The sequence below is a fragment of the Oncorhynchus clarkii genome, chromosome 32 (genome assembly GCF_045791955.1).
Source record: "Oncorhynchus clarkii lewisi isolate Uvic-CL-2024 chromosome 32, UVic_Ocla_1.0, whole genome shotgun sequence".
Lineage (NCBI taxonomy): Eukaryota > Metazoa > Chordata > Actinopteri > Salmoniformes > Salmonidae > Oncorhynchus > Oncorhynchus clarkii.
In genome coordinates this window covers 37,430,583-37,574,761 of record NC_092178.1, presented here as the reverse complement: position 1 = coordinate 37,574,761, position 144,179 = coordinate 37,430,583, and the positions used below count along the sequence as shown (strand labels likewise).

The window sequence follows — 144,179 nt, the reverse complement described above, 5'->3', positions numbered from 1 at the left end:
ATAAAATAAATTGGACATCTCTTAGCCACTAATGCAGTGTGGACCATTAGAGTGACTAGTATGTGCAGTCTCTTCGGTAACATGTAGCGCCTCTTGGAACCATCAGTGTCTTCCCCAGGCATACGTGGTAGAAAGACAATTGACAGGAAGATAACCTCTGTACTGTCATGCACTCTCAACAAGACCCTTCTACATAAGAAGAGCGGGGGGTATTTTCGATATTCTACGTGGCCTACTGTTTGCACCTGGATTTCCAATACATTTTTTTTTAATGTTCAAAAGTGGTGACCCTGATGTCTCCGTTTGCCCGAGGTCATTCCCAGATAAAGAGGAAATGGAATACAAAGAACAGTCACATTATTAAACCATCTTCCTGTGGCATTGAAGAATGAATTGGCTCAGCAAGGTCTAACAATGTTTCAAGTGGTAAGCGGAACTAATCCATTCAGAGTTTCTCCCAGATGAAATATTCTCACTTTAATTGCCTTATTTAGATTTCAATTTAAGGCAGCAAAACTGTGAAAACTGTGCAAAGGGGTGTGTAGACTTTTGCTAGACACTGCATCCTAGTGTCCCAGAGGGGTTAGTTTACCTTGGGTCTAGCATAAGTCTTTGTTATCCAAAACTTCCATCTTACATTACCTAACAACACTATCAACGGGTGACCATCAATGTGTCCCCAGGTACAGTGGGTAGCCAACTAGCCAACTTTCTGAACCAAAATAAATGTTAATGTTAAAAAGTGATGACCCCATTACACAGGGATGCTGGCCCATGTTGACTCCAATGCTTCCCATAGTTGTGTCAAGTTGGCTGGATGTCCTTTGGGTGGTGGAACATTCTTGATACACACGGGAAACTGTTGAGTGTCAAAAACCCAGCAGTGTTGCAATTCACGACACAAACTGGTGTGCCTGGCACCTACTACCATAGGCACTTAAATGGCAATACACACCCCATGTCTCAATTGTCTCAAGGCTCAAACATCCGTCTTTAACATGTCTCCTCCCCTTCATCTACACTGATTGAAGTGGATTTAACAAGTGACATCAACATCAAGATCGTAGCTTTCACCTGGATTCACCTGGTCAGTCTATGTTTTGTATACTCAGTGTATATTTTCTTGTCAAGAGAACCATCTTCCTGTGCCATTTTGGAATGAATTGATTCAGCAAGATCTATTAGGGTTTCATGTGATAAGCGGAACTTACCCACTTGTAGAATTTTAAAGTATTTTTTCCCAAACGGAAAAAAACTCTCACTGTAAGTACTTTGTAGGTAAAAGCCAACAAAACTCTCCAAATTGGTTATTTTCAATCCCACAGTCATAGTGCTCAGTAGTAATAAGTTGGTTCCAGGTCTGAACCACTGAAGTCAAATAGGGTATAAATAAATAGAAAAGGGGGTGCCTGTGTCCCAAATGGCACCCTATTTCTTACATAGCACTGTACTTTAAAAAATAATATCGGTCATGGTCAAAAGTAGGGAATTAGATGCCATTTGGAATGCAGCCACTTACTTCCCATCTTTATCTGAAGATATAGTTTTGCCACATAATGAACCCATTGCGCTCACCCACCTAATTGAACTAGTCTTACTATTAGCTACCAATCAACTATTCAAGAGTTCAATTGACTATTATCTCTGCTAGATCTTCTCTGTCATCTAGTGGTGTCAAGTCAAATTGCACTGCTGTAGTGTACCACTGTCACTGAATTTGACAGAGGTTTTCAAACCTATTTCAACTGTTCCCTCTCCAAAGCTCTGAAGATTATTCGGTCACCACAGTCAAATACATTTTTCAAACGAGGACCCGGTCTCAAGATGGGACAAAGAACTTGGGATACACAGGTGGTTTGGTTAATAGAACTTTCAAATTCAATTTCTGCATAAATTGGTCATTAAATCTTATTTGATCTTCATCTAAGTCACAACAATAGACATATATAGTGTGCTTAAAAACTAATAACACACACATTTTTGTATTTTTCTTGTCTATATTGAATACATCATTTAAACATTCACAGTGTAGGTTAGAAAAAGTATGTGAACCCATAGGATAATGACTTCTCCAAAAGCCAAGTGGGAGTCAGTGGTCAGCTAACCTGGAGTCCAATCAGTGAGACGAGATTGGAGATGTTGGTTAGAGCTGCCTTGACCTATAAAGAAAACACTCACAAAATTTGAGTTTGCTATTCACAAGAAGCATTGCCTGATGTGAACCATGCCTCAAACATAAGAGATCTCAGAAGAAGATGAAGTGTTGACTTGCACAAAGCTGGAAAGCGTTACAAAAGTATTTCTAAAAGCCTTGATGTTCATCAGTCCACGGTAAGACAAATTGTCTATAAATGGAGAAAGTTCAGCATTGCCACTCTCCCTAGGAGTGGCCATCCAGCAAAGATGACTGCAAGAGCACAACGCAGAATGCTCAATGAACTTAACAAGAATCCTTGAGTGTCAGCTAAAGACAGAAATCTCTGGAACATGCTAGCATCTCTGTTGGCGAGTCTACGATACGTAAAACACTAGACAAGAATGGTGTTCATGGGAGGACACCACGGAAGAAGCCACTGCTGTCCAAAAAAACATTGCTGCACGTCTGAAGTTTGCAAAAGTGCACCTGGCTGTTTCACAGTGCTACTGGCAAAATATTATGTGGACAGAGGAAATTACAGTTGAGTTGTTTGGAAAAAAAAGACACAGCACACCAACATCAAAACCTCATCCCAACTGTAAGGTTTGGTGGAGGGAGCATCATCGTTTGGGGCTGCCTCAGGGCTTGGACAGCTTGCTATCGTCGACGGAAAAATTAATTCCCAAGTTTATCAAGACATTTGCAGGAGAATGTTAATTGAATCTCAACAGAAGTTGGGTGACAACGACCCAAAACACAGAAGTGAGACAAGGGATATCCTTGTCTCATCGCGCACCAGCGACTCCTGTGGCAGGCCAGGCGCAGTGCACGCTAACCAAGGTTGCTAGGTGCACGGTGTTTCCTCTGACACATTGGTGCGGCAGGCTTCCGGGTTGGATGCACGCTGTGTTAAGAAACAGTGCGGCTTGGTTGGGTTGTGTATCGGAGGACGCATGACTTTCAACCTTCGTCTCTCCCGAGCCCGTACGGGAGTTGTAGCGATGAGACAAGATAGTAGCTACTAACAATTGGATACCACGAAATCGGGGAGAAAAAGGGGGTAAGAATTTTTATAAAAAAATAAAACTATAGTTTGTTAACAAGAAATTTGTGGAGTGGTAGAAAAATTCATTTGAATGAAGTTTACTTAAGTGTCTGTAAACTTCTGACATCAACTGTAGCTAGATAAAGTGTATGCAATGACTAGCAAAGACAGAGAAAGGGGACTGAAGAAGTTCAACCCTTTATTCAATGAATTTCAATACAGCACATGGATTGGGCGCAGGTCTCTGATTGCGCAGAGATGACCTGCAGGAACTTCCTGCAGGAATGTGTTGTCTTGCTGAGGTCTTCTCTGTTGCTTATTAGCATTTCACATTTTTGAGAGCAAATTGAGGCAAATATATTGATAAAACTCACCTTGTCCGAAAGAGAATTACAGTTATCAAAACATTCAGGCCAAAGTAAGGCTACACCACACATCAGTTTGAATTGTTTGGAAAATTCACTGACATTTCCTAGCGACAATAGTCCTTCTGCCGTAAAGTCTTAGAGCCCCAAAAACTTCTCAGTTGCAGATATGATGTCTAGCTTCTTGGACTTCTTAGGCACTTGTGCTTTACAATTGTGGCTATAAATGACACAAAATCCACTTTCTTCACAATGAGTGTGCCCAGATAACTCAATTGACTTAAAACACTAGCAACTGGTTGCAATGCATCCACCACCAAATTTTCAACAAGGCTGCCTCTTGCCCCTCTGACTCTCTTCAACGTCTCCACATACAGTACCAGACAGAAGTTTGGACACACCTACAAATTTCAGGGGTTCTCTTTATTTTTGACTATTTTCTACATTGTGGAATAATAGTGAAGATATCAACTAAGAAAAGACACTTAAGGAATCATGTAGTAACCAAAAATCAAAGTATCTTTTATATTTGAAATTCTTCAAAGTAGCCAGCCATTATCTCCCAACCAACACCCTGCAAGAGTTCTTAACACGTAGCCCCTAACCTTAATAACTCATTGTAAATGTAAACTTCTGGAAGTCCCAAGGATCCCGGTTAACACGGACCATTCGATTATTAGAGTTCCGGATGTAGGAGGAACGTTAGTTAACTGAGAAAGAACTATCAGAGATGTGATCCTCATTCCGCCTGACTCTTTATTTTCTGACAAACCGTAGCTAGGTACAGTGCCTTGCGAAAGTATTCGGCCCCCTTGAACTTTGCGACCTTTTGCCACATTTCAGGCTTCAAACATAAAGATATAAAACTGTATTTTTTTGTGAAGAATCAACAATAAGTGGGACACAATCATGAAGTGGAACGACATTTATTGGATATTTCAAACTTTTTTAACAAATCAAAAACTGAAAAATTGGGCGTGCAAAATTATTCAGCCCCTTTACTTTCAGTGCAGCAAACTCTCTCCAGAAGTTCAGTGAGGATCTCTGAATGATCCAATGTTGACCTAAATGACTAATGATGATAAATACAATCCACCTGTGTGTAATCAAGTCTCCGTATAAATGCACCTGCACTGTGATAGTCTCAGAGGTCCGTTAAAAGCGCAGAGAGCATCATGAAGAACAAGGAACACACCAGGCAGGTCCGAGATACTGTTGTGAAGAAGTTTAAAGCCGGATTTGGATACAAAAAGATTTCCCAAGCTTTAAACATCCCAAGGAGCACTGTGCAAGCGATAATATTGAAATGGAAGGAGTATCAGACCACTGCAAATCTACCAAGACCTGGCCGTCCCTCTAAACTTTCAGCTCATACAAGGAGAAGACTGATCAGAGATGCAGCCAAGAGGCCCATGATCACTCTGGATGAACTGCAGAGATCTACAGCTGAGGTGGGAGACTCTGTCCATAGGACAACAATCAGTCGTATATTGCACAAATCTGGCCTTTATGGAAGAGTGGCAAGAAGAAAGCCATTTCTTAAAGATATCCATAAAAAGTGTTGTTTAAAGTTTGCCACAAGCCACCTGGGAGACACACCAAAAATGTGGAAGAAGGTGCTCTGGTCAGATGAAACCAAAATTGAACTTTTTGGCAACAATGCAAAACGTTATGTTTGGCGTAAAAGCAACACAGCTCATCACCCTGAACACACCATCCCCACTGTCAAACATGGTGGTGGCAGCATCATGGTTTGGGCCTGGTTTTCTTCAGCAGGGACAGGGAAGATGGTTAAAATTGATGGGAAGATGGATGGAGCCAAATACAGGACCATTCTGGAAGAAAACCTGATGGAGTCTGCAAAAGACCTGAGACTGGGACGGAGATTTGTCTTCCAACAAGACAATGATCCAAAACATAAAGCAAAATCTACAGTGGAATGGTTCAAAAATAAACATATCCAGGTGTTGGAATGGCCAAGTCAAAGTCCAGACCTGAATCCAATCGAGAATCTGTGGAAAGAACTGAAAACTGCTGTTCACAAATCCTCTCCATCCAACCTCACTGAGCTCGAGCTGTTTTGCAAGGAGGAATGGGAAAAAATGTCAGTCTCTCGATGTGCAAAACTGATAGAGACATACCCCAAGCGACTTACAGCTGTAATCGCAGCAAAAGGTGGCGCTACAAAACTTACGGGGGCTGAATAATTTTGCACGCCCAATTTTTCAGTTTTTGATTTGTTAAAAAAGTTTGAAATATCCAATAAATGTCGTTCCACTTCATGATTGTGTCCCACTTGTTGTAGATTCTTCACAAAAAAATACAGTTTAATATCTTTATGTTTGAAGCCTGAAATGTGGCAAAAGGTCGCAAAGTTCAAGGGGGCCGAATACTTTCGCAAGGCACTGTATGTAGTCTGTGGAACTCAAATCCACTTGCATAACACAGTGTTAATTTCCCATAACAATGTGTCTTTAATCTTTTTTTTCATGTTTCAATGCGGTGGCCAAGTATCAGCTAATGTTATATCTTGCAGCTGGATAGCATTTAGTCTTCGTCCGCATTGGAAGAGACCATTCTGTTGTTCCAGCCCAACATCTCTGGGCTATATGCAAGGCACCATAAGACTCCAGGAGGACACTAACAGATGGTGTAAAACATGGACCAGGGTGTTGCCGATAGTCCTGTTATCCTTGTCATTAAGGCACCCGACCAGAGGTATGATGACCAGACAATCAACTGCTTCCTAAACTGGACAGTGGATAAACTAAAAACCCATATCTCACATTTATATCCCAGTAAACCGGTGAGTTGGTTATGGCTTACGTACAGTGAGATTGGTCTCAGTTTTCATTTCCCTTGAGGTCTGTTCAGATCAGTAATGTATATAAAAAAATTATTGGTTCAGATAGAACATTCAGTTAGAAATATATTGCATGGTAGATGAAATAAAATAGAACAATAGAGTCATGTCCACTCTGATGTGGGATGTCTTGATTCTGAAAATCACTTCCTTGTTTATTTAACTTTTTAATTCATGGAGGTTACAGCCACCTAGGACAATTTGTCGCTCTCCCTGAAACATTATATAGGCAGACTATCAGTGTCACAAATGTCAAACTGCTACTGACAAAACTAGATGTTGAACTGACATCTGTCCCCAGTGGATTAGGCCTACTCCTTCCTCAAATTTCCAGGGCTGCATTTGTATGCACAGTTACAGCAGCCATCATTGAGGATTATCTGTAGTACAAAGGTGCAAGTGACTGGATGCGTTGTGATCTGATGCAGGAGTTGGCTATAAGTAGGATACATAGCCAAGTAGTCCAGGACGAATTTGAATTGAATCAGTTGTTTACGTGAATATTTTTCAAAGAGTGGGCTAAATCCTATTAGTTGGAGAGAGAAACAGAACCTAGCTCGGGTTTGCTTTGATGTGAATGAGCCAATTAGTAGTATAGGTTTATAAACCGTGTCGTGTGTTTTATTTACCTCGTTTATTTGTCTGGAAAAAAAGGACTGCAGAATACTGACAGTCTTATCTAGCTTAATTTAGTCTTTGCTGAATTCACCATCACATTTTCTGCACTAACATCCTATGTACCCCTGCAATTGCTTTTTGCTACACAGGGATGATTTCCTAACCTGAATAAACATCCGTTTTATATCTAGGCCAACACTTTTGAATTCATGTCATATTACTAAAATGGAGAGCCTAATGTCTGTGATGTGAACCTATTACCAATGGAAATTCATTTTTAAAACCCACCACCACGACCAAAATAATGTCAAACACAGTTGAATAACCTTGAATAACTAACTGTGGGGATAAAAGAAAGGTGGGAGGAGGATAAAGCAATAATGAAAGGTTGTGCTGGGCCTGTATTTGAAAAGATTCTTGCCTTGAAAGGGTGTAGATTTGACGTCCGGCTGTAAGGAGGGCAGTGAGATTCCTTTGTTCTCTGATTTCCTTATGGTTCCTGCTCAGTAAACACTGAGCACTTAAAATCACTCTCGTCTGGTAATCTCAGTCTGTTGTGTGTTCTCCAACTTCTCTGGTTAGTGTCATCTATCACTGTTTACCATAATAGTTTTAACCAGGTGACAGCCTTCTTTGTTAAAGCGGCAATGTGTGACTTTTTGGGTGACCTGACCAAATTCACATAGAAATGTGAGTTATAAATCTGTCATTCTCATTGAAAGCCAGTGTAAGAAGCGGTAGATCTGTTCTATGTATGCTATTTCTTTGCTGCCCGGCGTTGTCATTACCCAACCCTACTAACTTAATCCTTGGTTTCCTAACACCTGTCGCAGGGATTTTTCTGCCATTGTAATCCCTGGGCGTACAGCCCAAGTGTTTTTTTCGGGCTTCCTAAGCCCCCTTTTGATCCAGAAAAAAACCTGTGTCTAACTGATGAACTAAACTGAGATTTAAGAGTACATGTGGCCAAATCGTTTTTTTCAAAACGTTCATAGATGACCAGCAGGGTCAGATAATAAATAAGCTGTTCTATGCTCTGAACTGTCCGATTTTCATTGTAGAGCTCCAAAGACCAGAGGCTGGTGTATTCTGGGAAGCTGCTCTTGGATCACTTAACGCTGAAAGATGTGCTCAGAAAGGTCTGTCTGCTGCATTCATTTTCTTATATTTCATCTTCACCTGATATTCTGTCCAGAGATTATGGCAGTGTATGCATTCATCTTAGATTTACATTCTTAAAGTCAAGCTGATTACTTTGACAATTGTATTTTAATGGAATAGTGTAGCTGTCCTTGCTACTGGCAATGGATGACTCTTACAGCAGGATGAGTACCACCCCTCCTGGGTCCCCCAAGGTCCTCAGGAGCCACAGTAACAAGGCCCCTGGAGTCCCCTCTACGAGCTCCACGGTGAGTTACCGGTATGCATGCAACATCCATTGATTGCCACACATTTCATCATCCCAGCACACCTTGGGCTAGCCTGAGTGCCAGTCTGTTTGTGCTATCATGCCAACTCATTGCCATGCCAAAAATGCCTTGACAATGAGCTATGGAGATGGCAAGAGCACAAACAGACATGGCTTATCTAGGCCTACTTTCTATTGTAATCCACACTGCTTCTGAGATGATTATTCATACATACATACAGTGGGGAGAACAAGTATTTGATACACTGACGATTTTGCAGGTTTTCTTACAACGCATGTAGAGGTCTGTACTTTTTATCATAGGTACACTTCAACTGTGAGAGACGGAATCTAAAACAAAAATCCAGAAAATCACATTGTATGATTTTTAAGTAATTCATTTGCATTTTATTGCATGACATAAGTATTTAATCACCTACCAACCAGTAAGAATTCCGGCTCTCACCGACCTGTTCGTTTTTCTTTAAGAAGCCCTCCTGTTCTCCACTCATTACCTGTATTAACTGCACCTGTTTGAACTCGTTACCTGTATAAAAGACACCTGTCCACACACTCAATCAAACAGACTCCAACCTATCCACAATGGCCAAGACCAGAGAGCTGTGTAAGGACATCAGGGGTAGAATTCTAGACCTGCACAAGGCTGGGATGGGCTACAGGACAATAGGCAAGCAGCTTGGTGAGAAGGCAACAACTGTTGGCGCAATTATTAGAAAATGGAAGAAGTTCAAGATGACGGTCAATCACCCTCGGTCTGGGGCTCCATGCAAGATCTCACCTCGTGGGGCATCAATGATCATGAGGAAGGTGAGGGATCAGCCCAGAACTACACGGGACTTGGTCAATGACCTGAAGAGAACTGGGACCACAGTCTCAAAGAAAACCATTAGTAACACACTACGCCGTCATGGATTAAAATCCTGCAGCGCACGCAAGGTCCCCCTGCTCAAGCCAGCGCATGTCCAGGCCTGTCTGAAGTTTGCCAATGACCATCTGGATGATCCAGAGGAGGAATGGGAGAAGGTCATGTGGTCTGAGGAGACAAAAATAGAGCTTTTTTGTCTAAACTCCACTTGCCGTGTTTGGAGGAAGAAGAAGGATGAGTACAACCCCAAGAACACCATCCCAACCGTGAAGCATGGAGGTGGAAACATCATTCTTTGGGAATGCTTTTCTGCAAAGGGGACAGGATGACTGCACCGTATTGAGGGGAGGATGGATGGGGCCATGTATCGCAAGATCTTGGCCAACAACCTCCTTCCCTCAGTAAGAGCATTGAAGATGGGTAGTGGCTGGGTCTTCCAGCATGACAACGAGTGGCTCTGTAAGAAGCATCTCAAGGTCCTGGAGTGGCCTAGCCAGTCTCCAGTCCTGAACCCAATAGAAAATCTTTGAATGGAGCTGAAAGTCCGTATTGCCCAGCGACAGCCCCGAAACCTGAAGGATCTGGAGAAGGTCTGTATGGAGGAGTGGGCCAAAATCCCTGCTGCAGTGTGTGCTAACCTGGTCAAGAACTACAGGAAACGTATGATCTCTGTAATTGCAAACAAAGGTTTCTGTACCAAATATTAAGTTCTGCTTTTCTGATGTATCAAATACTTATGTCATGCAATAAAATGCAAATGAATTACTTTAAAAATCATACAATGTGATTTTCTGGATTTTTGTTTTAGATTCCGTCTCACACAGTTGAAGTGTACCTGTGATTAAAAATTACAGACCTCAACATGCTTTGTAAGTAGGAAAACCTGCAAAATCGGCAGTGTATCAAATACTTGTTCTCCCCACTGTACGTACATACATACATACATACAGTTGAAGTTGGAAGTTTACATACACTTAGGTTGGAGTCATTAAAACTAGTTTTTCAACCACTCCACAAATTTCTTGTTAACAAACTATAGTTTTGGCAAGTCGGTTAGGACTTCTACTTTGGATCCCTACAAATCAGCTGGGCTACATAATCTGGACCCTCTCTTCATAAAATTATCCGCCGCCATTGTTGCAACCCCTATTACTAGTCTGTTCAACCTCTCTTTCATATCGTCTGAGATTCTTAAAGATTGGAAAGTGGCCGCGGTCATCCCTGTCTTCAAAGGGGGAGACACTCTAGACCCAAACTGTTACAGACCTATATCCATCCTGCCCTGCCTTTCTTTTTTTTTCTTTTTTTTTCTTTTTTTTTAACAGTATTTTTATTGGAATTTCACAATTTTCACCCATATTAAGAGATACAACAACAGAGACAAAGCACACAGAAAAAAAGAAAAACAGCACCCACTTACACATATCTACGCGTATATATATATATATACATATATACACATACACACATATACATACATACATACACACACCCATACATATACATACACTCATGCGTATACACACATATACGCGTACGCACACACACACACCCATACATTCGTACACCATTTTCCTCTTCCCGCTCGGTGCTTCTCTCACCCCATCACCATCATTGCATCTCTCAATACATACATTTTAAACAAACTTACAAACAGAAATTAAACAAAAAAGCTCCGTTTAAACCAAGAGGTTAGGTTCCACACATGGAACGTACAGTGTAGTTCTGAAATACATACATCCCCGTCATTCTACGAGAATCCTTGCAGCATAATAGCTGATACCTCAGGTTCTAGGTAATTTAGATAAGGTTCCCATACTTTGTAGAACTGGTCTGTTTTAGAATGCAATGTACATGTCAGATATTCCAGAGGCACCCATTCAAATAGTACCTTATGCCAATCTTTAATAGAAGGAACCTTATCACTAATCCACTGTAAAAGGATGTTTTTCCTCGCTGCGAAGGTAAGGATGTTGTAAAGCCTCCTTTTACCCACAGAAGTAACCTGCCTACTAGGGAGACCTAACAGTAAAGAAACTGGGTCCAATTCTAGATCAACCCCTAGGATCTATTGAATTTCTTGCTGAACACCAGACCAGTATCTTTGTATTTTGGTACGTGACCATAAACAATGTGTTAGAGTGCCTGTATCAGTTTTGCATTTAAGACACAGAGGGGAAGTGGAAGTGGGGCTAAAAGCATGTCTGCGATTTGGGGATATATGCAATCTGTGTATTATTCTTAATTGGATTGCTCTAGTACGATTACATATAGATATTGTTTTTGCATATCTCCAAATGTCCTCCCACATCTCTTCGTCAATAGTAACAGACAATTATTTCTCCCACACTTGTTTCACCCTCTGTGTGTTGACAGCAGAAAGGGACCTTAAAGTATCATAAAACAGACTTACAGACATTTTCCTTTGTGGGAAAAAAAGCATTCTTTCAATGACAGACACATCAGGGTTACCAATTAAGGTGGTGCTCTTCAGGATATAATGTCTTACTTGTAGGAAGCGGAAAAAGTCCTGCTTTGGGAGTCGATATTTCTCGACCATCTGCTCAAATGACAACAAAATCTTATCAACAAATAAGTCATTTAGCCTGCGTATGCCCTTATTAAGCCAAAAGTTAAAGCCGGCATCCAGCAATCCTGGACTGAAATCTGGATTGTTAAGAATTATGGTAAGAGCAGAGGTTAGTTTGGACCTTCCCAGGAAGCGTTGAACTGACCTCCATACTTTGAGTGTGTTAAGTGTAACGGGATTATTGCAGTGATCTTCTACAGACTTGAAACTTCTGAAAAATAAAAGATCCTGTAAGGGGTATTTTGAAAGAGAAGTTTCAATGTCTAACCAAATAGAGGAGTCATCATTTGTGATCCAGTCAGAAATATAACAAAGGTGGGCACACCATTGATAGAACCTGATATTGGGCAGGTCCAAGCCACCCATAGAACTTGGCAGCTGCAATATTGCCATCTTAAGTCTTGGCTTGCGTTTACTCCATATAAAGGAACTTAGCCATCCATTTACATCCTTTATTACCTTATTGGAGAGTAATACTGGGATCATTTGGATTGGGTAAAGTAGTCTAGGTAAAATGTTCATTTTCAAGAGGGATATTCTACCCAACCAAGAAATCGGGAGAGAGTTCCAGCGCTCCAGATCCTGTCTTATTGTATCAAACAAGGGAACAAAATTGGCTTTGTACATTTGCTGGAATTTAGGAGTTACAAATATACCCAGATACATGAAACCTGAGGGAGACCATTTAAAAGAGAAGGGGGGGAGAAGTATTAGGTACAGAGTGCAGGCTACCAAGTGGCATAGTCTCTGACTTAGTTAGGTTAATCTTGTAGCCTGAGAATTCGCTGAATAATTCAATAATATTAATAAGAGCTGTAATTGAAGTCTCGGGACTAGAGATGAATATCAGGACATCATCAGCATACAAGCTTATTTTATGGTGAACATCACCAATGAGCAGCCCCTGTATAGCAGGCGTTACCCTGATGGCCTCGGCCAGTGGTTCCATAACGAGTGCAAAGAGGAGGGGGGATAAAGGACAGCCCTGTCTGGTACCTCTGTGTATAGAGAAGCTATTTGACCTTAGCCCATTAGTAAGGACAGCAGCCTGAGGATCTTCATATAAAACTTTCACCCATTTTATAAAGTTGTCACCCAGACCAAATTTATTTAGAGCAAATAATAGGTAAGACCACTCCACACGATCAAATGCTTTCTCAGCATCTAGGGAGAGCACAAGACCATCCACAGCACTTTGTTGGTAAGCTTGAATTACATTAAGAAGCCGCCTGACATTGTTGCATGACTTACGGCCCTTAATGAAGCCAGTTTGGTCTCCTTTCACAATTAGTGGCAGTGAGTCCTCTAATCTTGTGGCTAGAATTTTAGAAAGCAATTTTCTATCCACATTCAGAAGGGAAATTGGTCTGTACGAGGAACAAGACTCTGGACATTTTCCCTTTTTGAGAATAAGTGAAATGTTGGCTTCTCTCAGCGTTTGAGGGAGTTGGTCATTTGAAAATGAGTGATTAAACATATCACGCAATGGCTCAAGGATCAGGCCATGGAACTCTTTATAGAACTCACTACAAAACCCGTCTGGTCCTGGGGCCTTACCATTTTGCAGATTCTTAATTGCGAACATTATCTCTTCCTTGGTAATAGGGGCATTAAGGAGGGACTGCTGCTCTTCGGAGATAGTAAGGAGCTCAATCTTACAAAATAAGTTCTCCATTAATTTGGGTGCATCATTTGGCAGTTCTGAGGCATAAAGATTTGTATAAAATTTCTTAAATGAGTCACTTATCAATTTATTTTCATATAAATGATTACCATCAGAGTCAGTAATAGTAGCAATTGACTGAGTCAGCTCTCTTTTTAGCTAGGTATGCCAAGTACTTTCCTGGCTTATCGCCATGTTCATATAGCTTTTGCCTGACAAATCTCATTTTCTTTTCAGCGTCCTGTGTTAGGAGAGAGTCTAACGTTGATCTAATGACTGATATTTCCTTTAATAGGGCAGGGGTGGGCGTTTTAATGTAGTCCTTCTCTTTAGTTCCTAATTCACCCTCTAACATTTTTTGCTTTTCACGCTTTTTCCGTCTCTTAGTAGCTGTGTATGACATAATCAGACCCCTGGCATACGCTTTACAGGTCTCCCAAAGGAGCGAGGGGTTATCTGTTGATTGAGAGTTAATAGAGAAAAATGCTTTAAACTCTGTAATGAAATATGATGTGAATGTATGGTCTTTAAGAATGGTTGTGTTCAACCTCCAATGTCTTGACCGATTGAATGCCCCGTTGAGTTTTATGTCCAGGATCACCTCAGCATGATCAGATATGACTATGCTTCCTATCCTAGCGGATAGAACAGACTGCAGAGACGTCCTGGGCACAAAAAAATAATCTATTCTAGTCTGACATCCATGAGGTGCAGAGAAAAAAGTGAACTCTCTGTTGGAGGGATGAAAAGCTCTCCAGACATCCGCATACCCCAGATCATCACAAATAGCTTTAAGTGACTTAGCTTGAGGAGAGAGTGAAGCTATACCGCTGGGGAACCTATCAATAAGGGGGTTCAACAAGCAGTTAAAATCTCCTCCAACCACTGCAGTGTCCGAGTTTAATTCTGAAAAGTCTAGAAAAACCTTAGTGAGGAAATCAGGGGGGTGAGCAGGGGGGATGTAAATATTCATTATAAAAATGTTCTGCCCTTGTAAAGTACCATTAATTATAACAAAGCGACCAAATTTATCTTTCACACAATTCAAGACCTTAAGTGGTAAACATGTAAAGATCCAAAAGGGGGTTTTCCCACTAGCTAACATGCAGGGGATTTCAACTCTCCAATGTAGACTCTTAAGTCTGCATCGCCGCTCCATAGCCTCATCCTTTATATGTATGGAAAAGAAAATATATAGAAGAATATTGAGGCTCTTCCACCTAAAACCAAGCCTGGGCACCAATATGGATTCACACATATCTCAGCCTGAGCTATAGCGGCTATTACTTTAGCAAGAAAAATAATAAAGATACGAATATTACTGAGCCGGAGTACGTGAGGACTCACGTCACTGTTTCATGATCAGATTCAACCAAAAATAAACAAAGTTATCCAATGCTGCTGAGGTGCAGCTTAAAAGTAATTTTCCCGAGAGAGTCAATAAACGCAGCAGCCTCTTCAGGTGTGTAGAGCTTTTTAGGTGATCCGTTGACCATAATCTTCAATGTGGCCGGGTACAACAGTGCGTAGTCCATCTTCATTCTCCTGAGTCGAGCCTTCGCCTCATCAAACGCTTTGCGTCTTCGTACAACCGCAGTGGAATAATCATTGAAGAATGAGACCTTGGGACTTTTACGTTGACTACCATCAGAAAGGATGTTTCTAGCCGCGTCCATGACGCGCTGCTTGTCGGTGAAGTTGTGGAACTTTATAACCACCGGCCGTGGGCGCTGATTGGGACCGGGTATCGGTGCTTGAGAGCGATAGGCTCTGTCCAGCTTCACACGGCCAGCCTTAGTGTCCATTTGTAGGTAGCCAGGGATCCATTCCTCAAAGAATTTTACTGAACGTGTCCCTTCAGAATTTTCCGGGAGTCCCACAACACGAATATTGCATCTGCGTCCTCGATTATCCAAGTCGTCAATGTGCTCCGCCATTTCACGCACCTGTTTCTCAAGTGCTTTTATCTTAGCGTCCATAGATGTAGTTGAAGTTTCCACTGCATCAATTCTTCCTTCTGCCTCAACAACACGTTCCACAACCCTCTGTAGTTCAGCTGAATGGCCTGCTATTGCTTCCAAGACCATTCTTATCTTAGCATTGATCACTTTAGTAATGTTATCAGTCATCTTTTGAATCACCAGGTCCATTGTGCCTGTATCCGCAATGGTGCTAGCCTCGCTAACGTTAGCTAGCTCCTCATGCACATCCACAGGGGTGGTGGTTTTGGTCGACTTCTTAGTAGTTCTGTTGGGCATGTTGTCGGAGATTTTTGCGAAAAAGCCGACAAGACTCATTATATGGTAACTTATTTAGCCAATTCTACCACTTTTTCAAGCTAGGAGATTAATGTAAAAATATAAATTTACGAATGCCACGAGAGCTCGCTGAAACACCGTGTTCTCTCTACGGCGCCATTTTCATCCCCCCTGCCCTGCCTTTCTAAAGTCTTCGAAAGCTAAGTGAACAAACAGATCACCGACCATTTTGAATCCCACCGTACCTTTTCCGCTATGCAATCTGGTTTCCGAGCTGGTCCCGGGTGCACCTCATCCATGCTCAAGGTCCTAAACAATATCATAACCGCCATTGATAAAAGACAGTACTGTGCAGCCGTCTTCATCGACCTGGCCAAGGCTTTCGACTCTGTCAATCACCGTATTCTTATCGGCAGACTCAACAACTTTGGCTTCTCTAATGACTGCCTCGCCTTGTTCACCAACTACTTCTCAGATAGAGTTCAGTGTGTCAAATCTGAGGGCCTGTTGTCCGGACCTCTGGCAGTCTCTATGGGGGTGCCACAGGGTTCAATTCTCGGGCTGACTCTTTTCTCTGTATAAATCAATGATGCGGGTGATTCTTTGATCCACCTCTACGCTGATGACACCATTCTGTATACATCTGGCCCTCCTCTGGACACTGTGTTAACAAACCTCCAAACGAGCTTCAATGCCATACAACACTCCTTCCGTGGCCTCCAACTGCTCTTAAATGCTAGTAAAACAAAATGTATGCTCTTCAACGGATTGTTGCCCGCACCCACCCGCCCGACTATAGCATCACTACTCTGGATGGTTCTGACTTAGAATATGTGGACAACTGCAAATACCTAGGTGTCTGGTTAGACTGTAAACTCTCCTTCCAGACTCACATTAAGCATCTCCAATCCAAAATTAAATCTAGAATCAGCTTCCTATTTCGCAACAAAGCATCCTTCACTCATTCTGCCAAACATACCCTCGTAAAACTGACTATCCTACCGATTCTTGACTTTGGCGATGTCATTTACAAAATAGCCTCCAACACTCTACTCAGCAAATTGGATGCAGTCTATCACAGTGCCATCTGTTTTGTCACCAAAGCCCCATATACTACCCACCATGGCGACCTGTACGCTTTCGTTGGCTGGTCTTCGCAACATATTTGTTGCCAAACCCACTGGCTCCAGGTCATCTATAAGTCTTTGCTAGGTAAAGCCCGTCCTTATCTCAGCTCACTGGTCACCTTAGCAATACCCACCCGTAACACGCGCTCCAGCGGGTATATTTCACTGGTCATCCCCAAAGCCAACACCTACTTTGGCCGCCTTTCCTTCCAGTTCTCTGCTGCCAATGACTGGAACGAATTGCAAAAATTACTGAAGCTGGAGACTTATATCTCCCTCGCTACCTTTAAGAGTCAGCTGTCAGAGCAGCTTACCGATCACTTCAACTGTACACAGCCCATCTGTAAATAGTCCATCCAACCAACTACCTACCTCATCCCATATTTGTTTTTGTTTTTCTGCTCTTTTGCACACCAGTATGTTCTACTTGCACATCCTCATCTTCACATATCACTCCAGTGTAAATAGATAAATTGTAATTGTAATCACTATTGGCCTATTTATTGCCTTACCTCCTTACTTCGTTTTGCACACACTGTTTACAGATTTTTCTATTGTGTTATTGACTGTATGTTTGTTTATCCCATGTGTAACTCTGTTGTTTTTGTCGCACTGCTTTGCTTTATCTTGGCCAGGTCGCAGTTGTAAATGAGAACTTGTTCTCAACTGGCCTACCTGGTTAAATAAAGGTGAAATAAAAAAGTAGAGTTCCAAACGTATTTGTCTGTTTTCTCAGATGGGTCAGAGCCCCAATGTCCCCTCCCAGAGTCAATCAACCTCCTCTGAAGAGAGCTTTGACGGGCTGAGACATCAGACAGGCCCCGCCCCTAATCATGCACTACACCCTGCCTTTAAGGGTAAGTCCTTATACGCCAACACGGTTAGTTCTGGACACGTTATGATTGGCCAAGAGGTGAACTACTGTTGAGAGCTCTCACTTCACAATAGATTCCTGTGTGTTTTGATGTGTTAATGTGCTTGTTGTCTACTGATAATACCCAAACCCCTTACCCCGCAGCTGTGTACTTACCTTGCAGCTAGCTACATGTGGAACCAGTTCCCGCCACAGCAAGGCCCTCCCACCAACATGCCAGCCTACCCTGGCATACAGTACAATCCCATGACACTGCTGTGGTGGCAGCAGGTGTACGCCCGGCAATACTACATGCACTAGTAAGTCTGCTGTCTCCCAATAACTGTGTGACAATATGCTCAATTACCCATGCTGTGTCATGGAATCACTGAGATTCAATCACAATGATCTCACTTTCAGATCTTCTCTATATAAAACGAACCAGGTTCTCAGGTGGACGAATTATCTGACTCATGGAAAAAAAAGTCACGACCATGCTGATGGAACGAGGAAGTGTCGGTACAATTTCATAATTGTCGACAGAAAATGTTTGTACGACATGAGATCTTTTTGTGTCGTGAAAATGAATAGTGCGATAAATGGCGGTGGAAACGCCTTCATGCACAAATATTGTTTTTTATGTGGATTTTATAATATTTGCATGAAATCTGTGAACAATTAGATGGAAACCTAGCTACTAATCCAGTTGCTCTTTACATGAATTTCTCTCTCCTTTCTCTCTCTGTCTCTCTCCCTCTCTCTCTCTGTCTTTCTCCCTCGCCCTTCTGTCAGATGTTGGCTGCCTCGTCTCACCATCTCAGGCCTGACCTGCTCTCGGCCCAGCCTGGCCAATCGGATCCTCTGAACCCGCCTCCCCTGGAGAAGCCCCATGGCGACCCCAACATCCAGTTGAACACCCAGGGAGCGGAGGCGCTGCTGAACGACGAGGATCAGAACTGTGATTGGCTGGACTGGGTGTACACTGTGTCTTGCGCCGCCATCTTGCTCAGCATAGTTCACTTTTACTCATCCTTTAGCCGCTTCGTCATGGTGATTGGCGCCATGTTGCTGCTATACCTGTGAGTATTTCCCTGCACCCTCTCAAATTAATGCTGTGTGTCCTTAGCGGTGACATACTAGACTTGCCCCAGAACTCGATGTACAGTGGGGGGAAAAAGTATTTAGTCAGCCACCAATTGTGCAAGTTTTCCCACTTAAAAATATGAGAGGCCTGTAATTTTCATCACAGGTACACTTCAACTATGACAGACAAAATTAGAAGAAAAAAATTCAGAAAATCACATTGTAGGATTTTCAATGAATTTATTTGCAAATTGTGGTGGAAAATAAACTTTTGTTATTGACCAAATACTTATCGCAATACTTTGTTATATACCCTTTGTTGGCAATGACAGAGGTCAAACGTTTTCTGTAAGTCTTCACAAGGTTTTCACACACTGTTGCTGGTATTTTGGCCCATTCCTCCATGCAGATCTCCTCTAGAGCAGTGATGTTTTGGGGCTGTTGCTGGGCAACACGGACTTTCAACTCCCTCCAAAGATTTTCTATGGGGTTGAGATCTGGAGACTGGCTAGGCCACTCCAGGACCTTGAAATGCTTCTTACGAAGCCACTCCTTCGTTGCCCGGGCGGTGTGTTTGGGACAATTGTCATGCTGAAAGACCCAGCCACGTTTCATCTTCAATGCCCTTGCTGATGGTAGGCTCTGTTACTTTGGTCCCAGCTCTCTGCAGGTCATTCACTAGGTCCCCCCGTGTGGTTATGGGATTTTTGCTCACCGCTCTTGTGATCATTTTGACCCCACGGGGTGAGATTTTGCGTGGAGCCCCAGATCGAGGGAGATTATCAGTATGTCTTCCATTTCCTAATAATTGCTCCCACAGTTGATTTCTTCAAACCAAGCTGCTTAGCTATTGCAGATTCAGTCTTCCCAGCCTGGTGCAGGTCTACAATTTTGTTTCTGGTGTCCTTTGACAGCTCTTTGGTCTTGGCCATAGTGGAGTTTGGAGTGTGACTGTTTGAGGTTTTGGAGAGGTGTCTTTTATACTGATAACAAGTTCAAACAGGTCCCATTAATACAGGTAACGAGTGGAGGACAGAGGAGCCTCTTAAAGAAGAAGTTACAGGTCTGTGAGAGCCAGAAATATTGCTTGTTTGTAGGTGACCAAATACTTATTTTCCACCATAATTTGCAAATAAATTCATTAAAAATCCTACAATGTGATTTTCTGGATTTTTCTTTCTCATTGTGTCTGTCATAGTTGAAGTGTACCTATGATGAAAATTACAGGCCTCTCTCATCTTTTTAAGTGGGAGAACTTGCACAATTGGTGGCTGACTAAATACTTTTTTTGCCCCACTGTATGTGCTGTCTTGCCAATATCGAAAGAGATAGCTATATAGCTCTGGGAGCATGATCTTTCCATGACCGACTGACCAAGTGAAAGCTATGATCCCTTATTGATGTTACCGAGTGGCGCAGCGGTCTAAGGCACTGCATCTCAGTGCAAGAGGCATCATTGCAGTCCCTGGTTCTAATCCAGGCTGCATCACATCACAATTGGCCCAGCGTCGTCCGGGTTTGTCCCAGGGTAGGCCGTCATTGTAAATAAGAATTTGTTCTTAACTGACTTGCCTAGTTAAATTTTAAAAATCCACTTCAATCAGTATAGAGGAAGGGGAGGAGACTGATTTTTAAGCCTTGAGACAATTGAGACATGGATTGTGTAGGTGTGCCATTCTGAAGGTGATTGGGCAAGACAAAAAATGTAAGTGTCTTTAAACGGGGAACTGCAACACTGCGGGGTTTTTCACTCTCAACAGTTTCCAGAGTGTATCAAGAATATTCCACCACCCAAAGAACATCCAGACAATTTAACACAACTGTGAGAAGCATTGGAGTCAACATGGGCCATTATCCCTGTGGAACATTTTCAACATCTTGTAGAGTCCATTCTCCAATGAATTGAGGCTGTTCTGGGGGCAAAAGGGGGTGCAACTCAATATTAGCAAAGGTGTTCCTAATGTTTGGTATACTCAGTGTATTTGTACAAATTCTGTAAATGGAAAGTGAGATTGTTCTGAATATATTATTTTAACCCTATACCTTTCTATCCGGGTCTTCTTGGCTCTTTGACCCAACAAATGTGTTATGAAATGGTCACTCATTATGTATCACAGGGTTTGTTATTGGCTGTTTCTCTGTGTTTTCGTTAGGCACCAAGCAGCGTGGTTCCCCCTTTAACCCGGAGAACGAACTTCGGACCTTCATCATGACCTCCAAGAGACGGTAGGTCATCTGTGACCTCTGACCTTTTAACTCTAGTTTAAGTGCTTTTGAATGTCAGGACAGAACCCCTGGAATGATAGAGTCATATAATTTGCAATAGCAGTGATGCATGATTTATGTAATGCTTGTCTGGTAACGTAATATGGTATTGCTATGGTGAATGATTACAATTGTAAGAGGGGGAAAAAAATCTATCCATTTTTACAGTTGTTGTTGGACCTACACAGGAGCGGGTGATGGATGACGGCTTAGGGAATGACGATGCGGACTGTGGAGAGGAAGGACCAGAGGATCCCAATGCTATTCCCCATGTTGGCTTCCTCTCTACAACTTGGTCATTTATTGTCACGTTCTTCATGTCTCTTATACCTGAGGGGCCCCCCAATGCTGCCAACTGAGCCAATGAGCCATGGAAGTCAGAATGGCACTAGTGACTGGACTGAATACACTATCTTTAGTATGCCCAGCGAGTTCACCCCTAGGTCTACACAATCATTGTACATCTACCGGATCACAGGGCACTACCAAAGAACTGAACGGTCACGGACAAAAAGGTGTTGAAGTGAACAACACAATGACACTTTTGGGGGAAAAGGACATCATTTGAAACGTTCAATGTCATGAGATCTAAATATTCTTCAGTATGATCTTCTCAGTCGTTGTAGTATAGGAAACTATGACTTGTAAGAAGACAGAGAACATTGATCCCTGTGTAATATAGTCTGTTTATTACAATGATAATGAGCCCTATTTCTGTGTGAAAGAATGATCAAGTATGTACTGTCTATAGTTGAAATAATTGTTAAATTGTATAATAAGTGTATTATTTTAATATAAACTTCAAGCAATCCGTTGGAAAGTACCCTAAATCATATTTGTTGTGATGTGTTTGGCGCGTAATCTGTTAAAATGGAACCTTGGCGTTCGTTTGTTGGTAACGGTCGTGAGCATCAGAACAGACAACTATTATTTTTTTAAAGAAAATATTTAATCCAGTATAAAAAAACATGAATATTTTTTATTATTTTTTATATGAATCAATATAACGATGGTGCAGTAAAACCGTCCTGATACTGGGTTTACATGGTTACTAAATAAATTGCGGCGCGTCCTCTGAGGTTGAGTGGCACCAAAAAAATGCTTGCCAGTTAGCAGTTAGGAAACTAACGTTAGCGCATTAAGTTTGACAAGGAAGTTTGACAAAGAAAATAACCGGTTGAAAATACTGAAATTAGTTGCTTAGCTGGTATCTGTGGCAATTGTGTAATCTTTTTATGTATTATCGGACTCGAAGTCTGAACCTGATGACTCAGTTCAGTCGATCAGGCCCAATTTAGTTCTGAAAGGGACGATGAGTAATTGTTACAATCAACCGATGTCATCCGGAATGGTGGAAAGGGTAAAGGCATTGCATTTGGCCGTCATGTCAACAAACGACAGGCACGGAAATGTGTTTCTCTCAAATGAGTTTTGCAAACCAAAGAAGATGGGAGTTGACGTGTCTGTTTTCATCAGAGATAATCTGCGAGATTTTATAAACATTGGAATCAGTCATTCTTGGTAAGTGTCAATATTCACCTCAAATATTAACGAACCTATTAGCTAATTAAGAAATATTGCACGGGGAGGTGTGGTAACTGGCCAATATACCACTGCTAAGGGCTGTTCTCCGCAAGACGCAACGCGGAGTGCCTGAACACTGCCCTTAACCGTGGTATATTATCCATATACCACAAACCCCTAGTTACCAACGTAATTAGAGCAGTAAAAATAAATGTTTTGTCATACCCGTGGTATACGGTCTGCTATACCAAATACCACAAACACTCGAGGTGCCTTATTGCTATTATAAACTGTTCACCAACGTAATTAGAGCAGTAAAAATACATGTTTTGTCATACGCGTTGTATACGGTTTGAAATACCACGTCTGTCAGCCGATCAGCATTCAGGGCTCGAACTACCCAGTTTATAGTTATTAGTAGCCAATGACTGTCAGTGAGCATTCATTAATTTGATGATAAACCTGTGTGCCCCTTTTTGACAGCTGTCTTGGCTGGACTTCTACATTGGTAAGTTCACTATGCAGGTACTGTATGTAGGCTATAACCTAGCTACTGTGCCTCAGCAGTCAATGGCCAGGTGCAGAAATGTGAAGGTAATTAGTCTATTGCAGTGATCCCCCCGCTCCCGCAAAATAAACTCAGTCCAGCGTTAAACTTACTCTTGAAAGTTGTAATAGTAGAATGCACAAGGTGCAATTTCAAAATTGTGTGGTGCATTATCAGTTAATTTTGTAATGTTAGTCATACCTTAGAGAGCTATTTATAGAAATGTCCAGATCAACTAGCCCAAGTCAGCTAACGTCTTTTTGGCCCATAGGTATTGCTGTAAACATTTTGTTGGTTTTATTTGTCAGGATCTGTATTATTCCTATTTCAAGTTCTTCATCAAAGCACCATGCTATTTGTATGGAGTACCCTCTTGTGATCAATGCTCTGAAGAGGTTCAATCTCTTCCCAGAGGCACTGTAGGAGTTGGAACTATCTGGTATTATTTTGCTAGCAATAATTTATCATTTTGTAAATATGCAAGTGCAGATATTTATTTATTTCACCAAACAAAGACTAAGGAAAAGCAATGGCTATCTCGTTTTTTCAGAGTTCCCAGTTGTCTTAATCTCAGTGGAGGGAAGGAGAGAGCAGCAGAGGGTCCGCCTCTCATGGTCCCTGCTCTCTCCTTCCTTTCCTGTGGTGAGATTGACCAGAGAGGGGGTACGCCGTCTTGCACCTGATGGCGAAACTCAAGTCGCACAGCATCTGCATCTACATTTGCATCTGCCTCATTCACAAATATTTTTTTCTCCCTATGACCAGAGAAAGTGAAATATTCCTCTATATTAAAATAGACACAACGAGCTGCAAATAATAATGAAATCGCAGGGCTATCAATACACTTGGCTACTTATTCATTGCGGCGGCAGTGCAATTGGAAGTAGGGAGAAGCGCGTTTTATGTTTTGCAATAGTGTTGATGTAGAACAGTGTTGACTGTGCTGAATAAAAACTTAAACATGAACTCACTCATAAAAAGTGCAGCTCTTTGCTGTATGCTTTGACAGTTTTCTCTCTGGTCATGGTTTTAAAGGTTATGAAATCTCAAGTCTAGTATCAAACTTTGCTTTGACTCGGGTCGTGGAAGCTGCAGGCATGTTGATTGGAGCTATCTGATTGGCCAGCGCAGTAGGCACGCTCAAAAGAGTTTGTCTTTTCAGACAAATGAAATGGTCCAAAAGGGAAACACTTTGCTTACCAGGTGCGCAGGGCTTCTGAATCAAGTGCACCTACCGTCAACAGCGCAAAAAATATATATGTTTGGTGATCAACTATGAATGCCTTAAAGATCGACCAGTCGATGACCACTGGTTTGTTGTAAGCCATGACAAGTAGTGGCATGATGGCACAAACAGACTGGTACCCAGGCTAGTTTATCCCTATGGTACTCCATTAAACCATGGTCTTTGGTATCCATGCTGTTTTGGTGCCCCTAGCCACTCTAGGAGAGAATCTGATGGGGTTTTTTTGGGGGGGGGGTTCTTTCCAGTGGCAGTTGTCTTGGAGGTCTCATCACCATCCTGTGTCTCTTCTTCAACCATGGAGAGGTAAGAGAGAGTTTCGCACTTTGGAGCTGTGTACTCCCGAGTGACGGAGGGGTCTAAGGCACTGCATCACAGTGCTAGATCCATCACTACAGACCCTGGCTCGATTCTAGGCTGTATCACAACTGGCCGTGATTGGGAGTCCCATAGGGCGGCTCAAAATTGACCCAGCATCATTCGGGTTTGGCCGGGGTAAGCCGTCAATGTAAATAAGAATTTGTTCTTAACTGACTTGCCTAGTTAAATAAAGGTAAAATAAAATGCATGTTTTGTTGAGATTCATGTAAATTGTTGTTTACAGTGTATGGAAACTATCTTAGACCCTCATGGGGGTTGGCTGGTGGTGAATGCTATCTCAACTAGGGATGCACGATATATCGGTGAACATATCGGAATCAGACGATATTAGCTAAAAATGCCAACATCGGTATCGGCCCGATGTCTGGTTTAACGCCGATGTTAAAAACCTGATGTCAAAGCTACCGTGCATACCTATATAACTTAATGAGTCGAGCAGTCATTTGAAAGAGTAAGAACATTTCAGTGAGACAATTAAGGCGAAATCCATTAAAGCCAAGATAATGGAATTCATTGACCTTGACAATCAACCGTTCTCTGTCGTAGATGATGTTGACTTTTGCAGACTGGTCGAGCACTGGTGCACACTACCAAGTGCGCTATTTTTCAGATGTTGCCCTAACAGAGTTACACAGTAATAGCGTCACTGCTATTAGCTTCACGACATACATACTATGGAACGCTGCTTGGGTCTTTGCGTGTCAAAAGATACAGTAGCACTGTCAAAGCTGTACAAAAAAAGTCTGCAAACACCTGCCACGAACGATGTGTTTACAATATCGCGTTGGTAATAAATTTGTTCGACCACAACTTCTGGGGTAGCTAGCTTTAGCTTGGTACCTAGCTAGCACCTATACAACCAGCCTGAAAACAATGACCAGTAGAACCTGCAGTCATTTTCATTATTCTTAGCAATGATTTAGGAATCCTTGTGAGAAAGTATTAGCTAGGTTGTCACTTGTTGTTTGCCTAGTGAAATTTAACTTCAGTTCATGAAAATAAATAGCTAGCCAGCTACTTAACCCTGTTGCCCAAAGCTAACGTTATAAGCAGCCAGCTAGCTTCATCTGGCAAGTGATGCTCGACCGGACCGGGTTATGTGTTGTGAAGCTAGCCACAGTAAGGATTAGGCACAATAGTGGAATTTGCTGGTTGCCTTCAAAATAAAAGTATGTTATTGACAGTGATGCAAATTAATACAAATAGTAGAATTATGCCATACTTTCCACTATTGTGGCTAATACTTATTGTGGCTATCTTCACATAGATGGGTTGGGTCCGACCACCATTAATCAAATAATAACTGTTTTATAAATTAGGATTATTTTAGATGATGACACTTGGCTATATAGTCAGCTAACTAACTATAGCTACTGAAACAGATGTCTATTTACTATGTTTTTGGGGAAGAACATTGTTTGCGTCCATGAGCTAGCTAGCTTTTTTAAATGACCAGTACTATAGGTGCAAGACAACTTTACCAGCATCATAGCATACATATCGATGAATCGTTGTGACATATGAAATACGAGTGATAGTGTAGTCAATGTGTAATAACTACGTACAAAAATTATGAACGTGTTAAATTATTTACGTGACGTGCAGTCATATCCAGGTCCTGATTGGTCAACAATCTAATTTGACACTCAAATAGTGTTAAAAAGATGCAAACGTTCCATAAAAATCCTGGTAAGAATGAAACAACTGAACAGCAAAGTAAGTGAAAGAAATAGGTTTTGATTATGTTTTACTGGTAATGGGGACATACTGTACATAAATGCCAACAAATAACTTGTTGGTCAGTGTGGTGTGTGTGTGTGTGTGTGTGTGTGTGTGTGTGTGTGTGTGTGTGTGTAACCTTTATTTAACTAGGCAAGTCCGTTAAGAACAAATTCTTATTTACAATGACGGCCCGGACAATGCTGGGCCAATTGTGCGCCGCCCTATGGGACTCCCAATCACGGCCGGATGTGATACAGCCTGGATTCGAACCAAGGACTGTAGTTACACCTCTTGCACTGAGATGCAGTGCCTTAGACCGCTGCGTCCGTGTGTGTGTTAACTATTTAACTGTAATCCTTAAAATCCCACAAAAAATGTTAAATATCGGTTATCGGTATCATTTTTTTTGTCAAGGAAAATATTGGATATCGGTAACGGCCAGAAATATCATATCAGTGCATAATCTCAACTCATGCTATGTATTCCAGAGCACTCGGGTCATGTGGACTCCACCACTGAGGGAGAACTTCTCCTATCCCTTCTTTGTCCTGCAGATGCTGCTGTGAACACGCATTCTCAGGTATTTTCAGTTCACATGCCATTGATCTTAACTATTTATAACCATGTTGGGCTTCACCACTCTTTTCAAAACCCTATTGATTTTTTATAGATAAATATTCAGTTAGATATATGTTCACTTAGATAAATGTAAACATATTAATTTAATGCAAATAATACTGTAGTCTTTGCACCATTTATTAGGCGTTCCATCCCTGGAGGAAGATCCCTAGTAATTCTTGGTGCTTTGCAATGTGTTGTTCCTTCTTCCTTGGCCATTTGCCCAGTTTGTTTTGCTAACTCAGGTAAATAAATCCACACACTGAGGTCAAAACGCATACCTGGGATGTACCAGTCATTTTTCAAGATCCTGTTTATGTACTGAAGATCCTGTTTATGTACTGAAGATCCTGTTTATGTACTGAAGATCCTGTTTATGTACTGAAGATCCTGTTTATGTACTGAAGATCCTGTTTATGTACTGAAGATCCTGTTTATGTACTGAAGATCCTGTTTATGTACTGAAGATGTCTGTTTGCTTGTTATTTGACGGGCTATCTCCACTGCCAAGATGACGTCACTACTTGTTGTGCACCTGGTATTACTACTGAATTGATATTTAGACAGACTTGTCACAGGATTAAGAAACATACACAATTATCATAGTATTGGTCCAACATGAACATTTTTCATAAATTATGGTTTGATGATGGATCCATGTATTTTTATTTGCTCAAATTTGATTTATTTCTCTCTTTAGGCTTCACTTGCCATCTGCTTTATTATGTTGTTTGGGAATTTGGCACTTTGACATCCTTTTACACTTCTTCCCTGGTTGCTGGATGGGTGGGAAGACTAGGAAATGCCTGAATACACAAGTGTCATTTTGTCACACTCATTCCTGTACGGTGGTGTTTTTTAGGCCATCATCGCACTGAGAGACGATGTCGCACGAGTCTGCAAACCTGGAATCGTCACAATTGCAGTTATTTAGTTATATGCTGGGGTAAATTGGTGAAATTTACGTTCCTCAGAAATTGACATTTTTCTGTGACCTTTTTCAAGAGAGATCTATTGAATTCCAATGGTATGATAGCATCACAAGGGTCTCAACTCTATACCCCCAATGTAACACCTGGTAAGATGCAATTACATACAGAGTATTGTGAAAGTATTCAGGCCCCTTTTCTTTTTCCAAATTTAGTTACATTACAGCCTTGTTTTAAAATTGATGAAATATATATTTTTTCTCATCAATCTACACACAATACCCCATAATGACAAAGTGAAAACAGGTTCTTAGTTTAGCAAATTTATAAAGCCCCCAAAAATCGGAAATACCTTATTTACATAAGTTTTCAGACCCTTTGCTATGAGACTAGAAATCTAGGTGCATCCTGTTTCCATTGATCATTCTTGAGATGTTTCTACAACTTGATTGGAGTCCACCTGTGGTAAATTCAATTGATTGGACATGATTTGGAAAGGCACACATCTATGTAAGGTCCCACAGTTGACAGTGCATGTTGTTATGTTTGTTCCTTATATAATGACAAACCAGGGCGTAGGTTTAACTACTTTTAATGAACATATACTTCAGCTAGAGAACTCCCATGTTTAGCCATGCAAGGAATTCCTTAACCATCCGCATAGCCCGCTGGGTAACGTAGTCTAAATGTTATTAACACATAACAACACACATGTCAGAGCAAAAACCAAGCCATGAGGTCGAAGGAATTGTCCGTAGAGCTCCGAGACAGGATTGTGTCGAGGCACAGATCTGGAGATGGGTACCAAAAAATGTCTGCAGCATTGAAGGTCCCCAAGAACACAATGGCCTCCATCATTCTTAAATTGAAGAAGTTTGTAGCCACCAAGACTCTTCCTAGAGCTGGCCAGCTGGCCAAACAGCAATTTGGGGAGAAAGCCCTGATGGTCACTCTGACAGACCTCCAGAGTTCCTCTGTGGAGATGGGAGAGCCTTCCAGAAGGACAACCATCACTGCAGCACTCCACCAATCAGGCCTTTATGGTAGTGGCCAGACGGAAGCCACTCCTCAGTAAAAGGCACATCACAGACCGCTTGGAGTTTTCAAAAAGGCATCCAAAGGACTCTCAGACCACGAGAAACAAGATTTTCTGGTCTGATGAAACCAAGATTGAACTCTTTGGCCTGAATGCCAAGTGTCACGTTTGGATGAAACCTGGCACCATCGCCATGATGAAGCATGGTGATGGCAGCATCATGCTCTGGGGATATTTTTCAGCGGCAGGGACTGGGAGACTGGGACAACTTTGATTTGATTTGAGGGAGACATGGTGGAGTGGTAACGCACATGTAAGCAGTTGCTCCCAACGCCACTTGGGTACACTGCAGCATCCACCGAGAGGCTCTTGCTGCCAAGGCCTTTCAAGCCTGACATCTTGAAAGACGTTTTGGACACTACAGTGAAAATGGTTAACTTTGTTAAAGCAAGGCCCCTGAACTCTCGTGTATTTTCTGCATTAATCAATGATATGGGCAGCGACCATTACAACATACAGAAGTGCGCTGGTTATCAAGGGGCAAAGTATTGACACATTTTTTTGGAATAGAGAGACAAGTTTAAAGTTTTCTTTACTGACAATAATTTTCTCTTGTCTGACCGCTTGCATGATGACGAGTTTCTCACACGACTGGCCTATCTGGGTGATGTTTTTTCTCGTCTGAATGATCTGAATCTAGGATTATAGGGACTCTCCCGCAACTATATTCAATGTGTGGGACAAAATTGAGGCTATGATTAACAAGTTAGAGCTCTTTTCTTTCTGCATTAACAAGGACAACACACAGGTCTTTCCATCATTGTATAATATTTTGTGTGCAAATGAACTCAAGTTTACGGACAATATCAATTGTGATATAGCGAAGTACCTGAGTGAGTTGGATGCGCAATTACGCAGGTACTTTCTCGAAGCGGACAACACAAACAACTGGATTCGTTATCCCTTTCATGCCCTGCCTCCAGTCCACTTACCGTTATCTGAACAAGAGAGCCTCATCGAAATTGCAACAAGCGGTTCTGTGAAAATGTAATTTAATCAGAAGCCACTGCCAGATTTCTGGATTGGGCTGCGACTCAGAATATCCTGCCTTGGCAAATCTCGCTGTTAAGACACTGCCCTTTGCAACCACGTACCTATGTGAGAGTGGATTCTCAGGCCTTCACTAGCATGAAAACCAAATACAGGCACAGACTGTGTGGGAAATGATTTAAGACAGACTCTCCAATACAACCCAACATTGTGCATCCTTTCAATCACTACCTTCTTATTAACCTGTGGTGAGTTATTCACAATGTTTGATGAACAAATAAGGTTTTATAGGTATGCTGGCTAAATAAAGAGCAAAATGATTGATTATTATTATTTGTGCCCTGGTCTTATAAGAGCTCTTTGTCTCTTCCCACGAGCCGGGTTGTGACAAAAACTCACACTCATTCTTATGTTTAATAAATGTATCGGATAGTGTATGTGTTGCAGGCTTACAATGATGGCAAAAAACATTTGAGAGTACGCTGACCCAGGTGCTAGAGGGGGTACGCAGCTGGAGGTTGAATGTTTGGGACTATAAAAAGTTTGGGAATCACTGGTCTAGAATGGCATTGAATGCTGTAGCGTTAAGATTTCCCTTCACTGGAACTAAGGGGCCTAGCCCAAACCATGAAAAACAGCCCCAGACCATTATTTCTCCTCCACCAAACCTTACAATTGGCACTATGCATTGGGGCAGTTAACGTTCTCCTCTTTCGATTGCTCCAGTCCAATGGTGGCGAGCTTTACACCACTCCAGCCAATGCTTGGCATTGTGCATCGTGATCTTAGGCTTGTGTGCGGCTGCTCAGCCATGGAAACCCATTTCATGAAGCTCCCAACGAACAGTTCTTGTGCTGATGTTGCTTCCAGAGGCAGTTTGGAACTTGGTAGTGAGTGTTGCATCTGAGGACAGATTTTTACGCGCTGTACGCGTCAGCACTCATCTGTCCCATTCTGTGAGCGTGTGTGGTCTACCACTTCCTGGCTGAACTTTTGTTGCTCCTAGACGTTTCCACTTCACAATAACAGCACTTATAGTTGACTGGGGCAGCTCTAGCAGGGCAGAAATTTGACAAACTGACTTGTTGGAAAGGTGGCATCCTATGACAGTGCCACGTTGAAAGTCACTGAGCTCTTCATTAAGGCCATTCTACTGCCAATGTTTTTCTATGGAGATTGCATGTCTGTGCTGTAAATGTTTCACACCTGTCATCAACGGGTGTGGGTGAAATAGCCAAATCCACATACTGATGTATATGCTGTATAGTGTATATATTTACAAAAAATATACAGTATATGTGGTATTGGAAATTATGCAAACAATTACATTGATGGAAGCCACAATCGATCTGAAATATTCAAGCTGACCCACCCCCTAAAAATATATATACACAGTACCAGTCAAAAGTTTGGACACACCTACTCATTCAAGGTTTTTCTTTATTTTTCACTAATTTTCTACATTGTAGATTAATAGTGAAGACATCAAAACTATGAAATAACACATATGGAATCATGTAGTAACCAAAAAAGTGTTAAACAAATCAAAATATATTTTAGAGTCTTCAAAGTAGCCACCCTTTGCCTTGATGACAGCTTTGCACACTCTTGGCATTTTCTCAACCAGCTTTTCCAACAGTCTTGAAGGAGTTCCCACATATGCTGAGCACTTGTTGGCTGCTTTTTCCACCACTGTGGAAAGGGTTTATTTGATCCCTTCGCCACTCTTGAAGTCACACTGCGAGTTTCGTCAGCATCACACGACAACAGAGAGCCCTCCGAGAGAGTTGGCAGGGTTTTGGGATTCACCATAGGTACTGTACACACACTGATGGTGTGCTTTGCACTTGGCTTAAATATGCAGAGAGGAACAATAGACATTTCATTTACTTTTAATTGCTTTCCATCAACACTTACAAAAAAAATTGTTTCCACCCTACATGTTCTTATCGTATTCAACAACATATTGCAGGAGAATGTTCTGTGCTTGACTGAGGTCAGTGTAATGCATGGTCCTAAAGAATACCCTGTTTCTATGGCACAGATCAGAGCCATATTATATTATTCATGGTAAAGATGATACAATACAGATGGAATCCGTTGCACTGCAATACCACTTGTGTTCTACAATGAATTGTACCTACTGCATACATATAGTATCACAAATACCAAAACAACATTTGTAATGACTTAAAATAGCCAACATTTGACCAGAATTGTGTTCAAACAAAAATTGCAACAATGCACATTTACCTTTTTGTTAAAAGATAGGTATTTGGCGAAATGCATTAGATTTCTGTCATTTTCATTCGTGATATTGAAGTTACAATAATTTTGTGCACATTTGCTGATATTGCATGTAAAAAATTACAGTTCATACCATTCGTGAACAAACACCACGTCTGTGACATACAAACACATACAGTACATTATTGACAAATTAGTATGATGAAGTGTACTAATGAGTTCCTATTTGTCATGTAATACATCAGGTTAGTGGTCGGGTCGGGTTGAGGAGGACGTGACTTTCACATAAACATTCAGAGCACTACCGCATTCATATTTTACTTCAGTTTCAACAGATATGATGAACAGCCTGTCGATATGCCGTCCTAGCTTGCTCGTCTCTCTTACGCATTTTGAGCCACGTGTGTGTGCACTACCTGAACATTAACACTATGTCTACCGTATGAATAAAAGACAAACAACGAGCATTCACAAGGCACGTCAGCTATTGTCTGTATAATCAGCCACACACTAATAGTCAACAGAGGAGACACACAACGTGGATGGGGTTTGACAAACTCCCGCTAGACAGCTCAATAGAAACATCACTCCAGACATTGTATTGTACTGAAAACTCATCTATTATTGCTAAAACAGGAGCACGTGTGCTAAGCAAATGAGAAATATATAATTGCATTTCACAGATAATTTTTTGAAATATCTTTCAGCATAAAAATGACATGTGCAATATTGAACTTACCTTTACGGTGTACATTGTGACACACAAGTACCAAAACTTGTACAGCATAAATGGTACAATATTGTGAGAATACAATTTGACAGCACAGAATAATGTTGTTCATTGCTTTTAGAAGAAATCTAACGGCACATTGCTTTTTTGTTCACTTTCCTGTTTATCAAAAATAATTGTCCCAAGAATAATGAATCCAACAATAATACACAAAATAGGTTATAATATTGAAATACTGTGCAAATAGTGACAGACAAGCGATGAGTGTAAAGAACTTCCCACAATCAGAAATCATATTGATTTCAAAGTTGCAACTTTTACTAGACATTTGAGCAAACAGTTCTGCGGGTCTTCAGATTCAATGGTGTTTAACTAAATTCAGGCCTGTGCACTAATTCCTACTGGCAAACAAATCTAAAGTGCTTATTGTAGTATTCATCCCATCACTTTCTTAACCTTAAATTAGTATTTCAGAAAATGTTCCATTGAAACATACAACAGAAAGCACACAATTCCACAGAAACAGCATAACAGTGACATATACTTACAACAACAACAACTATTCTCAGTTGGAACAACTTGATCTGAGCAGCAATACCAATACTGAGAATGCAACTTGCAGAGTGTACAGTACAGATACAGTACAGGGGCAGTGAAAAGATGTTGCCACTCCAACCGTTGTCAATGTGTCACAAGCGAGAAAGATTACGGGGTAAAGGCGTCTGAATGTCTACATTCTTCTTTTGGTTTGCAACAGTTTTGTTTTAGATTACCCGTGTTAAGTCAGGATGTTACCAGTTTGCACTGATGAAATCACAGAAATAACAACTTGAATCATCATGGCTTGACTGATGTGTTTTTGGAGCTGGTGTAGCTGGTTTGTGTATAGTACATTTTGGAAAGGAAATATATATTATTTAGAAATGTAGACAGAGACCAGAATAGCTCACAAATGACGTGTGCCAAAAAAAACAGGATGCAAATGTGGTAATAAAATATAACTTAAAATGTACATGAGAAAATATACCTTATATAATACAATTAAGTACATTTATGCATACACAACAATTAAAGAAGATTCCGCATATGTGTGGCGGTGGTGGCCCCATCCTTTGGCATCTGTGGCAGTGAGTGGGAAATGATTGGTTGACATGGGGTTTCGACCCATTGGGTTTCGGTAGGCAGTGTGAGTCTGGTTCATTCATGTCCCGGCAATGTGCTCGCCACTGCCCGGGCAGTCAGTCCTCTGTGCACTGGGGGAGCCTCAAGACCCCCTTAGCTACACTGGACCACTGGAGCTCAACTGTTGACTCAGCAGACCCACAGAGACCAGTCTGATTGCTCTGCTCAAGTCCTAGCTTGCTCACTGTACCAGGGTGGCCCTCTGTGGGGTTAGGTGGGGGGGGGTAGTACAAGGTCTCCTCGATCACAAGGCAGTCTCTAAGGCTGAACTCTCTCCTCCTGCCTCGGTAGTGTCCATGTTGACTCTAACACAGGCGACCTTCTCCTGGCTGCCAGGAGACAAGGGAGGGGAACAGATGGGAAGAGAAGCATCAATGGGCTGGTTGTGCTGGGCCAGGATATCAATGTGTCAAGGATGAGCAGGAAATGTGTTTCTGATGTAAGTGCAATGCTGTCTGGGAAAGTGTCAGACGGCAATGCTAAAATGAAACTCAAAGCTCATACCATGCTCTAAGAATATACGGTTGTTAAACACCCTAGACTTGAAGAGGGCGGGCTCATGTGTTAAATGATGTTGTCCTTAACCATTAGAATTGGGACGGAAGGATAAAATGTGGCAGCACCCAGTTAGATCCTCAGGACATGTAAGAATCTCAGGGCAAAGCCTCAACGCTTTGCTTTTATGTATTGTAGGCAAATATATCTGTAGGCAAATACAATATTCAGGAAAATAGAGTGTATTCTTGTTTTATGGAAATATCCACACACAATTCAGATCTCACAACATACATGCAACTGAAAATTATGCAAGTTATGACACAAGCAAAAGCAAGATCTTAATAGTCTCGTTACATACGAATGGATATTGTCCTTATCATACCTATTAGTTCACGTGCTAGTCACAGAATTAAGTAGATTATTTAGTTGTATTAGATTCGTTACTGTCCATTAGAATAGTCACAGAATATAATAGAATTATATGATCTACAAGTGATCTTGTCTTAATGAGATTTCAGTAGACCTGAGGTGTGCCTGGAAAAAGGCTCCTCCATTTTCAGGACAAAGAGGGGTGACAGCTAAAGGCGAGTCGTCGTCGGCATAGCTACCTTTGGCTACGCTTCATAGACGGGCCGAAGTCGGCGCTCAACGCCACTGCTTTGCATGCCCCGCTTTTGGCCATTTCCTCAGAGATATTAACATTGCTGAGGTCACATGAGCTACGTGCAGCGAGGAAAACAGGACAGAACAAGGGAGGGGAGACAGACATGCATGCATATGGATAAGGTAAACAAACAAAAGATTGAAGCACACAGGGCTACTCGGCACCAGTTCTCGGTCAAAGCATTTCTCTGTCATTGTATCTTGCACTGAAAATATGTAACAATCGCTTTGGAGGCAATTGTGACTCTTGGGTGATGGTTGTCTGTGGTGAGTTCTCTATCATTAGTATTCATTAGTATTCACATGGTTTTAGAGCCTTTTTACCTTGCCATGATACGATGGAGCAGTATGTATCATCATAACAACCCCCCCCCCCAAAAAAAAAGAAAACACAAACGCAGCACACAGGGGAGTGTGTTTTCAATAAAAATGCATCATTTACAAGGTATAGTAAATAGCCAAGTTACGATTTTGGCCATGCGCTCACTGATGTTACTGTATATTACTGAGTAGGGTTAAAACTCAGCACGTGGGCTGGATGTATCAGACACCCACCCCTACCGCCTCTTCATCCACTGGGAGGGTACGAGCGATTATTCTGTACGATCTGTTCAAGATAAAACACGTTACCGAACTAACATCATCACGGTTACCTTTATGTTGCAATACCAAGAATGTAGAGATGTAGATTTTTCTTGTTGTTGTTGTTTTATACCCTAATAAAATGACATCATCAAGTCATACAAAGATAAAGCCAAAGAAAAGTGTGCCCTTCATTTATGTATCCAGTGTAATGTTGTGTATTGTACTCCTGTTGTCGGGTGGGCGGCACTCACCTCCCTGAGAACGTTTTGACTGGGATCTTGAGCAGGTTCCCAGCGTCATAATGGACCTTCACAGCATTCACGCCCACCTGTTCTACGAGCAATAAAGCCTGGGCCTCCTGGGACCAAGGGGAGAATTACAATTGAGTGTACCCATGAGAGTGCAGTCAAATTGACATCGTCTGAGCGGCTTTGCCCGATTCTAGTTTGATTTCTGTGGGGGAAAGTCGTGTTAGCGTGCTAGACAGTGAATGTTGTCGGGGGGAGCTAATGGCTTTAAAGTGCCACTGTGTGTTACCCGTTTCTCCCGCTCCTTCTTCTTCTTGTCATCCTCTTTCTTCTTCTTGCTCTCGGGCATCAAGTCGTCCAGATAGCTGAGCTCCCTCTTGGTAAAGAAAAAGTCGAGAAGCTTCCGAATGAAGACGAGGGCCAGCACCTTTAAGCAAAAACAGGATATTTTAAGAGGGGGAGAAAGGAAGCAAAATAACTACACAGACCCATACACACGGTTTTAGATATTTTCATGTTTACAAACACCCTTGTTGGTAGACAAGATATCACATTTCTCCAGATTGTAAATGTGGAGAGTGATATTAACCATGGAGAGATAGATTGATGGCAGTACTACTATAGCACATTTCTCTCTATGGGTATTACCATCATGGGGAAAACGACAGCGGCTGCGGAGGCCTTGATGACCCAGAGCAGTATGAGGCAGGTGAGCTGCACCAGGGTGAAAACATGGACCTTCCACAGGGGAACGTAGCGCAGGTAGATCAGGTCAGGCTGGTGCTTGGCTGGCATACCAAACAACTTGATACGGTCAAAGAACTAAGAGAGCGAGAGGGAGAGAGAGAGAGAGATGTGAACATTGTCCTGAGCACCATTCATCATCCTTTTCACATTTTTGTCAGGAAACACATTTGCAATGAAAGAGTTCAACTGCAATTACATGTTTTCTTGATCAAAGGGAGTTTAATTACAAAAAGAGTAAGCTCATCACTACAGACAAGGCATTGCATTACTGTCTAAAGATCCAAATCTCTGATCATATCTTCAACTAATCAGTGAATATAATCTCACCTGAATGCCTTTGAGTGAAGAGACTCCCATGTAGAGGAAGACCCCGTACAGCACCGGCATAGGAATGAACTGGAAGTTGGGCGAGAAAAGTTGAACATACAGTATATAATAATAATAATCATAATCATTTCAAGCATTTCAAAATCATCCATGTCAACATTTCAACTGTAAGGTGAACACCTAAGAGTCAAACTGCTTAGCATTCACATTGCATTAGGGGTCCAGCGCCCATTGTCATACATTAATAATCCATCTTGTTTTTTTATAACACTTTTCTAAAACCCAAAGAGCTGTGACCTTGAGTGCGGAGGTCATGAAGACGGAGCAGCCCATGAGGACAAATATCATGAAGCCGGTGACCCTCTGCTCTCTGATGCCCAGGAACTTGGGCTGTTCTCCTGGCGCCGAGCAGCCCGACTCCACCTTTAGGTTTGATTCCATCACATTAGACGAATGTCGATTATACTCAAGAGAAAAAAAAGCCAAAATCACAACTAATCACTTACAACAGAGGTGTCAAACTTAATACCCGGAGGGCTGAATGTCTGCTGGTCTTTGTCATTTCCTATCAATATGTTTAGTTAAGACCTAGACAACCAGGTGAGAGCAGTACCGAACTAATTGATGACCTTAATTGATCAACGAAGTACAAGGGAGGAGAAGACAATTTAAAAAACGCAGACACTCTGCCCTCCAGGAAGTGCGTTTTACACCGCTGACCTATAACGAATAAACAGCAGCAGGCTTGCCAACCTTGAGGCTGTTGACGTGGGAGATGGAGAGCACGGTGGCGGCTACGAACCAGGGCAGGCCCATGATGGAGCAAACCCCCAGCATTACCGCCACCACCAGCAGGTCCAGATGGTAGCCACAGCCTTTCTACATGACGGAGAAGAAGGGGGGGGGGGGGAGAAGAGGATAAAAAAGTGATTATAGTAGTCGGGAGCACCAAATTGTACACAGTGAATATGCTTAATGAAAACACTAGCTACATTCAACCCAGTGAATGTTAATATAATGGACAGAACTAGGAGACAGAACATTGTAAGAAATGTGTCTGTTCCACCTCACCTTGACAGTGGAAATGGAGACTACGGACGTCTATGCCGTAAACCGGGGCATGCTCACCTTGAGCTTGTGCTCCTTGCGGTTGATGATGACGGCGGTGATCTGCTGGTCCATGAAGATGAGGATGGTGCAGAGCACAGCGGGCAGCGCCGACACCAGCAGGGTCCACCAGGGGTTGGTGCCCAGCGGGGAGATCAGCCAGCCGCGATGCTTGGAGGTAGGCTGTAGACCCAGAGCATAGAGTTAGCTTTTAAACTATAATGCTAATAGCTGGCAGTCAGGCTATAGTGTTCGAGTTAAGTTTAATTGTCATATGCGCAGGAACACACGGTGTAAACAGTACAATGAAATGCTTGCAGGTTCCCCTCTCGACAATGCGACAACAATAAGAATAGATGAAGTAATGCAAATGTATAAAAAGAATAGAAGCTCAATAGAAGCTACAAAAACAATTGAATACAAATTTAGCAGAGATATAAATACAAGGAAGGCACATTACAATATTTACATGTGTGCCGGGGAAGGGAGATATGAAGTGTGTTGTGCAATATTAAACAGAAGTCCAATAGCAGCAGTGGTGTGTGTGTGTGGCTTGAATGTGTGTGTGTGTGTGTGTGTGTGTGTGTGTGTGTGTGTGTGTTTGTATCTGCATATGTGTGGGCTTGTGTGAGTGAGTGAGTGAGTGAGTGAGTGACTGAGTGAGTGAGTGACTTAGTGAGTGAGTGACTGAGTGAGTGCAGGTACGGAGAGTCAGTGTAAATGGTCAGTTCCAGTTCAAATGTGTGGTTTGTGGGTAAAAGCTATCTCTGAGCCTAGTGGTCCAACACCCGATGCTCCGATACCGTCTGCCAGACGGTAGAGGAGTGAACGGTCCGTGGCTGGGTTGTGTGTGGTCCTTCGTGATGTTTTCCATTGTACATTACATTGTCCTGTGTACACTTGACTGTATCCTGTGTGACTTTGATAGATTTTTGAAATAATGCTAAGGCTAGTAGCTAGCTATCGCATTTACACTAGATAGCCTGCCGTGGTGCTTGGAGGTGGGCTGCAGCAGGGCAGAGAGTTAGCTTCAACGCTAAGGCTAAAAGAAAGCCACCCCATTGCGCTAGACAGATCTGAATAGGCCAGTGTCCACATTAGCTGACTACTATCACTTACTGCCTCGAGTATCAGCCCAGGATATATATATAATTGCTGTCATCAGCATCACATGACATGTTGACATTATCAGTATGCCCTATGGTAGGCAGTACAGCGTCTTCTGAATGCCTACACAGAAATACAATATCAAAAGAGTCCTACCTCAAAGCGGTCGGGTACGTTGAGTTTAGGAGAGGGGATGCCGATCAGATAGTCCACCAGCACCATGATCATAATGGTCAGAAACACGGCAAAGTCACTGATGGTGGAGCGCACCTGCACAACCCGTGATAAGGACATTGCACAAACATGGTCGTGTGTAAACAACAAAGCCATTATAATTCACTCAGTGGGAACACCCACACACAGTAGCTAGCGGTGACGGCAAAGCGCGGGACACATTGTGTGGGAGGAAGGTGATGACCTTGAAATGAACTGTGAATGTTGTTGCAGCACAATGAAACTTTTAGAGGAACATGAACACGCCCACGCGGACACGTGCACGAACGCGCGCGCGCACACACACACACACACGCACACGCACAAACACGCACACACAAACACGCACACGCACACACGGACACACACACACACACACAAACAAACACACAATAGCTGTACGCTCTGATTGCAAGTGAATAACACACCTTTGTAGGGAAGTATCGCTCGGTCTTGATCTCCTTGAGGAAGGAGGAGAGGAAGAAGGTGGTGAAGAAGAGGATGATGGACCAGAAGAGGACATCTGGGATGTAGGGGCCGTGGTGACCACAGGCAGAACCAGCAAACTCTCCATGGAGCAGGTTACACATCTGGCAGAGAGAGTAAAAGGGTCAGAGAAATACACAGGCTCAACAGATGTTTTTGCAGTGCGTGTGTTCCTTGTGTGTGTGTGTGTGTCCTCTGACTGACCGATACGTTAAGACTGTTCCAGGAGATAGTTTCTGGTGTGTGTCCTGTCTGGTTCCACGTCTGCAAGATCTCAGTGGAGGCATTGGCCGGTGGAGAACACTGACACCTGAGTCAAGAGAATAAATCTTACACACTCCATGCCTCACACTCCCCACACAACCATAATTTCCCCTTTTCCATCTTTGGGCGCGAGTCAGTGGTAATATCATCTGCAAAGGTACATTTCCTGAATAAAATGTGTGTTCGGTCAGCGATCAAAACATTTGGGGCGTTTTTTTTAAGGCAACGGAAAAATGGCAGCGCCCACTTCCCGCAGCTTTTGCCATCCACCGAGGCTCCCTAACCCAGACTCACGAGTAGAGGGTAAGGTTGTCCAGCTCATTGTGCATGTTGACGGGGTAGTGTTCCCCCAGGTGGAAGAGCTTCTCCAGGGCCTCGTAGATGAAGATGATGCAGATGAGCGCAGCGAAGGCCTCCTCTGTGAAGCGGGTGATGTAACAGACCAGGGAACTAGCGTCTGTGGCCACCAGGACCAGGCAGAGGAAGGCCGTCCACAGGCCGATGCTGGTCCTCAGAGACAGGTAGGACAGGCCGTAATCCCTGGGTAGGAGAGGAGAGGAGTTTGAGATTCAATAGCAGGGCTGTCAAATCATTAAACAATGTAGTCGAGTTAACTCGCAGGATTCTCTGCGATTAATCGCAAATTACGAATTTGCTCAAAGTGAAAATTTAAGATTTTTCATATAAGAAAACATAACAAGAATATTGATGTCTTGATTTTATCTAAAGCAACGGTTAGAAAAATTAGGTAAATTAAGAAAGCACACTTTATTTAACCTCAATATCAACTTTACAAAGCATTGTACTAGATTTTAGCTGTATATATAATGCATTTTGGATGTTTTCAGTGTACTTTCACATTCATATCTTATTAGGTACTGCAAGCAGTGAGCTCAAAGCATAGGGGCTATGACAGTTGTAGGGGAGGAGCCATCACTCGGACCATGCCTTATGAAATGATTGAGGATTCATCAATGAACGACCTTGAACCTGTCCCGACTTCTTTCATAACTAGTTATGGCCCTGAGTTTTTCCTGACCATGTGACTTGACCAAGAAAAACTCCAGGCACTTGATTTACTGTGCATGTATACAGTACATAAAACTCAGGGAGTTACTGATCAGAAACAAATTAGAAATCCCCAAATGGCAGGTGAGCTTGTACTTGCAGGTTGTTACCACCAGAGGGCCACAGTGCAAATGAAAGTGAAACCAGGATATGGTTTAGCACTCACTTGCAAAACTTGAAGAGGATCTTCTCGAAAACTAGGACAGGCCCCGTACTGCCCAGTATAGTGAGGGGCTGCCCCGCAAACAGAGAGAAGGCCACTCCTGTGAGGGATGCCCCAAACAGAGACTCTATGGCACTCTGTAGCAAAAGAAGAGAGAGAGGGGAAGAAGGAGTGAGAAGAGGAGGAGGTGGTAAATACATAAGAGGAAACCAGAGAGAGGGAGAGACTAAGGGGAATAAGGCAAAGCGGACAGAACACCCCACATAACATAGCACATCAGTTTAAAGCGACATTCCAGCTCAGGCTGCCTAGCATCAGACAGTGTAGACAAACTGCTTTACTCCTTCGGCCTGTCGGTACTTATATCCCTCCGCCACTGGCCTTCTAGTGAGTTTACTCAGACGCATCACACACCCCGGCACGCTGACGCTAGCTATGCCAACAGTCTCCCTCTGGAGTTACTGTAGTGTTTTTGTGTGTGTAGCTCATTGTCAGGATCAAAACATAGAGACAGTATATTGAGTAGCTCGCAGTGAGGAAGAGGGACACTGTCTAACCACATCCGATTTGCTTACAGTGATATGAATCCTATATGCTTTTAGTGATATTTGTATATAGTAATAAGCAAATAAGGTAAGACCTTTTGGTAAGACCTTTTGGTAAACGTATACATAATTAGTGCAAGGCTTACATTGACTTGTAGCCTGGTTAAACCAGTTCAACCAGGCAGCTGAGTGACTTGCATACATTAAGGGATACAGCACAGATGGAAGACAGACTGCTGTAATCGGAGTGACACTCATGGACAAGGACCCACTCACTATGTTGCCCTTAGTGGCCTCGCCCAGCAGCCCTCCGAAGGTGATGACAGGGGACATGCAGGCGCAGTAGAGGAACAGGATGGAGGCCAGACACTGCAGGTTCAACGAGTCCCGGATGTCGCTCCAGTAGAACGGGGCCTTCCGCTTTATATCCATCACCAGGCCTCCAAAGATCCTAGAGGAAGAGGAAAAACCACAACGCTTTACAGCGGGCTAATTAAAGTAGCAGCATTATACTCGCGTGGTGAAGTATCCCAGATGAATCCCAGATTACATCCGTAGACTTCTGGATTAGGTTTTTTGGACCATACAGGGGACCATACAACCCACTGGGGGCACACCTGTTGAGTCAACGTTTTCCACACCATTTCAATGGAATTACATTGAACCAACGTGGAATAGACGTTATTGACGTCTGTGCCCAGTGGGAACACATTATTGGACACCGAGATAACTATTTTGGGTCTATAGGGGTCCCAGAGATTTGTTAGGACCCACAGATAACTTACACCAAAACCTAGGTACTTTCTGATACTGTAACAGGAGAAACGGTTCAGTACTTTTCGGTTCTTCTGCCGAATGTGTCTCACGTCGTAACACTGACTGAGATGATCAAGTTTGTCTAGTAATATGTCGACTGGGCCAGCAGCCTAACATTTCAGCGCGTTTGGCGTTCCAGTTCGACAAATTATACTGACCAAAAATATAAAGGCAACATGCCACAATTTCTAATTTCTTACCGAGTTACAGTTCAATAAAGGAAATCAGTAAATTGAAATAATTTCATTAGACCCTAATTTATGGATTTTACATGACTGGGAATACAGATACGCATCTGTTGGTCACAGATACCTTGAAGAAAATGGGCCTCTGTCACGACTTCCGCCGAAGTCGGTCCCTCTCCTGGTTCGGGCGGCGTTCGGCGGTCGACATCACCGGCCTTCTAGCCATCACCGATCCACCTTTCATTTTCCATTGATTTGTCTTATCTTCCCTCACACCTGGTTTTAATTCCATCAATTACATGTTGTGTATTTAACCCTCTGTTCCCCCCCATGTCCTTGTCCATAATTGTTTCTTGTAGTGCTTGTGTACGTTGGTGAATACCGGGTGTTGTTTGACCCATTCATTGATTGTTCTGTTTACGGTGGTTTTTATGTTTATTATGTTGTAAATCAGTTTTCGCTCTCTTGCGCCTGACTTCTCTGCCGCCAGTACGCACCCCGTTACAGCCTCACAATGGGCCTCAGGACCTTGTTACGGTATATCTGTACATTGAAATTACCATCAATAAAATGCAATTGTGTTCGTTGACCATAGCTTATGCCTGCACATACCATGGAACATTTCTGGTATCTTTTGATTCAGCTCAGTACACTGAACAAAAATATAAAAGCTACATGTAAAGTGTTGGTCCCATGTTTCATGAGCTGAAATAAATGATAGAAGAAATTTTCCATACGTACAAAAAGCTTGTATCTCTCAAATTGTCCACAAAGTTGTTTAAATCCCTGTAAGTGAGAAATGTATCCTTTTCCAAGATAAATAAATCAAATCAAATTGTATTGGTCACATACACGGATGATATTGCGGGTGTAGCGAAATGCTTGTGTTTCTAGCTCCAACAGTGCAGTAGTATCTAACAATTCACAACAATAAACACAAATCTAAAAGTAAAAGAATGGAATTAAGAAATATATAAATATTAGATTGAGCAATGTCGGAGTGGCATTGACTAAAATACAGTAGAATAGAATACAGTATATACATATGAGATGAGTAAAGCAGTATGTAAACATTATTTAAACATTGTTAACTTCTTTGGGACGGGGGGCAGTATTGAGTAGCTTGGATAATAAGGTTCCCAGAGTAAACTGCCTGCTACTCAGGCCCAAAAGCTAGAATATGCAGTAATTAGTAGATTTGGATAGAAAACACTCTGAAGTTTCTAAAACTGTTTGAATGATGTCTGTGAGTATAACAGAACTCATATGGCAGGCAAAAACCTGAGGAAAAATCCAACCAGGAAGTGGGAAATCTGAGATTTGTAGTTTTTCAAGTCATTGCCTATCGAATATACAGTGTCTATGGGGTCATATTGCACTTCCTAAGGCTTCCACTAGATGTCAACAGTCTTTAGAACCTTGTTTCAGGCTTCTACTGTGAAGGGGGAGAGAATAAGAGCTGTTTGAGTCAGGTGTCTGGCAGAATGCCATGAGCCAAATCATGCGCGTGGCCGTGACAGGTAGCTGCGTTCCTTTTCATTTCTAAAGACAAAGGAATTGTCCGGTTGAAACATTATTGAAGATTTATGATAAAAACATCCTAAAGATTGATTCTATACATCGTTTGACATGTTTCTACGACCTGTAATATAACTTTTTGGACTTTCCGTCTGAGCTAAGCGATCGCGCATTGAGCATTTCGATTATTGGGCTAAACAAAAAGGAGGTATTTGGACATAAATGATAGACTTTATCGAACAAAACACACATTTATTGTGGAACTGGGATTCCTGGGAGTGCATTCCGATGAAGATCATCAAAGGTAAGTGAATATTTATAACGCTATTTCTGACTTTTGTGACACCTCTCCTTCTTTGGAAAATGGCTGTATGTTTTTCTGTGGCTAGGTGCTGACCTAACATAATCGCAAGGTGTGCTTTCGCCGTAAAGCCTTTTTGAAATCTGACACAGCGGTTGCATTAAGGAGAGGTTTATCTATAATTCCATGCATAACACATGTATCTTTTACCAATGTTTATTATGAGTATTTCTGCAATTTGATGTGGCTCTCTGCACTTTCACTGGATGTTTGTTTGAGACAATGCATTTCTGAACATAACACACCAATTTCAAACTAGGTTTTTGGACATAAAGATGAACTTTATCAAACAAAACACACGTGTATTGTGTAACATGAAGTCCTGTGAGTGCCATCTGATGAAGATCATCAAATGTCTGACTTTTGTGACACCTCTCCTTCTTTGGAAAATGGCTGTATGTTTTTTGTGACTAGGTGCTGACCTAACATAATCGTTAAGTGTGCTTTCACCATAAAGCCTATTTGAAATCGAACACTGTGGCTGGATTTACAAGAAGTTTATCTTTAAAGTGGTGTATAATACTTGTATGTTTGAGGAATTTAAATTATGGGATTTCTGTTGTTTTGAATTTGGCGCCCTGCAATTTCACAGGCTGTTGGCGAGGTGGGACGGTAGCGTCCCACATATCCCAGAGAAGTTAAAGTGACTAGTGTTCCATTATTAAAGTGGCCAGTGATTCCAAGTCTATGTATATAGGGCAGCAGCCTCCAAGGTGCAGGGTTTCATAACCAGGTGGAAGCTGGCTAGTGATGGCTATATAACAAGGTCTGATGGCCTTGAGATAGAAGCTGTTTTTCAGTCTCTCGGTCCCTGCTTTCATGCACCTGTACTAACCTCGCCTTCTGGATGATAGCGGGGTGAACAGGCCGTGGCTCGGGTGGTTGATGTCCTTGATGATCTTTTTGGCCTTCCTGTGACATTGGGTGTTGTAGTTGTCCTGGAGGATGGGTAGTTTGCCCCCGGTGATGTATTGGGCAAACCACACCACCCTTTGGAGAGCCCTGCGGTTGCGGGCGGTGCAGTTGCCGTGCCAGGCGGTGATACAGTCCGACAGGATGCTCTCAATTCTGCATCTGTAAAGGTTTGTGCCAAATTTCTTTAGCCTCCTGAGGTTGAAGAGGCGCTGTTGCCACTGTCTGTGTGGCTGGACCATTTCAGATCGTCATGTGCGCTGAGGAACTTGAAGCTTTCCACCTCCTCCACTGCGGTCCCGTCGATGTGGATAGGGGGCGTGCTCCCTCTGCTGTTTCCTGAAGTCCACGATCAGCTCCTTTCTTTTGTTGACAATGAGTAGGAGGTTATTTTCCTGTCACCACTCTCCCAGGGCCCTCACCTCCTCCCTGTAGGCCGTCTCGTCGTTGTTAGTAATCAGGCCTACTACTGTTGTGTCATCTGCAAACTTGATGATTGAGTTGGAGGCGTGCATGGCCGCCCAGTCATGGGTGAACAGGGAGTACAGGAGGGGGCTGAGCACACACCCTTTTGGGGCCCCTGTGTGTAGGATCAGCAAAGTGGAGGTGTTGTTTCCTACCTTCACCACCTGGGGGTGGCCCGTCACGAAGAACATGACCCAGTTGCACAGGGCGGGGTTCAGACCCAGGGCCTCGAACTTAATGATGAGCTTGGAGGGTACTATGGTGTTGAATGCTGAGCTACAGTCAATGAACAGCATTCTTACATAGGTATTTCTTTTGTCCAGATGGGATAGGACAGTGTGCAGTGCGATGGCGATTGCATCGTCTGTGGATCTATTGGGGCAGTAAGCAAATCCATCCACCTGACAGGTGTGGCATATCAAGAAGCTCATTAAACAGCATGATCATTACACAGGTGCACCTTGTGCTGGGGACAATAAAAGGCCACTCTAAAATGTGCAGTTTAGTCACACAACACAATGCCACAGATTTCTCAACCGCAGACCACGTATATGGCGTCGTGTGGGCACATGGTTTGCTGATGTCAACGTTGCGAATAGAGTGCGGTGGGTATAAAATCTTTGAAACTGTTGCTTTTATATTTTTGTTCAGTATAATTTGACCCAATATTATGACCATGGATGAGTAAATTTACCCTGATTTGTATCAAATTACATTTAAAAACAGTTAGTAGCTTTAATTGTAAAATGTTTATATGCTCATGCATGGTTTTGCAGAAGGATTTTAGGCGAAAGTCCACAGCTACAGCAAGTCAGACTACCATTACATCTGTGCTAGAAGTTAGAACTTCCTTCACACAAAGTATGACAAAAACTCAAAAGATGCCCAAAGGTTATTCTGTGACTTTAGCTAATACACTTTTTTTTTTGCCTTGGTATCGAGTATTGATATTGAGTATTATGATACTAAACCTGGTATCGAAGTCAAAATTCTGGTATCGTGACAACACTACCATCAATAGGGTCTGCCAGAAAATAAATTTGGAACCCCCAAATGTGGTACACATTTTTAGACACTTCCTACAAGACATTTTAGAGATCTTTGGTTAATGGTCATTTCCTAACTGTGATGCTTAGAGATAGGTTCCTTGCTGAGGGGAACCCTGTTAGTTTCCCACCGGGGTTGGACACACTCCTGCTCTCTGACCCAGATACCACTCAACCCATTCACACCCAGGTTCCTACCTCACACACACACTCAGCTAACTTACACAAACACACTCAACCCACCACTCTCAGGTCTAAGTCCCCACCCCTTTGTGTGTTCAGGGACTGCATAACACCCCGTAAACCCCGTAAACCCCTCTTATCCCTACCTTAGTCTCTCTCTCTCTCTCCCTCTCTCTCTCTCTCTAATGCTCTTTATCCCTCCTTCCCCCCCTCTAACTCTCTCTGTCGTTCTCTGCCGGCATGCTGCTTTTTATAGCAGCACGCCGAGAGTGGATCTGCGGAAGGGTAAATAATGCAGTGCCCAGTCTGCGAGGTGTGTGTGTCCTGGGGGAGTGAGGTCACAAATAATCACACTCTACCAGCCACGCGATCTCAGAGGCTTTCACCCGGAGAACCGGAGTATTTACTTATGTCAGCATCATAACTGTAACGTGTGCAGTGCATTGGCAATGTCACAGTATGTGGGCATTGTATGTTGTTCATTTTGGCCTTCATAAACAGTTTCATTACTGGATTACCTTATACGTGTTTAATGCATTTCATCAATAATAAAAAGCAGTTTTATTTCTGACATCAAAACAGTTCAAAAAAATTGTTTTACAACCTATTGCCTATGTCATACCATAGTATTTAAAAAAAAGAGTCTTAGGCAGTGTCTCAAATGATACCCTATTCCACATGTATGGTAGTCCACTACTGTTGATCACAACTCTATGTAAGAAATAGGGTGTCATTTGAGATTTACCCTAATCAACTCTTCTCTATGGGGCACTTTCCCCAGACACAGATGAAACCTCCGCTATAAATTCATATGCATAGCTCACCGTCCGGTTCTCTGCAACTCGGGCCCAGCTCCGTGGCCTTCATCCTCCTCCTTCAACATCTCCCCAGAGGGTGAGGGCGACCCGTTGGGCTGGGAGGGAATCTTTCTCTTCAACTACAAGTGAGAAAGCCATTATAGGTTTGGCTCAGATGGTAGAGCATGGAGTTGGCCACGCCAGGGTCATGGGTTTGATTCCCGCTGTGGCCACCCATACGAAAATACATGCACGCATGACTAAGTTATTACAGGGCTGTTATATCCTCTACTGCCACCAGGAGGCACAGTCATACACATCATGGAAACGCCATAGGAAACTAACATGCAAGCCAGTGCTCTTCAAACCTGGACACCCACAGGTGGTACAGGGTAGACTATATTTCCAACACATCTGATTCAACTAATCATCAAGCCCTTGATTCATTTAATCAACCCCTTGTGGGTCTCCAGGATCCAGATTGAAGAGCACGACGTGACCAATCGTCTAAAATCAGGCTCGACTTCAGACATGTTGATTTTCTGTTTCTGTTTATATATGTCGACTTAGACCCTCACCTGCGATGGGACGTTCTTGGGGGGTTCGATTCGTATCGAGGGGTCCCATTCTCCTGGGGGCAGGACTGTCACCTGGTCCAGAAATTCATCTATCCCAGACAGAAGGTCCATCCGATCTTTGGCCTTGTACGCCACATCATGGAATATCTACAGAGAAATGCAGGAAAGAGTATAGCTTTTACGTTTTGATCTTAAAATTGATCTCGTCTGAACGCCACACCTAAAGACCCCCCCCCCCCGAAGGGAAAAAGTTACACAAATGAGTTAGTCTATTCTATGCATGTGGGGGGAGGGGAAGCTAATTCATGTTTATGACTGAATGTTACTAATCTTCATAAGACTATAAGGATAACTGCACAAACAGCAGCACGTAAAACAACTCCCGTCCTCTCACCTCATCTGTCATCAGTGTGGCCATGGATCTGCCAATCTCATGGTACTGAGGGCCTTTCCCGTGTGGACCCAACAGCAGAAACAAAAACCTGTAGGGGACACAAACCATTTGCACGCATTAGACTCAACGCAATGTAGATGGCCAGGTAGAGGCAGATACAAAGTATTTTATTCAGAACCCCAACATAATTTAGTATATTCAGTGATAGGACTTATGACTCCAAATACAAATGGTTTCGGCTACTGGTAGGGGAGCAAGTGCATGAATAAAACCTAGGACTAGCAGGTTAGACAGAGAAAGAGCAGGGAAAGAGTGGGTGTAGAGATGTAGTGTACCTACCTGGTGGGCACGGGCACCTCCGTGAGTCCCGTGATGAGGACGGCGGGGGACAGGCGTACGAAGGCGATGATGGGCCTCTCCAGGAAGTCCACCTCCCCTACCAGCACGTTGGACGCCTCGGCGCCCGGAGGAATCTTCTTCATGAAGTTCATGTCCACCTAAAAGGAGCGGAACGGAACCAGAGAGAGAGAGAGGCTTTAGGAAGTAACAACTATGTGAGACAGTGTCTCCCAATCCTGGCCCTGTTTCTGTGAATCCTGTGAATCCTGTGAATCCTGTGAATCCTTGATGATGAGTTGATTAGTTGAAAAAAAAAGAGAAGAAAAAGTACATATTTTGCCGGACTTAATTCCCGCCCACTACTTTTCTTACCGCGCCCGCCCGCTCCTGCTGACTTCTCATCCGACTCCCACCCGCGCCTGCAAGAACTGGTCCCAAATCTGGCCCCAGTCCCGCAATGTAGGTGTGTGGGACACAGCTTGCTTTGCATCCCCGGTCCCAGCAATTTAGATAACACATAGCATACAAAACAGAAAGACTAACCATTTCGAAATAACCTTAGCATAACTTGAAAAGAAGCAGGACGATTCGCAGGCAGACAAATTCATGCGTCACCAATGCTTATTTCCAGTCAATGTCGGAGCCTAAACTATAGCCTATCCTAGTTAGGAAGTCATTTCCCACGGAAAGACAACGGCGCCGTGCTTCTCCTCCCATGCATATAGGCTACAGGCTATTTAATTGAGACCACACATGGGCGCATTTGTTCTCGTGCGCCCAACAAAAACGAGTAGAGATAGGCTAACTGAACTTGAAGCAGAATTAGCCTATAAGAGTTTGTGAACTGTGACACAAAAAGGTTTTACATTTTTTTTATACAATAGATAACACATACAACACAGAAAGACAACCGTTCAAAATAATCCGTGGGACTGTAGCATGTTTTCATCCCAAAGTTGTCTGTCTAACCGCCCACAGCATGACAAATGACAACCGCGCTGCTATGATCTGTCGGGGACCACAGGTCCCACGGGATGCACACGGCAGTGCAGCCCCATACTGGGAAACACTGGTATAACAAATCAAGCCGAGCAAAATATATAATTTATGTCATATCTACCTGGAGCCCAATTGGCACAACAGAGTAGGGAGAGACTTCAAATTAAAGGAAGGAATGACTGGGGATGGAGGGATCATATGCTCAGTGGCAGATTGAAGCTATGGATGGACGCTAGGGTTGGAGGAAGCTACGTTGTTAGTGGTAGTAGAGCAGGGGTGTCAAAGTCAAATGGACGGAGGGCCAAATAAAAAAATCAGCTACAAGACGAGGGCCGGACTGTTCGAATGTTCATTGAAAAATTTTTAAATGACGCATATAGTCTAGTGAACCTAATTGAACCTACTGAAAACCTAACAAATATATTACAATATGATCAGATAAATAAAGCAATATTTTCTTATGGCTCTGTCAGTAATCTTTAATTTTCAACAGACACAAAAGACAAATTTCCTTTATATAAATATCCCCATAACATGAACATTAAATGAAAGAAACCGGTATTCAAGGCACCATCAGTAGACTATATTTTCTATTTTAGCAAAAGTGGGCTAAATTTACTTCAAAGAAAAAACAATAATAGCAATTTTCTATCATCCACTCAACTGAAATATTTTTAAAATATAATTGGATTGAAATACAAAAAAATAAAGTGCAAAAATCTATTAATCAAAAACAACACTTTGTTTAAGGAGAAGTAACATGCAGTGAAAACAAATATTAAATTTTAACTTTTAAACTTGAACTGAGTAAAAACTCTAAATATGTGATTGCACAGTAATGTTCACTTGTTTGAGGTTGAGGGTGATACTTGGTGGTGTCCCATCTTTTCCACAAGTTCATCAATGTTCGGGGTAAGGCTCTGAGCTGAAGAAATCCTCAGAATTGAGTGGAGGTGTTCAGCAGTAAGTCGACTTCTGTGTGATGTTTTGTTCAGGTTCATCAAAGAAAACAGTTGTTCACACAGGTATGTGCTGCCAAACATAGACAACGTTTGAGCAGCCTGGATGCGCAGCTGGGGCATTGTGCCGGGGAGGAAACGGGCGAACTCCGCAGCACCCACTGCCGCATATTTTGCCCTCAGTGCATCATTGCATTGGAGGTCAATCAACTCCATTTGGAGGTTTGGTGGTGAGCTTTCCACGTCAACAGCAAATGGGTTACCGAGCAGTTCCAACCTGCTTTTTTGTGCTTCAAAGTCAGCAAATCGGCGTCGAAAGTCAGCGGCAAGCATACCTATTTTATCAGCCAACTGTGTGCTCGGGAACGCACTGGTAGAGAGCTTCTCTTTCATGGTCTGGCAGCTGGGAAAGTGGCTCAAATTTTCTTTCCGCATCTGCGTCTCCCACAGAGTCAGTTTGGTTTTAAATGCCTTCACTGTACTGTACATATCAGAGATGACACGATCCCGACCCTGCAGCTGCAAGTTTATTGCATTCAGATGACTCGTAATGTCACACAGAAAAGCCATTTCACACAGAAACATTTCGTCTCGGAGTTGTGTTGTGTCTTTCCCTTTGCTGTCCAAGAACAGACAAATCTCCTCACGAAGCTCGAAACATCTTTGAAGCACCTTTCCCTGGCTTAGCCATCGCACCTCTGTGTGATAAGGCAAATCACCATGCTCCGTTTCTAACTCCGTCAGAAATGCCTTGAACTGGCGGTGATTCAAACCTTTGGCTCTGATAAAGTTAACTGTGCGCGTGATGATGCTCATTACATGCTCCATTTTCAAGGCTTTACCGCACAACGCTTCCTGGTGTATGATACAATGATAAGCTGTCAGCTCACCTGTCGCGTTTTCCTCTTGCATCTTTTCCCGTATCTTCGCCACCAGTCCGCTCCTGTGTCCACACATCGCAGGTGCTCCGTCGGTTGTCAAACCCACGAGTTTTTCCCAAGGCAGCTCCATCTCATTTACACATCTTGACACCTCTTCATACAAATCATGCCCCGTAGTTGTGCCATGCATAGGACGTAAAGCCAAAAACTCCTCTGTCACGCTTAGGTTGGAGTCCACTCCGCGGATGAAAATTGACAACTGGGCAATGTCAGAAATGTCGGTGCTCTCATCCACAGCCAAGGAATATGCAATAAAATCTTTTCCCTTTTTCACAAGCTGCTCTTTTAGATTGATGGACAACTGGTCTACTCTCTCGGCAATGGTGTTTCTGCTCAGACTCACATTTAAAAAGAGTTGCCTTTTTTCTGGGCAAACTTCGTCACAAACTTTAATCATGCAGTTTTTGATGAAATCCCCCTCCGTAAATGGCCGGGCTGATTTAGCGATCTCTTCTGCCAAAATAAAACTGGCCTTGACAGCAGCCTGGCCTTGTGATTTGGCTTTTTTGAACAGAGCCTGTCGAGATTTGAGGCCTCGTTTTAATTCCTCTGCCTTTTGTAGCCTTTGTTCCATGTCCATATTCTTGTTTTTGTCCGCGTGTTTCGTTTCATAATGTCGTCTCAGATTATACTCTTTCAGTACCGCCACACTTTCTCCACACAGAAGACACACAGGTTTTCCAGCTACCTTCGTGAACATATACTCCGACTCCCACCTTGTTTGAAACCCCCGGTTCTCAGTATCCACCTTCCGTTTTGCCATTTTTGATGGGTATCTGAAAGTTAATTTTACTGTGATGCTGACGACTGCTGTGCCAATAAATATTGAAATGAAGCAGCCTACTGCTCGGTGCGTCACCTTTGCATTGTGGGAAATGTAGTATTGGTGCGTGTAAAAGATCTGCGGGCTGCCGGCTTGCTGCGGGCCGGTTCTAATAATAAATCAAGATCATCCCAGGGGCCGTAAAAAACCTTCTTGCGGGCCGGATGTGGCCCGCGGGCCTTGACTCTGACATATGTGTAGTAGAGGGAAGCTATAAGGGGCAGTACTGAGCAAAGGAGTCCCTTTCATCTCAAGGTCAGTTGTTTGAACTGAGTAACAGCACTGGGAGACCTTGCCCACTGAGATAGGTAATATCTGCATCTCTCTCTCTTCCACAAACACACACACTCTGTCTCCTTCTCCCTCTTTTGATTAGACTACCCCAGGCAAGTATGAGATTGCTTCTTGGCAAACACATGAAAGCTGGTTGTAAGCCGACTCCTCACGGCTGCCAGCCTATGCCAGCCTATGGCTGAAAAGAGTCATAAATGGATATAATGAGGGATAAGATCTCACTTAACCAAACTCAGTTATTATTGAATTAAACAAAGTACAGTTCACTTTGAGACTGGCTCTTGGTTCTAGCAGGCAGGGAGTGGGTGACGTTTCTTATGCTCAGAGAGTAAGGGCTGTGATTGATGATGGTTGTCTTGGATGTCTGGATGAGAGTGGCTAATGATGGGGGGGGGGGGGGTCCTTTGCCCAGTAGCAGGGGTTACCTTGCTGAAGTCCACACTGCTGTTCTCTTTACTGACCCCAGCTCTGGAGGGCCTCCTGTCTCCGGTCTTGCTGCTGCTATCCAGGTTACTGGGGACAGAGTGCGTGGACATCAATGGCCCTGCAACGACAAGACAAAAGGACAGACAGACAGACAGACAGACAGACAGACAGACAGACAGAGAGAGACGGGATAGCGGCAGAAGAGTGTTAGAAATTTCAGCTCTGGAGGACCGAGGTACCTGCTGCTCAGTGCATTCTCGTGGATACATTAGAATGCCTACATTTGATAATACTGTGTTTTTCATATATCATTTACAGTATATGCAGAGTTTGCAAAGCATCAAAACACAATACAGGTTCTTCTATCGAAAATGTATACAGAAATAATGTAGCTGTACTCTGATAAATTATTTGCAATTATTTTTCAATAGGCTCTCTGTATAGACCCAGACTACATATGCATTTATAATAGTATAATATACTATATAATATACATAGTTTGATTTATACACTCTCAAAGACCTTAACAAATTACTAACATAATGAACATGTATTACGGCCTGCGGTGATACGGGTTCAAGAAATTGCGCATCCGCCTCCCCACTTCAATGCACCCTATAGCCATGTGAGGTGAGCAGTACACAGGAAACGCCAGCACTTCAGCGAGGGAGACATGCATTGAGGAAATTACCACAGAAATGAATGAACTGTAACACAGCAACCGCGCACACACACTCCTCTCCCTCTGTCTCAATAACCTAGAATGTGGAGGAGTGTTCAAATGAATATGAATGGATGAATTTCCTTGTGGTCCTCCTTGACCTGTGACCTGTTGTCACCCGGCCCTGCGGGCTACTAGGCAGCCATGTTGGGATGAACAGAAGCGCCATCGCTCACATTCCTCACAAAGCCCCTGGGAGTGACAGGGATTAGCGGAGGTTGCATCCGCGGACACGCTTCATTCAGGAAGATAAAGCCCGGAATGCAGGCTCCACGCTGGACCTCAGGCCACGGTCCATATGCAAACGAGTACGAATAATCAAATCATATCATTCCAAAACCAGGGGCACACTGAGGGCAAAAACTTCTGACTCTAATGATAATTTGTCTTCATCTGCATACTAAAGAGCTGGCACTACATGTTATGTGTGGTACTGTGGCATTAGACAGCTCGTTAGATAGTTTTTACCAGAGAATCCGGCAATCAAAATGTGAGTACGGTAGGTGTACTGTATACAGTTGCGGCCAAATAATTTGGCACCCTTTCACTTTTCATAAATTATTCCCTATTTCTTCTAAAATAGGTTTTAAAAAATTATAGTGAGGTCGGGCACTGATGTTTATTTATTATGCCTGGCTCGCAGTCAGGCCTTCCAATTCATCCCAAAGGTGTTCGATGGGGTTGAGGTCAGGGCTCTGTGCAGGCCCGTCAAGTTCTTCCACACAGATCTCTACAAACCATTTCTTCATGGACCTTGCGTTGTGCACGGGGGGGCATTGTCATGCTGAAACAGAAAAGGGCATTCCACAAACTGTTGCCACAAAGTTGGAAGCACAGAATAGTCTAGAATGTAATTGTATGCTGTAGCGTTAAGATTTCCCTTCACTGGAACTAAGGGGTCTAGCCTGAACCATGAAAAACAGCCCCAGATAATTATTTCTCCTCCACTAAACTGTACTGTTGGCACTATGCATTGGGGCAGGTAGCGTTCTCCTGTGATCCGCCAAACCCAGATCTGTCCGCCGGACTGCCAGATGATGAAGCGTGATTCATCACTCCAGAGAACGTGATTCCACTGCACCAGACTCCAATGGCGACAAGCTTTTTACCGCTCCAGTCGACGCTTGGCATTGTGCATGGTCATCTTAGGCTTGTGTGTGGCTGCTCGGCCATGGAAACCCTTTCATGATGCTCCTGACAAACAGCTATTGTGCTAACATTGGCTGAAATAGCCGAATCCACTAATTTGAAGCGGTGTCCACATACGTTTGTATACATACTGTATATACACTGAGTGTACAAAACATTAGGAACACCTTCCTAATATTGAGTTGCACCCCCTTTTGTCCTCAGAACAGCCTCAATTCGTTGGAGCATGGACTCAACAAGGTGTCGAAAGCATTACACAGGGATGTTGGCCCGTGTTGGCTCCAATGATTCGCAGAGTTATGTCAAGTTGGCTGGATGTCCTTTGGGTGGTAGACCATTCTTGAAACACACGGGAAATTGTTGAACCTGAAAAACCCAGCAATGTTGCAGTACTTGACATGCTCAAACCGATGTGTCTGGCACCTACTACCATACCCCGTTCAAAGGCACTTAAATATTTTGTCTTGTCCATTCACCCTCAGAATGGCATACATTCACAATCCATGTCTCAATTGCCTCTAGGCTAAAAAATACTTCTTTAACCCGTCTCCTTCCCTTCATCTACACTGATTGAAGTGGATTTTCACCTGGATTCATCTGGTCAGTCTGTCATGGAAATAGCAGTACACTGTTTTGTACACTCGGCATTCAACATTGCAGAACCAATTGTAGTTTTGTAAACTATATCAAGTTTATCATTTTAATTGAGAAAATAAAGACAAATGGCATGGACAAAATTATTGGTATCCCGAGGCTAGTACTTGGTTGCACAGCCTTTGGCCAAGATAACTGCAGACAAATGTTCTTGCAGCCATCAATGAGCTTGTTGCACCTTTTACGGGTCATTTGTCCTACTTTTTTTTGAGCAGCAAACCGCTCTAATACTTCAATGTTTGAGGGGGTGCCCTCCACCAACGGCTGTTTTCAGACCTCGCCATAAGTTTTTAGATGTGATTAAGATCTGACCTCTTCTCTCGCCTACTCCATTACAGTCCATCATCTCTCTTGAACCATCCCTGGGTGCTTTTGGAATGCGTCTTGGTGCTCGTTGTCCTGCTGGAAGACCCACAACCTTCAATGGAGACCCAATTTTTGGACACCGGGTTGAACATTGCACTCCAAAACACCTGGTAATCTGCAGGTTCATTGTGCTTTATGCACGTTCCAAGGCCCCCAGTACCAGAGTCAGCGAAGCAACCCCACAGCATTATCAAACCTCCCCATCTTTGATTGTAGGGAGGGTGTTCTATTCATTGTTTGCTTCTAAAAGCTCCAACAAATCATCCTTAACCGCCTGTCTATGCCAGCATGGGATTCAAACTCTAATGAGCGATACTCAGAACGAGGTGAAGTAAGTACGTAGCATATCGTTTGTTGGCAAATGGTGTCATGTCGTCAAGCATGGGATTCAACGTTCACTCGAGCGATACTCACAACGTGGTCAAGTACGTTATATTGTTTCCTGGCAAACGTTGTCTTTATAGACATTAAGTAATGGAAGATTACAGAACCACACAAGTACTTATAATAAAACCACCAGCTTCCACCCTTAATTCATGTTTCTCTCCAAACCAGCAGTCTCTAGTTGTCATGACCCAACCTTCCAGTTCAGCTCTTTTCTACACACACTGCTATATATATAGATATATATATATATATATATATATATATATATATATATATATACACAGTGCCTTGCGAAAGTATTCGGCCCCCTTGAACTTTGCGACCTTTTGCCACATTTCAGGCTTCAAACATAAATATATAAAACTGTATTTTTTTGTGAAGAATCAACAAGAAGTGGGACACAATCATGAAGTGGAACGACATTTATTGGATATTTCAAACTTTTTTAACAAATCAAAAACTGAAAAATTGGGCGTGCAAAATTATTCAGCCCCTTCTCTGAATGATCCAATGTTGACCTAAATGACTAATGATGATAAATACAATCCACCTGTGTGTAATCAAGTCTCCGTATAAATGCACCTGCACTGTGATAGTCTCAGAGGTCCGTTAAAAGCGCAGAGAGCATCATGAAGAACAAGGAACACACCAGGCAGGTCCGAGATACTGTTGTGAAGAAGTTTAAAGCCGGATTTGGATACAAAAAGATTTCCCAAGCTTTAAACATCCCAAGGAGCACTGTGCAAGCGATAATATTGAAATGGAAGGAGTATCAGAGAACTGCAAATCTACCAAGACCTGGCCGTCCCTCTAAACTTTCAGCTCATACAAGGAGAAGACTGATCAGAGATGCAGCCAAGAGGCCCATGATCACTCTGGATGAACTGCAGAGATCTACAGCTGAGGTGGGAGACTCTGTCCATAGGACAACAATCAGTCGTATATTGCACAAATCTGGCCTTTATGGAAGAGTGGCAAGAAGAAAGCCATTTCTTAAAGATATCCATAAAAAGTGTTGTTTAAAGTTTGCCACAAGCCACCTGGGAGACACACCAAACATGTGGAAGAAGGTGCTCTGGTCAGATGAAACCAAAATTGAACTTTTTGGCAACAATGCAAAACGTTATGTTTGGCGTAAAAGCAACACAGCTGAACACACCATCCCCACTGTCAAACATGGTGGTGGCAGCATCATGGTTTGGGCCTGCTTTTCTTCAACAGGGACAGGGAAGATGGTTCAAATTGATGGGAAGATGGATGGAGCCAAATACAGGACCATTCTGGAAGAAAACCTGATGGAGTCTGCAAAAGACCTGAGACTGGGACGGAGATTTGTCTTCCAACAAGACCATGATCCAAAACATAAAGCAAAATCTACAATGGAATGGTTCAAAAATAAACATATCCAGGTGTTAGAATGGCCAAGTCAAAGTCCAGACCTGAATCCAATCGAGAATCTGTGGAAAGAACTGAAAACTGCTGTTCACAAATGCTCTCCATCCAACCTCACTGAGCTCGAGCTGTTTTGCAAGGAGGAATGAGAAAAAATGTCAGTCTCTCGATGTGCAAAACTGATAGAGACATACCCCAAGCGACTTATAGCTGTAATCGCAGCAAAAGGTGGCGCTACAAAGTATTAACTTAAGGGGGCTGAATAATTTTGCACGCCCAATTTTTCAGTTTTTGATTTGTTAAAAAAGTTTGAAATATCCAATAAATGTCTTTCCACTTGATGATTGTGTCCCACTTGTTGTTGATTCTTCACAAAAAAATACAGTTTTATATCTTTATGTTTGAAGCCTGAAATGTGGCAAAAGGTCGCAAAGTTCAAGGGGGCCGAATACTTTCGCAAGGCACTGTATATACAGGGGATAAAGACTATGCAGGTCTGGGAAGACAAAAAGTCACGGTGGATGACACTGGGACTGAGAGAGTTACGTGCCAACGTTACAACCCTCCCGCCCCAACCCCACTCCACGGCTTTATATTTAGCATGCTATTTGCACGCGTAGGAGTCTCGAGCTAAACTCTTAAAGAAAACGTCTCTGAGACATCTGTGTGTTTATACTCAGGAATTATGGAGGAGAGATGCCAAACAATGCTGCTCTGGAAAAAGACCAGATGTTTTTAAGTTGTTTAAGTCTGTCCTGACTGTATATTCACAATAGGACAGTCATGCAGAGCAGTGACAGTTATAGCTGGGAGGATACGCCATGATGACCTGTTGCCATAGTGGCGAGTCTGGCGACTCAACTCTTACACTGACTGGATTACACAGGCCCTCAAGGGATGGAAAATGTGCAGTCGATTAAACCCCTTCAGGTTTCATCTTAGGACTTGAATGGGGAAAAAAAGGTTTGCAATGAAAAAGTGGACACAGAAATATCACAGAACCAGGGTCCAACCAAATCTTTTTTTTCTTACCGTTGCCCAATAATCTACTGGCCTGAACAGAATTTCTACTGGCCCGGACATTGTGTAGTTAAAATGCATTGCCTAAGCAGGACCTACAGGTTGGCAGGTTTCCTCTCTATATTCAGCTAGCATTAGGCTACATTTGGTTATTATGGAATGTATCAAAACGCTGTGTAATAGAATCTAGCGACATAATGATTTAGAATTGCATTAATTGGGAAAGGGGGACACCTAGTCAGTCATACAACTGAATGCATTCAACTGAAATGTGTCTTCTGCATTGAACCCAACCCCTCTGAATCAGAGAGGTGGGGCGGGGCTGCCATAATTACTAGCATGTTCACTATTGAAGGTTGACGTTTGTAAATCAATTTCTCTAAAGTATGGATTGGTGAGCTCTTCTTTTTACTCTGGATGGCTCGCGTGTGCCGCGTGAGCGGATCAACTGATGTACTGCTCGAGATCAGGGTGGTTGAATGAATGGCCAATCATATTTCTCAAATACAAAAAGCATGATTTTTTTTTTTTTTCAAGACTGCAACACGGCAGGTAATCTCAGCCATCCCCAGCGACGGAGGGGATGGCTGCCGTTTTATGGGGCCTAAACCAACCATGCTTTTGTTTTTGTTTTTTTCTGCACTGTTTGTAACTTATTTTGTTCATAATGTTGCTGCTACCATCTCCTATGACCAAAAAGAGCTTCTGGACATCAGAACAGAGATTACTCATCTTGATCTGGACGAAGACCAGGGTGCCTGGTGAGGAGTCGGCGACGAGTGGCTAATATGCCTTTGCCATCGGTACTATTGGCCAACGTACAATCGCTGGATGATAAAGTGGACGAACTACAAGCACGTATATCCTACCAACGGGACATTAAAAACAGGAATATCTTATGTTTCAACGAGTCGTGGCTGAACGACGACATGAATAACATACAGCTGGTGGGTTATACACTGTATCGGCAGGATAGAACAGCAGCCTCTGGTAAGACAAGGGGTGGCGGTCTATGTAGATTTGTAAACAACAGCTGGTGCATGATATCTAAGGAAGTCTCAAGGTTTTGCTCGCCTGAGGTAGAGTATCTCATGATAAGCTGTTGACCACACTATTTACCAAGAGAGTTTTCATCTATATTCTTCGTAGCTGTCTATTTACCACCACAAACAAATGCTGGCACTAAGTCCGCACTCAATGAGCTGTATACGGCCATAAGCAAACAGGAAAATGCTCATTCAGAGGCAGCGCTCCTAGTGGCCAGAGACTTTAATACAGGGAAACTTACATTTTACGTAATTTCTACCAGCGTTTTAAATGTGCAACCAGAGGGAAAAAAACTCTAGACCACCTTTACTCCACACACAGAGACGCGTACTAAGCTCTCCCCCGCCATCCGTTTGGAAAATCTGACTATTATTCTATCCTCCTGATTCCTGCTTACAAGTCAAATATAAAGCAGGAAGCACCAGTGACTCGGTCAATGAAAAAGTGGTCAGATGAAGCAGATGCTAAGCTACAGGATTGTTTTGCTAGCACATACTGGAATATGTTCCGGGAATCTTCAGATGGCATTGAGGAGTTCACCACATAAGTCACTGGCTTCATCAATATGTGCATCGATGATGTCATCCCCACAGTGACTGTACGTACATACCCCAACCAGAAGCCATGGATTACAGGCAACATCCACACTGAGCTAAAGGGTAGAGCTGCCGCATTCAAGAAGCGGGACTCTAACCTGGAAGCTTATAAGAATTCCCGCTATGCCCTCCGACGAACCATCATACAGGCAAAGCGTCAATACAGGATCATACTACACCAACTCCAAAACTCGTTGGATGTGGCAGTGCTTGTAAACTATTACAGACTACAGGAGGTCAGAGAGCTGGCCGTGTGGTGCCAGGACAACAACCTCTCCCTCAACGGGATCAAGACAAAGGAGATGATTGTGGACTTCAGGAAAAGGAGTACCGAGCATAACCCCATTCTCATCGACGGGGCTGTAGTGGAGCAGGTTGAGAGATTCAAGTTCCTTGGTGTCCACATCACCAACAAACTAACATGGTCCAAGCACATCAAGACAGTTGTGGAGAGGGCACGACAAAACCTATATTCCCTCCGGATAGTGAAAAGATTTGGCATGGGTCCTCAGATCCTCAAAAGGTTCTACAGCTGCACCATCGAGAGCATCTTGACTGGTTGCATCACTGCCTGGTATGGCAACAACTCGGCCTCCGACCGCAAGGCACTGCAGAGGGTAGTGTGTACGGCCCAGTACGTCACTGCCATCCAGTTGCTAGAACGGTGCTAGAACGAGGAGCGGAACGACGAGTTCCACCCTCTCTCACCCTCTCACGGGCCGAATTTTCCCTTACCTACGAAATCTTGACTTGTCCAAATAACCAGTGACGAAAAACCCTAACACCAGAACTACTGCTCCCTGCTATCCCACACATCCCACTCCTTCCCAACAGATTCTAAGGTACCAGTTATGTTTCCGTAGATCTGCCCATTAGAGATTACATAGCAGGTAAATGTCAAAATGGAACGCCAAAATGCACTGAGAAGTTACTGGCCCTGTCAGCCCAGTGACTGAGGAGACCCACTGGCTCTACATGTTTTTACTGGCTCCGCCGCAGCGGGCCATTGTTAATGTCGGACCCTGCAGAACTATGGTATGGTAAATGATGAAACACATTCTTGAGGAGAGCCATGCACACACACTGAGCAGAGAGAAGTGGAGGGACCAAGCCAAGCAAGGTAGGGGTTCGTGTGGTAGGGCTGAGATGAAGAAAGGTGGCGATAGACGGAGAGAGAAAGGAACGTGAACAATAAATAGCCTAGGAATGGAGCGAGATATGAGGGAAAAGGAGAGAGTACAGAGAAATGTATTGGATAAGACTAAACTAGAGAAACACAGACAGAGAGGTATGCAAGAAAGGAACAAGGTAGAGGGAAACAGTGGGAGGTCTTGTTGAGTTAACAGAGGAGGGGTATAAAAAGTGAACCTTGCTGGGGGGGGGTTTGTCATGGATTTGTAGTTGGGTAGGTGAAGGAGGGCACAGCCAGCATGCTGGTGCTAGTGTTCTCTGTTCAAGCCGCGACTCACACTGGCAGGCTACACAGATATTTGCCTTCTAAGGGCAGCTGCTGGAGCCCTCTAGTCTGCAGCGACGGTTGCCGATTGGTATACGCCTCCTCATCCTTTGTAATGGCGTTGGGTGGCGACTCGTCGTCCTCAGGCGGTGACACCACCACCTCCGGGATGGCCTGAGGGACCGGGGCGGGGCCAGGGGCACGGGGAGGGTCTGGGGAGCGGCGGGGAGTAGGGGGGGTGTTCTGGGGGGTGGTGAGGGGCGAGGGTCCGGGGGAGGGCCCCCCAGCAGAGGTGGAGGAGGAGGAGTTAGGCAGGAGGAGGTTGAGGAGGACGGAGACCCGGGACTCTCGCCTCTGGGACAGGTTGGAGACGGAGGCCCCCGGCTTCAGGGAGTGGCGGGAGGCAGAGAGGCCCTCCCCTGGAGCGGTGGGAAGACAACAAAAAAACAAAGAAGGGAAAGAGGGAGAGAAGAACGGGAGGAGGGAGGAAAAAGGGGGAGGATGGTAAGAGGAGGAACATATGAGGGAGAATGTCATCAGAGAGGTGGTTTTAGGGGTGCATTCTCTGGGGGCAGAGAGAGAAGTTGGTGGGAGCTTGGGAGGAGTGTGGTTAAAGAGAGACAGAGGCGTCGATAGGTTCTTGCAGGGGAAAGGTGAGAGGGGAGGTGTCCACAACAGACCAATAGGCTTGTCCGCTCACCAATCACACAGTGACAGACTGAGGGGGAGCATTTTGGGTAGAGAGATGCTTGCAAGCAGGAGAAGAGATGTGGGTTGGTTAGCATAGTGTCAGTGTACAGTATATTGTGCATACAAATACAGAACCACACGCAAAACCAGACATATTTCATGTCTGTCCAAGTTGTGCAATAACTTACTATGATTGTGTAGCACATTAACATATGACATTTCACGCATATTTTATACCTGGGCAACATTGCATTCAATGCATTCAATAGAACAAAATGTGACAGTAGGACAGTGACCAGAGAGCATTACAACTGTAGCACGAGCTCGTTATTTCAGTCACATAAAACAGTCACACACCATACTCATCGTACACATCACACCCTAAGGTCATGCTCGGCAAACAAAACATTTCGAACTGCAAGAAGAGCATCACCCCAACCATTCCGACATAGAGTAGAAGCCATTGTTAATTCTGAGGGCAAACCCTGAGACAGGCCAGCCACACGCACCATCCTCACCCAGATGTATCCTTTACGGTGGTGGTGGTGGGGGGGTTCTACATGGACCCCAAAAGGGTTCTACCTGGAACCAAAAAAGGGTTCTCCTATGGGGACAGCCGAAGAACCCTTTTGGAAGGCTTTTCCTTAAGAGTGTATGTGGGAGATGTTGTCACCTTTCCTTTATTGGAATACCAAGGATTGCAAATATTATTTGAAAAAGGAAAAAGAAATGGACTGTGCGTGGTGCGTGGGATCTCACCGTGTCTCTCAAGCAACAACGGGTCTGAATGTTTCTTGCCTATGTCTGCGATTGAGCGCACCAGCGGGATGCGGTTGCTGAGCTTCCTCTCGTTCTGATGGTGGTGTCTCTTCAACATGGCCTCGCGCACCTTCTGACACAGCTCCTCCTGCAGCTGGCCTGACGCCACCATGCCGTCAATCAGCATGTCTGGACACACACATGTAAATACACACACGTATGCATTGTATTGCCTTGTATCGTCGCTCATTCGGAGGTTTACACCACTGGTACACACACACTTGCAAATGAGCTTGCACGCACGCACACACACACTCACACACACGCACGCACGCACACACACACAAATTCAGTTTCACCTTATTCAACCAACTTTTCATTATTGCCTTGTTTATCATTTGCATACACAAATCAAAATAATCAAATAGCATGCACATGAGCGTACACACATGCACACATACACACAAACTCTTCTGATATGAATGTACCTGCAATCTCCTCGATACAGGTGGCCCTCATGTCCAGCATGACGGTTCCATTGAGGATGCAGCTCCTCAGCTCAAACAGGCTGTGTAGAGACAGGGTGGCCACGTAGGGCTTGCTCCAACGCTCCCCTCCATCTTCCACGTCCTCCTCAAACTTCAGCCACCTAAACACGCACGCGCACAGACACGGACACAAGACAAGCACACACAATAAATCAAATTTCCCCAATGCTGACTAAGAACAACTTGACCAGAGGTCAAGACCAGGCCTGAACATATCAGACAATTTGCATTCCCTTGAGTGGTTCACTTCTGAGAGGTAATGGAAAAAGTTTGATAGCGTTTTTCCGGCTTTTACCTCCTGTCAGACTGGAACCAGTTTTAACCAGTTTTTTTTTTAAAGAGAGGTAAATTGCTGTGTATTTGTGTCTGAGCCGTGAACGTAGGCTGACATTGTCTGGGATGGTGATAATGCCATGGCTATGGAGGATGACTAAGTTAGATTGACTCACAGCCAGACTTGTAGGCAGTAGAGCTCTGTCAATCTTACCCATTACTCATGATAACACATTCCCACTCACACACAAGACACGTCACTATCTCATAGTTCTCTGTTCCCCCGCCCCCGCAAGACAATTTCAAGGTTATAAAAAGGCCACAGTTTACCAGCCTACAGTTTTGGCCATTAAAAAGTTGGTTTCCCTGAATATTTTACCACAGTCAAGAAGACGACTTCAAAATTCTCAAGATGCAAAGTTAAACTAATCAATAAAGTGCTGCTGAATTTAGACCTGAACGAACATTAAACTACATGATGAAGTCACATGGTCCCTGGAGTGTGGAAGCTGGACCCTGGGCTGGGCTGTGACTTACCTGGCTGTCTCCTTCCACTCGGTGGCGCTCCCGTCCCTGAAGGACAGCTCATCCAGCTCGGTGAACAGGTCGTGGGGGACGTGCTCCACGTCATCATCTTCCGTACCCAGGATGAACTGCACCCGCTGGGAGGGCGTGTCTAGGGGGGGGGGGGGGGGAGAGACGGAGATATAGAGACAAGGACTGGAGGAGAGTGTGGGAGGAGCAGGATCCAACGCTTAGCTTCTGAATGGACTGCTGTGAATTCCTCTGTATTACAAAGAGGGAATAAATATGTTCAATAATCAGGTGTGTGTGGGAGTAGTAACAGGCAATGTGAACGAAGAGCGCTAGAGTGAAGCTAGCGGGAATCACCACAACGATAACAGCAGATTTCCAGGAGCGAAATTCACCATTGGAAGAGGAACGGATATTGGACAGATAAAGAGTGAGAGAGTGAACGACAGTCAGACAGTTCAAATTGTCATGTTGTGCTGTTTTCCCGACCGTCTATCCCTTTCCCCCGGGCGGTTGGGGTTGTGTGTGAGTGTGTGCGTGTGTGGTGTTTGTGGCCTCGGCGGTGGTGCCTGCGTTTGCTGTCTCGGCCCAGCGGCACACACGCGCACACACACACACACTCCCCCTCCATCAGTGTCACTGCTTGCTCCTGGAGGCCCGGGGTTGCCTTTAAGAGTGATGCTCCATTCACAGCATGCACACTCTCTCTGAATGAATGGACAGATAGGTCTCCATGTTTCTGCCTCTCTTTGAAGACCTCAGCCAAACACTCACAGACGCCTGAGAGACTGAGGTACCCTGACCTGCCTACTACAGGGTTCTATTTCTGCCTCTGGGAAGCATGACACAACACAGTATTCAAATTGAGAATAGTAATCAAAATGTTATTAGGGAGAATGCTTGAGGGTAGCAGCTGGGGTGGGAGTTGTTTTGAGTTGACGTGATTCCAATATGTTATGATTATGTCTAGTGCTACACAACTGACTCGTTATCCAAATTAGCCCATGGTGGCCTACTACAGAAAAACATGATTTACATAAGTATGCAAACCCTTTGCTATGAGACTAGAAATTGAGCTCATGTGCATCCTGTTTCCATTGATCATTCTTGAGCTGTTTCTATAACTTGGAGTCTGGTAAATGATTCAATTGATTGGACATGATTTGGAAAGACACACACTTGTCTACATAAGGTCCCAAAATTGACAGTGCATGTCAGAGCAAAAACCAAGCCATGAGGTCAAAGGAATTGTCCGTAGTGCTCCAAGACAGGATTGTGTCGAGGCACAGATCTGGGGAAGGGTACCAAAAAATGTCTGCAGCATTGAAGGTCCCCGAGAACACAGTGGAACTGTCATGTTTACTCCCGCTCCCCCTCTCCGGCGCTCGACGTCGCCAGATTATTCATTATTACGCACACCTGCCACCATCGTTACGCGCACCTGCGCCCCCATGAGACTCACCTGGACTCCATCAAATTCCTGATTACCTCCCCTATGTCTGTCACTCCCTTTGGTTCCTTCCCCAGGTGTTATTGATTCTGTTCCTGTGTTTTATGTCGGTACGCTACTTGTGTTTCTTGTTTTATTGATTATTAAATTCACTCCCTGGACTTGCTTCTCGACTCCTAGCGTACACGTTACAGGAACCAACAAGACTCTTCCTAGAGCTGGCCGTCCGGCCAAACTGAGCAATCGGGGAGGGCCTTGGACAGGGAGGCGACCAAGAACCCGATGGTCACTCTGACAGAGCTCCAGAGTTCCTCTGTGGAAATGGGAGAACCTTCCAGGAGGACAACTCCTTTTTCTGAGGAGTGGCTAGACGGAAGCCACTCCTCAGAAAAAAATAGGCACATGACAGATCACCTGGAGATTGCCAAAAGGCACTTAAACAACTCAGACCATAAGAAACAAGATTCTCTTGTCTGATGAAACCAAGATTGAACTCTTTGGCCTGAATGCCAAGTATCACATCTGGAAGAAACCTGGCACCATCCCTACGGTGAAGCATGGTGGTGGCAGCATCATGCTGTGGGGATGTTTTTCAGCGGCAGGGACTTGGAGACATGGCAGGATCGAGAGAAAGATGACCGGAGCAAAGTACAGAGAGATGCTTGATGAGATGCTTGACGCTCCAGAGCGCTCAGGACCTCAAGACTGGGGCAAAGGTTGACCTTCCAACAGGACAACGACCCTAAGCACACAGCCTAGGGCCTGAATACTTATGTAAATGTTATATTTCAGTAGTTTAAAAAATATATATAAAATAGCGACATTTTCTAAAAACCTGTTTTTACTTTGTCATTATGGGGTATTGTGTGTAGACTGACGAGGGAAGAAAACAATTTAACCCATTTTAGAGTAAGGCTGTAACGTAAAACAAAATGTGGAAAAAGTCAAGGGGTCTGAATACTTTCCCGAATGCACTGTATGTGCCACCACACATTTATTCAATTGTATGAGGAGATGAACGAGGAGCTCCACGGAAGGTGGAACAGAAGTTAATTGTGTAAAAAAAAAGAAAGACACGACATTAACCTATTAAATTGTTGTCAGCATATATAGTGTCTGACTTTCTTCCTCTTTTTTTTACTATCCTTTAGTCAGCACCTCTACTAACATTTCTAACAGTCAGCTAATGGGTAAAAATGGTTAACTTATTAAATTGTTGTCAGCATATATAGTGTCTGACTTTCTTCCTTCCTTCCTTTTTTTTTTTTTACTATTCCTTTAGTCAGCACCTCTACTAACATTTCTAACAGTCAGCTTTCTACTGGACTTTAAGGTAGAAGTTGGTTACCATACGTGGGGTCCTCACGGTCCTCCTCTTCGTGGTCCTCCTCCCGCTCCCGCCTCTTGCGGTGGTGTTTGTGGCCTCTGCGATGGTGCCTGCGTTTGCTCTCCCGGCCCAGAGGCACATGGACCCCGACGTAGACCGCCCTGTGGCCTAAGACAAACCAGACCAGACCAGAGAGAGATTGACAGATTACCTGGTTTCCATTTTCTGTGAATAACCTACTTAGATAGGGAAGGAAAAGACCACATTCGTTTATTTTTGCTATTACTTTTTCCCACAATCCCTCATTATAGCTTTTGTTCCACTGGATTGTTAAGATTGTTGCTCTGAAATGCAAATGTCCTAGTTTTTGTGCCAATAGTCACTTTTGGAGGACGAGCCATTGCACTTTGAATTGTGAGATACTCTCAAGTTAGGGAATAATGAAAATAAGACAAGAGGGGAGAAGAGGAAGGAAAGGATAAGAGAAAGACACGAGTCCATCAGATGAATATACAAAGAGAAAGAGATGAAGGGAAGGAGCCATAGAGTGTTTTAGAGGGATACAGCGACTGAAAATACAAGAACAGAACAGAGGGAAAGGATAATGAAGGGAGAGAGAGAGAGAGAAAGAGACACACGACAGACACGGCGAGGGAGGAATCGGAGATACATGTGGCAATGATGTTGTTGCTAGCAGCACTCTCCGGATGTGAGCCGCAATTGACACTTCCTTTAACCCTCGAGTCTAGGTAGCCTTACTGCTATTAGCCCATAGAAACGCATTGAATAACAGATTCATACATGGAAAAATAGTGAAAAAATATCAAAAGGAAGTTTCTTTTGAAGTGTGGGAGATATAAGAAGAAAAATACTTTTGACACATATTTAAACCCTTTTTTAGGCACTAAACTACGTCAATATACACTGAGTGTACAAAACATTAACAACACCTTTTATTGAGTTACGCTCAGAACAGCCTCAATTCATCAAGACATGGACACTACAAGGTGTCGAAAGAGTTCCACAGGGATGCTGGCCCATGTCGTGTCAAGTTGTCTTGATGTCCTTTGGGTGGTGGACCATTCTTGATACACACAGGAAACTTTTGAGCGTGAAAAACCCAGCAGCATTGCAGTTCTTGACACAAGCTGGTATGTCTACCATACCCTGTTCAAAGGCACTTAAGTCTTGCCCATTCACCCTCTGAATGGCACACACCCACAAGCCATGTCTCTATTGTGTCAACATCTTTCTTTAACCCGTCTCCTCCCCTTCATCTAGACTGACTGAAGTGGATGTGACATCAATGGGGGATCATGACTTTCACCTGGATTCACATGGTCAGCCTTCGTCATGTTCTTAATGTTTTGTACACTCAGTGTATACGTCCATTCATTTTTTAAAACTGGTACCGGGCTACCTTCAGACGAGTCCTGTGACGCTTGTGGGGGGGGGGGGGGGGGGGTCGTAGAGCCAAACCACCGACATGTACGTGTTTCCATAGACACGTCATAATAGTTTGTAGGCTAAACCGTTCGGACACGACAGACGTTTTTGTGAGAAGACTGATTTACGGGATGTCTCAATATCGGCGGATTGAGACGCAGCTCGTGCAAAACATATACTCTAGCTGAAACAGACCTAAGCCCATTTTGATGCGGATTGTTTTATTGTGCTAATTTGATTTCAATCAAAAGGGTTAAAAGCATCTCCTCTCTCGGCCTCGTTCCCAGGAGATGGAACCACAGAGGATCACTCTCAATCACAGCTGGCTCACTGCCAGCTCTGTTTCAAGGGAACGCAGAGTTATTTTCTAAAATTAATATAACTAAAATACTGTCCTCATCCTGGAAAAATGCACTGTGAATGTCTGTGAGCACGTACTGTGGATGTTTCACGTTTCAAATGACTCACCATACTGATTTGTATGACCCTAAAGAGCCTGCTGACTATTTTAGTGCTTTCTTGGTCAGCCATTCCGTATTCTGTGCTGCAACCTCAAACGAAATGTGTAGCCTTTTTCTGCCAGGGCCAAGTATTGGTATGTGTTGTCTTTGCTCAGTAACTAGTAATTCGAGATAATCACAGGTCCTGTTTGAAATCCCCTTGGATGTACAGCTCAGATAGAGAAAGGTAGCTTTGTAACCTAGACAGCCAAGCTACTCAGAGGCCATGTGGACAGCTAATCATGTCCTAATCTCCCAATTTGCGGCTCATCAAAGTTAGATAACCAGAGAATGTTGGGGTTAAGTACACATGTACTGTAGTTTTATGTGATATGACACTACAATACCACAGCCGATATTATCCCTGCGGACAAAACTGGTCAAAATCGTCCCATAACCAGTTTCTGGTTGAAATGACATCATTTCAGACATTTTTCCCCCCGCTGGCATGGCATTTCATCCCATTGGAAATCCTTATTTTGTAATTGAAACTAAAGCTCTAGGCTTTGTGATATAATTATACATAATTGTTTTTATAGAGCCCTACAGGTGTTTTAAAAAAAAACACAAGGAGTCTCCAGCTGGACCTGAATAAAGCTGTACATGACAGATAGGCTCAATTACAGTTACAATATTCCTGTGGGCTCGTGTACGCCTGGCTAATGAACATACCCTTCTGGAACGCTACAGGAGTGGAGAGCCAGGCTGAAGCTGGCTTTAATCTGCCAAGAACTCAGCAACACCTGTCCTTTCTATTCACAGCACGTCTCTAGGCCTATATGTGGACAGGAAGCACCCGCACGGAGACAACTAAACAGGCATGTAGACAACAGTAACAAAGGAAAGCACACATACTGTAGCTATACACACACACACACACACACACACACACACACACACACACACACACACACACTTAGTGATAGCAAGGTTGGAGTCAATTCAATATCAATTCAGTCAATTCAGGAAGTAAATTGGAAGTGGAACTGACCCCAATCCTGACTGCTACACCACTCCAACACATCCACTATGCACACAGGACTAGACATACACAACGTTACAGTAAGTGGGTAGGGCTGTACTGTAGGGTCTTACTCTCCAGCTCTTCCGTCTCATAGTTGGTGTGGGTGGTGGAGCTGGTTTTCCCAAGGTCAACGATGGCCTCCTCGTCTAGACCCTGAGAGACAGAGACGGGAAAAGAGGTGTCGGACCTTTAATGGACCAATAAACGGACAGTTGAAACCAAGACTGAGCCAGAGGCATATCAACAAAAATAACTTTAGACGACTGCCAGAGTGGCATAACAGCACATCCAACCATTAGTCTAGGTTTATCACCGAAATCACCAACAAGATGGCTGTTTGTCTGATACTCAAGGAACAACGTGTGGAACAGCAGCTTTTGTTGCCTTCGCAGAGAACAAGCAGCTTCGACACACACACACCATTTCAGCGTGTTCGAATTTGATTTCAGGATTCAGGGAAAAATAAGGCTACTATAATATATTGTCCCCGGGAATAGGCATCTTTGACAGTATTCCTTCCTGCACCTGGGCTAGGAAATGTTAGCCTGGTCCCACCATCCAGAACACTGTGCTCTCGTTTCGTTTCACTTAACTGAAATCCGTGTAGCAAAACAGAAGACCATACGCTCGTGAGATCAGGATGGTCCTACCGAAGCGAGGGGGAAATGTAGCTTATCGGATAGGATGAAGGTGTTGCCATCCTTCGGAGGAAAGGCAATGGTACTTTATCACAAGGATATTTCAGTGAGTGTTCGTGGGGAGAGACACCCTCAAATTAAAATCTGGAACTCGAAGCCAGTTTCACTGCTTAAAAAAAAAAAAAATTGTCTCTCTAATCAGGGACTGATTTAGACTTGGGATACTAGGTGGGTGTAATTAATGAATTATCAGGTAGAACAAGAAAACCAGCGGGCTCCAGAACTTGCAGGGTATGATTTGAAAAGCCCTACACTAGTGGATTAGGCCGATATCTGCTTTAAGTATTCTTCATGGACCTGTACTGGTACAGTACAAGCATAAGGTAACATAAATCACCGTTTGGCAAGAGTAAGTAAGTAGATGTATCATTTAGCATTAATGTACTAATGCAGGGATGCAAAAAGCGGCATCCCGGAAACGGGGCAATTTAATAATAAAGTGTATTTGTTAAGGAACAGTTCCAAACATTGACACATTGATTTAGGCCTATCGTTAGTCAGGGCAAGTACATTTGTTTTTCTTCAACCAAATCTTTATTTTGGGATGTAAAATGGCATGCTATAGAAGTGTTCAGACACTTTTTTGTGATTTGACTTGGTTTTGAGAAACTTACCCCACCAGTGATAGACCTCCTCAGGCTCATTCGTCAGTATGTGGGCACGCAGAAAACACTGACAAAGCTCCAAAAAACACACAAATACGTCCTTTCAGAAACGGCAAAGCTTCCAGTATAGTGATGAGGGTCTTTAAATGTTGTACACGTAAAATTGTGTCATTCTAAACTATCTGCAATTATAGATTTTATTTTGTTGAACTCAAGCAATACTTTTTAGTGTGTAAGCATGTGCGTCCTTTCAGCAAAAATAGAGATTCTGTAAAAAAAACACTGTCCTTTAAGCTTGGCCGAATTTGCAGCATCAGTCCATAGATGGACTTTGAAATAACATAATATTAACCAGCACTGTCAGCAATGTTCAGTAACTTTAACTTTGGGAGTTACACACACATCCGTTCCTAGATGGGCTTTAAAATAATGTAATATTAAACAGAGTCTCAGCGATATGTTGGTACGAGTAGTAACGCACATATTCAAATGAGCGCGATGTCACATTTTGCTCTCACACAGGCACACAGAGTATCTGCGCATGTGCACGGGTGCGCTTCACGCTGCTACAACGTGATAGCTACAGGACCAAAGCAGTGGAGTTAGCCAACATGCTCAAACGGTCTGAGTTGCTGAATTGGACCCGATATTGCCGTTTACTTTATGCATTGTGAGTCTACCTTTTTTTTTATTTATTTATTTTTTTTTTTTTAAATTTTACCCCTTTTTCTCCCCAATTTCGTAGTATCCAATTGTTGTAGTAGCTACTATCTTGTCTCATCGCTACAACTCCCGTACGGGCTCAGGAGAGACGAAGGTTGAAAGTCATGCGTCCTCCGATACACAACCAACCAAGCCGCTGCTTCTTTAACACAGCGCACATCCAACCCGGAAGCCAGCCGCACCAATGCGCCGGAGGAAACACCGTGCACCTGGCCACCTTGGCTAGCGTACACTGCGCCCAGCCCGCCACAGGAGTCGCTGGTGCGCGATGAGACAAGGACACCCCTACCGACCAAGCCCACCCGGGCGACGCTAGCCCAATTGTGCGTCGCCCCACGGACCTCCCGGTCGCGGCCGGTTACGACAGAGCCTGGGCGCGAACCCAGGACTCTGATGGCACAGCTGGCGCTGCAGTACAGCGCCCTTAACCACTGCGCCACCCGGGAGGCCCCGTGAGTCCACCTTTAACCAGCACAGTCAGCAGTGCTCAGCATCTGAGCAGTGGAGCAGTGGAACAGGGGAGGTTCAGCCTACCTGGCTGGCAGTCCAGTGGAACAGGGAAGGTTCTGTCTGGCCTAGCTGGCTGGCAGTCCAGTGGAACAGGGGAGGTTTAGCCTAGCTGGCTGGCAGTCCAGTGGAACAGGGGAGGTTCTGTCTGGCCTAGCTGGCTGGCAGTCCAGTGGAACAGGGAAGGTTCTGTCTGGCCTAGCTGGCTGGCAGTCCAGTGGAACAGGGGAGGTTCAGCCTAGCTGGCTGGCAGTCCAGTGGAACAAGGGAGGTTATGTCTGGCCTATCTGGCTGGCAGTCCATTGGAACTGGGAAGGTTCTGTCTGGCATAGCTGGCTGCCAGTCCAGTGGAACAGGTGAGGTTCTGTCTGGCCTAGCTGGCTGGCAGTCCAGTGGAACAGGGAAGGTTCTGTCTGGCCTAGCTGGCTGGCAGTCCAGTGGAACAGGGGAGGTTTAGCCTAGCTGGCTGGCAGTCCAGTGGAACAGGGGAGGTTCTGTCTGGCCTAGCTGGCTGGCAGTCCAGTGGAACAGGGAAGGTTCTGTCTGGCCTAGCTGGCTGGCAGTCCAGTGGAACAGGGGAGGTTTAGCCTAGCTGGCTGGCAGTCCAGTGGAACAAGGGAGGTTATGTCTGGCCTATCTGGCTGGCAGTCCATTGGAACTGGGAAGGTTCTGTCTGGCATAGCTGGCTGGCAGTCCAGTGGAACAGGGAAGGTTCTGTCTGGCCTAGCTGGCTGCCAGTCCAGTGGAACAGGTGAGGTTCTGTCTGGCCTAGCTGGCTGGCAGTCCAGTGGAACAGGGAAGGTTCTGTCTGGCCTAGCTGGCTGGCAGTCCAGTGGAACAGTGGAGGTTCAGCCTAGCTGGCTGGCAGTCCAGTGGAACAAGGGAGGTTCTGTCTGTCCTAGCAGGCTGGCAGTCCAGTGGAACAGGGAAGGTTCTGTCTGGCCTAGCTGGCTGGCAGTCCAGTGGAACAGGGAAGGTTCTGTCTGGCATAGCTGGCTGGCAGTCCAGTGGAACAGGGAAGGTTCTGTCTGGCCTAGCTGGCTGCCAGTCCAGTGGAACAGGTGAGGTTCTGTCTGGCCTAGCTGGCTGGCAGTCCAGTGGAAGAGGGAAGGTTCTGTCTGGCCTAGCTGGCTGGCAGTCCAAGGAACAGGGGAGGTTCTGCCTAGCTGGCATTGCAGGTAAAAGCTGATTTATGCTTGAACCGACTATCCTGTCCGGAGGCTCCGTATGGAGGGTGTGATGCAATTGCAGAGCTTCTGTATGGTTGTGGAGTCCAAATCGAGCCCCATATCGCATCGCTGTGCACCTCCCAAATGCTGTAACAAGAGCTATGTATACGGAGGGCTACGTAAATTCCACATAGCTCTGCATTGACATGATTGGTTGTTGGTAGGTGGGGGCGGTATGTCCTGTATAAACACAAACTCACTTCCTTGACAACTTCCTTAACAACAGCCCTGCTACGTGAAGCGCAATAATTATGAATACCCTGACTTTTGCAGAGGCCGCATCGCAGTAAATGCTGTACAGGCAATACAGACATCGGCTTGACCATAAATCAGCTATAAACAGGGGATATTCTGCCTTATTTTTGACTTAAGCTTTTCGCCTGCCTTTCCACTTATGGGACGACGACTCCCATCGTTAGTAGGGCAGTCAGGATATTTTTTCTATGGCAAAAATGTAAACACGAGGCAGACCAAACTCTTTTGTCCATTAAAAACCTGCTGTATGTAAGATATAGTGTGCTACAGCTCGGAAAATAAATAAATATGACTCTGGATGACAACATAACGGTGTTTCTTTCCAACAATAGAAGAAGTTCAATCTGCTTTGTTTTTTGTTGATTATCACGATACTGGCATCGTCCCAGCCCAAATTGATAGGTTGGAGACATGAGCATCTCGTCATTATATAAAGATCTCTGGTGCAGTGGAACAGAGGAGGTTCTGCCTGAAGACGAAAGTCAATAGAAAAACTGTTGTAGGCCAGTTACAGTTGAAGTCGGAAGTTTACATACACTCAGCCTACCTGGCTGGCAGTCCAGTGGAACAGGGAAGGTTCTGTCTGGCCTAGCTGGCTGGCAGTCCAGTGGAACAGGGGAGGTTTAGCCTAGCTGGCTGGCAGTCCAGTGGAACAGGGGAGCTTCTGTCTGGCCTAGCTGGCTGGCAGTCCAGTGGAACAGGGAAGGTTCTGTCTGGCCTAGCTGGCTTGCAGTCCAGTGGAACAGGGGAGGTTCAGCCTAGCTGGCTGGCAGTCCAGTGGAACAAGGGAGGTTATGTCTGGCCTATCTGGCTGGCAGTCCATTGGAACTGGGAAGGTTCTGTCTGGCATAGCTGGCTGGCAGTCCAGTGGAACAGGGAAGGTTCTGTCTGGCATAGCTGGCTGGCAGTCCAGTGGAACAGGGAAGGTTCTGTCTGGCCTAGCTGGCTGCCAGTCCAGTGGAACAGGTGAGGTTCTGTCTGGCCTAGCTGGCTGGCAGTCCAGTGGAACAGGGAAGGTTCTGTCTGGCCTAGCTGGCTGGCAGTCCAGTGGAACAGTGGAGGTTCAGCCTAGCTGGCTGGCAGTCCAGTGGAACAAGGGAGGTTCTGTCTGTCCTAGCAGGCTGGCAGTCCAGTGGAACAGGGAAGGTTCTGTCTGGCCTAGCTGGCTGGCAGTCCAGTGGAACAGGGAAGGTTCTGTCTGGCCTAGCTGGCTGGCAGTCCAAGGAACAGGGGAGGTTCTGCCTAGCTGGCATTGCAGGTAAAAGCTGATTTATGCTTGAACCGACTATCCTGTCCGGAGGCTCCGTATGGAGGGTGTGATGCAATTGCAGAGCTTCTGTATGGTTGTGGAGTCCAAATCGAGCCCCATATCGCATCGCTGTGCACCTCCCAAATGCTGTAAAAAGAGCTATGTATACGGAGGGCTACGTAAATTCCACATAGCTCTGCATTGACATGATTGGTTGTTGGTAGGTGGGGGCGGTATGTCCTGTATAAACACAAACTCACTTCCTTGACAACTTCCTTAACAACAGCCCTGCTACGTGAAGCGCAATAATTATGAATACCCTGACTTTTGCAGAGGCCGCATCGCAGTAAATGCTGTACAGGCAATACAGACATCGGCTTGACCATAAATCAGATTTAACAGGGGATATTCTGCCTTATTTTTGACTTAAGCTTTTCGCCTGCCTTTCCACTTATGGGACGACGACTCCCATCGTTAGTAGGGCAGTCAGGATATTTTTTCTATGGCAAAAATGTAAACACGAGGCAGACCAAACTCTTTGGTCCATTAAAAACCTGCTGTATGTAAGATATAGTGTGCTACAGCTCGGAAAATAAATAAATATGACTCTGGATGACAACATAACGGTGTTTGTTTCCAACATTAGAAGAAGTTCAATCTGCTTTGTTTTTTGTTGATTATCACGATACTGGCATCGTCCCAGCCCAAATTGTTAGGTTGGAGACATGAGCATCTCGTCATTATATACAGATCTCTGGTGCAGTGGAACAGAGGAGGTTCTGCCTGAAGACGAAAGTCAATAGAAACACTGTTGTAGGCCAGTTACAGTTGAAGTCGGAAGTTTACATACACTCAGCCTACCTGGCTGGCAGTCCAGTGGAACAGGGAAGGTTCTGTCTGGCCTAGCTGGCTGGCAGTCCAGTGGAACAGGGGAGGTTTAGCCTAGCTGGCTGGCAGTCCAGTGGAACAGGGGAGGTTCTGTCTGGCCTAGCTGGCTGGCAGTCCAGTGGAACAGGGGAGGTTCAGCCTAGCTGGCTGGCAGTCCAGTGGAACAAGGGAGGTTATGTCTGGCCTATCTGGCTGGCAGTCCATTGGAACTGGGAAGGTTCTGTCTGGCATAGCTGGCTGGCAGTCCAGTAGAACTGGGAAGGTTCTGTCTGGATTAGCTGGCTGGCAGTCCAGTGGAACAGGGAAGGTTCTGTCTGGCCTAGCTGGCTGGCAGTCCAGTGGAACAGGGAAGGTTCTGTCTGGCCTAGCTTGCTGGCAGTCCAGTGGAACAGGTGAGGTTCTGTCTGGCCTAGCTGGCTGGCAGTCCAGTGGAACAGGGAAGGTTCTGTCTGGCCTAGCTGGCTGGCAGTCCAGTGGAACAGTGGAGGTTCAGCCTAGCTGGCTGGCAGTCCAGTGGAACAAGGGAGGTTCTGTCTGTCCTAGCAGGCTGGCAGTCCAGTGGAACAGGGAAGGTTCTGTCTGGCCTAGCTGGCTGGCAGTCCAGTGGAACAGGGAAGGTTCTGTCTGGCCTAGCTGGCTGGCAGTCCAGTGGAACAGTGGATGTTCAGCCTACCTGGCTGGCAGTCCAGTGGAACAAGGGAGGTTCTGTCTGGCCTAGCTGGCTGGCAGTCCAAGGAACAGGGGAGGTTCTGCCTAGCTGGCATTGCAGGTAAAAGCTGATTTATGCTTGAACCGACTATCCTGTCCGGAGGCTCCGTATGGAGGGTGTGATGCAATTGCAGAGCTTCTGTATGGTTGTGGAGTCCAAATCAAGCCCCATATCGCATCGCTGTGCACCTCCCAAATGCTGTAACAAGAGCTATGTATACGGAAGGCTACGTAAATTCCACATAGCTCTGCATTGACATGATTGGTTGTTGGTAGGTGGGGGCGGTATGTCCTGTATAAACACAAACTCACTTCCTTGACAACTTCCTTAACAACAGCCCTGCTACGTGAAGCGCAATAATTATGAATACCCTGACTTTTGCAGAGGCCGCATCGCAGTAAATGCTGTACAGGCAATACAGACATCGGCTTGACCATAAATCAGCTATAAACAGGGGATATTCTGCCTTATTTTTGACTTAAGCTTTTCGCCTGCCTTTCCACTTATGGGACGACGACTACCATCGTTAGTAGGGCAGTCAGGATATTTTTTCTATGGCAAAAATGTAAACACGAGGCAGACCAAACTCTTTGGTCCATTAAAAACCTGCTGTATGTAAGATATAGTGTGCTACAGCTCGGAAAATAAATAAATATGACTCTGGATGACAACATAACGGTGTTTGTTTCCAACATTAGAAGAAGTTCAATCTGCTTTGTTTTTTGTTGATTATCACGATACTGGCATCGTCCCAGCCCGAATTGTTAGGTTGGAGACATGAGCATCTCGTCATTATATACAGATCTCTGGTGCAGTGGAACAGAGGAGGTTCTGCCTGAAGACGAAAGTCAATAGAAAAACTGTTGTAGGCCAGTTACAGTTGAAGTCGGAAGTTTACATACACTTAGGTTGGAGTCGTTTTCAATCACTCCACAAATTTCTTGTTAACAAACTATAGTTTTGGCAAGTCGGTTAGGACATCCACTTTGTGCAGTAATTTTTCTAATAATTGTTTACAGACAGATGATTTAGTTTATAATTCACTGTATCACAATTCCAGTGGGTCAGATGTTGACTGTGCCTTTAAACAGCTTGGAAAATTCCAGAAAATTATGTCATGGCGTTAGAAGCTTCTGATAGGCTAATTGACGTCATTTGAGTCAATTGGAGGTGTACCCGTGGATGTATTTCAATGCCTACCTTCAATCGCAGTGCCTCTTTGCTTGACATCATGGGAAATTCAAAAGAAATCAGCCAAGACCTGGAGGCGAACATAGCACAGCAGGCTATGCACCGGGAGCTGCTGGAGGAACAGTGTCAGCAGACCACTCTCCTGAGAGCTGAACTCAGCCAGCTGACAGCCGCCCAGGCCAGCATAGCGGCAGGCGCAGCAGTCTCTCGTCCCAGGTTTATACTGAGGCTGACAGAGGCTGACGAAATCGAGGCTTACCTCCAAGCCTTCGAGAGGACGGCGGCTAGGGAGAAATGGCCCCATGAGCAATGCGGCCAGGCTGCTAGCACCCTATGAGGATCTGACAGTTGACCAGGCGACGCATTACGATGGGCTGAAAAAGGAAATCCTGCACCGGTATGGTTACACCCTGATTAGCAAGGCACAAAGATTCCACGATTGGGCGTATGTTCTTACAGCAACCCACGATCACAAATGCATGATCTAATTAGGCTGGCCAAGAGCTGGCTAACTGCTGAACTCCTGACGCTCACGACCATCGAGAAAGTGGTCATAGATACATTTATACGCTCTCTCCTGTTCAAAGCTAAAAAGTTATCCAGCCAAGCTAACCTGCAGAGTGAAGATCAGCAGGTGGGACTGGTGGAAGGTCAACAGGTGGCCTTGGAGGTCCTGCGCAGTGGACAATCAAGAAGGCGGAACCCTCCACTCGCCCGACGGAGCGAAAAAGGAAGGAGGACCATGCCGGGACCCCAGCCAAGGATGGGGGGGGGGGATGCCAACATCTAGCTTCCCAAGCCCGACGCCTCTTCCTGAACCTGGACAGCAGGAAGTGCTACGAGTGTGGCGATCCGGGACACATCACCTGGAACTGTCCAAACCGCGATGTCCCGAGGCCTTCGGCCTCAGCTGGTGAGGTAGTCACCAGGTGTCCCTGCGGCTTACTGAGGGCATACTGTGCTGAGGAGAGTGGTACTTCCCCTGTCACCCCGGTAAGAGCCAACAGAAAGGACACCACGGCACTTTTGGACTCCAGGAGTATGGTGACCCTGATCCAACCTGACTTCGCCCAGTCCCCGAAACTAACTGACACCGTGGCCATCACATGCATACACAGTGAGACCAAGGACTACCCTACCACACTCCTCCACCTACAGACCACAAAGGGACAACACACGGGAACAATGGGAGTTGTCCCAAACTTGCCTGTGCCGGTCCATGTCGGAAGGGATTTCCTGATGTTCCGCCAACTGTGGACCAATATGTTCGGAGATGTGGGGAACCGAGGGAACCAGAAGGGAGGAGGAAGCCTGAGAGGTGGGAGGGACACCAGAAGGAGGGATGCCCGGATGTGTGGATTCCAGGAAGTGGACCCCCAGGCATCAACCGATCCCCTCTCAGAGGGGGACTCTGAAGTCAGACTGGAGGGAGAGGTGGCGAGTCTGGAAGACATGTTCCCAATGGATCATGAGGTGGCACCAGAGCCCGTCTCTCTAGTGGGTTGGTTCGGCACGGCCCAACTGGAGGAACTTGGCCAGCGCTCTCTATCAGGTGACCGTAGTGGACGAAGAGCCCGTGGAAGGGGTAAGTCAAATAACCTACCCCCATTTCTCTATAAAGAAGAAGTTGCTATATCAGGTCGTGAAGAAAAATGACGAATATCTGGAGTTGTTGTTGGTGCCCCATCCCTTCGTACCATCTGTCCTTCAGTTGGTGCACTCCCACCTTCTTGGGGCTCACCTAGGTGTGGGAAAGACCTTAGACAGGATCAAGGCACGATTTTACTCGCCAGTGGTGAAACAGTGGAAGAATACTGCCGCAGTTGCCCGGAGTGCCAGCAGGTGGCTCTAAAAACCCAATTTTCGCAGTCCCTTAATTCCCCTACCCATTATTTCAGTTCCTTTCAGCAGGATGCAATGGACCTGGTGGGACCTCTTCCCAAGCGCAACCGAGGCCACCAATACAGTCTGGTGATTCTGGATTATGCCACCAGGTACCCGGAAGCCATTCCCCTGCGCACCATGGCCACCAAGGGAATCGCACGTGAGTTGGTTATGCTGTTCTCCCGAGTAGGCGTTCCCGACAAGATATTGACTAACCAGGATTACCCCTGGAGAACGGAACGGACAACGAGAACGGCTTGTGGACTGTGAAGTAATTAGTGAATTCCCCCTTCTTCCCCAGTGTACAAAAATCCCTAAAACTTCCCATTTGCATTCTAGTTGTGCTACTGGTGCATGTTTTGTTATTGAACTTGGTGACGCAGAAACCACACACCCTTGAGCTTGCTACAGCATCATTAAATATATTGGAGGCAAAAATTACAGACAGTAATGTACAAATAGCTAAATCAAACTCAACTGGATGTACATGGTATTGATTTTAATATAATTTAAAGGTATAGGTCTATAGAGGGGTTGGAACAGATATTATATTCCAATAATTTAATTCTGAACAGAATCCCTATTATTTTCGTTCCGTTCTACTGTTCCGACCTGTAAAATAAAGTTCTGAACCGGTTCGAACCAAAAAAGTACCCGTTTATATCGTTCCTTTTTAAACCTCTGAAATATATATATTTTTAAATACATTTAGCTCGACATTATTTACTTCACCAATCAGTGCTGATAGAGCAGTTTAGGAGAGGGCAAGCAAGCTATAGTTGTTAACATGCACGATGGACAGACAAATATAGGGCGAGAGATGTGATTTTTGCAGGTGGGGAGAAAGCAAGAGAGGGTGGATGAGGAGGCTTGGTTTGAAGCGCTTGGCATCTTGTTATGACATGCATTATTTGAATTAGGCCCACGGAATTATACCTACAGAGGATTCGATTGGCTTCTATGGAGGAACTTTGAATGTCTTTGAACAATCGAGAGTTGGCTTAACGTTGGACTAGAGCGAAAGCAAGCATGTGTGTGCAGAGCGGCACAAGAACTAAACACGCTTACCTTTTTGTAGTTAATAAATCCAATGTGAAACATGATAACTATAGTATCCTTAACTAGCATTGAAAAAGTGAATCCATTCTTCTGTAATTACAGTAGGCTACAATATCCTATGCTTCGGAAGGAGAGAGGCAGGTAGCCCACACACGAACAAAGATTTTCAGCTGGCAGGCAGACACTGGAATACGTTTCTGAGTGATAGAGAGATGGCTTTGCATAGGAGCTTTGTTTTTTTGGTGGGACTGAAAAAAATGCCCGGAAAGTAAAGCGCTATTAATCGGTTCTCATGCTTTTAAAATCTTGGTTCTGCTACAGTATAGATCACTTAGGTTCTGATTCTGTTCCTCCAGTTTTTGGTACTGTTTCCTGAACCGGTTCCAACCCCTGGGTCTATGTAGCCTATACTGTATTTATATTTTAATACAGTCATCTCGGTTTTCATTGAATCATACTTTTATCATAAGCTTGTTATTAACATATGCAAAGAAATCGGCATCATTGTATTTGTAGTCATATTCATTCTGAAGTTATCGGCGGTCACAGAATGACATACAAATCAAGATGTTTATCTTTAGCGGAGATCTTCTGTGTATAAAATGACACGGAAAGGCCAAACATTTTCTAACAACGCACTTCGCTGTTCTGGTCTGGAAGGCAAACGGGTTTGGTAAATAACAAGCGTTTTCAAGAGCAATAGTTTTAGGAAACAGCTCTGAGATTTAACGATGCTCCTGCGAAGGTTCAAACGATGAACTTTGCCTTACAGTGCTTTTGGGAAACTTATGATGCAGCAGAACATCTTTTAAGTTTTAATAAGGTGGCTTTGGATAATACAGTGCCTTGCGAAAGTATTCGGCCCCCTTGAACTTTGCGACCTTTTGCCACATTTCAGGCTTCAAACATAAAGATATACAACTGTATTTTTTTGTGAAGAATCAACAACAAGTGGGACACAATCATGAAGTGGAATGACATTTATTGGATATTTCAAACTTTTTTAACAAATCAAAAACTGAACAATTGGGCGTGCAAAATTATTCAGCCCCCTTAAGTTAATACTTTGTAGCGCCACCTTTTGCTGCGATTACAGCTGTAAGTCGCTTTTGGTATGTCTCTATCAGTTTTGCACATCGAGAGACTGAAATTTTTTCCCATTCCTCCTTGCAAAACAGCTCGAGCTCAGTGAGGTTGGATGGAGAGCATTTGTGAACAGCAGTTTTCAGTTCTTTCCACAGATTCTCGATTGGATTCAGGTCTGGACTTTGACTTGGCCATTCTAACACCTGGATATGTTTATTTTTGAACCATTCCATTGTAGATTTTGCTTTATGTTTTGGATCATTGTCTTGTTGGAAGACAAATCTCCGTCCCAGTCTCAGGTCTTTTGCAGACTCCATCAGGTTTTCTTCCAGAATGGTCCTGTATTTGGCTCCATCCATCTTCCCATCAATTTTAACCATCTTCCCTGTCCCTGCTGAAGAAAAGCAGGCCCAAACCATGATGCTGCCACCACCATGTTTGACAGTGGGGATGGTGTGTTCAGGGTGATGTGCTGTGTTGCTTTTACGCCAAACATAACGTTTTGCATTGTTGCCAAAAAGTTCAATTTTGGTTTCATCTGACCAGAGCACCTTCTTCCACATGTTTGGTGTGTCTCCCAGGTGGCTTGTGGCAAACTTTAAAACAACACTTTTTATGGATATCTTTAAGAAATGGCTTTCTTCTTGCCACTCTTCCATAAAGGCCAGATTTGTGCAATATACTTTTGTCCTATGGACAGAGTCTCCCACCTCAGCTGTAGATCTCTGCAGTTCATCCAGAGTGATCATGGGCCTCTTGGCTGCATCTCTGATCAGTCTTCTCCTTGTATGAGCTGAAAGTTTAGAGGGACGGCCAGGTCTTGGTAGATTTGCAGTGGTCTGATACTCCTTCCATTTCAATATTATCGCTTGCACAGTGCTCCTTGGGATGTTTAAAGCTTGGGAAATCTTTTTGTATCCAAATCCGGCTTTAAACTTCTTCACAACAGTATCTCGGACCTGCCTGGTGTGTTCCTTGTTCTTCATGATGCTCTCTGCGCTTTTAACGGACCTCTGAGACTATCACAGTGCAGGTGCATTTATACGGAGACTTGATTTTTATTTATTTATTTTTATTTCACCTTTATTTAACCAGGTAGGCAAGTTGAGAACAAGTTCTCATTTACAATTGTGACCTGGCCAAGATAAAGCAAAGCAGTTCGACACACAACGACACAGAGTTACACATGAAGTAAAACAAACATACAGTCAATAATACAGTATAAACAAGTCTAAATACGATGTGAGCAAATGAGGTGAGATAAGGGAGGTAAAGACAAAAAAAAGGCCATGGAGGCAAAGTAAATACAATATAGCAAGTAAAACAGTGGAATGGTAGATTTGCAATGGAAGAATGTGCAAAGTGCAAAGTAGAAATAAAAATAATGGGGTGCAAAGGAGCAAAATAAATAAATTAAATACAGTAGGGAAAGAGGTAGTTGTTTGGGCTAAATTATAGGTGGGCTATGTACAGGTGCAGTAATCTGTGAGCTACTCTGTCAGTTGGTGCTTAAAGCTAGTGAGGGAGATAAGTGTTTCCAGTTTCAGAGATTTTTGTAGTTCGTTCCAGTCATTGGCAGCAGAGAACTGGAAGGAGAGGCGGCCAAAGAAAGAATTGGTTTTGGGGGTGACTAGAGAGATATATCTGCTGGAGCGTGTGCTACAGGTGGGAGAAGCTATGGTGACCAGCGAGCTGAGATAAGGGGGGACTTTACCTAGCAGGGTCTTGTAGATGACATGGAGCCAATGGGTTTGGCGACGAGTATGAAGCGAGGGCCAGCCAACGAGAGCGTACAGGTCGCAATGGTGGGTAGTATATGGGGCTTTGGTGACAAAACGGATTGCACTGTGATAGACTGCATCCAATTTGTTGAGTAGGGTATTGGAGGCTATTTTGTAAATGACATCGCCAAAGTCGAGGATTGGTAGGATGGTCAGTTTTACAAGGGTATGTTTGGCAGCATGAGTGAAGGATGCTTTGTTGCGAAATAGGAAGCCAATTCTAGATTTAACTTTGGATTGGAGATGTTTGATATGGGTCTGGAAGGAGAGTTTACAGTCTAACCAGACACCTAAGTATTTGTAGTTGCCCACATATTCTAAGTCAGAGCCGTCCAGAGTAGTGATGTTGGACCGGCGGGTAGGTACAGGTAGCGATCGGTTGAAGAGCATGCATTTAGTTTTACTTGTATTTAAGAGCAATTGGAGGCCACGGAAGGAGAGTTGTATAGCATTGAAGCTTGCCTGGAGGGTTGTTAACACAGTGTCCAAAGAAGGGCCAGAAGTATACAGAATGGTGTCGTCTGCGTAGAGGTGGATCAGAGACTCACCAGCAGCAAGAGCGACCTCATTGATGTATACAGAGAAGAGAGTCGGTCCAAGAATTGAACCCTGTGGCACCCCCATAGAGACTGCCAGAGGTCCGGACAGCAGACCCTCCGATTTGACACACTGAACTCTATCAGAGTAGTAGTTGGTGAACCAGGCGAGGCAATCATTTGAGAAACCAAGGCTGTCGAGTCTGCCGATGAGGATGTGGTGATTGACGGAGTCGAAAGCCTTGGCCAGATCAATGAATACGGCTGCACAGTAATGTTTCTTATCGATGGCGGTTAAGATATCATTTAGGACCTTGAGCGTGGCTGAGGTGCACCCATGACCAGCTCTGAAACCAGATTGCACAGATTGAGTAGCCAGGTGGAAAGCATGGCCAGCCGTAGAAAAATGCTTATTGAAATATTCAATTATGGTGGATTTATCAGTGGTGACAGTGTTTCCTGTCTTCAGTGCAGTGGGCAGCTGGGAGGAGGTGTTCTTATTCTCCATGGACTTTACAGTGTCCCAGAACTTTTTTGAGTTAGTGTTGCAGGAAGCAAATTTCTGCTTGAAAAAGCTAGCCTTGGCTTTTCTAACTGCCTATGTATAATGGTTTCTAGCTTCCCTGAACAGCTGCATATCACGGGGGCTGTTCGATGCTAATGCAGAACGCCATAGGATGTTTTTGTGTTGGTTAAGGGCAGTCAGGTCTGGGGAGAACCAAGGGCTATATCTGTTCCTGGTTCTAAATTTCTTGAATGGGGCATGTTTATTTAAGATGGTTAAAAAAATATCCAGGCATCCTCTACTGACGGGATGAGATCAATATCCTTCCAGGATACCCCGGCCAGGTCGATTAGAAAGGCCTGCTCGCTGAAGTGTTTCAGGGAGCGTTTTACAGTGATGAGTGGAGGTTGTTTGACCGCTGACCCATTACGGATGCAGGCAATGAGGCAGTGATCGCTGAGATCTTGGTTGAAAACAGCAGAGGTGTATTTAGAGGGCAAGTTGGTTAGGATGATATCTATGAGGGTGCCCGTGTGAGGGTGCCCGTGTTTAAGGCTTTGGGGAGGTACCTGGTAGGTTCATTGATAATTTGTGTGAGGTTGAGGACATCAAGTTTAGATTGTAGGATGGCTGGGATTACACACAGGTGGATTGTATTTATCATCATTAGTCATTTAGGTCAACATTGGATCATTCAGAGATCCTCACTGAACTTCTGGAGAGAGTTTGCTGCACTGAAAGTAAAGGGGCTGAATAATTTTGCACGCCCAATTTTTCAGTTTTTGATTTGTTAAAAAAGTTTGAAATATCCAATAAATGTCGTTCCACTTCATGATTGTGTCCCACTTGTTGTTGATTCTTCACAAAAAAATACAGTTTTATATCTTTATGTTTGAAGCCTGAAATGTGGCAAAAGGTCGCAAAGTTCAAGGGGGCCGAATACTTTCGCAAGGCACTGTAAATGAATCCTCAAGATGTCTGTGACAGGCTATTGAAACGCCATAAATAAAGCAATACTATGAGCCCAATGAAATGAAATAGAGTAATAGTCATGATCGTGGCAGTACATCAGAGCACTAGACAAAAGGACCATTTACACCGTTCCAAAAATGTATTCATATTTCACGCCTTGTAGCAACAACACTGCCTAACAGAAACGTTCACACTTCATAGTGACAACCTCTTGGTCACAAAGTCCAATTAAAAACGGTATTTTTTTTTATCAGTGCTATACTGATAATCATAATTACACTTGATATGTGACCGGAATCCAACCAAACATAATAAGAGCGCATCACTCTGCTTCCTCCAATACAAAATCTTTTATCCCTCATTAGTGATGTTTCACACCATTCCCCTCTGCCCCCCCCCCCCCGGGGAGGACAGACACGGCTCTCAATCTATTTCAGCCCCACATGAGGTATTGTGACTGGGAGAGGAGGCTATTTTTGACCTGCCTGAGCCTCCATAACAGATGCAAAAAAAATACCACAGGGTGAACCAGAACTCTGCTGGCTTAGATCTACTATACTGAGGAGTTTGGCTGGATTAAGTTGGATACGGGGACATGTTGTATGGCTAAAAGAGGGGAAAAGTAATGTTGCTATAAGTAGAATTCTCTAGTGTTTCTGGCTTTTATTTCTGTAAAACCAGGTGTGCTGTCCACTGGACCGCTCCGTTATGGTTTAGAAACCATCGGAGCAGCACTTGCACTTGTCCAGTCCGTAATTACAGACAGGTTATTTCAGAAATTCTTAATACAATAGAAATAAGCCTATTAGGGCTGGGTGCTATTAAATATTTTACTAAATGACGGTACTGACGCAGGGACTGCTTTGGGTTTTTACTTTACCTTCCATAATGGTATTTCAACTTTTGTTTGTTAAATCGGATACACCAATCCGTTTTTATAGTTTACTCCGCTACTTGTGTCGTCTCTCTCTCTCTCACCAAACCCCACCACCTGTCACTCAAGGAGCGCAGTTGTTGTTACTCGATCACAAGGCCATATGCAGACAGTTCCCTCTGAGTTACTCTTTGGTCTGCATGGTCAACGGAGCAGATGCATCAATATGTTGACAACCATGCTGCTTTCCACTTTACTTCTTAATATGAATCCGCAAGTGTTCTATAACTATAACTACACTATTAGTTTGTGTTTCTTACCGTCTGCAAACAGCTAGCTCCTCTTTGCTTAGCAAGTTATGGCTCGAATAAATCGTGTTAGCCGCTAATTCTTATCGATACCTAGGTAGCTAGCTACTAAATGTCAGAGCAAGCGTAGCTAGCTAATAAAGCCTGATACCAGTACTGGTGTAGGCCTAAATCAGCATGTTTTTTTCTAAATGAGAGGGGAACAGGCAAAGCATGAATATGTTGACTACATGAAGTAAGAGAAAACATTTAATGTAGCCAAAGATTATAGGGTCCCACACCCCTGGGAAACGCTGACCAACACTTTGGTTCCTACCCTGTCACAATAACGCATCCAAAAATATCCTATTAGTATTCTAATTCCTAATTCCACGAACGCCTCCCTAGCTTTGCCATCCGTTGTCATGTCAAACGGCACTGTATTCAAAGTGCCCAACAGTTCACCCAAGTGTTTTGATCTACATTGCAAGTCAAATCGCAAATGCAATATTTGGTCAAAAATAAGGTCTACATTTTTGTGCAGCCCTACATGACAGTGTGGAAATTATCTCAAATTAGATCAACTTTTGGTTGAAATTTGATTGAACTGTATAAAACAATCAGAATGGGGAAAGACATCCTAGGGTCATGCCATATCGCCCAGCCCTAAGGCCTATATGGTACTAGGTTGGTAAGTGATGAATAAGAATATCAGTGTATTTGACGGCTTTAAATGCAACACCAGAATTTGAGATATCCCACCAATCACAAAGAAACACTGCTGCTAAGCAGCGGAGAGAGCTGATGGATGTTAAACACACAGTAGGAGGATAGGAACATGAAATTCACAGAGTACATATCTCTGACATTGGGGTCCCTTTTGCTCCGACCCCTCTCTCCACTGAACTATGCAAGCCCCTCTTGCACTGAGCCCCCATTCTCATGAAGAGCACGTATGCTCGAGCTACTACAAACAGAGACACAGATACAGATACAGACACACAGAGGTACACCACACACACACACACACACACACATTTGCAGTGCTCACAAAGGCAGTTCCCCAAGGAGAAGAGCATCCACGGTGAAGGACACTGTTTGAAGGACACTTCATGGTGGTAATCTAGCGGTTAAGAGCGTTGGGACGGTAACTGAAAGGGTGCTGGTTCGAATCCAAGAGCCGACTAAGTGAAAAATCTGTTGATGTGCCCTTGAGCAAGGCACTTAATCATAATTGCTCCTGTAAATCGCTTTGGATTAGAGGGTCTGTGAAATGACTAAAATGCAAATGAGAGCACTGTCTGAGAGACAAACGAGATTGGCAGAATAGTCAGCTCTGGCAATCAGTGTGCAAGTGTGTCTTAGGACTGCCAACAACACAAAGCTGTGTTTTAAATCTAAACTAGGCCTAGCTAAAAGTCTTACAAGAGTCAATTAAAATGGAACAAATAGTATTTTTCATATCAGTCACAGCACAAGTGACATGCGTCTTGAAAAAAACGTTTCTACCACACACAGCTAGTCTACCTGTAAACAGAGAGTGCACACATACAAAACATGCTCTTTTCATGACATAGACTTACTATGTGAATCCATGTGAAAGCTATGATCCCTTGTTAAATCAACTTCAATCATCGTAGATATAGGGTATGAGACAGGTTAAAGAAGGATTTTTAAGCCTTGAGACAATTGAGACATGGATTCCGTATGTGTCATTCAGAAGGTGAATGGAAAAGACAAAAGATGAAGTGCCTTTGAACGGGGCATACCCTTCATCTAGGTGGCAGGCGCCCCGGTTTGTGTCAAGAACTGAAACGCTGCTGGGTTTTTCACGCTCAACAGTTTCCCGTGTGTATCAAGAATGGCCCACCACTCAAAGGACATCCAGCCAACTTGACATAATTGTGGGAAGCATTGGAGTCAATATGGGCCAGCATCCCTGTGGAACGCTTTCGACACCTTGTGTAGAGTTCATGCCCTGACGAATTGAGGCTGTTCTGATGCCAAAAGTGGTGGGTGCAACTCAATATTAGCAAAGTCTTCTTTTGTACACTCATTAGTATGGCCTTTGGGTCTCCATCTCACCCCTCACGAGATAGCATCCATAATCGATTTCAAGAGTCATCACACTGGTCGGGGAACTGCAGCAGTGATCTATTCCAATCCTTTCCATGGACTGTCTTACGATGACATTGAGATTCACACCACCTATACATTACCATAATCGCCTCTCTCCTGTTTGAAATACCACCTTGGGAGAACAGCGAGCACCTGCCTGTTGACCTGACATCTGTGTCCCAAATGGCACCCTATTCCCTGCATAGTGCACTACGTTTGACCAGAGCCCTACGGACCCTGGTTGAAAGTAGTGTACAGCATAGGGAAAAAGGTGCCATTTGGCAAGTAACCGACTTCTCTTCTGCTGCTCGTGGATTTCCACGGCAATTAGCTCTCTGACAGTCTCTTGATGGGTGAACGGTAATAAAAGTGAGAGGTGAGCCAGGAAATAAAGACAGGGGTTTGATAGCGGGCCAGGACTAGGTGGAGTGATGATGCTGGGCTCAGTGGGCTGCATAACTACTGTTGTTGACTGTTCATTGTGATGGGGACTTGGGGAGGCTAGAGACTGAATCCGTTTAATACATTCACCGGATACAAGGCATCAAATAGGCTAGGCTATACTAAGCCAACGTTTACACTTGAGAAAAGCAGATTATTCCAAGGTTCATTACCAGTTCAAAGCCTCTTAAAATATACCTAGTGCCAATGGAAATCTATTATCATGATGTTTATGAGCATGTCAAGAAATAAAATAACCGTCATAACATTATATGATGACCGGACACCGCAGTCATATATCTATAGCACCAGTCAAATGTTTGGACACCTACTTTATACTATTTTCTACATTTTAGAATAACAGTGAAGGCATCAAAACTATGAAATAACACATATGGAATCATGTAGTAACCAAAAAGCATTAAACAAATAGAAAAATATTTTATATTTTTCAAAGTAGCCACTCTTTGCCTTGATGACAGCTTTGCACACTCTTTACATTCTCTCAACCAGCTTCACCTGGAATGCTTTTCCAATGGCCTTGAAGGAGTTCCCACATGTGCTGAGCACTTGTTGGCTGCTTTTCCTTCACTCTGCGGTCCAACTCATCCCAAACCATCTCAATTGGGTTGAGATCGGGGGATAGTAGAGGCCAGGTCATCTGATGCAGCACTCCATCACTCTCCTTGGTTAAATAGCCCTTACATAGCCTGGAGGTGTGTTTTGGGACATTGTCCTGTTGAAAAACAAATGACAGTCCCACTGAGCACACAACAGATGGGACGGCGTATTGCTGCAAAATGCTGTGGTAGCCATGCTGGCTAAGTGTGCCTTGAAATCTAAATAAATCACAGACACTGACACCAGCAAAGCACCCCCACACCATCACACCCCCCCCTCCTCCTCCTTTTTTGGGCTGCAATTTCTGAGGCTGATAACTCTAATGAACTTATCCCCTGCAGCAGAGGTAACTCTGGGTCTTTCCTTTCCTGTGGCAGTCCTCATGAGAGCCAGTTTAATCAAAGCCAGCAGCATACCACCCTGCATCCCACTGCAGGCTTGCTTCTGAAGCTAAGCAGGGTTGGTCCTGGTCAGTCCCTGGATGGGAGACCAGATGCTGCTGGAAGTGGTGTTGGAGGGCCAGTAGGAGGCACTCTTTCATCTCATCTAAAAAAATATATATATATCCCCAGGACGCTGCCCTGTGTAGGGTGCTGTCTTTCGGATGGGATGTTAAACAGGTGTCCGTCCTGACTTTCTGAGGTAATTAAAGATCCCATGGCATTTATCGTAAGAGTAGGGGTGTTAACCCTGGTGTTCTGGCTAAATTCCCAAGCTGTCCCTCATACCATCATGGTCACCTAATCATCCCCAGCTTACAATTGGCCCGTTCATCCCCCTCCTCTCCCCTATAACTATTCCCCAGGTTGTTGCTGTAAATGAGAATGTGTTCTCAGTCAACTTACCTGGTAAAATAAATAGCACTTAATGGTTTTTGCGACTGCGCTTGAAGAAACTTCCGAATTGACTGACCTTCATGTCTTAAAGTAATGATGGACTGTTGTTTCTTTTTGCTTATTTGAGCTGTTCTTTCCATAATATTGACTTTTACCAAATAGGGCTATCTTCTATATGCCACCCCACCTTGTCACAACACAATTGATTGGCTCAAACGCATTAAGACGGAAAGAAATTCCACAAATGTACTTTTAACAAGGCACACCTGTTAATTGAAATCAATTGCAGGTGACTACCTCATGAAGCTGGTTGAGAGAATGCCAAGAGTGTGAAAAGCTGTCATCAAGGCAAAGGGTGGCTACTTTGAAGAATCTCAAACATAAAATATATTTTGATTTGTTTAATACTTTTTTGTTTGCAACATGATTCCATTTGGGTTATTTCATAGTTGATGTCTTCACTATTATTCTACAATGTATAAAATAGTACAAATAAAGAAAAACCCTTGAATGAGTAGGTGTGTCTAAACTTTTGACTGGTATTGTATACACAGTACATTCGGAAAGTACAGACCCCTTGACTTTTTCCACAGTTTGTTACATTACAGCCTTATTCTAAAAATATTTTTAAAATCCTCATAAATCTATACAAAATACCCCATAACAACAAAGCGAGAAAAAAAAAGGGTTTTAGAAATGTTTGCAAATTTATTTAAAAAAAAAAATGAAACATCACATTTACATTAAGTCTTCAGAGCTTTAGCTATGAGATTCGAAATTGCGCTCAGGTGCATCCTGTTTCCATTGATCATCCTTGAGATGTTTTTACAACTTTAAATATTCTGTATAGCTTAAGGGTAATGTGTCACCCAATTAATTATCTTTTACTCGTCTATTCAAAATCAAATTCAAATTCACTAATTGCGTCTAACTGTAAGCCGCCCTGCACAATCAATGAACAAAAAGCATTGCCTAAGGCTAGTTCTCTCCCCAACTCATGGATAGACATTTTGGAGTGTAGCGTAAGGTCCATCCAGTATGCACAATAATACAGTCCACACTCAAAGGCGATCACTCGAATTTGTGTAATTTTGGAGTATAGGCTAGACCAATTATGTGCCAAAGACATCTTAAATCAATTTTGTTTGATGTGTTTCTGCCATGTGTAATATGCGGTAGGCTATGCATTGTATGACAGCACAATCATCATTTTAATTCAGGCTTTTCTTTCGTGCTTGGGCTCATTAGCCTAATAAGCTCTAATATGCATATGGGGTTTTGAATGAATCATCACCTTAGAAAGCGCTGTCCATTTTGTTGTTAGGTGTTGAAACAACATCCACAAACAACCATGTTTTACACTGTTTCAACCTGCTGTTGAACTTCTTTCTCCAAATTGATCATCACAGTGAGGTGAGTTTTAAAGGCATGATACTGTTTTGATGATAAGTGTTTGATGTGATTTTCAACTGCACTTGCATTGATGTCATTGTGGTTATTGGGACAATAGAACCCTGAGTACCAGGCCATTAGCGACCTGATGGTAGTTAGCGAGTTGGGAACTACCGACGCATGTCCAGAGTGTATAAAAGGAGATTACCGTGACTCAACAGCGATCACTTGGAATTTTATTGCGGTCATGACTCATGACTGCCGGTGTGGCGGTAATACGGTCACCACAACAGTCCTAGACGGGACTTTGTTTCTGCGGTAACATGGACTCTTAAAAACGTGATGATACTTTGTTGTTCCTTGCTGAAACAAGAAACTAGCAAATTACACTTTGGTTGCCTAGGCAACGCCCCACAATGCAACAGCACACACAGAAATATAATTAATAAAATGGGCTTTAACACTGGCAATTTGACTGGTAAACTCATGGGTACACTCTCAATGGCTGCCTGGTATTGTGATGCAATACTTTCCATGGTAATGTAGAATGTTCATTAAAATGATATTAACTGATGTGGCTCATGCAATGGAACGTATTGCATCAGTTCAGTTGAATTAACAAATCACAGCACAAACAGTGGGGACACTTCCTGCTTTTACTTCCTGCTTTGCTCCTATGGGTACACTCGCAATGGCCGACAGTTCTATTCATTCTATTTCTATGACAGCACATGCGGTCAGGAGCGAAAAATATATATTACGGAGACCGTGGTCATTTGGCTGGCCAATTATTATGTTAGACCAATAAACTGTATTTGTGTGTGTGTAAAGGGTCAGTTATTGTATAGTCTACAGTATCTGTTAGAATGGGGGCTACCATTTTAAATTAAATTCACTGAGCATTGAACACTGGTGCTTGTCACCGTGACTGTGTGAATGTGAAATTAATCGGTGTGGATGACTGGCGTTTAGTGTAGGAGTGATTTCAGAGCCCCTCTATTCAGAGTTCCCTCTATTCCAGGCTGTCGTTACTGGGACTTGTTCCAGGCAGGGGGGGTGGGGGGTGACGTAAGTCACATAGCTCTAGAGACACACACCAGTCCTCTGAGTTGCATCTCCACCGTCACACATGGGCTAAACGCAAAACCAGAGCCAGCAGCAAACTGCATGCACCCCCGCCCCCAGAAAATAGGCTAAAGCACAGGCTACACAGTCACGGAAACCATTTCCATTCCTCTCTAAGACACATTTTCCTCTCCTTGTATGTACAACCTAATAACCACAGGTGTCTACTTTTTCCACCTTCCATGTCATTCTCACCTTATCTAGGCTATTTCAATAGCCAAACATGATGTATTTCCCTCAATGTGTCTGACATCAACTTCTATTCAATAGATAAACAATAAACATCATATTCATAATCTATACATTTTTATCAAAGGTGCATACTCTAGTCTGCTGCCCCATTTTCCTCCTCTAGTCCTCTCTCACGCTCTTTAAAGCAGCCATATCTGTTCCTGTCTCATTTTCTCCCACTCTTGCTCCTCAGGGCTAGTGAAGAGCGGGAAGGACCATTTCTTTTCTAAGAGGCATTTGTTGGTGAGGCAGGCAGGGACTCTCCCCCCCCCCCCATCAGAGATGGAGAAGACACACACACACACGTACACACACACACATCCACACACACGGACGTGCACACAAGACAAACAAACAGAGCAGACCTACCGTCAGCACATGCTCCCCTTCATGGTTCCCCTCCATCGGGGCTAAAACATCAGCGGCAGCCGAGGCAGCTGTGGCGTTAGCTGGCTTTGTCTCTCTGTTATCTCCCCTGTGTGTGTGTGTGTGTGTGTGTGTGTGTGTGTGTGTGTGTGTGTGTGTGTGTGTGTGTGTGTGTGTGTGTGTGTGTGTGTGTGTGTGTGTGTGTGTGTGTGTGAGCGTGTGTGTTTCTGTGAGCGTGTGTGTTTCTGTGAGCGTGTGTGTGTGTGTGTGTCTGAGCTCTAACTAAGACACTGGAATAGTGGGCTGCTGTTGCCTGCTCGTCTGTGTTAATACGGAGGGAGAAAGCAGAGTGCTGCCTGTCTTAAAACAGACCTGCTCCTCTCTGACAGCCCGCTCCTTTCTCAGCAGCCAATCCCCCGCCACCATTAATATTTCATTTGCACAGCCAAGAGCGCACCCAGACGTGCACGCAGACAGAGAGGACATACACACACATACGCACACAATCACCCACAGTGGCATTCAGGGCACACACCCGCCCACACACACAGACAAACATTACACAGAGGGCGTGGAGAATTGAAAAGGACAGACAGAGATGTACTCATTAAATGTCTTTGCCTCCTTTGATTCTGATACATTAGTGATCTTTATCACAGTCTCAAGGTCATGTACACGTCTTTCAGCACCTTTTAATCCCATAGAGACTCATGGCCACATGAGGTCGTCAAACACAGGGAAATAACAGTGTAACATCACACTTATACAATGGTGATAGAAAGAACATGGTAAATCAAGGTCTCTGTCCCAAATGGAACCCTATTCCCTATATAGTGCACTACTTTTGACCAGAGCCCTACAGAAGTAGTGCCCTGCACTATGGGTCCTGGTCAAAAGTAGTAACTTCATAGGGAACAGGGTGCCAAGGCCTACACCGCCTAAATAAAATAAAATGTTGAACTTTTAGTCGCAATCACAGAAAGGTAGCCTACAACAAGTAATGAACGGCTAAAGACAGGACAGAACCATACATCTGATCCATTGCCTCACGAGCAATACAGTTCTGATGAAACCGGGAGGCAGGGTGACACCTAATGGCCAACTCTGAATCTCACATGGAGGCAAAGCATTGGCACGCCAGCTGACACAGTATATTTTTAGATTCTAGCAGACATTCTTATCCAGAGTGAATTAAAGGAGCAATTAGGGTTAAGTGCCTTGATCAAGGACACATCGGCAGATTTTTCACCTAGTTGGCTCTGGGATTCGAACCAGCGAACTTTCAGTTTATTTATTTTAAACCGGATTTGAAGGTCAGGCTCTCCAATTATGTTCATGTACTATGTGTACTGTCAGCAAGACAGTGTCTCATTTTGACCAATATGAGTCCCAAATAGCACCCTATTCCCTATTCAGTATTGGCTCTGGTCAAAAGTAGTGCAGTATATAGAGAATAGGGTGCCATTTGGGACTCAGCCTGCAACCGGCAGTCTTTTCTTCTTCGTAAGCACCATGGACTCACCACCAGCTCTGGAGACCATTATCCACCACTGCACACGGAGAGAGACTGATCACATGGCCGGCACCAAAGACTCACTCAGTCTTTTAATCTGAAAGGATTATTTACCCGATTGGATTAGTATAGTAGAGGGCTGGAAAGCTGAGACATGAAGCCAACAGGTGGGATTGACCAGTAGCCATGATCAGTTAGATTACCCCAGATCATCCATGAGAAGGCTGGGCGCCCTGGCTGGAGGTGTGCTGTGCTCCCCCTGGGGCATCATTTTACTCCTGGGTTTTTTCTGGATCAAAATGGGGCTAACGTGGTGACCATGGCGGGGGTGTGGCCTCTTAAAGGTCTGTGAGAGCCAGAAATCTTGCTTGTTTGTAGGTGACCAAATACTTGTTTTCCACTATAATTTGAAAATTAATTAATAAAAAATCCTACAATGTGATTTTCTGGGGAAAAAAATATATAATTTTGTCATAGTTGAAGTGTACCTATGATGAAAATTACAGGCCTCTCTCATCTTTTTAAGTGGGAGAACTTGCACAATTGGTGGCTGACTAAATACTTTTTTGCCCCACTGTAGACAAGTTGGTTTAATTTACTTGAAAGGAAGTGAGACTTTGTCATTGTGTTTCTTGGCTATTTACACTGTTTTGTTCACAAGCTAGGTTGTTTTTCAATGTTTGAGTTTCAACTGTTCGACAAGAGAAGACAATTGGGCTACTACTCAGACTCTCAATCGCACAGGCGCAAACATGACTAATGCCGCGTTACCATGGTAACCGTTCACCCTTAAAAAGGAAGGTGAAATTGTTTGTCTCATCTGTGATATTTTGGTTAAAAGAAACATTACAAAGCATGTTGATCCATTTTTGGTGTTACGTTTGTGTAATTTTAGCTGTAAAAAAAATATTTGGGCAGGTAAAAGATCTGAGTGGCTGGTAAGATTTTTACATCTACCTGCCACAGTGGCTGGTGGACAAAAAGTAAATGTTAGGCCCTGAATTCTACACATTTTTCTATGGTTTATGCTATCTGAGTGACTCAAGCATTATAACAAAATCAATGGGGACACCATACCTTAACAAAAAATACTCCTGAATAGATCATTATTGGAATTTTAGATTATCCCTGACTGTCTGTCTATCTTATATTTGTGTGATTTTTTTGTTCTCAAAAATGATCTTCTAAAAAACATATTTAGGTAATTTTCTACATACTCTATATCTGGTTTTAGCCAAGTCGTTTACATTCACACGGAAAACGTTTTTGTATCCCAAAATATGTTTTCTACATGTACTGTTTGGACAGCCCACCCAGTACTTTTCTATGCAGAAAAAAAACTGTCCTCCAAGCTGATTTCACTGACCAATTCAATTAGGCCTACACCCTATTTGTGAGACAGAGAGGAAGAGGCCTCATTTCTGAAGGTTTCACTATGCCACAACAATGGCACATTCAAGGTAGGGCTAGGCCGTATACCGTATTTTACTGGTGTTGATGCACAGACCGGTTTGGGTTTTTACGTTATTTCTATAACAGTTAGAGGTCGACCGATTAATCGGAATGGCAGATTAATTAGGGCCGATTTCAAGTTTTCATAACAATCGGAAATTGGTATTTTCTTTTTTTTACACCTTTATTTAATCCTTATTTAACTATGCAAGTCAGTTAACACACACAGGGGATTCAATCTTGCAACCTTACAGTTAACTAGTCCAACGCTCTAACCACCTGATTACATTGCACTCCAAGGAGGAGACTGCCTGTTATGCAAATGCAGTAAGCCAAGGTAAGTTGCTAGCTAGCATTAAACGTATCTTATAAAAAACAATCAATCAATCAATCATAATCCCTAGTTAACTACACATGGTTGATGATATTACTAGTTTAACTAGCGTGTCCTGCGTTGCATATAATCGATGTGGTGCGTATCGTTGCTCCAATGTGTACCTAACCATAAACATCAATGCCTTTCTTAAAATCAATACACAGAAGTATATATTTTTAAACCTGCATATTTAGCTAAAAGAAATCCAGGTTAGCAGGCAATATTAACCAGGTGAAATTGTGTCACTTCTCTTGCGTTCATTGCACGCAGAGTCAGTGTATATGCAACAGTTTGGGCCGCCTAATTTGCCCGAATTTTACATAATTATGACATAACATTGAAGGTTGTGCAATGTAACAGGAATATTTAGACTTATGGATGCCACCCGTTAGATAAAATACGGAACTGTTCCGAATAAACGTCTTGTTTTCGAGATGATACTTTCCGGATTCTACCATATTAATGAGGCTCGTATTTCTGTGTGTTATCATGTTATAACTAAGTCTATGATTTGATAGAGCAGTCTGACTGAGTGATGGTAGGCAGCAGCAGGCTCGTAAGCATTCATTCAAACAGCACTTTTGTGCGTTTGCCAGCAGCTGTTTATGACTTCAAGCCTATCAACTCCCGAGATTAGGCTTGTGTAACCGATGTGAAATGGCTAGCTAGTTAGCGGAGTGCGCGCTAATAGCGTTTCAAACGTCACTCGCTCTGAGACTTGGAGTAGTTATTCCCCTTGCTCTGCATGGGTAACGCTGCTTCGAGGGTGGCTGTTGTCGTTGTGTTCCTGGTTTGAGCCCAGGTAGGAGTAAGGAGAGGGACGGAAGCTATACTGTTACACTGGCAATCCTAAAGTGCCTATAAGAACATCCAATAGTCAAAGGTTAATGAAATACAAATGGTATAGAGAGAAATAGTCCTATAATTCCTATAATAACTACAACCTAAAACTTCTTACCTGGGAATATTGAAGACTCATGTTAAAAGGAATCACCAGCTTTCATATGTTCTCATGTTCTGAGCAAGGAACTTAAACGTTAGCTTTCTTACATGGCACATATTGTACTTTTACTTTCTTCTCCAACACTTTGTTTTTGCATTATTTAAACCAAATTGAACATGTTTCATTATTTATTTGAGGCTACATTGATTTTATTTATGCATTATATTAAGTTAAAATAAGTGTTCATTCAGTATTGTTGTAATAGTCATTATTACAAATAAATAAAGAAATAAAAAATCGTCCGATTAATAGGTATCGGCTTTTTTTGGTCCTCCAATAATCGGTATCGGCGTAGAAAAATCATAATCGTTCGACCTCTGATAACAGTATTTGAATGTTTTGTTTGTTAAATGTGATATGCCATGTATAACGCCAATTTGTATAGTGTACTCTACTTGAGTCATCTGTCATCTCGCTCATGCTGCTTTTCACACAGACCTAGCTCCTTGCGTTCAGTCTGCATGGTCAATGCAGCACATCAAATCAAATCCAATTTTATTTGTCATATGCACCGGATACAACCTTACCATGCAAGTAAGCATTTCAAACATTCAAATACCGTTATAGAAGGTAAAGTGTTGATGACAACATATGTTTTCACTTTGCTTCGTAATATAAATCCACTAGACTAGCTTTCTATAATGACACTATTAGTTTGTGTTTCTTACATCTGCAAACAGCTAGCTCATCTTTTCTTAGCAAGCTGGGCCTAAATTGTGCTAATTGCTAGTTAGCTAATCGCTAGCTAGCTGTCTGGCTAGCTAGCTAATAAATGTACTGAGTCTGAGCAAACGTAACTAGCTATACAGCCTGGTAATACCAAGGATGGTGCGACCCAAATCAGCATGTTGTTTGTGCAACAATATCTTCTAAATCAAAGAGGAATACGCAAAGCATGAATATGTTACCTACATGAAGTAGCTAAGAAGAAACATTCAATGTAGCCAAAGGTTATAGGGTCCCCTAGGAAACACTGACCATCACTTTGAATCCTACCCTGTCACAATAACTCCTCCCTGGCATTTTCATGTCAACCAACACAGAATGGAGAAAAACCCATTGAAATCACTTAGAATGTATGTGTTGGCACCCTAGATTCACGCACTACTCATAAAGCAAATGTCAAACTTTTATTATACAAAAACATAAAATACCATAATTTAAAAATAAAAAAATACAGTGATATGATATTTTGGCATTTTTGCCCAACTTTAATTCAAGTCAATTGCTTGACTCACCAGTCAAGAACCAAGCTATATCCAGCTATTACCGTTATCTTGCATGATTTAAAATAATCTAAACTAGAAAGGTAGGTTACTTCTCTAAAATCAGCCAAATGTGTGTTTTCAACTGGATGTTTTTGATAGATGGAAGAGTAGCCTACTCTTGTTTGTTTAGCTACGCTCTTAATCTAACTAAGCAGCAATCACCTTGTCACTTTTAGGTGGCAAAGATTATGGTACCCATCCAAAACTGGTGCCAGGAGCACAGATTTGGCCCCATCTTTTAGTGATGCGGGAAAAAAAATAGTTAGTTATTCTTTCTGACAATATATAATTTTGACAATATCACAATATTATTTTTGCGCTAGTCTGCTGAACCTGCACGAAAACTCCTGTATTTTTCCTTCATTGTTTGTTCTCCATCTTCTTTATAAATATGGAGACAATTTGTTTCCATGGCTGATCAAAACTAATTTGCTCATGGCTCATGCCTAGGCAACAGAAGACTTTCCTACAGCACCTTCCTTTCAGCAAGGAGTAACAAAGTTTCATCACATTGTAAAGAGCCTATGTTACCGCAGAAATGGCCTCAACCGCACAAATGCCCGGCTGTCTTGTCTTTAGTCAGATGTCCCCCACAAAAACAAATATTAAACTTATTATGAAATTATGAAAGTAATTTTATTTTCATCCATAATCGGCAGTTCCACGATTATACGGTAATTGTGCCAGACCTAACTAAAATACACCCCTCCAGTTCTGGAGGACATGACAAATGCCTGAACTAGGTCTAGTTAGTACAACTATGTTACTTTATCATAGCCCAAAAAACATAATTTGCACAGACATGACATTTTCAACTTACGAAACATGAGGTCCAACAATCAAATCATAAAAACACTGCATTTTGTAGGGCCCTATAAAATCAGTAAAATTGTTTTGCCTGATTCCGTAATTTTCCCTAAAATTCAGTTTTCAGTTATTCCCGGTTTCCGTTTCCCCCTGTTTTTTTTATGTAGAAAAACAACTACATTTGGTTTTCTAAGTCCACAACAATGCTTAAACTACATCAGGAGTTCACTTTTGAGGTCTGGGAAAAATGTGTGAAATGTAGATTTTGGGGTGTAGTAACCTTTTAATTCCAGTGAGCACCAGCAAGAGGCTGTTGTGTAGCTATGTTTTTGTATTGCACATGTGATGGAAGAGTTTGCAAAACAAATACCCACTGGATAGATGAAAATAATCATGGTATCATTATGCCTGGTAAGCATAGGCTACTTTGTAGTTAACATTTAATTGAATGCCTTTCCATATACCGGAAGACTTTTCATTAGCATCATCGCTAACGGCTACACAAAGTGGTAAACGCACATACACAGAAGGGGAATTCTCATTGTCTCTTTAGAAAGTTGCAGGAATTACGAATCAATGATGCATTTTGTCCATGTCTTATGATTAACTTGGGCAAGTGAATTCATTTTCAATACATTTAGTTGATTCCCTAAGTTAAATGCATTTTTGAATATTGTACAATTCCGTTTCAATGTCGGATTCTGTGATCCCGTCCATGTTATCCGTATCGCACATTTATAGGGCCATACTTTTGTATACTGAAGGTGTCGGACTGGAACCAATGGGTTGACTGCTTTGGGGGGGAGGGGCCTTTCTGCACTCCAGCTCACGGCTAAACCACTGTCCTCAGTCTCCTCTCAGCACCTGACCTTGGGAAAGATCCAGAGCAGGAAATGTTTCAGTCTAATTGAGTCTCGTAGACAGACAGGCTATTGTCCAGATTCCAGTATGAATGTTCAGACATGGAGAAGCTAGTATACAGACTCCTCAGACTAAGCTACCTCTTGTAAATTCATATGACTGCAGAATCAAGACTCCACAAACCAGCAAAGCTTACTAACTACTGGGCTACATGGGCTCTTGAGGTTTCCTTTCATTTGATAACCTGTCCTGCTTATCCTGACACACGCGATATAGGTGAAGCGCAATGAATCAGATTGAACAATACACCTCAGTGGTAGGGAGTAGAGACCAGAGACCAGACTCACCAGCCATCATTTTGGTCTGTTTCTCCTTTAGGCTCATAACCCATTGTACCTACTTCACAACCCCACTCCTACAAATCATGCTTAGACTAAGCAATAAGCTCAGTGCAGTAAAAACTCTTATCAAATTCTCACGACTGGAATTTAATTAGGGAGGGGGGAGAATTCTGTGGGCAAATAATAACATTTAATTTGAAAGTAAGCAACCAAGCATAAACAAACAAAAGCGTACAAAAAGGTATTATTTTCACATTCTTGGCCATGAGCCTTCCAAGAAAAACAGCACTTAAAGGCTTACAGTCTTAGTCCACTACAGACTGTGCCTTACTTCAACCCTACCTAAGACTATGCCTAGCATTATAGATACAGTACTGTATGAACAGAAGCACCATTGTGTCTTGTCTAGGTTCATGCGGTACAAAATGTAGGGTGAAGATGGAGGCTTTGTTGGATACGGGAGTCCTGCAATTAAGGAAGACGTCAGCTTCTTTGATAACGCCTCTACAGAGCTTTAAATGGAATAGAGCAGAGAGCCTGAACCTGCTGAACTAAGAACCTATTTCAGATCTTAGTGGGGGAAGACAGCAGGACACAAAGCCTTTTGGCACGATTCTCCTGGCACCTGAGGTACAATTCCATGACAACAGAGGTAGAGCCAAGGTCAAACGCAGGTGGTGGTAAAAGCTCAGAACCTTATGTGTGGTCAAGGGAAACGTGTGTGAATTACCTACAGTGCATTCGGAAAGTATTCATACCCCTTGACTTCTTCCACATTTTGTTACGTTATAGCCTTATTCTGAAATTGATTCAATTGTTTTTATCCTCATCAATCTACGCACAATACCCCATAATGGCAAAACAAAAACTGGTTTCTAGAAATTGTTGATAATTTATTAAAAATAAAAAACAGAAATAACACATTTACATACAGTATCAGTCAAAAGTTTGGACACACCTACTCATTCAAGGTTTTTCTTTATTTTTTTATATTTTTTTTCTACGTTGTAGAATAATAGTGGAGACATAAAAATTATGAAATAACACATTTGGAAACATTTAAACAAATCAAAATATATTTTATATTTGAGATTCTTCAAAGTAGCCACCCTTTGCCTTGATGACAGCTTTGCACACTCTTGGCATTCTCTCAACCACCTTCAAGAGGAATGTTTTTCCAATAGTCTTGAAGGAGTTCCCACATATGCTGAGCACTTGTTGGCTGCTTTTCCTTCACTCTGCAGTCCAACTCATCCCAAACCATCTCAATTGGGTTGAGGTCGGGTGATTGTGGAGGCCAGGTCATCTGATGCATCACTCACCCTGCTACAAAAGCCCTTACACAGCCTGGAGGTGTGTTTTGGGTCAATGTCCTGTTGAAAAACAAATGACAGTCCAACTGAGCACACACCAGATGGTATGGCAAATCACTGCAGAATGCTGTGGTAGCCATGCTGGTTAAGTCACAGACACTGTCACCAGCAAAGCACCCCAACACCATCACACCCCCTCCTCCATGCTTCACGGTGGGAACCACACATGCGGAGATCATCCGTTCACCTACTCTGCATCTCACAAAGACACGGCGGTTGGAACCAAATATCTCAAATTTGGACTCATCAGACCAAAGGACAGATTTCTACCGGTCTAATGTCCATTGCTCGTGTTTCTTGGCCCAAGCAAGTCTCTTCTTATTATTGGTGTCCTTTAGTAGTGGTTTCTTTGCAGCAATTCGACAATGAAGGCCTGATTCACGCAGTCTCTGAACAGTTGATGTTGAGATGTGTCTGTTACTTGAACTCTGTGAAGCATTTATTTGGGCTGCAATCCGAGGTGCAGTTAACTCTAATTAACTTATCCTATGCAGCAGTCCTCATGAGAGCCAGTTTCATCATAGTGCTTGATGGTTTTTGCGACTGCACTTATAAAACTTTCAAAGTTCTTGAAATTTTCCGGATTGACAGGCCTTCATGTCTTAAAGTAGTTATGAACTGTTGTTTCACTTTGCTTAGTTGAGCTGTTCTTGCAATAATATGGACTTGGTCTTTTACCAAATAGGGCTATCTTCTGTATACCACCCCTACCTTGTCACAACACAACTGATTGGATCAAATGCATTAAGAAGGAAACAAATTCCACAAATTAAACAAGGCACACCTGTTATTGAAATGCATTCCAGGTGACTAACTTATGAAGCTGGTTGAGAGAATGCCAAGACTGTGCAAAGTCGTCATCAAAGCTACTTTGAAGAATCTCAAATATAAAATATATTTTTATTTCTTTAACACTTTTTTGGTTACTAAATCATTCGATGTGTAATTTCATAGTTTTGATGTCTTCACTATTATTCTACTATGTAGAAAAAACCCTTCAATGAGTAGGTGTGTCCAAACTTTGGACTGATACTGTAAATATTCAGACCCTTTACTCAGTACTTTGTTGAAGCACCTTTGCCAGCCATTACAGCCTCGAGTCTTCTTGGTTATGACGCTTCAAGCTTGGCACACCTGTATTTGAGGATTTTCTCCCATTCTTTTCTGCAGACCCTCTCAAGTTTTGTCAGATTGGATGGGGAGCGTTGCTGCACAGCTATTTTCAGGTCTTTCCAGAGATGTTCGACATGCTTTGTCTTGGCTGTGTTCTTAGGGTCGTTATCCTGTTGGAAGGTGAACCTTCACCCTAGTTTGAGGTCCTAAGCACTGTGGTGCAGGTTTTCATCAAGGATCTCTCTGTACTTTGCTCCGTTCATCTTTCCATCGATCCTAACTAGTCTCCCATTCCCTGCCGTTGATAAACATCTCCACAGCATGATGCTGTCATGCTTCACCGTAGGGATGTACCAGGTTTCCTCCAGGCGTGACGCTTGGCATTCGGGCCAAAGAGTTCAATCTTGGTTTCCTCAGATCAGAGAATCATGGTCTGTCCTTCAGGTGCCTTTTGGCAAACTCCAAGTGGGCTGTCATGTGCCTTTTACTGAGGAGTGGCTTCCGTCTGGCCACTCTACCATAAAGGCCTGATTGGTGGAGTGCTGCAGAGATGGTTGTCCTTCAGGAAGGTTCTCCCATCTCCACAGAGGAACTCTGGAGCTCTGTCAGAGTGACCATTGTAGAGGTCGACCGATTATGATTTTTCAACGCCGATACCGATTATTGGAGGACCAAAAAAGCCTATACCGATTAATCGACAATTCCTTCGACCTCATGGCTTGGTTTTTGCTCTGACATGCACTGTGAACTGTGGGACCTTATATAGACAGGTGTGTGCCTTTCCAAATCATGTCATATCAATTGAATTTACCACAGGTGGACTCCAATCATGTTATAGAAACATTTCAAGGATGATCAATGGAAACAGAATGCACCTGAGCTCAATTTCAAGTCTCTTAGCAAAGGGTCTGAATACTTATGTCAATAAGGTATTTCTTGTTTTTACATTTTTGTATACATTTGAAAATATTTCTAAAAACCTGTTTATCGCTTTTTCATGATGGGGTATTGTGTGTAGATGAATGAACAAATAATTGAATAATTTTAAAATAAGGCTGTAACTTAACAAAATGTGGTTAAAGTCAAGGGACCTGAATACTTTCCGAATGCACTGTATATCGGGAAGGCAAGGGGATGTGGTCACCATGCATGCAGTAATTGAGGGGAAATGGATATGGGAAGAGTTCGCTGGTCAGTCATAGGACCTATAGGTCTAAATGCCCAAAATAATTTGAGAGAAAATGATTCCCATATTATCTCAAACTATGTGGGATATTCTTAAATTGAGGGTGAAGGAGATGTGAAAGCTATGGCCTGATTGAATTTCATCTCTTGAAAAGTGGTTCTAAAAGCTTTCCCACCAAGTGCATAAAAATCCTGTAGAAGCATGTCCACTAATTGACTTAGAGGGGATTGGTGTACACACACACAAGCTATCATTTGTTGGGGAAAGTAAGCCAACCAAGTAATGTACTCTGAGCCTGTGTATGAATGAAAGCTATTTCTAGTTTCACTCAGGGTCGGGTGACTAATGTCTAAAACCTAGGTAGTTTCATTTGGACTTGCCGAGCACAGGCAAGGTCTGTGGCCTTGACAGCACTGTCCATTTGGATGGGCATTGGCTTCAATCAGGCCACAGCTTTCACCACCCCTTCCACCTCATTTGTTAATCTATTCCTGTTGGTATCATTTTTTATATCATTTTCCTATTTTTCTCTCTGCATTGTTGGGAAAGGTCCGTAAAGCATTTCACTGTTAGTTTACACCGGTTGTTTACAAATGATGTGACAAATAAAATGTTAGTTGATTTTATAATCTAATACATTGAGGTTTACAATGATTGTTTGTCAGGAGTTTCAGGGGCTCTCCACAAATGCCATAAACTGATTCAGGAGGAATCATTTGCAGTAGGAGAGGTCAGGAGGCTTACACTTAAGTGATAAGGCATTATCACCTTTATACAAGGGGTTACCAACAAATTCAAATAATGATCGATATATTTTCATTAAAAATGTTATTTTGATTTTTTATTCATACTATTTCATCCTTCCACAAGATATAGTCCCGACACAAATCTTGGGTTGCTACCCAAACCGGCTGGTTGTTTGTTTGTTTGTTCCATTGGTTCGGTTTCCGGCTGGTCTTTCGTTCTATTGGTTCGTTTGCCAGAGAAGGCGAACCAGTCGTTCAGTCTTTTTGTTATGTACAAGCAAGAGATAAATGTTGTTTGTCCTAAATATTACATTGCCATACTGGCTGGCAATGTTCTTATCCCTTGCTTGCTAGCCAACTATGGCTAACTTACAGTCACGTCACGTGCAGCCAGAATAACAACAGTAGCTGCATTTGTATTTGTTTAAGCTGTTTTCTAGTGACATTTATATGGATACTTCCATAACAATAAGCTAATGAGGTGCAATTTCGCCTGGCACAGAAAACGTGCTTTCTCGTCAAGACACTGTTGTTCAGAGGAGCTAGCCAACAACACAGCTAACACAATCACTTCAAACTGAAGCTGGAAAGACTGCAAACTAGCTTCACTTCGTTTCGTTGTACCTTTTTTCAATTGACATTTCTTTGTATATATCCATACAAAATTATGCCAGCTGATTCGTGATTTCAACTGGCTGAGAAACGCTGCCTGCCTGTCTGTCTCGTTCCGACTCCCGAGCCCTACACGTTCATTACTATGGGACAGCTGGAGATCAAATTTCAATATTGAAACAATGTTGCAAATGTCGGAGAGACAGACAGCAAGGTTTATACAAATCTCTGCTGTTGAAAACGAAATGTTAGTCTAAAAGAAATGTGAGATAATGTCTACATGCTTTGTATAGTGGAGATCAAGTTTATAACTTGAAAAAACGTCATAGATTTAGCCGATGGTAACTAGTGGAATAGACACCGGCTGGAATGCGCTATTAACCAATCAGCATTCAGGATTAGACCCACACATTGTATAATTGAGGGTTAAATATGGGAGACCAGCTAGGCCTATATGATATCATGTTGACATTCCTGGTAATACTGTATTTAAACAGTCCCAAAGGTGAACAGAGCAAATCTAATGCCCTGCTGACATAAGAACAATCACATATTCTTCAAGTCAAGATGGAAGGGAGCAGCTCTGACAAAGAGTGAAGCTGGGCTTCATTAAACATGTCCTTTTCAAGCAGTCATTTGTCTGAGGTCTCCTGTGTCAGTCAAGCCACTGATTGACTAGAGGCAGCCTTGAGTGGAAAGATGCACGCAGGGCAGCAAAGGGTCAGGTTACTCCACCCTCTCAACCTCCCCAACACTCACACTTCCTAAGACATCATTATGATAAGACTGCAATTGGATGAGGAGGAATGGCAAGTATACTTACCTTCTAGTAAGTGACAGCTAAGGAAGGACTGAGGAATGTAAGAAAGGATGGGAAAGCATGTATAAAGGTGCACTTGATTCTTAGCCTGAGTACCAGTTTGTTTGTGCTATGATGCCAAGTCCTTGTCACTCATAGCCATCCCAAACATTTTATGCTTGACAAGGAGAGCAATGCAGCAGGCGAGAGCACAAACAGATCTGGGTCCAGGCTACCAACTCTAATCTCACTTTAGAGAGCACTGCCACTGTGGACAGAATAAATAAGTAGAGTATATAGGTTTTGGGCCATGTTGCTCTTTTACCTCTTCAACACTTATCTTTCTCTCACCAAAATGAAAGACCCACCCAACAAAACAGGAAGTACAGTAAACCCGCTCACTAGTACAATTACCCGCTCACTAGTCCAACTGGGCTGTCATATCAGTAGAATTTTAACAGTCAAAACTAAAGTAATCAAAGCATATTTGACTTGCAACTCAGTCAGAGAAAAGTCAACTTTACTAGCTAGCTAGCTACTTACTTAAACATTGTCTTAGAGGACAGTCAATGAGGAGTTCATGATTCGCTCATCCTCCTCACAAGCGTCATAGCGACAGAAACAGAAAGCCACGAGTGTCTTGTTGACATTAGCTAGCAACTTGGCTAGCATCCCCCAAAGCAGAAGCTACATCTGACACAGTATTAGAAAACTAAATAAAATAACTGTTGCTCTGCATAAGTGCGGTTGTCAAAACATTTTTAAATCGTATTTTCTCACCATGTGTTTTAATACAAAAGCTATTCAATCCAGCACAGAGACCGGACAAAAGCATCTTTCTCCATCTCTGCATTTGCTAAGTCGCAAAAAAGGTCATTATGGGCGACCTAATATATACATATTACGTTATCGATGACTTACTGTCCTCAAAAGGGGTCTTTCCTGTTCACTGTTTTCTTCCATTTCACCTGTCGCCTCAGCAAATGTGATAGACCGGTGACACTTCAATATACTCAAGGAAAATGTGACGGTCTGGTAAAGGTTTCGCCACAGTAGCTACTCAGCGTACGTTAGGGAGACGCCCTTCGACACGATTGACAGCCTTTCGCACCACTAGCCGATAAATGACTGGTGTCCATAGCCAATTAAATCTAAGGAATGCCAGATGGACGGTGCGTATCCCTGTCCTCTCCTCGAGCGAGCTTTGTGACAAAGCAAGCGACTGGCAACATGGTCTTGAACAGGTCCTGAGCAGACAGCAGGGATGCAAATTCTATTCTAAATAGATACGTCAAAAAGGGGACGTAGTAAATCAACATACAGTCGAGGCATTTGTAGAATAATGAAACCACATTTGTAGAATAATGAAATGTGTAGAATATATTTAGTAAACCACAGAGCAGAGAACAGTGCTTTGAAAGCAAAAACGCAAAAGAGAGCATGCTGCACTCTTCATCTTCCATGACAGTCAGTGACAATCACTAGCTAATTGTCAACCTAAAGTAGAGAAGATTTTGATTTCATTAGTTTTCTGTAGGCTTGCCTTGAAAGTCGGCTACTCTAAAACAGGGTTTATCAACCTATTTCCAAGTTCACTGAGGCCCCTATGCCAGGGGTTCTAGGCCCCTGCAATTAAGAATCACTCTTAGGGTGCGTTCGTAAATTCACTCTGGCTAATATCTACTCCGATTTCAGAGCACTCTTGTCTGAGTGTAACTGATTAACTTATGAACTGGACAATCTGACAAGGCTCTGAATTGACACCCAGAGCACCCAGAGCGCACTCTGACCCTCCAGATTGAATTTACGAACACACCCCTAATCTCAAAACCAGGATAGGATAGGTCAAATTTCCATAGCAGCCCGCAGAAATCATCATCATTTTCCAATTATAACCAGAGTTATAAATGTAAGTTTACTAATTACACAATTTGGAACAAAATCACTGTGACTGATTATGAAATGTTGCATTACTCTCCAGGAGACTAAATGTACTATGAAGCACTATGATTTTAAAATATAGCCCATGAAAAAATATGATGAAATAAGGTAAGGCCTCTGAGCCTGATCAGTGACAGGGACAGAATGCATTTTCTCATTCTAACCAGCAAGTGGCAGTCCAGTATTACTCAATTTTGCCCTAGCCTGGGATATAACATATAGATTATGTTATATTTACTCAACATATATCATTAACTATATAAGGAATAGAAGGGCAAATTAAGTTATTGATTAAAACTACCTAGACATTGCCAGATCTTCTTAATTCATGCATTGTAAAAGGTTAGTATCCTGTGGCAAGGTTGGGCTCATTTCCATTTTAATAAACTACATTCAATTCTAGAAATGCATTTGTTTATTGAATGGAACATGTATTGAAATTGATTTTAAATCATGTTTTTTTCTATTCTTGAATTGGAATTCCAATTCCAAAATGCACTAAAACGCAATCATCCCCAACCCTGTTATGTTTGGCCTGATCAACAAGCTATTCCATTCAATTTGAAGCCCCCGGATTTCTCTCTATCTTTTAAACCCCAACACCATCTTTCAGACCAAAGATATACCCATAGTCATTCTGAACATTACAACAAGAATCAAACAAAGGTTCAACAAGCCCAAACCCTGCCTTCTGCAGTGTTCGTGGGAGACTATAAATAAGGCTCCCCCAAAAAGGCATAATCACACGGCAGAGCTGAAATAGAACGGTGAGGTGGGAGATCAAACTATCACCTCTTAATTGTGCCCTGATTCTTAACAGGCTGAGAGCCCATTAACGCACAGTGAAATGCCGTCTGCCTTACTTAAAACATGCACCGTGCTGAATGCAGCTAGGAGAGATCAATCTGAAATATCATGCACGACATGAAAGCTGCGTATGCCTCCCCACCTGCACTGGACGATACTAACACTAACAGATGCAAATTGCTACATTATAATGCATGAAGAAGCACTCTTAAAGCACCAAAATGGAGAGAAAGGGGTAGTGATTTCACAGTTTAAAAATGGGAAGTGTCTAGCCCTTGAGGTTGACGTCTTGTAGTGACATCAATATCAAGGAACCCTCTTGTAAAAGCGGTAAGGGGGGGGGGGACTGGCTGCAGTTGTGTTTTGGTAGCTCAGCTAATGTCATAATATTGTGAGGCAATCTGGTCAGACTCAACTGAACCCTAGAAATGCATGCAGGTTAATGAAGGTTATCCAATCAGTAGGCTTTTCACGTAGGCTTTTACTGATGTCCTCAACCACACAAACAGCTGAAATCCTTTCCATACGATGCAATAGATTTGAGTGTTTAACGTGACACTGGCCACCACACTGATGAGTATTGAACAGGTCAGGTTTTGTGACAGGAGGCTGCAGAAATCAAGTGTCTCTAGTCTCTTTTCCTACAGATTTACAGGATGTTGTTTTTTTCTAGTGGTCATGCTCTCCCAGGCACTAGGAGAGAAGGGGTTAGGGAATGTGAAATTCCCAACTCTGTCGGAAGCGCTCCTCCAAATTGCCAATGCATTGATTTTGACCACAGACCTGTTCCACTCGGCCGCCTCCTGACTCCACTTGGCCCTAACCCCCTCCCGACCAAACCATGTCTGCAGTCTTGTGGGAGCTTTAGTGCCCCTGAACCCTGGTTGGCTCCACTGAGACCCACAGCATGGGGAGGTAGAGCGGGAGGGGGGGTATGGAGAGACCCATCCAGTCTAGTTCACCCAAATGGACACAGCGGTGGGTAGGGGATGTGGTCTGGAGATATAGGGGGGCAAGGAATGGGGGGGGTCCTACGACCCAACAGCAGAGGTGCGTCCTAGCACCCCCTGGGAAGAGCGCTGGGGATTTGAAATCAATGCACTGTTAAGTGCAGCCTAGCAGCGGGACACTGCCTCTTGTTCTGACATTAGTCATGCGCCACAGAGTGGGGCCCTATCAGGGTCCAAGGAGGATGGAGTAGGCTACCATGCAGACCCTGCAAGCGGCAGCGCCTCTCTGTTTCTTGAGTGTCTCTGCTAACACTCAACGCCCTACTCAGGAAACTTAGGGTCTTGCTAAGTTGAGACTCAACTCACACATAGGCCTAACACATAAGGGTCCTGTGAGCGTTTCACCCCGTGCCGCAAACACGGTCCACGCCTTTCCCTGGCGGTTGAGGAAAAGATTCAATGAGCAAATATTTTGTTTACAGTACATGACATTCTGAGGGTTGCTAGAAAGAACGCTTTGTCATCATTATGAAAATCAAATGCCCCCCAATGAAAACAAATTTAAATTTAAAGGAAAGTCAAAGGAGAAGTTGCTGGAACATCATTGTATTAAATCAGGGGTGTCAAACTCATTTTGCCCTGCGGGCAGCATTTGGTCTTCACCAAGGTCCGGAGGCCAGCACTGAAAATGTGTTATATTTCCTCGCTGTCAAAATGTGCCAAAACATTTTCCTCTATCCACCGATTTGGGAATTTTTCATCCTCCATGACTCTCTAGCTTTCGTTTCGGTGATTGTTAGCGAGCTGGACAGAGTGAAGAGACTGTATAAACATCCCTTATCATTTCTACCGTTTCGATTTGGTTTTAGTCATTTCAATTTAGATTGATGTCGGGTTTTTTTTCTAAAACATCAGCCATAGGATTTTGCACATCGTCATAATGAATGTATCCACCATTACAGCCCCGCAAACATTGTAACATCCAGCCCCATAGCATGTTAGAATAAGATATGAGAAGTATTATTATTATTTTTATTTTTGTACCTTTATTTAACTAGGCAAGTCAGTTAAGAACAAAATTCTTATTTTCAATGACGGCCTAGAAACAGTGGGTTAACTGCCTGTTCAGGGGTAGAACGACAGATTTGTACCTTGTCAACTCAGGGGTTTGAACTTGCAACCTTCCGGTTACTAGTCCAACGATCTAACCACTAGGCTACCCTGCCGCCTGCCGTGGTCCCCATTTCAAACCAATATCTCGGTCTTCATATTAATGTTGACAAGAGTCTTGTAAGATATACTTGTGCTGAGAAATGCTGTACACACACGAGTCAAAAAGTGTGAGTTAAAAAGTGACATCCAGCCCCAGTTTTCCCTATAGAGGAATGTAGAAGTGTCACAAAGCTCAATAGATGGATGTGTTTGCCGTTTACGTATGTGCGAAGAACCGGTTGCTGACAATACAGGAGTCAAAGTTGTATTTGCCTCGCTTGCTGAATCGTTTTTTTATGTAAAAACTATGCTGAGAACTGCATGAAAGAATCTTCAACATGACACCAATAAAGCACATAGGTCTGTATGAATGACTTGACATGGTGGCAGTATGGTGGTCCATAGTGGTGGTCCATAGTGGTGGCACTATGGTGATCAACCAAATGCTTGTCTTCTCTTGTCACAGATCTGAGCTGTGACTTATCATTAGACACAATGACATAATATCCAACACACCTGAAAGAGGATATATCACAAAGAAGAACCCTTTCATTTGATTTAATTTGTATTTAACCAGGAAACCTTCAATTAAGACACCGTCTCTTTCACATCTCTAAAACATTCACCACCATCTCAATGCATTCTGTCCTTTGGTTACTTTTTGAAGGGGAGCTGTAGAATTCTCCTGACCCAGAAACATGTTGTTGCCTGTGGTCCCGTTTAGCCACTGAGAGCAGTGATAGTATGTGACTGGAGAGGTGAGGAAACTGCCTCGGGTTCTGGTCTGAGGATGTCAACCCTCCTTGGCTCTCTGTCTCAGCGGCCTTTCTTATGGCTCTAACAGGCCGCAGGCACCCCATTGCAACGCCCTGGTGTTATTATTATGTCCATTGCAATGTCCTACCATCCACTAGGGGCAGCATGAGCAACTATTACCACATAATAGGCTCGCAAGCTATGGCTCTGAGGTTCATGGGTTTAATCCCAGTGCTAGGCGCTCGTTTGACATTTTATTTGAACACTATCCAAAGTTTTCATTTTTTTTTTGTCATTTAGCAGACGTTCTTATCCAGAGTGACTTACAAGAGCAATTAGGGTTTGATTTTTCACGTAGTCCATTTTATGGATTCGAACCAGCAAACTTTTGGTTACTGGCCCAATGCTCTTAATCGCTAGACTACAGGTCAATGGCTGTGCAGAGTTGCTGGATATTGGCTAGAACTGGAACACACTGTTGTACACCACGATTCAGAGCATCCCAAACATGCTCAACGGGTGACATGTCTGGTGAGTATGCAGGCCATGGAAGAACAGGGACGTTTTCAGCTTCCAGGAATTGTGTACAGATCCTGTGACATGTGGCTGTGCATTATCATGCTGAAACATGAGGTGATGGCGGTGGATGAATGGCACGGCAATGGACCTCAGGATCTTGTCACGGTATCTCTGTGCATTCAAATTGCCATCGATAAAATGCAATTGTGTAAGTTGTCCGTAGCTTATGCCTGCCCATACCACAACCCATCGCCACCATGGCCACTCAACAAACTGCTCGCCCACACGACACCATAAGCACTGTTTGCCATCTGGCCGGTAGAGTTGAAACCAAGATTCATCTGTGAAGTGCACACTTCTCCAGCGTGCCAGTGGCAATCGACTGTGAGCATTTGCCCACTGAAGTCGGTTAAGACGGCAAACTGCAGTCAGGTCAAGACCTTGGTGAGGACGACGAGCACGCAGATGAGCTTCCCTGAGACGGTTTCTGACAGTTTGTGCAGAAATTCTTTGATTGTGCAAACCCACAGTTTCATCAGCTGTCCGGGTGGCTGGTCTCAGATGATCCCGCAGGTAAAACAAAACGGATGTGGAGGTCCTGGCCTGGCGTAGTTACACGTGGTCTGTGGTTGTGAGACTGGTTGCAGGTACTGCCAAGTTTTCAAAAATTATCTTATGGTAGAGAAAGGAAGATTCAATTCTCTGGCAACAGCTCTGTTGGACATTCTTGCAGTCAGCATGTCAATTGCACACTCTGTGGCATTGTGGTGTGTGACAAAACTGCACATTTTAGAGTGGCCTTTTATTGTCCCCTGCACAAGGTCCACCTGTGTAATGATCATGCTGTTTAATCAGCTTCATTATATGCCCCACCTGTCAGGTGGATGGATTATCTTGGCACTTGAGAAATGCTCACTAACAGGGATGTAAACAAATTTGAGAGAAAGAAGCTTTTTGTGCGTATGAACAATTTCTGGGATCTTTCATTTCAGCTCACGAAACAACCAACATTTTACATGTTGCTTTTATATTTTTGTTCAGTATAGATTCAATCGATTGCTAATATAGAGCTTAACTGGTACTGAATAAAACATTTGTTTGTTATGAGAAGCTAAGAAAACAATGTGCACAATCGGCATCATCCCACTCCTATATTCAACAATGTCTGAGTTTCAAGAGCATGCTGTTGAGGTGTCTATTGATTACTGTACCTTTTGCATGAATGGTTTTGAACAGCGACTGAAGTCTATCGACTTGTTGTTGGAGTTCTGACTTGTCACGGCTCCCTGAGCTCTCTCACTACGCAGAAATCGATCCCCTATTTCCTAGTTGCTACAATTCTGTTAATTTCAGTTTAAGCGACAAAACGAGCAAGTATTGCGCAGAGAATCATTGTACCATCTAAACCGCTGTGAAATATATTTTCCATAACCCAAAATATTGTATTTTCAGCTGTTTGAAGCTGGTGTACAAAACAGAAAGTAAAAGAAGCAAAAACAACAGGAACAGGAGGCATAGAAATAGCGCACATAGCACAAATTCTCCACTTTTTAAAAACTGCTTTCAATGAGAATGACAGGTCTATAACACACATTTCTAAGGGAATTTGGTTTGGTCGCCCAGAAAGTTACATATTTCAGCTTTAAGTCAATGAAGGGAGGGCGTTTAGAGAACGGTTCAGGACAATGTCAGTCCAACACAAGATAGGCACTTTAGTAATGTTAACACACCACACAGAAAGTCCTGCTTTTAGGTTCCTCTCCTTCTTTCTTTCTTCCTCTTTCACATTTCTCATACGCTATGAGCAGAGATTATGTGCAGTTAATGCATGTCACGTTCTGACCTTAGTTCCTTTGTTTTGTCTTTGTTTTAGTATGGTCAGGGCGTGAGTTGGGGTGGGCAGTCTATGTTCTTTTTTCTATGATTTGGGATTTCTGTGTTTGGCCTGGTATGGTTCTCAATCAGAGGCAGCTGTCAATCGTTGTCCCTGATTGAGAACCATACTTAGGTAGCTTGTTTTCACCTTTGAGTTGTGGGTGATTATTTTCTGTTGTGTGTCTTCACCAGACAGGACTGTTTCGTTGTCGTTTCCGTCTTTCACTTTGTTGTTTTGGATTTCAGTGTTCAGTTTGATTCATTAAATATTTACATCATGAACACATACGACGCTGCGCTTTGGTCCTCTTCTTCTTCCACTGACGACCGTTACAGAATCACCCACCACCAAAGGACCAAGCAGCGTGGTATCGGGCAGCAGCGAGATCTGCAGCGAGATTACTCCTCCTCAGACGAAGAGGAGGAAATCCGTTACATATAGTGTGGACTGCAAGAGAGAAGGTCCAGACCATATAAACTCAGCTAAAAAAGAAACGTCCTCTCACTGTCAACTGCTTTTATTTTCAGCAAACTTAACGTGTAAATATTTGTATGAACATAACAAGATTCAACAACTGAGACATAAACTGAACAAGTTCCACAGACATGTGACTAACAGAAATGGAATAATGAGTCCCTGAACAAAGGGGGGGTCAAAATCAAAAGTAACAGTCAGTATCTGGTGTGGCCACCAGCTGCATTAAGTACTGCAGTGCACCTCCTCCTCATGGACTGCACCAGATTTGCCAGTTCTTGCTGTGAGATGTTACCCCACTCTTCCACTAAGGCACCTGCAAGTTCCTGGAAATGTCTGGGGGGAATGGCCCTAGCCCTCACCCTCCTATCCAACAGGTTCCAGACGTGCTCCATGGGATTGAGATCCCGGCTCTTCGCTGGCCATGGCAGAACACTGACATTCCTGTCTTGCAGGAAATCACGCACAGAACGAGCAGTATGGCTGGTGGAATTGTCATGCTGGTGGGTCATGTCAAGATGAGCCTGCAGGAAGTGTACCACATGAGGGAGGAGGATGTCTTCCCTGTAATGCACAGCGTTGAGATTGTCTGCAATGACAACAAGCTCAGTTCGATGATGCTGTGACACACCGCCCCAGACCATGACGGACACTCCACCTCCAAATCGATCCCACTCCAGAGTACAGGCCTCGGTGTAACGCTCATTCCTTTGACGATAAACACGAATCCGACCATCACCCCTGGTGAGACAAAACCTTGACTCATCAAAGAGCAGTCCTGTCTGGTCCAGCGACGGTGGGTTTGTGCCCATAGGCAACATTGTTGCCAGTGATGTCTGGTGAGGATCTGCCTTACAACAGGCCTACAAGCCCTCAGTCCAGCCTCTCTCAGCCTATTGTGGACAGTCTGAGCACTGATGGAGGGATTGTGTGTTCCTGGTGTAACTCGGGCAGTTGTTGTTGCCATCCTGTACCTGTCCCGCTGGTGTGATGTTCGGTAGTACCGATCCTGTGCAGGTGTTGTTACACGTGGTCAGCCACTGTGAGGACGATCAGCTGTTCGTCCTGTCTCCCTGTAGCACTGTTTTAGGCGTCTCGCAGTACGGACTTTGCAATTTATTGCTCTGGCCACATTTGCAGTCCTCGTGCCTCCTTGCAGCATGCCTAAGGTAAGTTCACGCATCTTTCTTTTGGTGTTTTTCAGAGTCAGTAGAAAGGCCTCTTTAGTGTCCTAAGTTTTCATAACTGTGACCTTAATTACCTACCGTCTGTAAGCTGTTAGTGTCTTGATTAATGGCTGTTCCACAGGTGCATGTTCATTAACTGTTTATGGTTCATTGAACAAGCATGGGAAACAGTGTTTGAACCCTTTACAATTTGGATTTTTACGAATTATCTTTGAAAACTATATTTTTTTGCTGAGCTTATGCTATAAAGGTCTTCAGGCACCACCAATGCAACCAGCCCTCTACTGGCCCCTTGAGACATTAGTGGCCCTGTGCCGCATTGCCCTCCAATATCTATACAGGCTACTTTTAAAGCACTCATTTCCTTCAAGGCAAGCTTCACTTGTTAAATATCTTGGGCGTTCACTTGACAAGCCTAAATGTCAAGCTACATAGTTGACTGTATGGCAACACCTCATGCCTGGTGTTATAGGCAGAGGTCAATACACAAGAGCAAACAAGAGCACTTAGCTCGTCAGATGCTACGGAATACAATGATTCACTGACATTAACACAGAGCAAACGAGGAAGATGTTTTGCTCTAAACTCTGTTCCCCAAAGAGTCTATTTCTTGCATGCTTCCTTCCTGAAAGGCCAGAGCGATCAGAACTCTAGCTTGTTAGGAGGTGTTAATTGGAGTTAGTCAGATTCTTCACTTTCTGTCAAGGAGTCTGACAACAGAATTAATTAGAATATGGGGTATTTAAGTCAATTCAAATGGGAATCATTGAAGGCAGGATTTTTAAGTTCTCACTAATTTCTCATTGCGAATGTTATGACTTCTCCCTTCACTACAACTAACCATTTGGACAATGGATAAATTGTAGTGAAAAAATGTCTGTGAAAGGGAATATACAGTGCCGGAAGGTATTCAGACCCATTGACTTTTCCATATTTTGTTAGGTTACAGCCTTATTCTAATATTGATTTAATTGTTTTTTCCCCCCTCATTAATCTACACACAATACACCATAATGACAAAGCTGAAACTGTTTTTTCGAATGGTTTGCTAATTTATCTAAAATAAAAAAATAAAAATTAAATATCACATTACATAAGTATTCAGACCATTTACTCAGTATTTTGGCAGCGATTACAGCCTCGAGTTGGGTATAACTTGGCACACCTGTATTTGGGGAGTTTATCCCATTATTCTCTGCAGATCCTCTCAAGGTTGAATGTGGAGAGTTGCTGAACAGCTATTTTCAGATCTCTCCAGAGATGTTCGATCGGGTTCAAGGTTTCATCAGACCAGAGAATCTTGGTTATCAGGGTCTGAGAATTTTTAGGTTGCTTTTGGAAAACTCCAATCGGGCTGTCACGTGCCTTTTACTGAGGAGTGGCTTCTGTCTGGTCACTCTACCATAAAGGCCTGATTGGTGGAGTGCTGCAGAGATGGTTGTCTTTCTGGAAGGTTCTCCTATCTCCACAGAGGAACTCTAGAGCTCTGTCCGAGTGAGGTATTTCTCTTTTTAAATCTGCTAACATTTCTAAAAACCTGTTTTTACTTAGTCATTAGGGGGTATTGTGTGTAGATTGCTGAAGATTTTTTTTTGTTCAATCCATTTTAGAATAAGTCTGTAAAGTAACAAAATGTGTAAATAGTCAAGGGGTCTGAATACTTTCTGAAGGCACTGTATTATCCATTATTTATACTGGTTTACAACAATTTAATGGTGAATTAATATATAGTTTTGCATGATCAGGAAGGTTTTACAGCAAATTTCCTGCAATTCTACCCATTTTGCCATGACTTACGAAAATTATGACAATATGACATTTGCATAAGAGTGACTAACTAAATCTATGGGGGCCTCCTTGAGGTCACGGCCAGCTTTATAGAATTGCAGAAAGTTTTGGTTCAAACTGAAAAATGTTCCCTTCTCCCCCATTGCAAAATGTGTAGAATTGACAGAAATGAAAACGTACATTTTTTCTCTCTCCATAGTCAAGAGAGGGACAGGGGGTGGGGGGTAACTGAGTCCAGTTATATGCATAAATGAGCTAGCAAATGGTGGATGGTGTAAGGCCTAACAATATCCTGTAATGACTTCTTAACGGAAGTGCACAGTCTTATTATACAGTTAACAGTCTTTCGCGGTGCTGGTGGTGGACTTTCGCGATGCTGACACCCAGGCCTTACACCATCCACCACACATCATGTCATATTAAACTCATACATTGTAATAATAACAGGCTAATATTAATAACAATAATGATCAGGTAATTATTATCTATAATATGGATATGGTTGTGGTCTATGTAGATGAATGACTATAGTCGTATTTTGTCTAAATGGCGTTAGCTCCAACAGGCTGCATTAAGTCCATCACAAAAACTTGAATGTTGTATTTTTTCACATTTTGAAAATTAAAATAAAAAATAAGGCAAATTAGGTCAATTTTAACAAATTATAAATGTATCTCAGACCAACGCGCTCGTGCGGGGCACAAGCACAGCTATATCTCCAAGCATGTCAAATGAATGCGTCGGAGTTATTGCGAAAGGTACGAATTAAACAAAAATATTTGGTTGTCCAAGATGATCATGGGTGATAATCAAAAAGATTTGTCATCAACATACCGGGGGAATCCTCATCTACAAATACTTTCTGGCCTGCATACGCTCGTGCACGTTCGTGATCACAATGAAAATGGTGAGTAGCCTCATGATAATCATACTGTAGCTAAAGTTACACTTAATTGTTTGTGGTTGGGTCAACCATACCATAATCCCAAATCATTTATTATGTTGGACATTTCCAAAAATTAGGCCTATAACTGTTCATTTAAATTAAAGGTAGACTCATCGATAATACGTAGGCTAGGTGCAGAAATTAAACAGAATAGCGGGTACATTTTGTAGTATTTACAGACATTCAATCTCTCCCTGTCTGTTGTCCCCACATGCTTCAAAATTTCAATTATTGTTCCTGTATCCAAGAAAGCGAAAGTAACTGACCGAAATGACTATAGCCCCGAAGCATTCACTTATGTCATCATGAACTGCTTTGAGAATCTAGTTAAGGATCATATCACCTCCAATTTACCCGACACAATTTACCCGTCCGATTCCACGGACGACGCAATCGCCAATGTACTGCACACTGCCCTATCCCACCTGGATAAGAGGAATACCTATGTAAGAAGGCTGTTCATTGACTACAGCTCAGCCTTCAATGCCATAGTGCCCTCCTAGCTCATCACTAAGCTCAGATTGCTCCCTGTGCAACTGGGTCCTAGACTTCTTGACAGGCCAAGGCCAACCAGGTGGTGAAGGTAGGCAACAAGACCTCCTCCACTCTGATCCTCAACATAGCGGCCACACAGGGGTACACGCTCAGCTCCCTGCTGTACTTCATGTTCACCCATGACTACGTGACCACACTCATCTCCAACTCAATCAAGTTTACTGATGACACCACAGTGGTAGGCCTGATTACCAACAATGATGAGACAGCCTACAGGGAGGAGGTGAGAGGCAGAGCGGTGCCAGGAAAATAACCTCTCCCTCAATGGAAACAAAACGAAGAAGCTGATCTTGGACAACAGGAGATGGCAGAGAGAACACACCCCCATCCACCCCGATGTAGCTGCAGCAGAGGGTCAAAAGCTTCAAGCCCTCTGTGTGCACATCACTGAGGATCTGAAATGGTCCCTTCACACCGACCAGTGCAACCATGCCTCTTCAATAGGCTGAATAAATTCAGTGAGCCACGGCTTGTTAACCCCACTACAATCCAGAAGGCGGAGACAGTACAAGTGCATCAAAGCTGGGACCGAGAGACTGAAAAACAGCTATCTCCAGGCCATCAGACTGTTAAACAGTCACCACTAGCCAGCCTCCACCCAGTACCCTGCCCTGAACCTCACACTGTCACTAGCCAGCTACCACCCATTACTCTACCCTGCATCTTAGACTGCTGACCTATGTACATAGTAATTGAACATTTTAATAATGCTGACATGACATTTTACCCACTTACTATGTATTCTAGTCATTGATCACTCAACTATTGCTATACACATTTATACACACATATTCTGGACTCGTTCAGAAGCTAATTTCCTGCAAATTCTATTTTACCATGAGGCTTAAATATTGTATTCTTGACATAGCTAATTCTAATGCTGTACATTGCATTTGAGTTGCAGCCAACATTTATATACTGGATTCTTGACTTTCGTGCACATTCCGTGCACATATGCTATGTGTGGCTGTACGAGGGCAAGGACTTGTATCTCCCATCTCAGTAGCTGCAATTGGCATGTAATTTCACGGAGTCGTCCTTAAGTAAATGTATATTATTGACAATAAACGAGACAATTTGCAAAGTGGGACATTGTTTATGAAAAGCTTGTTTTTATTACCCATTTCATAACACCTCATGAAGACAGTTTTGTACAAGATACATCACATACTAAAGTGCACAAATACTGTACAACAAAATTACCTTAAATAAAATCACATTAGTAAAAAATTAAATCAACTGGGGACATGCTTTAAAAACATTTGTCACAATGCATGTGTGTTTGGGGAGTGTAAGTAATCTGTGCAGCTTGCTTGGGAGCACAAAGCTTTGGCACCTTTAGAAGAAAAGGGTATTTAAAAAATAAAAAAAAGGGGAAAAAAAAGTGGGCACTCAATTTAAAACAAAAGAATACGATTTTAATAAATAGTCTTTAGGGGCTCGTGTAAAAGGCATAGTAGCCCATGCCTTTGGGGTTGTCTTTGTTGTACTCTTCCGTTGTGGTCAAGTTCTCACACTTGATGGTGGGGGAGTTCTCTGTGCTCGACCCACCAGGTGACATCCGGCGTCTCTTGCAGACCATGGAGTACACGCCCGAATCGGTAGAGTCCACAGATTTCAGCGAGTGGGACGTCTCTACCCAAGTGGAGGCTGCGGTGCTCTCCTCGGGCAGCTTGTCTTTGCTAGCAGCCAGTTGGTCGTCTGTGAAGGCTGGGGGGCTGGGCCGAGGGGACCAGGGCAGGCCTGTGGTCATCTTCCTCTGGTAAGTGCTTCTGGTGCCCCAGCCGGCCGCCATTGAGGCGAAGGCCGAGTCGGGGTAGTAGCTGAGGGCGTGGGAGGTCTGGAGGGGCAGGGGCTTGATGCCGTAGGACAGCAGACTGCTGGCTGAGTAGTCCTGGTCGTAGGATAGGTCAAGCTTGTTGGAGCCCGACTGCTGGACCGGGGTGACGAACCAGCGCTGAGCCGAGCTGGCCCCGGCATCCTCAGCCTGGGGGGAGAGGAGACTGTTTGTCTGGGGCACGGCCCGCTCCCCAGTGTAGAAGCGGTTCTGTGGCAGGTTGTTGACAAACTGGTCCTGGAAGAAGGGCTGCATGGCATAGCGGGCACCCGGCACAATCTGGTGAGAGCGAGGGGAGGCTGTCGGGGATGGGGTCAGCCTGTCACCCTCTGGGGCTGTGTACATCCTGTGGAAGAGAGACAAGAAAGGTCCAAGGATGAGTCGTTGGCAAAAGAAAAACAAGTTCACACTTGAGACTAAAAGTTAGCAGAGCAGGGGAAAAAATGGCCACAATACCACATGCAAAAAAGTCAGTCATTGTCACTTACGAGTCATAGTTGTCTCTGAAGCCTTTAGCAAAGGGGTTGTGGTCGATTTTAAGCTGTGTGATCTGGAAAGGAGAGATCGATGTTCAAGCCATGGTCAGAAGTGTTGACAAAAACCCATTTTATAGACAGTCAATATTCACAGAGTATACCAAACACTAGGAACACCTTAATGTTGAGTTAGCGCCACCCCTTTCCCTCAGAACGTCCTCAATTCCTTGGGGATATGAACTCTAGTGTTGAAAGCAGTCCACAGGGATGCTGGCCCCTGTTGACCCCAATGCTTCCCACAGTTAAGTTGGATGTCCTTTGGGTGCCGGACAATTACTGATACACATGGGAAACTTGTGAAAAACCCAGCAGCGTTGCAGTTCTTGACACAAACCGGTGTGCCTGGTTCCTACTACCATACCCTGTTAAAAGGCACTTAAATCTTTTGTCTTGCCCATTCACCCTCTGAATGGCACACATACACAATCCATGTCTCAATTGTGTCTCAAGACTTAAATAATTATTTAACCCATCTCCTTCCCTTAATCTACACTGATTGAATTGGATTTAACAAGTGACATCAACAAGGGATCGTAGCTTTCACCTGGTCAGTCTATGGCAGGTGTTCTTAATGTTTTGTGTACTCAGTGCAGAAACTTAAGAAAAATCTTAAGATTTATCTAGATTGATAGTAGTGGGTATCTTACATCTGTGTTCTGGTAGGCAGTGACTGCAATGAACTGGTTCTCTGGGAAAGTAAAGGTCTGTGTCTTGGCATCACTGCCTATGTCCTCCACTCCCTCTTCGGTGACCTCCACGATGTGCAGCCGAGGCTGGTATTTGTGCAGAGACTGCAGGACAATCATCTCCAAAAAAAAGGTGTGAATTCAAAGTTAGTGCTTGGGTTTTTCATGCTTTCAAAACAGTTAATGTGGTCAGTTATTTGTCACGTCACCAATTACTTTGGAGATTTTTGCCAATAGCACTGTCAAAATACAGAAATATGGTTTTGGACGGATTTGTGATGTAGAACACCATAGACCGCTTTTTAAAACCAGCCAAAGACATTTGAGTCCAAATGAATAAATTTCAGTGTAGGCCTCACCTGTGTGTTGTTATTATTTGCCCCCTTGTTGTTGGTCAGCTTCAGTTTGCCGAAGGAGATCTCTTGCCTCATCCAGTGAGCGCCAGTGTTTGGGGATTCAGGATGAACATACATCTTGTTACCTGTGATTTAATAAAATGTGGGACATAAAACATAAAAATATTGAAGTACAATGCAGCACAAATGCAAAACAAAAATATAAGGATTAACAGTGATATTTTCCCATTTCTTAATTTGAACTTCTGTTACACGTGTCAAACTCTATACATTTCCAAAAAGACCAGCAATTTGCTAATTTACTATTATGGAATCACATGCTCAGGATTTCAATTTTCAAAAGCAATCAGATGTAAAACTGGAGCTATTAGGCTAATATGTAAATATGGTTAAATTGCACAGGTAAAAACATTTTGGGAGAAAATGGAAGATTGAAGTTCACTATTTTCATGTTATTAAACCTTCATTGGTAAGCCATTTTACACCATATGGAGAGAAAAAAAGATGACTAATAATTAATAATAATTTAATCCGTTTTCCAGGAAAACTGGAAACGGGTCAAGCACATTAGAGACCAATAGACCAATAGACCAATGTTACCAGCTAACAATGTTTGAATGGTTGTCTTTTCTTTTAAAATGGGGATGATCAACCAACAAAAAACATGTATAGGTAAAGTGATGGTGTGGTTGGAAACGACCAGCAGCACAGCATAAATGACCAGTTAATTGGGTGTAAATGTTAGGGAAATGTGTATTGACATCTAACGAAACGTTCCTAATTGACAAGCTATGCGTCATCGAAATGTAATTTCATTTCCGTTAATTGAAATGTGCTGCTTCTGTAGGCCTATAGAGAACTTATTTTGAAAATATCCCTCTAAATAGGGAGCTTACATTACAGGTGCATTTAATATTAGTCTCACCTTGCATGTTGTTGTCTGCTTTCCCACAAGTAACCCACTTTCCACCTTGAAATCGCCAGTGATTTGGATCGGCCAACACGACCTCAACAAATACGTTGTAATGCGCGGTCAAGTTAAGTCCAGTGATGTTGAAACTGAGAAATGGAAACATCCGCCTGAAAGAAAATACATATTGTCACAATTATGCAATTTCAAGTGTTTACTCAAACGAAAATTATCAGAGGGAGTCGTTGCATTCAAGAGAATTGGTAAGGTTAGGTCAATACTAATCAATATTTGACACTTTTCCTCACTTAGGCTATTCCTGCACGAAAAAAAACGTATTAAACGTTTGTATAGACGACATAATAATTTACAAATACACAAATATATGTACCAGTCAAATGTATGGCTATTCATAAAAATGGTGTGAATAACATTTGTCAAAATATGCAAATATGACACCAAAATATAAACGACTATTGGAACATCAGATGGGCGGATATTTAGTAAGGTAGCCATCATCAAACATGACATTCCATCAACTTGTCTCCAACGTCTCTCTCTGCTCACCTGCCCTGTTTCGTGATGATCATCTCCGTCTGGAATCGGTGAAACTTGAGCCACAGGGGCCGATTGCAGAGATAAACTTGAGCCCTCGTTCCCGGTGTGGACCCTGGGAGAGCCATGGAACCAATACCTGAACCCGTTCCCGGATAGGAGGGGTACAGGCAACCTGGACCCTGGCCGAACTGGTAGCTACTGCCAAACTGACTCCGGCTAGGGCACACGGAGGATGAAAAGCCTGCCGGTGGCAGGACCGATCCGTAATGAAGGGAGGAATACCTGGATCCATTTGACCCGCTGTACATTGTCCCAGTTTGTCCTGCGTATGGAAAGAGGGAACACTGATTTGCCACATCGGAGCTCGTCTGTGAGGACGAGATAAAGTATCTGTCAGAGCCAAGTTCATCTATGTGGTACCGCCTGCCAGTGGACTGGTCATCTTCACCGAGGACCGGTGAGCCTTTTCTTCCGTCTGGGGCAGCTTTAGTCCCTGTGAAGGCATTGCCCTCTCCCTCTCCCATCATGGCGTTCCCCACTCCGCTCAAATATTTATTGGGACCGTTACTTGGTTCGGATTCCGTCCGGTCAACTTCTTGATATTCGATCTGCGATGGCCCCGGGCTATTATTTGCACTATCTGACGACGAGAGGTTATAAAAAGTATTGGGTAAGTTGATGGTTGATGCGCTGGGAAGAATATTCTCCAGCTGCATTATTTTTGAAATAGCACACACTACAAAAATTTAAAGGATCCAAAAATTGGCTACAATTACAACCATCAAGACGCTACACCACTGCGCCCTGGTATGAGTCCTCTGTGTGCGGCTCGCCACTCCTCTGCTAACTAATGTTGACCTTCTCAGTTGCACCTACGAATTTACGCTTACTATACGATTATGATCTGCTCACGAATTGTTCAAGGGCTCTTATATGATCGCCTTATTCACACACCCAACTCACTGCAGGCATCAGGGGAGGAGCTTTTGGGGATCCATGGAATAGGCTACAGCCCTCCCCATGCCCATTGGTTCAACTCACTGATTTAATTCAATTAGACATAGGCTACCATAATTGACATAGGCTAACCATTGTACATTTGCACTGACTTTGGGTAGCCTATAACGAAATCACCATTTAGATAATGATTTAGGCTATTCTACAGGCCCATGATATTGAATTGGCTAAACAGTTAGTCATGCGCAATGTTAGGGAATATTATCGATAAAAGTCAGTCTGTAAGCAACGACTTTTGCTGAACATTTTACACTTTGATTAAAATATGCCCGAAGGACTAGAAAAATCAGAGTTTCTTCCCGAAACATATCAAAGTAATTGGGAGATACACACAAGGTGTTCACCCACTGACCAGAGTGGGTGAAAACGCGCTTTGGTTATGAAGTTGAACTTCCTTTTGTTATAAAATATAGTATGAAGACATGATTATTCATGTTCTGAATCGTTCGGTACGGTCTCTAACATATCATTAGCGTTCTGCCCAAAAGGTCGGATCTAATATAATGCATCCGATGACAAGCACCAAGCTCTGTTGACATAGCGGTGCGCGTTTCTCGTAACAACTGGAGAAAATTACTTTACAAAGTTGTTTCCACGTGTCGCAAAATTAACTAATTGAATTACGTGTAAAATATTTAGGAAATAAGCTATGCTCAGTAAGTACTCAGTTGAGATTTCAGAGATGGGCCTACGCTTGTTTTTTTTAAAGAATTCTTCGAAAAAAACAGGAATGTCGAATTAATATAAAGCGTATACTAAAATATGAAAATACTACATGTCATGTCTCAAACGCGATGTCCATCTTACCTCTATACTGCGGATTCGAGAAGATAGATGGGTTAAATGGGAAAATGAGCCTGTCAAGTAGCCAATAGGCTAGATTCTGTGCAAGAATTAAGGCTCTGACACGATGCAATTTTTCCAGATTTTTGACCACTTTTTTCTTCTCGTCTCCATTAGTCACCCGAATTCTGGCCATCCTACAAGGGTAAACACTCCAATAACGTTTGATCGGATTATGATGGAGACATGAGGTTTAGATCATTGGTTTTCTTGGAATATCTACATAATTAAAATGTTACTCTTGTAAAAAAATACAAATTAATAAAAAATAATCTTGGATTGAAACTATTTCGGATTATTGTGTTACTTTACGCATTCCTCGGGGCTATATTGTATGTGCGAATTCGTACCCTTTCCAAGTTACAACAACAAACCTTATGCAGTTAATTAGAACGTCGATTTTCCCACAAACAATTCCTAGCAGCGTCTAATCAGTCCGCACGTGCGCTAAACGTCACGTTTAGGCTCCCCATGCATATCAACTCATGATTTGTTGTTTTCTCTGTTGAGAACTCTTTTATGTATGTCAAATGGAAATGCCTCCCATTGAAAAATCTATCTTCGAATACTAGGAAAGTGTGCATGTTGAAATTCAAATTATAAGTTAAAATGATGTGAAATAATAAAATAACTTTACTTTATTTACATCATTACGCACGCGACAGCAGCCAGTCCTCATCTGTCTTCCAGTCCTCATCTGTTCTTTCTGAAGTGACACATTTGTTTGCAGCACCAATTATGTGAAGTGACTGTGAGCCTGTTTACAGGAAACGATGAAAAAAGTGTTACCTGTAAGGTCTGTGGTTTACACAATTCAAATAAATAATCCATTTTTGAGATTAGTTTGTTATTAATCTCACAAAAAGGCTACTCATGAAACATATATTCATAAATGACCATCAATTGAGAACAATTGAATAACCTATAATTAAAGGGAAAATAGTCTAAACAATCATGGCTCTCAATCAAGCAAATAATATGTAGCCTAGGTAAGGCCTACTTTTGGGAATGGTTTCATTGAATGGGATAGCAAGATGATTAGCCTAGATGTAATCAAATTCCCAAAACCTATATTTAAATAAACTGATATTAATAGATTTTTTGTATTTTATTTTAATTGTAATAATCATAACTCTTAGATTTAAAAACAAACATTTTTAATTTAATGTAACATCTGATCGTGTCCTCATAATCAAACGGTTATGCTATATGAAAGGGATATGCGGATACAAATCCCACAGGGTTGCTTTTCTCCAAGAAAAGGAAAACGGCCAATTATTTTTCCGTCTGAGGTAACCGGTGATGTATAAGGAAGAGACAGCTCGGGAAAGAGCCACAGCGTTATCTAAATTCCGTATTAGGAATACGAAGAGTACATGTATAGAGGCTTGGCAGTGGAAGCCTGCGTGCCCCACGAAGAAAAACACTACACTGCCACTTCGCGTTGACACCCATAAAGCCCATTGGCCACTATTGCACATTCAAAAGGTGACGCAAACGTAGCTTTTAAATGTGTCATTTTTATTTGGCGGTCTGCTAAAGATAACATAATGTCTACTCAAACATAAGATTGTTTATGCTTAATTTATTTTAGAAACGAATTGGTTTAAATAGGTTAATAGTAGGCTATTGCACAAACATACACAAATAAAAGGTGTAGGAATTAGATATCTGTTATGAAATGTATCCCCTAAACTAAAACTAACATCCCCAGAAAAAAATGTTTTGGCATACAAGCTACTCGATTATGTTCACTGCTCACTGTGAAGTATTGTAGAGATGTGAGAATTAACCTAGTTTTGAGCAGCAGCCGCCTTGTTTCACGGTGGGACTATCTGGGACAGCGTTCTTTAGTGACTGTGCAGAGCAAACAGAAATAACATCAGGCTACTATAATTCCAATACTGAAATTGGACAATACCATTTACCCAATTCTTATGTCTCCTTTCAGACATTTACTGCAATGCACTAGCAGCGCGTGGGTAACAAAACACGGGGGAAACCAGGAAGAAAAAAAACATATTACAACCTATGTGTTGTGGTAATTGCGTTGTTTGCTCTTTAATAATTTAGTTCATATGCCACTGGGCAAAAACTGGTTGAATCAACGTTGTTTCCAAGTCATTTCAACCCCCAAAATCAAGGTGATGACGTTGATTCAACATGGAAAACTAAATGGATTTGCAAAAAGTAATCAACATAAGGGCATTTCATATTTTTTCTCCCAACTTTGAACCTAAATCCAATGAAATGGTGAAATGTTTTGTTGAATTCACTTTGGTTGACAACAATCAAATGGACATCAAAAGATTCCGTGCCCAGCAGTCAAACAGGGAAATGGTTCCAATCATACATTTTTCCCATAGAGGATTTTAGAAACACTTAAAATAAGGCCTGTGTTTCGTGCAGGCTTACCCGGGCGTGACCTTTTAATCTCTCTAGGACAAGGACAATATATTCACCTGTATTGACCCCCCCCCCCCCCCTCCCAAAAGGATAATCACATTGGCAGCAAATTAGCATATCATAAAGAACTAGAAAATGCCATGATCATCTGGATGAGACTGCCGAATCGAGGCAAAGGTAGGGATCTCTGGATTAACTATCTAATGTTAGCTAAATGTAGTAATGAATAAATTGGCTATATTTTTTTAAATGGACAATTCTGTGCACTGTCTTGTGCAAGTTTAAAATTGACACAATACCTGTTAGCATAGGTGTCAGCTAGAGATGAAGAGCAAAGCTTGCAGAGATTTGTAGTCTTACATGTCTACTTTGATACTAATTAGCATTTTCGAATCTGAGTAAATAGAGACCCATATATTGATAAAAGTCACCTGGTCTGAGAAAGATTTACATGGTTATCGAAACGTCATGTCAGGGTAAGGATACACAAAACACAGCCCTTACTTCAAGTGGTTCCCTATGGGAAAAGGAATAGTGGAAAAACTATTGCAACCATTTCCCTGTTTGACCGCTAGGGTTTATGGGTATTATGACACCTCCACTGTGGGGCTCTATATAAGCCAGAAACAGCAAGAAGACAACAGTCACACAGTGGCAGAATGAATTCAACACACGCTTGTTTCATCACAAAACCAGAGAGCAACGTCTGTCCGGTGAAGTTAACAAAGCATATTGCATGTAACAAACAGTTACATGACCTATCTACAAGTTGATGTTTCCCGACATTTACGGACTGCAAGTCGGAAAGAAAACGGCAAAGGTCCTTGCTACCACATTTATCTGTACAAACAATAGTACGCAAGTATAAACACCATGGGACCACTCAGCCGTCATACCGCTCAGGAAGGAGACGCGTTCTGTCTCCTATAGATGAACGTACTTTGTTGCGAAAAGGGAAAATCAATCCCAGAACAACAGCAAAGGACCTTGTGAAGATGCTGGAGGAAGCAGTTCCAAAAGTATCTATATCCACAGTAAAAGGAGTCCTATATTGACATACCCTGAAAGGCCGCTCAGCAAGAAAGAAGCCACTGCTCCAAAACCGCCATAAATAAGCTGTTAGCATAGGTGTCAGCTAGAGATGAAGAGCAAAGCTTGGTTTGCAACTGCACATTGGGACCAAGATTGTACTTTTTGGAGAAATGTCCTCTGGTCTGATGAAACATAAATAGAACTGTTTGGTCATAATGACCATCGTTATGTTTGGAGGAAAAAGGGGAGGCTTGCAAGCCGAAGAACTCCATCCCAACCGTGAAACATAGGGGTGGCAGCATCATGTTGTGGGGGTGCTTTTCTGCAGGAGGGACGGACTGGTGCACTTCAAAATATATTGCATCATGAGATGGAACATTATATGGATATATTGAAGCAACATCTCAACCCATCAGTCAGGAAGTTAAAGCTTGGTCGCAAATGGGTCTTCCAAATGGACAATGACCCCAAGCATACTTCCAAAGTTGTGGCGAGATGGCTTAAGGACAACAAAGTCAAGGTATTGGAGTGGCCATCACAAAGCTCTGACCTCAATCTTTTAGAACATTTGTGGGCAGAATTGAAAAAGCGTGTGCGAGCAAGGAGACCTACAAACCTGGCCTCAGTTACACCAGCTCTGTCAGGTGGAATGGGCCAAAATTCACCAAACCTATTGTGGGAAGCTTGTGGAAGGCTACCCGAAACATTTGACGCAAGTTAAACAATTTAAATGCAATGCTACCAAATACTAATTGAGCGTATGTAAACTTCTGACCCACTGGGAATGTGATGAAAGAAATAAAAGCTGAATTAAATCATTATCTCTACTATTATTCTGACATTTCACATTCTTAAAATAAAGTGGTGATCATAACTGACCTTAGACAGGGGATTTTTACTCGGATTAAATGTCAGAAATGATCAAAAACTGAGTTTAAATGTATTTGGCTAAGGTGTATGTAAACATCCAACTTCAATATATAACTACTGTTAAAAAGTTTGGGGTCACTTAAAAATGACCTTGTTTTTTAAAGAAAAGCAATTTTTTTGGCCATTAAAATAACATCAAATTGATCAGAAATACAGTGTGGACATAGTTAATGTTGTAAATGACTATTGTAGCTGGAAACGGCTGATTTTTAATGGAATATCTACATAGGCGTACAGAAACCCATTATCAGCAACCATCACTGCTGTGTTCCAATGGCATGTTGTTAGCTAATCCAAGTTGATCATTTTAAAAGGCTAATTGATTAGAAAACCCTTTTGCAATTATGTTAGCACAGCTGAAAACTGTTGTCTCGATTAAAGAAGTAATGAAACTGGCCTTCTTTAGACTAGTTGAGTATCTGAAGCATCAACATTTGTGGGTTCGATTACAGGATCAAAATGGGCAGAAACAAATATCTTTCTTCTGAAACTCGTCCGTCTATTCTTGTTCTGAGAAATGAAGGCTATTCCATGTGAGAAATTGCCAAGAAACTGAATATCTCGTACAACGCTGTGTACTCACAAACGGTCTCTTACCAGAATAGAAAGAGGAGTGGCCCCGGTGCACAACTGAGCAAGAGGACAAGTACATTAGAGTGTCTAGTTTGAGAAACAGATGCCTCACGTCCTCAACTGGCAGTTTCATTAAATAGTACCTGCAAAACACCAGTCTCAACGTCAGTGAAGAGGCGACTCCGGGATGCTGGCCTTCTAGGCAGAGTTGCAAAGAAAAAGCATTATCTCAGACTGGCCAATAAAAAGAAAAGATTAAGATGAGCAAAATAACACAGACACTGGACAGAGGAACTCTGCCTAACGCAAAATAGAATGTTGTGAAAATTCTGTGCAACTTCCGGTGTGCGTTTACTGTGAACACTGAGGCTGTCCCCACTTTAAGTTACAGTTTAAACAGTGGAAAAGTAGGCTATTGTGGCTATTTGATCATAATGTAGGCCTACCAGTGTGGCCTACCATCAAAAACAATGGAGAAAAATGCATCCTATAACATGGAAATAGCTAGACAAAAAAAGCTATTTTACCTGACTCGCTTTCAAAGATGGCTAAAAATGCACACATTTTGAGCTCTTGTAGGATGCAACCACTCCTTCATTGTTTACTAGAAATTAGTTATAATAACTAACTAACTAGCAAAGAATATGAACAAATCTGCACAGGTGGCTGGCTACATGCAGTTCTCGCTTTGATCTCAAAACAAGCGCATCTCCTCGTGACTGCTCATGCTGTAATCACAGTCCAGTTCAAAATGAATGGATGGCACATATATGTATGGCAATGGTCTACTTACATATAGGCCTACTGCAGCTCTGATTGGTTATACCACACTGGTCTGTGGAGAGTATAGGCCTGAGTCATGCCTACAACATAATCTCCTGCACAGTTAGTTTTGCATAGTAAATCTTGCATAATTGTTTTTGTTTTGGTATGTTACATTGAAAGTAGCTAATATTGCTTTGATTCGATCACAATTCCAACAGTAGAGTGTAACTTTGACAGTGTTAACTAAAGTTGAAAACTCTAGAAAGTTGAGTGCTCTAGCTGATATTTCTTTTGACTGGCAGTCAGAGGGGAGCTGTGCTCTGTGAACCCTTGCAGCTTAGAGGGAACATTGCATGTAGGATAGATAATAAACAGAGTAGCAGCAGCGTATGTGAAGAGAGTGTGTGTGTGTGTGTGTGTTGGAGTGTCAGTGTAGTATGTGTGTGGGTAGAGTCCAGTGAGTGTGTATTGAGCCGGTGCAAGAGTCAGTGCAAATAAAAAGAGGATCAATTCAAATAGTCAGGGTAGCCATTTGATTAATTGTTCAGCAGTCTTATTTTTTTTATTTCACCTTTTATTTAACAAGGTAGGCCAGTTGATAACAAGTTCTCATTTACAACTGCGATCCGGTCAAGATAAAGCAAAGCAGTGTGACACAAACAACACAGTTACACATGGGATAAACAAACATACAGTCAATAACACAATAGAAAAATCTATATACAGTGTGTGCAAATGTAGTGAGATTAGGGAGGTAAGGCAATAAATAGGCCATAGTGGTGAAATAATTACAATTTAGCAATTAAACACGGGAGTGATAGAGGTGCAAATAAGCAAAACATAAATAACAGTATGGGGATGAGGTAGTTGGGTGGGATATTTACAGATGGGCTGTGCACAGGTGCAATGATCGGTAAGCTGCTCTGACAGCTGATGCTTAAAGTTAGTGAGGGAGATATAAGTCTCTAGCTTCAGTGATTTTTGCAATTCGTTCCAGTCATTGGCAGCAGAGAACTGGAAGTTGGCTTTGGGGATGACCAGGGAAATATACCTGCCGGAGTACTGCTATGGTGACCAGTGAGCTGAGATACGGTGGGGCTTTACCTAGCAAAGACTTATAGATGACCTGGAGCCAGTGGGTTTAGCGACGAATATGAAGCGAGGGCCAGACAAAGAGAGCATACAGGTCGCAGTGGTGGGTAGTATATGAGGCTTTGGTGACAAAACGGATGGCACAGTGATAGACTACAGTGGGGCAAAAAAGTATTTAGTCAGCCACCAATTGTGCAAGTTCTCCCACTTAAAAAGATGAGAGAGGCCTGTAATTGTCATCATAGGTACATTTCAACTATGACAGACAAAATTAGAAAAAAATCCAGAAAATCACATTGTAGGATTTTTAATGAATTTATTTGCAAATTATGGTGGAAAATAAGTATTTGGTCAATAACAAAAGTTTATCTCAATACTTTGTTATATACCCTTTGTTGGCAATGACAGAGGTCAAACGTTTTCTGTAAGTCTTCACAAGGTTTTCACACACTGTTGCTGGTATTTTGGCCCATTCCTCCATGCAGATCTCCTCTAGAGCAGTGATGTTTTGGGGCTGTTGCTGGGCAACACGGACTTTCAACTCCCTCCAAAGATTTTCTATTGGGTTGAGATCTGGAGACTGGCTAGGCCACTCCAGGACCTTGAAATGCTTCTTACGAAGCCACTCCTTCGTTGCCCGGGTGGTGTGTTTGGGATCATTGTCATGCTGAAAGACCCAGCCACGTTTCATCTTCAATGCCCTTACTGATGGAAGGAGGTTTTCACTCAAAATCTCACGATACATGGACCCATTCTTTCCTTTACACGGATCAGTCGTCCTGGTCCCTTTGCAGAAAAACAGCCCCAAAGCATGATGTTTCCACCCCCATGCTTCACAGTAGGTATGGTGTTCTTTGGATGCAACTCAACATTCTTTGTCCTCCAAACACGACGAGTTGAGTTTTTACCAAAAAGTTCTATCTTGGTTTCATCTGACCATATGACATTCTCCCAATCTTCTTCTGGATCATCCAAATGCTCTCTAGCAAACTTCAGACCGGCCTGGACATGTACTGGCTTAAGCAGGGGGACACGTCTGGCACTGCAGGATTTGAGTCCCTGGCGGCGTAGTGTGTTACTGATGGTAGGCTTTGTTACTTTGGTCCCAGCTCTCTGCAGGTCATTCACTAGGTCCCCCCGTGTGGTTCTGGGATTTTTGCTCACCGTTCTTGTGATCAATTTGACCCCACGGGGTGAGATCTTGCGTGGAGCCCCAGATCGAGGGAGATTATCAGTGGTCTTGTATGTCTCCCATTTCCTAATAATTGCTCCCACAGTTGATTTCTTCAAACCAAGCTGCTTAGCTATTGCAGATTCAGTCTTCCCAGCCTGGTGCAGGTCTACAATTTTGTTTCTGGTGTCCTTTGACAGCTCTTTGGTCTTGGCCATAGTGGAGTTTGGAGTGTGACTGTTTGAGGTTGTGGACGGGTGTCTTTTATGCTGATAACAAGTTCAAACAGGTGCCATTAATACAGGTAACGAGTGGAGGACAGAGGAGCCTCTTAAAGAAGAAGTTACAGGTCTGTGAGAGCCAGAAATCTTGCTTGTTTGTAGGTGACCAAATAATTATTTTCCACCATAATTTGCAAATAAATTCATAAAAAAATCCTACAATGTGATTTTCTGGATTTCTTTTCTAATTTTGTCTGTCATAGTTGAAGTGTACCTGTGATGAAAATTACAGGCCTCTCATCTTTTTAAGTGGGAGATCTTGCACAATTGGTGGCTGACTAAATACTTTTTTGCCCCACTGTACAATTTGCTGAGTAGAGTGTTTTGTTAATGACATCGCCGAAGTCAAGGATCGGTAAGATAGTCAGTTTTACGAGGGTATGTTTGGCAGCATGAGTGAAAGATGCTTTGTTGCGAAATAGGAAACCGATTCTAGATTTAGTTTTGGATTGGAGATGCTTAATGTGAGTCTGGAAGGAGAGTTTACAGTCTAACCAGACACCTTGATATTTGTAGTTGTCCACAAATTCTAAGTCAGAACCGTCCAGAGTAGTGATGCTAGACGGGCGGGCGGGTGCGGGCAGCTATCAGTTGAAGAGCATGCATTTAGTTTTACTTGCATTTAAGAGCAGTTGGAGGCCACGGAAGGAGGGTTGTAGGCATTGCAGCTCGTCTGGAGGTTTGTTAACACATTTTCCAAAGAAGGGCCAGAAGTATACAGAATGGTGTCGTCTGCTTAGAGGTGGATCAGAGAATCACCAGCAGCAAGAGCGACATTGATTTATACAGTCTCCCCCATAGAGACTGGCAGAGGTCCAGACAAACGCCCCCTCGATTTGACACACCGAACTCTATCTGAAAAGCAGTTGGTGAACCAGGCGAGGTAGTCATTTGAGAAACCAAGGCTGTTGAGTCTGCCGATAAGAATGCGATGATTGACAGAGTCGAAAGTCTTGGCCAGGCCAATGAAGACGGCTGCACAGTATTGTCTTTTATCGATGTTAGTTGTGATGTCATTTAGGACCTTGAGTATGCCTGAGGTGCACCCATGACCCACTCGCGAACTGGATTGCATAGCAGAGAAGGCACGGTGGGATTCGAAATGGTCGGTGATCTGTTTGTTAACTTGACTTTCGAAGACTTTAGAAAGGCAGGGTAGGATAGATATAGGTCTATAACAGATTGGGTCTAGAGTGTCTCCCCCTTTGAAGAGGGGGATGACCGTGGCAGCTTTCCAATCTTTAGGGATCTCAGACAATACAAAAGAGAGGTTTAACAGGCTCATAATAGGGGTTGCAACAATTGTGGTGGGTATATTTTTAGAATGAGAGGGTCCAGATTGTCTAGCCCAGCTGATTTGTAGGGGTCCAGATTTTGCAGCTCTTTCAGAACATCAGCTATCTGGATTTGGGTGAAGGAGAAATGGGGGAAGCTTGGGCAAGTTGCTGTGGAAGGTGCAGGGCTGTTGACCGGGGTAGGGGTAGCCAGGTGGAAAGCATTGCCAGCCGTAGAAAAAAGCTTATTGAGATTCTCGATTATTGTAGATTTATCGGTGGTGGCAGTGATTCCTAGCCTCAGTGCTCCAGCGTGCAGCTGGGAGGAGGTGCTCTTATTCTCCATGGACTTTACAGAGTTTTGGAGTTTGTGCTACAGGATGCACATTTCTGTTAGGAAAGCGAAGGCTAGCTTGTTCAAACTGCCTGTGTATATTGGTTAAAAACCTCCCTGAAAAGTTGCATGAAGCAGGGGCTTTTTGATGCTAATGCAGCATGTCACAGGATGTTTTTGTGCTGGTCAAGGGCAGTCAAGTGTGGAGTGAACCAAGGGCTATATCTGTTCTTAGTTCTACATTTTCTGAATGGGGCATGCTTATTAAAGATGTTGTGGAAAGCACTTTTAAAGAATAACTACGCATCCTCATATTGATGGAATGAAGTCAATATCCTTCCAGGATACCCGGGCCAGGTTAATTAGAAAGGTCTGCTCGCTGAAGTGTTTTAGGGAGCATTTGACAGTGATGACGGGTGCTCGTTTGACCGCGTATCCATTACGGACGCAGGCAATGACGCAGTGATCACTGAGATCCTGGTTGAAGCCAGCAGAGGTGTAGTTACAGTGCCTTGCGAAAGTATTCGGCCCCCTTGAACTTTGCGACCTTTTGCCACATTTCAGGCTTCAAACATAAAGATATAAAACTGTATTTTTTTGTGAAGAATAAACAACAAGTGGGACACAATCATGAAGTGGAACGACATTTATTGGATATTTCAAACTTTTTTAACAAATCAAAAACTGAAAAATTGGGCGTGCAAAATTATTCAGCCCCCTTAAGTTTTGTAGCGCCACCTTTTGCTGCGATTACAGCTGTAAGTCGCTTGGGGTATGTCTCTATCAGTTTTGCACATCGAGAGACTGAAATTTTTTCCCATTCCTCCTTGCAAAACAGCTCGAGCTCAGTGAGGTTGGATGGAGAGCATTTGTGAACAGCAGTTTTCAGTTCTTTCCACAGATTCTCGATTGGATTCAGGTCTGGACTTTGACTTGGCCATTCTAACACCTGGATATGTTTATTTTTGAACCATTCCATTGTAGATTTTGCTTTATGTTTTGGATCATTGTCTTGTTGGAAGACAAATCTCCGTCCAAGTCTCAGGTCTTTTGCAGACTCCATCAGGTTTTCTTCCAGAATGGTCCTGTATTTGGCTCCATCCATCTTCCCATCAATTTTAACCATCTTCCCTGTCCCTGCTGAAGAAAAGCAGGCCCAAACCATGATGCTGCCACCACCATGTTTGACAGTGGGGATGGTGTGTTCAGGGTGATGAGCTGTGTTGCTTTTACGCCAAACATAACGTTTTGCATTGTTGCCAAAAAGTTCAATTTTGGTTTCATCTGACCAGAGCACCTTCTTCCACATGTTTGGTGTGTCTCCCAGGTGGCTTGTGGCAAACTTTAAACAACACTTTTTATGGATATCTTTAAGAAATGGCTTTCTTCTTGCCACCCTTCCATAAAGGCCAGATTTGTGCAATATACGACTGATTGTTGTCCTATGGACAGAGTCTCCCACCTCAGCTGTAGATCTCTGCAGTTCATCCAGAGTGATCATGGGCCTCTTGGCTGCATCTCTGATCAATCTTCTCCTTGTATGAGCTGAAAGTTTAGAGGGACGGCCAGGTCTTGGTAGATTTGCAGTGGTCTGATACTCCTTCCATTTCAATATTATTGCTTGCACAGTGCAAGTCCTTGGGATGTTTAAAGCTTGGTAAATCTTTTTGTATCCAAATCCGGCTTTAAACTTCTTCACAACAGTATCTCGGACCTGCCTGGTGTGTTCCTTGTTCTTCATGATGCTCTCTGCGCTTTTAACGGACCTCTGAGACTATCACAGTGCAGGTGCATTTATACGGAGACTTGATTACACACAGGTGGATTGTATTTATCATCATTAGTCATTTAGGTCAACATTGGATCATTCAGAGATCCTCACTGAACTTCTGGAGAGAGTTCGCTGCACTGAAAGTAAAGGGGCTGAATAATTTTGCACGCCCAATTTTTCAGTTTTTGATTTGTTAAAAAAGTTTGAAATATCCAATAAATGTCGTTCCACTTCATGATTGTGTCCCACTTGTTGTTGATTCTTCACAAAAAATACAGTTTTATATCTTTATGTTTGAAGCCTGAAATATGGCAAAAGGTCGCAAAGTTCAAGGGGGCCGAATACTTTCGCAATGCACTGTAGATGTCAGGATGATATCCAAGAGGGTGCCCATGTTTACAGATTTAGAATTGTACCTGGTAGGTTCCTTGATAATTTGTGTGAAATTGAGGGCATCTAGCTTAGATTGTAGGACAGCCAGGGTTTTAAACATATCCCAGTTTAGGTCACCTAACAGTACAAACTCTGAAGATAAATGGGGGGCAATTAATTCACAGCTGGAGGCTGAGGGGGGGTCTATAACAGGCGGCAACAGTGAGAGACTTATTTCTGGAAAGGTGGGTTTTTAAATGTAGAAGCTCAAACTATTTGGACACAGACCTGGATAGCATGGCAGAACTCTACAGGCTATATCTGCAGTAGATTGCAACTCTACCCCCTTTGGCAGTTCTATCTTGGCAGAAAATGTTGTAGTTGGGGATGGAAATTTCAGAATTTTTGGTGGCCTTCCTATGCCAGGATTTAGACAAAGCTAGGACATCAGGGTTGGCGGAGTGTGCTAAAGCAGTGAATAAAACAAACTTAAGGAGGAGGCTTCTGATGTTAACATGCATGAAACCAAGGCTTTTACGGTTACAGAAGTCAACAAAAGATAGCGTCTGAGGAATAGGAGTGGTGCTGGGGGCTACAGGGCCTGGGCTAACCTCTACATCAGCAGAGGAACAGAGGAGGAGTAGGATAAGGGTATGGCTAAAGGCTATAAGAACTGGTCGTCTAGTGTGTTGGGGACAGAGAATAAGAGGAGCAGATTTCTAGGGTGGTAGAGTAGATTCAGGGCATAATGTACAGACAATGGTATGGTAGGATGTGAGTACAGTGGAGGTAAACCTAGGCGTTGAGTGACGATGAGAGAGGTGTCGTCTCTGGAGGCACCAGTTAAGCCAGGTGAGGTCTCCGCATGTGTGTGGGACGGGACAAAAGAGCTATCTAAGGCATGTTGAGTGGGACTGAGGGCTCTACAGTGAAATAAAACAGTAAGAACTAGCCAAGACAGAAGTAGACCAGGCATATTGACATTATAGAGAGGCGTAAAGCAAACACAGGTGTTGATCAGGAGAGCTAAGACAACAACGGGTAAATGGCGATGAATGGACAGAGCGTGTTAGTTAGGGTCATGCAGGACCTGAGTTCGAGGCTGGGGCCGACAGGTAAACAAAATGACGTACCGTGTTGTTGAAACAGTCCAGGGGGCATCCGCTGTGTAGCCAAGTGATCATAGGGTCAAAAGAGCAGCAATAGGTGAGTCAGGGTGCCATTTGGTAGTCACTACTACGCTAGACAAGCAGGGGACACAGCGTTCAGAAAAGCTAGCGGGCCGGGGCTAGTAGACAGTTCTTCGGCGACATCGGAACAGAATAGCCTGTTGAGACCCCCTTGGACAGTTACGTCGGTAGACTAATCATGATGGATCGGCGAGGCTGTGTCCATGTCGGCAGTAAAAGGGTCCAGGCCAATTGGCCAAATAGGTATTGTAGCCCAAGAATTGGCTGAAGGATCTCTTCGGATATCCGGGAGATGGGCCTAGCTCGAGGCTAGCTTCAGGCTAACTGGTGCTTGCTTCGGGACAGAGACGTTAGCCAGGAGTTGCCACTCGAATAGCAGCTAGCTAGCTGCGATGATCCGGTGTAAAGGTTCAGAGCTTGCGGTAGGAATCCGGAGATGTGGAAGAGAAAGCAATCTGATATGCTCTGGGTTGATATCGCGCTGCGCAGACTGTCAGGAATTGATCGGGCTGAGGCTGGCTGATGTCTGAGGTAACGGTGATGACCGCTAGCAGTGGCTAACTGACTACTAGCTAGAAGCTAGTTAGCTGGCTAGCTTCTGATGGGGTTTCCAGTTCTAAAATAGTGTAAAATAGCAGGTCCGCACCACATTGGGTGAGGCGGGTTGCAGTAGATGGAAATTGAGATAAAAAAATATACACGATATACGAAGAAAACAATATATACATGGGATGGGACAAGACAAACAGACATCTGACTGCCACGCCATCTTGGAAAAAATGTATACCTCCTTATGGCTTGGGGGTATATGCTGTTCAGGAGCCTTTTTGTCCCAGACTGGCTTGCCATGTAGTAGCAGAGAGAACAGTCTATGATTTGGGTGGCTGGAATCTTTGACAATTTTCTCTGACGCTGACTGGCATAGAGGTCCGGGATGGCAGCGAGCTCGACCACAGTGATATACTGGGCCATACGCACTACCCTCTGTAGCACCTTATGGTCTGATGCCAAGCAGTTGCCATACCAAGCTGTGATGCAGACAGTCAAGATCTGTAGAACATTGGTGCAGCTGTAGAACATTCTGAGGATCTGAGGGCTCCCTCAGAGGGCCGTCTGCTATCTCTACACTGCAGTCTCACTGTGGATGGGTGATACTAGAAGCCGGTGAGGAATGCACCTTTTGAATGCAACAGTAGACAGTTAGCTGTAGCCAGAGCTATGTTTTTAGAGAGTTGGGCCAATGTGGTGTCCAATGCGGACACTAAAACTTATAACGGCAGCCATGTTAACATTACACATAGCATTAACATTACATGGGGACAGTGGCGATTTTAGCATGTAAATATTGGGGCAAACTAAAAAAATGACAGCAAAGCTACAACACTAAACACACTGTTATGGCCTACATAAAGCTGTCCCAATAGCAGAGCTTTCATTTCAGCACCATGGAGTGATTCCTTACCACAGCTACACCTGGCTATCAGGAGAGCCTTGTCTGGCAGCGAAACCGTTCATTCAGCCTCATTTACTGACTTTTAAAAAAATATGGCTGACTTGCTTAAACTAATGTGGTTTCTACTGACAATTGAGATGTACATACTATGGAATAAGGGAACGACGAACGGCTAAGAGGCAATCCGTAATTTTGATGAAGACATTGAGCGAGCTAGGACGGATGTAGTCAATCTAACTATTTGTTCAGCACTTTTGAAACGTACAGCGGCAGGATTCAGAACATGGGCCGTTCTTACAGTTTTCTCCCTCTACACCAAGTCAGAACCGTAGGATAAATAAAGGGGGCATATAAGCAGACAATGAAAGCGCTGACAATATTTGCTGATTACATTTCT

The 144,179-nt window shown here is 43.3% G+C and overlaps 2 protein-coding genes and 1 pseudogene across 6 annotated transcripts; 1 reads left to right on the top strand and 2 right to left on the bottom strand.

The window, feature by feature from the left end:
• The first annotated feature begins 6,194 nt into the window (after positions 1-6,194).
• LOC139392088 (homocysteine-responsive endoplasmic reticulum-resident ubiquitin-like domain member 2 protein) lies at positions 6,195-21,520 on the top strand (annotated as a pseudogene).
• A 10,567-nt stretch (positions 21,521-32,087) lies between these two features.
• On the bottom strand, positions 32,088-110,377 carry LOC139392353 (sodium bicarbonate cotransporter 3-like). Of its 4 annotated transcripts, none has more exons than XR_011629662.1 (27): positions 95,938-96,267; positions 71,838-71,919; positions 68,818-68,964; positions 66,023-66,161; positions 65,153-65,313; positions 64,704-64,853; positions 63,254-63,634; positions 54,463-54,545; positions 49,986-50,143; positions 49,647-49,734; positions 49,253-49,399; positions 48,702-48,814; positions 42,668-42,842; positions 41,850-41,983; positions 40,910-41,155; positions 40,556-40,661; positions 40,294-40,455; positions 39,809-39,922; positions 38,567-38,728; positions 38,192-38,317; positions 37,736-37,861; positions 37,439-37,507; positions 37,013-37,186; positions 36,654-36,791; positions 36,368-36,474; positions 36,019-36,138; positions 32,088-34,699 (listed from the first exon to the last, which is right to left on the bottom strand). XR_011629662.1 is itself a non-coding variant. In XM_071140283.1 (27 exons), exons 1-27 carry the CDS (start codon positions 95,971-95,973, stop codon positions 34,615-34,617), a joined length of 3,756 nt encoding a protein of 1,251 aa, XP_070996384.1. In that variant the 5' UTR covers positions 95,974-96,204; the 3' UTR covers positions 34,598-34,614. The 4 variants fall into 4 exon arrangements, 3 of the variants coding, with proteins under 3 accessions (XP_070996385.1, XP_070996384.1, XP_070996383.1); XM_071140283.1 differs by lacking the exon at positions 36,019-36,138 and adding an exon at positions 35,477-35,587 and having other exon boundaries at positions 34,598-34,699; positions 54,427-54,545; positions 95,938-96,204; XM_071140282.1 differs by lacking the exons at positions 36,019-36,138; positions 63,254-63,634; positions 95,938-96,267 and adding exons at positions 35,477-35,587; positions 110,306-110,377 and having other exon boundaries at positions 34,598-34,699; positions 54,427-54,545; positions 64,665-64,853.
• A 13,109-nt stretch (positions 110,378-123,486) lies between these two features.
• On the bottom strand, positions 123,487-130,571 carry LOC139392354 (eomesodermin-like). 2 transcript variants are annotated; one of them, XM_071140287.1, is made up of 7 exons: positions 129,776-130,571; positions 127,288-127,600; positions 126,736-126,890; positions 125,814-125,935; positions 125,416-125,574; positions 124,721-124,782; positions 123,487-124,578 (listed from the first exon to the last, which is right to left on the bottom strand). In XM_071140287.1, the coding sequence occupies exons 2-7, from the start codon at positions 127,584-127,586 to the stop codon at positions 123,828-123,830; spliced, it is 1,548 nt and encodes a 515-aa protein (XP_070996388.1). In that variant the 5' UTR covers positions 127,587-127,600; positions 129,776-130,571; the 3' UTR covers positions 123,487-123,827. The 2 variants fall into 2 exon arrangements, with proteins under 2 accessions (XP_070996388.1, XP_070996386.1); XM_071140285.1 differs by lacking the exon at positions 129,776-130,571 and having other exon boundaries at positions 127,288-128,101.
• Positions 130,572-144,179: the final 13,608 nt, after the last annotated feature.

Bases quoted from the DNA above. Each gene is read 5' to 3' on its own strand.
- LOC139392353 (XM_071140283.1), bottom strand. From the start codon at position 95,973: ATGGAGGGGAACCATGAAGGGGAGCATGTGCTGACG. The intron at 63,635-64,703 runs GCAAGAAACATT...CCACCGCTCCAG, and splicing joins GCGCTCAATCGCAGACATAG to GGGAGGGCCTCTCTGCCTCC. The intron at 40,456-40,555 runs GTCAGTCAGAGG...TCTCTCTGCCAG, and splicing joins GGAACAGTCTTAACGTATCG to ATGTGTAACCTGCTCCATGG.
- LOC139392354 (XM_071140285.1), bottom strand. From the start codon at position 127,994: ATGCAGCTGGAGAATATTCTTCCCAGCGCATCAACCATCAACTTACCC. The intron at 126,891-127,287 runs GTGAGCAGAGAG...ATTTTCTTTCAG, and splicing joins ATCATCACGAAACAGGGCAG to GCGGATGTTTCCATTTCTCA. The intron at 124,579-124,720 runs GTAAGTGACAAT...TCTCTTCCACAG, and splicing joins TTCAGAGACAACTATGACTC to GATGTACACAGCCCCAGAGG.